Raw genomic sequence first — 138,630 nt, forward strand, 5'->3', positions numbered from 1 at the left:
GGGCTATAAAGGGGAGTTCCCGCCGACCGGCATGTTACTGCTGCTGATCTGAGCTTAGGGAGAGGTTGCTGCCGCTTCGTCAGAAGCAGGGATAGCGTTAGGCAGGGTCCATTAACCACAAAACCGCTTGTGCTGTAGCGATTTCCACTGCCCAACACCACCTTCGGTGTGCAGGGACAGTGGAAGCTCCTTTTTTTTTTTTTTTCCCTCAGCGCTGTAGCTCATTGGGCTGCCCTAGAAGGCTCCCTGATAGCTGCATTGCTGTGTGTACGCCGCTGTGCAAACCAACTGCTTTTTTCAAAGCACAAATCCTCTTGTTCCTTCCTTTCTGCACAGCTATCTTTTTGGTTTGTACACACTTTTTATTTAATTTGTGCATCAGTCCACTCCTTATTGCTGCCTGCCATACCTGGCTGAGATTACTGCAGGGAGATAGTAATTGAAGGACAGTTCCTTTTTTTTTTTTTGTGGGAGATTAAGATTGACATTTCTGCTAGAGTGCCATCTCTGTCTGTGTCATCTCTCACTCAGTGGGCCATAGAAAGCCTATTTATTTTTTTGCTTGATTTGGGTTCCAAAATCTACCAGAAAAAATCACAACATCAATCAGTGGGAGAAAAATATTGGCCTCAGGGCTTGTGTGCCACTCCTTACTCCTGTGTGTGCCATCTCTCACTCAGTGGGCCATAGAAATCCTATTAATTTTTTTGCTTGATTTGGGTTCTAAATTCTACCTGAAAAAATCAATCAATCAATCAGTGGGAGATTAATATTGGCCTTTGGGCTTGTGTGCCAGTCCTAAGCGTGCCATCTCTCTCTCTCAGATAGTGGGCCATAGAAAGCCTATTTATTATTATTTTTTTATTGGGTTTATAAATTTTCCCTGGAAAAAAAAAAAAAAGGGAGATTAATATTGGCCTCTGGGCTTGTGTGCCAGTCCTGAGCGTGCCATCTCTCTCACAAATAGTGGGCCATAGAAAGCCTATTAATTTTTTTGCTTGATTTGGGTTCCAAAATCTACCAAAAAAAATCACTAAATCAATCAGTGGGAGATTAATATTGGCCTCTGGGCTTGTGTGCCACTCCTGACTCCTGTGAGCGTCATCTGTCACTCAGTGGGCCCTAGAAAGCCTATTTTTTGTTTTATTTGTTTTCTAAATTCTCCCTGAAAAAATCATTTTATTTTCTTTGGTTTCTAAATTATTCCTGAAAAAAATCATTTTTTTTGTATTTTTTTTTCTCTAAAGTCTCCCTGAAAAAAAAAAAAAAAATCTGTGGGAGATTCATATTGCCCCTTCTGCTTGTGTGCCAGTCTTGACTCCTGGGTGTGCCATCTCTCTCTCTCTCCCCAATTGTGGGCCATAGAAAGCCTATTAATTTTTTTGCTTGATTTGGGTTCCAAAATCTACCAAAAAAAATAACTAAATCAATCAGTGGGAGATTAATATTGGCCTCTGGGCTTGTGTGCCACTCCTGACTCCTGTGTGCGTCCTCTCTCACTCAGTGGGCCCTACAAAGCCTTTTTTTTTTTTTTTTTTTCCTAAATTCTCCCTGAAACAATCATTTCATTTTATTTGTTTTATAAATTCTTCTGTAAAAAATAATTTTTTTTTAATTTTTTTTTTTTCTGAAGTCTCCCTTTTAAAAAAAAACAAACACAAATCAGTGGGAGATAAATATTTACATTTGCGCTTCAGTGACAGTCCTGCGTGTGTGCCATCTCATTTGTTGCCAACAACAACAGAGTGTGTAACATTGTGGCTGATTTTCGTTGTGGTCTCACCCACCTGTAAAGGGGTAGCTAAATCATACTGAAGTTATAGCTCACCGTGTAAGTTGTGTGACAGCAACAAATACCGTTCGTTTGGTAACGTTTTTAAAACAATGAGGAAGTCTGGTGGAAGAGGTCGTGGCCGGGGGCGTTCATTGTCAGCTGGTAATGAGGGTAGTGGTAGTGGTGGAGCATCAGGTGGTTGTGGGAAAAAAAATATTGCACCTAAGTCTGGAGCTGTGGAGCCAGGTTCGTCGTCTGGCTACACAAGGCCTCGAACCCTCCCTTTTCTGGGAGTAGGAAAACCGCTTTTAAAGCCGGAGCATCAAGAGCAAGTTTTGGCTTATCTTGCTGACTCAGCTTCTAGCTCTTTTGCCTCCTCTCGTGAAACTGGTAAAAGTAAAAGCAGCGCGTCGTTAGTGGATGTTCACGGTCAGGGACAAGTCGCTTCCTTGTCCTCTTCAGCAAAAACAACAACAGAGAAGAATGCAGCAGGCGACACAACGGGTTACTCCATGGAGCTCTTTACACATACCGTCCCTGGCTTAGAAAGTGAAGCAGTTAACAGTCCATGCCCATTACAAGTTGAATCTGACATGGAGTGCACTGATGCACAGCCACAGCCAGACTACTATGCTGGTCCTTTGACTCAGACCACAACATTGCCTTCGCAGGGTGCTGATCAAGAATCAGACCCTGATGAGACTATGTTGCCCCATCACGAACGCTATACCACCGACCGACACGGTGACACAGACGAAGTTGCACACGAGCTACAAGAAGAGGTAATAGATGACCCAGTTCTTGACCCCGATTGGCAGCCATTGGGGGAACAGGGTGCAGGCGGCAGCAGTTCTGAAGCGGAGGAGGAGGGGCCGCAGCAGGCATCAACATCGCAACAGGTTCCATCTGCCGGGCCCGTATCTTGGCCAAAACGCGTGGCAAAGTCAAAACCTGTTGGAGGACAGCGTGGCCATCCGGTTAAAGCTCAGTCTGCAATGCCTGAAAAGGTATCCGATGCTAGAAAGAGTGCAGTCTGGCATTTTTTTAAACAACATCCAATTGATCAGCACAAAGTAATCTGTCAAAAATGTTCAACTACCTTAAGCAGAGGGCAGAATCTGAAAAGTCTCAATACAAGTTGCATGCATAGACATTTAACCACCATGCATTTGCAAGCTTGGACTAACTACCAAACGTCCCTTAAGGTTGTAGCACCCTCAGCCAATGAAGCTACTCATCAACGCAACATCCCTTCCGGCAGTGTAGGGCCACCATTTTCTGCACCACCTGCAGTATCTGTGCAGGTTTCTTTGCCAGGCCAAAGCAGTCAGGGTCAGGGAATCTCCAGTTTCGTAGTAGGAAACACTGCATCTAGGGCACCGGCGGCAACAATACCATCTCCCACCGTCTCTCAGTCTGCCATGTCCACCGGCACCCCCGCTAGTTCCACGATCTCCAGCTCTCCAGTCCAGCTCACCCTACATGAGACTATGGTTAGAAAAAGGAAGTACTTAGCCTCGCATCCGCGTACACAGGGTTTGAACGCCCACATAGCTAGACTAATCTCGTTAGAGATGATGCCCTACCGGTTAGTTGAAAGCAAAGCTTTCAAAGACCTGATGGACTACGCTGTACCACGCTACGAGCTACCCAGTCGACACTTTTTTTCCAGAAAAGCCATCCCAGCCCTCCACCAGCATGTTAAAGAGCGCATCGTCCATGCACTCAGGCAATCTGTGAGCACAAAGGTGCACCTGACAACAGATGCATGGACCAGTAGGCATGGCCAGGGACGTTACGTGTCCATCACGGCACACTGGGTAAATGTGGTGGATTCAGGGTCCACAGGGGACAGCAAGTTTGGGACAGTTCTGCCTAGCCCACGGTCTAGGAAACAGTTGGCTGTAGCCGTTCGCACCCCCTCCTCCTCCTCCTCCTCGTCCTCCTGCAGAAGCAAGAGCTCGTCCACAGACCGCAGTCGCACAACCACTCCATCCGCAGCTGCCACTGTTGCACACCAGGTCTCCCATTATGGGGCAGCTACTGGCAAACGTCAGCAGGCTGTATTGGCTATGAAGTGTTTGGGCGACAACAGACACACCGCGGAAGTTCTGTCCGAGTTCTTGCAGCAAGAAACGCAGTCGTGGCTGGGCACTGTAGATCTTGAGGCAGGCAAGGTAGTGAGTGATAACGGAAGGAATTTCATGGCTGCCATCTCCCTTTCCCAACTGAAACACATTCCTTGCCTGGCTCACACCTTAAACCTGGTGGTGCAGTGCTTCCTGAAAAGTTATCCGGGGTTATCCGACCTGCTCCTCAAAGTGCGTGGACTTTGCGCACATATCCGCCGTTCGCCTGTACACTCCAGCCGTATGCAGACCTATCAGCGTTCTTTGAACCTTCCCCAGCATCGCCTAATCATAGACGTTGTTACAAGGTGGAACTCAACACTGCACATGCTTCAGAGACTGTGCGAACAGAGGCGGGCTGTTATGTTTTTGTGGGAGGATACACATACACGGGCAGGCAGTAGGATGGCAGACATGGAGTTGTCAGGTGTGCAGTGGTCGAAGATTCAAGACATGTGTCAAGTCCTTCAGTGTTTTGAGGAATGCACACGGCTGGTTAGTGCAGACAACGCCATAATAAGCATGAGCATCCCCCTAATGTGTCTGCTGATGCAAAGTTTGACGCACATAAAGGATCAGGCGTCTGCACCAGAGGAAGAGGAAAGCCTTGATGACAGTCAGCCATTGTCTGGTCAGGGCAGTGTACAGGACGAGGTAGCGGGCGAAGAGGAGGTGGAGGATGAGGAGGGTGATGGGGATGAGTATATTTTTAATGAGGAAGCTTTCCCGGGGTCATTGGAAATTGGTGGCGTGGCAAGGGCGGGTTCTGGTTTTTTGAGGGATACAAGTGACGTAGATTTGCCTGCAACTGCCCCTCAACCAAGCACAACCGCAGATTTGACAACTGGAACTTTGGCCCACATGGCGGATTATGCCTTGCGTATCCTCAAAAGGGACACACGCATTACAAAAATGATGAACGATGACGATTACTGGTTGGCCTGCCTCCTTGATCCTCGCTATAAAGGCAAATTGCAAAATATTATGCCACATGAGAACTTGGAACTAATATTAGCAACAAAACAATCAACTCTTGTTGACCGTTTGCTTCTGGCATTCCCTGCACACAGCGCCCGTGATCGTTCTCACACGAGCTCCAGGGACCAGCAGACCAGAGGTGTTAGAGGGGCAGAAATCAGAAGTGGCGTTGGCCAGAGGGGTTTTCTGACCAGGTTGTGGAGTGATTTTGCTATGACCGCAGACAGAACAGGTACTGCAGCATCAATTCAAAGTGACAGGAGACAACATTTGTCCAGTATGGTTACAAACTATTTTTCATCCCTTATCGACGTTCTCCCTCAACCGTCATTCCCATTTGATTACTGGGCATCCAAATTAGACACCTGGCCAGAATTGGCAGAATATGCATTGCAGGAGCTTGCTTGCCCGGCAGCTAGTGTCCTATCAGAAAGAGTATTCAGTGCTGCAGGTTCAATACTAACTGAAAAAAGGACTCGTCTGGCTACCCAAAATGTAGATGATCTAACCTTCATTAAAATGAACCACAACTGGATTTCGAAATCTTTTGCCCCACCTTGCCCGGCTGACACCTAACTTTCCTATGAAAAGGTCTTGCCTGTGGACTCTTCTGAATGACTTTTCCAATCTCGTAATTTTCTGCACCTGATTGTCCAGCATACGACATGTTTACTCCTAACAAAATGGCAAAACTCCCCACACGGGGCCGTGGTATCGCCACTTTACGCCAGCACCCGTGAGAGTGCTGTTTGTCTGAAGAGGTGGGTGTGCCCGCTTTTGGTCGACGGCACTGCCACTGGGTCCCTCATAGTACAATAAAGTGTCTCTGGTGGTGGTGGTGCGCACCCAACGTCAGACACACCATTGTAATATGAGGGGCCCTGGGCCTGTACCGCCGGCCACAAGACAGTTCCCCCCCCCAGCTCAAACAGTGCTCTACCACTAGCAAAATTATCTCTCACAGCTTCACCAATGTTTAGTCTATGCGCTGACATCCTTCAATGCCTGGCACTGACAATACCATTGTTTTGACATTTTTGTTATGTTAGGCCTTCGAAGCCTGTCTGCGGTCCGTTCTTTCTACAACTACTACACTGACCAGGCCACTGCTGGCCGTGTTCCCCTGGAACCAATTTAAACTTGCCTACAGCCAGCCCAATTTTGTTATGTTAGGCCTTCTTAGCCTGTCTGCCGTCACTCCTTCCACTAGACTTCCACTGACCAGACCACTGTTGCCCGTGTACCCCTGGAACCAATTTAAAATTGCCAACAGCCAAATGTTATTATGTTAGGCCTTTGATGCCTGTCTGCCGTCACTCCTTCCACTAGACTTCCACTGACCAGACCACTGTTGCCCGTGTACCCCTGGAACCAATTTTAAATTGCCAACAGCCCAATGTTATGATGTTAGGCCTTTGATGCCTGTCTGCCGTCACTCCTTCCACTAGGCCTCCACTGACCTGTCTACTGCTGCCCGTGTTCCCATGGAACCAATTGTAAATTGCCTACAGCCAGCCCATTTTATTACGTTAGGCCTTCGAAGCCTGTCTGCGGTCCCTCCTTCCACTAGGCCTCCACTTACCTGTCTACTGCTGCCCGTGTTCCCCTGGAACCAATTTTAAATTGCCTACAGGCAGCCCAATTTATTATGTTAGGGCTTCGAAGCCTGTCTGCGGTCCCTCCTTCCACTAGGCCTCCACTGACCTGTCTACTGCTGCCCGTGTACCCCTTGAACCAACATCATAAAATAAAAAAAAAAGTATTTTGCTTATAAAAAAGAAAATACTGGTGAGATATCAAATGCAGACATTTTAACATTAAAAACAAACACACAACTAAAATCTGGTACAGTACTAAAAATGGCCACCAGCTACAATTACTTTATCCTGCAAGTATTTAACTGAAAGGTTTTTTAAATTGAAAACACAGATATGGCATCCACCGAGTGTTGTCCTGTCGCGTCTTCTTTATATTATTGCCGAGAAGATGCAAAACAAAGAAAATAATAAAATCATTAATTACCAAAATAATAGAGAAAGTCAACACCACATTGCAAATAAACATTCATTCCAAATAAAGAAGCAGGGCGCGTCCGAGGGTGAGTATATACCTAATAAGAATATAATCACCCTCGGACGCGCAATGCTTATTTCCAACAGCCTTCCTTCCTAAGAATCAGCCCTTCCGTGGTGTAGAGAGACGTTGTGTTACACTTCAAGGTGTTCCCCAGGTTGTCTTTCCTGAGCTTCGATCTTCCGGCTCTCGTTTAGTAGTTCTTGGAAACTACACTGCATTAGGCCTTCAAATTGGGTATGGGGTGTAGAGAGAGGGTGTGTTACACTCCAAGGTGTTCCCCAGGTTGCCTTTCCTGAGCTTCGATCTTCCGGCTCTCGTTTAGTAGTTGTTGGAAACTACGCTGCATTAGGCCTTCAAATTGGGTATGGGGTGTAGAGAGAGGGTGTGTTACACTCCAAGGTGTTCCCCAGGTTGCCTTTCCTGAGCTTCGATCTTCCGGCTCTCGTTTAGTAGTTCTTGGAAACTACACTGCATTAGGCCTTCAAATTGGGTATGGGGTGTAGAGAGAGGGTGTGTTACACTCCAAGGTGTTCCCCAGGTTGCCTTTCCTGAGCTTCGATCTTCATGCTCTCGTTTAGTAGTTCTTGGAAACTACACTGCATTAGGCCTTCAAATTGGGTATGGGGTGTAGAGAGAGGGTGTGTTACACTCCAAGGTGTTCCCCAGGTTGCCTTTCCTGAGCTTCGATATTCCGGCTCTCGTTTAGTAGTTGTTGGAAACTACACTGCATTAGGCCTACAAATTTGGTATGGGGGAAACATTGGCGCATCTGCGGTCCCTCCTTCCTCTAGGCCTCCACTGACCTGTCTACTGCTGCCCGTGTTCCCCTGGAACCAATTTTAAATTGCCTACAGGCAGCCCAATTTATTATGTTAGGGCTTCGAAGCCTGTCTGCGGTCCCTCCTTCCACTAGGCCTCCACTGACCTGTCTACTGCTGCCCGTGTACCCCTTGAACCAACATCATAAAATAAAAAAAAAAGTATTTTGCTTATAAAAAAGAAAATACTGGTGAGATATCAAATGCAGACATTTTAACATTAAAAACAAACACACAACTAAAATCTGGTACAGTACTAAAAATGGCCACCAGCTACAATTACTTTCTCCTGCAAGTAGTTAACTGAAAGGTTTTTTAAATTGAAAACACAGATATGGCATCCACCGAGTGTTGTCCTGTCGCGTCTTCTTTATATTATTGCCGAGAAGATGCAAAACAATGAAAATAATAAAATCATTAATTACCAAAATAATAGAGAAAGTCAACACCACATTGCAAATAAACATTCATTCCAAATAAAGAAGCAGGGCGCGTCCGAGGGTGAGTATATACCTAATAAGAATATAATCACCCTCGGACGCGCAATGCTTATTTCCAACAGCCTTCCTTCCTAAGAATCAGCCCTTCCGTGGTGTAGAGAGACGTTGTGTTACACTTCAAGGTGTTCCCCAGGTTGTCTTTCCTGAGCTTTGATCTTCCGGCTCTCGTTTAGTAGTTCTTGGAAACTACACTGCATTAGGCCTTCAAATTGGGAATGGGGTGTAGAGAGAGGGTGTGTTACACTCCAAGGTGTTCCCCAGGTTGCCTTTCCTGAGCTTCGATCTTCCGGCTCTCGTTTAGTAGTTGTTGGAAACTACGCTGCATTAGGCCTTCAAATTGGGTATGGGGTGTAGAGAGAGGGTGTGTTACACTCCAAGGTGTTCCCCAGGTTGCCTTTCCTGAGCTTCGATCTTCCGGCTCTCGTTTAGTAGTTGTTGGAAACTACGCTGCATTAGGCCTTCAAATTGGGTATGGGGTGTAGAGAGAGGGTGTGTTACACTCCAAGGTGTTCCCCAGGTTGCCTTTCCTGAGCTTCGATCTTCCGGCTCTCGTTTAGTAGTTGTCGGAAACTACGCTGCATTAGGCCTACAAATTGGGTATGGGGTGTAGAGAGAGGGTTTGTTACACTCCAAGGTGTTCCCCAGGTTGCCTTTCCTGAGCTTCGATCTTCCGGCTCTCGTTTAGTAGTTGTTGGAAACTACGCTGCATTAGGCCTTCAAATTGGGTATGGGGTGTAGAGAGAGGGTGTGTTACACTCCAAGGTGTTCCCCAGGTTGCCTTTCCTGAGCTTCGATCTTCCGGCTCTCGTTTAGTAGTTCTTGGAAACTACACTGCATTAGGCCTTCAAATTGGGTATGGGGTGTAGAGAGAGGGTGTGTTACACTCCAAGGTGTTCCCCAGGTTGCCTTTCCTGAGCTTCGATATTCCGGCTCTCGTTTAGTAGTTGTTGGAAACTACACTGCATTAGGCCTACAAATTTGGTATGGGGGAAACATTGGCGCATCTGCGGTCCCTCCTTCCTCTAGGCCTCCACTGACCTGTCTACTGCTGCCCGTGTTCCCCTGGAACCAATTTTAAATTGCCTACAGGCAGCCCAATTTATTATGTTAGGGCTTCGAAGCCTGTCTGCGGTCCCTCCTTCCACTAGGCCTCCACTGACCTGTCTACTGCTGCCCGTGTACCCCTTGAACCAACATCATAAAATAAAAAAAAAAGTATTTTGCTTATAAAAAAGAAAATACTGGTGAGATATCAAATGCAGACATTTTAACATTAAAAACAAACACACAACTAAAATCTGGTACAGTACTAAAAATGGCCACCAGCTACAATTACTTTCTCCTGCAAGTAGTTAACTGAAAGATTTTTTAAATTGAAAACACAGATATGGCATCCACCGAGTGTTGTCCTGTCGCGTCTTCTTTATATTATTGCCGAGAAGATGCAAAACAATGAAAATAATAAAATCATTAATTACCAAAATAATAGAGAAAGTCAACACCACATTGCAAATAAACATTCATTCCAAATAAAGAAGCAGGGCGCGTCCGAGGGTGAGTATATACCTAATAAGAATATAATCACCCTCGGACGCGCAATGCTTATTTCCAACAGCCTTCCTTCCTAAGAATCAGCCCTTCCGTGGTGTAGAGAGACGTTGTGTTACACTTCAAGGTGTTCCCCAGGTTGTCTTTCCTGAGCTTCGATCTTCCGGCTCTCGTTTAGTAGTTCTTGGAAACTACACTGCATTAGGCCTTCAAATTGGGTATGGGGTGTAGAGAGAGGGTGTGTTACACTCCAAGGTGTTCCCCAGGTTGCCTTTCCTGAGCTTCGATCTTCCGGCTCTCGTTTAGTAGTTGTTGGAAACTACGCTGCATTAGGCCTTCAAATTGGGTATGGGGTGTAGAGAGAGGGTGTGTTACACTCCAAGGTGTTCCCAGGTTGCCTTTCCTGAGCTTCGATCTTCCGGCTCTCGTTTAGTAGTTCTTGGAAACTACACTGCATTAGGCCTTCAAATTGGGTATGGGGTGTAGAGAGAGGGTGTGTTACACTCCAAGGTGTTCCCCAGGTTGCCTTTCCTGAGCTTCGATCTTCCGGCTCTCGTTTAGTAGTTCTTGGAAACTACACTGCATTAGGCCTACAAATTGGGTATGGGGTGGAGAGAGATGGTGTGTTACACTCCAAGGTGTTCCCCAGGTTTCCTTGCCATTGCTTCGGTCTTCCGACTCTCGTTTAGTAGTTGTAGAAAAGTACACTGCATTAGGCCTACAAAATGGGTATGGGGTGGAGAGAGATGGTGTGTTACACTCCAAGGTGTTCCCCAGGTTGCCTTTCCTGAGCTTCTATCTTCAGGCTCTCATTAAATTGTGGTTAAATGGAACAACTGCATTTGGCGTACTAGTTGGTTTGGGGCCTACTATCGGTGTCTGCCACTCCTTGCTGTTCTCCTGGTTTCCTGTCCTGAAATTCCATTTTCAGGCTCTCGTTAAGTAGTTGTTAATGTTAGACTGCATTTGGCCTACTAGTTGGGTTGGGGCCTACTATCGGTGTCTGCCACTCCTTGCTGTTCTCCTCCACTGAACAAAGCTGTGCCGCCTGTTTACTACGGTTGCCAATTTTGAACTGCATTTCGACTACTTACTGATTTGGCCCTACTCTCTGTGTCAGCCTCTCATTCCAGTTGTCCTCCACTGCAATGCCCCCTGGTTATTCCTGTGTTACCAATTTTGAACTGCATTTAGCCCACTTTATTCTTTGGGCCTATATCTGTGTTTCCACTTCATCGTGCCCATTGCCCAGCCAGTGATAGATGAGTCTGCTGGTACATTGACCCATAACGCAACATTCCCCGTGCATGCTACACAACAACATTGTGACCCTGCTGAAAGTCAGGTTGCTCTTCCCGCATACCATACCACCTTACACGGGGACAAAGAGGAAGGTGCAGATGAAAGTGCAGGTTCCTTCATCAGGTGGGGGGAGGAATACTAGTTGGCGACGTCACTGGCACAGGGCCTCTCATAGTACGCAAAAGTGTTGCTGCCGGTGGGAGGCGCCCCCGCCGTGCAAACACACCGCTGTACTTTGAGGGGCCCTGTGCCAGTGCCAATGCCAACAAGTGGGCCCCCCCTGCTTGCTCAGGATCACAGCACTTGCAAAGTTGAAATACTTACCTCTCCCTGCTCCACTGCCGTGACGTGGTCCAGATTTCCTGGGCCCACTAATTACTTGAACCAGCCCTACCCCACACAACTTTAGCCAAATGACCCCCAATTTCAAATGCCTTCCAATTATTATAAGGTAAATTACGCTTGACAAGCTTCATTAAGAAGAATGGATGGTTTTGACATTAAAATGGGCACTCTAGGTGTTTTCCTGGCCCCCACTCACTGCCGACTATGCTGCCCCATTGACTTGCATTGGGTTTCGTGTTTCGGTCGATCCCGACTTTTCGCCATAATCGGCCGATTTCACTCGACCCGACTTTTGAGATAGTCGGGTTTCGCGAAACCCGGCTCGACTCTAAAAAGGTCAAGGTCGCTCAACTCTAATAGGCAGTGTTTCTAAAAAAAAATATACAAGATGGGAACATTAACCCCTTCGCGCCATGCGCCGTACTAGTACTGCGCTGCCGGCACTGCATTAGTGCCAGCCGCAGTACTAGTACGGCGCCGCCATTTTCCGGTCACCGCGCGGTGATCGGGTTCCGGTGTCTGCTGTCCCTGACAGCAGACCATCCCTGCACGCAGCCCTGGGTGCCTGCACACCCCCCCCCCGCATCAGCGATCGCTGTGATTGGCTGGTCAATTCTGACCAGCCAATCACAGCGACGTGACAATAAAGTTTAAAAAAAAAAAAAAAAAAAATGCATGTGACAGGCTGTGATTGATGCTGTGTGACGTCGCACCAATCACAGCCGTCACAGTAGGTGGGGTGATTCACACGTCACCTCACCTGATTAACCCCTATGGCGCTGATTGGCTGAACAATAGCTTCTAGCCAATCAGCGCCAAAGGGGTTAATGTAAAATACCGATCACCGCCCTGCACGCCATCTTTCTCTCAGATTTGGCGTGCAGAGCGGTGGTCTAAGCCCCTCTGTCACCTTAGTGAAGGAATCCATTGGTGGCCAGTGCGATCCTCCCTGCGATCTGCCTCCAGCTTGTGCTCCTGATCCAGCTTCCTGCTCTGTGCTGTGTGCTCTCTGCTGCCATCTGCCTGCTGTGTGACTCCTGTGATCACAGCAGCAGCAGCACCTCCCCCACCCCTTTCCCATCCCCCATCCCTGTTCCAGTACCCCCTCCCTCCCCCACCCTCCAATTGAAATTTTTTGCGCACTTTTTTGCGCTTTTTTCCCTGTGCGCGGCGTCCCGCACAGAGCATTCGTGCTCTTCCTGTGTCCGCAGCGCTCTGATCAGTATCGCTGCTGATCAGAGACTGCGCCACAGGACTTTTTTTTTTAGTTAGTTAGTGTAGCGGACATTGCAGTCTAAGCAATGTCCGTTTTTTTTTTTAGAAAAAAAATTGTAGTTAGTACAGTGTAGTTTTAGACGTAACAAGGTAGCGTAGCCGGCGTCAGTGTTTGGTGACGTCCCTCCATCCCTGTTCAAGTACCCCCCTCCAATTAAATTTTTTGCGCACTTTTTTGCGCTTTTTTTCCTGTGCGCGGCGTCCCGCGCAGAGCATTCGTGCTCTTCCTGTGTCCGCAGCTCTTTGATCAGTATCGCTGCTGATCAGAGACTGCGCTACAGGACTTTTATTTTTTAGCTAGTTAGTGTAACGGACTTCGCAGTCTAAGCAACGTCCGATTTTTTTTTTCTTTTACAAAAATATAATAGTAGTTAGTACAGTGTAGTCTTAGACGTAGATTAGCTGGTGTCACAGCTTTCGTGACGACCGGTCTTTTTTTTTTTAGAGAAAAAAAAAATTGTACTGAGTAGTTTAGTGGTAGCGTGTTAGTGTAGCCAGCGTCACAGCGTTAGTGACGACCGATCATCTTTTAGAAAAAAAAAAATCGTACTGAGTTTTATAGGTAGGGAGGTAGCGTCTTGTGCATAAAAAAAATCTGCTATCGCCGGATAATCTCTAGTGCATTAGGGGAGCGTACGTCACACTGTTAGTGGCGTTCGCTTTTCTTTTGTAAAAAAAATATTTAGTTGCGTAGGGTAAATTTATACTTTTTTTTTATACAAACTTATTTTTTTACATTGATTTTTCTTTTCATCTTTTTTTCTTGTTTCTTCTACATTTTTTCTCACTACTTGTTTTTTCTCTCTGATTGGTTTTAATAAAGAGTACCCTATACACAAGCCCCACACATTACACGTGTAAAAGCACCACTTACACACACATACCCAGGGTTTGGGGGAAAAAAAATGGCCCATTCGTCAACAAGGCGCTATTCACCAGAGGAGGCTTACGCCATCCTTGCGTCTGACACGGATTCAGCCAGTGAGGAAGATCCCACATTCCTCTATTCCTCCTCCTCCTCCTCATCCTCCTCCTCATCTGGTGAGGAAAGACCCCTAACAAGGCGCCGTAGGACCCAGGCAACTCCTGCAGCAATCGATCCCATATGGATTGCACCCCCGGAAAATTTTCAACCCGTCATTCCGGATTTCAGCAGCAGCTCAAGAATCCAGTTTGACACGACTGGCCTCACTGAAATTGACTTCTTCAAATTCTTTTTCAGTGATGAAATAATAAATATTATGGTGGCCCTGACGAACCTGTATGCCCAACAATTTTTCACCCAAAATCCCACGTCATCTTATGCCAGATGGACCCCCGTAAATGCAGCAGAGATGATGACATTTTGGGGAATTGTGCTGCATATGGGCCTAATCAAAAAGCCAAAGCTTCGGCAATACTGGAGTACTGACATTCTCTACAGTACACCGGTATTCCGCATGGCCATGAAAAGGACACGATTTGAAGCGATCCAAAAATTTTTGCATTTCAGTGATAATGCGCAGTGTCCTCCCCGAGACGATCCAAACTTTGATCGTCTATATAAAATTCGTCCAGTGGTTGAACACTTCAGCAGAAAATTTGCTGAGGCGTACACACCCCAGAGGGACATCGCTATTGATGAATCTCTCGTTCATTTCAAAGGGAGGCTAAAATTCCGACAGTACCTGCCCAGTAAGAGGTCCAGGTACGGAATAAAGCTGTACAAACTGTGCGAGAGTACCTCAGGGTACACCCACAGATTTAGGGTCTACGAGGGTAAGGACACCCAGATTAACCCCCCTGAATGCCCCCCCATCCTGGGGGTGAGTGGGAAAATTGTGTGGGAATTGCTGCACCCACTGCTGGATAAGGGTTATCACCTTTATATTGACAACTTTTACACCAGCATCCCACTCTTCAAGGCCCTCTCTGCCAGAGGTACAGCTGCATGTGGCACCGTGCGAAAAAATCAGCGAGGCCTCCCTAAGCCGCTAATTGGGCAAACGCTGAGAAAAGGGGAAAGCAGAGCCAAATGCAGCGACAACATGCTCGTGGTCAAGTATAAGGACAAAAGGGATGTCCTTATCCTGACCACCATACACCGTGACAACAGCACCCTTGTCACTGTTCGTGGGACCACAACACAAGTCCCAAAGCCAGATTGTATCCTGGATTACAATCGGTACATGGGGGGTGTGGATCTCTCAGATCAGGTCCTCCAACCATACAGTGCCATGCGAAAAGCTTACGTATGGTACAAAAAATTGGCCGTGCACATTGTACAGATGGCACTGTACAATGCTTTTGTGCTGTCCCGATCTGCAGGCAATACCGGGACCTTCCTTCAGTTTCAGGAGGTAGTCATCAAGGCCCTAATGTTTGGCACTCAGGGAGGTGAGGGTCCCAGTACTTCTGAATCTGATAGTGCCCGTATTGTCCAAGGTCAACATTTCCCAGGACAGGTTCCCCAAACAGCGAGGACAGGACGATCACAAAAACGGTGCAGAGTATGTTCCAAGAGGGGAATCCGAAAGGACACAATTTACCATTGTGAAACCTGCCCTGAGAAACCTGGCCTTTGCATTAAGGATTGCTTCAAAGCATACCACACGTCCACAAATTAATAAAAATTAGTTTATACCCTGTTGACACAACACACTGTGTAGTTTCCAACATGGGGTCACTTGTGGAGTGAGGCACTTGGAGGTTTACGGTGCTCACCACATATCTAAATAAATTCCTTGGGAGGTCCAGTTTTCAAAATGGTGTCACTTGTGGAGTGAGGCACTTGGAGGTTTACGGTGCTCACCACATATCTAAATAAATTCCTTGGGAGGTCCAGTTTTCAAAATGGTGTCACTTGTGGAGTGAGTCACTTGGAGGTTTACGGTGCTCACCACATATCTAAATAAATTCCTTGGGAGGTCCAGTTTTCAAAATGGGGTCACTTGTGGAGTGAGGCACTTGGAGGTTTACGGTGCTCACCACATATCTAAATAAATTTCTTGGGAGGTCCAGTTTTCAAAATGGTGTCACTTGTGGAGTGAGGCACTTGGAGGTTTACGGTGCTCACCACATATCTAAATAAATTCCTTGGGAGGTCCAGTTTTCAAAATGGTGTCACTTGTGGAGTGAGGCACTTGGAGGTTTACGGTGCTCACCACATATCTAAATAAATTCCTTGGGAGGTCCAGTTTTCAAAATGGTGTCACTTGTGGAGTGAGGCACTTGGAGGTTTACGGTGCTCACCACATATCTAAATAAATTCCTTGGAAGGTCCAGTTTTCAAAATGGGGTCACTTGTGGAGTGAGGCACTTGGAGGTTTACGGCGCTCACCACATATCTAAATAAATTCCTTGGGAGGTCCAGTTTTCAAAATGGTGTCACTTGTGGAGTGAGGCACTTGGAGGTTTACGGTGCTCACCACATATCTAAATAAATTCCTTGGGAGGTCCAGTTTTCAAAATGGTGTCACTTGTGGAGTGAGGCACTTGGAGGTTTACGGTGCTCACCACATATCTAAATAAATTCCTTGGGAAGTCCAGTTTTCAAAATGGGGTCACTGGTGGAGTGAGGCACTTGGAGGTTTACAGTGCTCACCACATATCTAAATAAATTCCTTGGGAAGTCCAGTTTTCAAAATGGGGTCACTTGTGGAGTGAGGCACTTGGAGGTTTACGGTGCTCACCACATATCTAAATTCCTTGGGAGGTCCAGTTTTCAAAATGGGGTCACTTGTGGAGGATTTCCACTGTTTAGGTACATCAGGGGCTCTGCAAATGCAACGTGACGCCTGCAGACCAATCCATCTAAGTCTGCATTCCAAATGGTGCTCCTTCCCTTCCGAGCTCTGCCATGCGCACAAACAGTGGTTTTTCCCCACATATGGGGTATCGGCGTACTCGTGAAAAATTGCACAACATTTTTTTCTTTCTATTTTGTCCTATAACCCTTGGGAAAACAAAAAAAACCTTGCTAAAGATCATTTTTGTGGAAAAAAATGTGTTCTATTTTTTTTCACGACTCATCGTTATAATTTTTGGTGAGGCACTTGGAGGTTCACGGTGCTCACGACATAGCTAGATAAGTTCCTTGAAGGGTCTAGTTTCCAAAATGGGGTCACTTGTGGCGGTTTTCCACTGTTTAGGCACATCAGGGGCTCTCCAAACGGGACATGGTGTCCGATCTCAATTCCAGCCAATTTTGGTTTGTAAAAGTCAAATGGCGCTCCTTCCCTTCCGAGCCCTGCCGTGTGCCCAAACAGTGGTTTTCCCCCACATATGGGGTATCAGTGTATTCAGGATAAATTGGTCAACAACTTTAGTGGTCCATTTTCTCCTTTTACACTTGTGAAGATAAAAAAATTTGTTGCTAAAAGATCATTTTTGGGGAAAAAATGTAATTTTTTATTTTCACGCCTCTACGTTCTAAACTTCTGTGAAGCACCTGGGGGTTCAAAGTGCTCACCACATAGCTAGATAAGTTCCTTGAAGGGTCTAGTTTCCAAAATGGGGTCACTTGTGGCGGTTTTCCACTGTTTAGGCACATCAGGGGCTCTCCAAACGGGACATGGTGTCCGATCTCAATTCCAGCCAATTTTGGTTTGTAAAAGTCAAATGGCGCTCCTTCCCTTCCGAGCCCTGCCGTGTGCCCAAACAGTGGTTTTCCCCCACATATGGGGTATCAGTGTATTCAGGATAAATTGGTCAACAACTTTAGTGGTCCATTTTCTCCTTTTACACTTGTGAAGATAAAAAAATTGTTGTTAAAAGATCATTTTTGGGGAAAAAATGTGAATTTTTATTTTCACGCCTCTACGTTCTAAACTTCTGTGAAGCACCTGGGGGTTCAATGTGCTCACCACATAGCTAGATAAGTTCCTTGAAGGGTCTAGTTTCCAAAATGGGGTCACTTGTGGCAGTTTTCCACTGTTTAGGTACATCAGGGGCTCTCCAAACGGGACATGGTGTCCGATCTCAATTCCAGCCAATTTTGGTTTGAAATAGTCAAACGGCACTCCTTCCCTTCCGAGCCCTGCCGTGCGCCCAGACAGTGGTTTTCTCCCACATATGGGGTATCAGTGTATTCAGAAGGAATTGCACAACAACTTTCGTGGTCCATTTTCTTCTTTTACCCTTGTGAAAATAAAAAAAATGTTGCTAAAAGATCATTATGTGGAAAAAAAAGTTAAATGTTATTTTTTTCCTTCCACATTCCGTTAATTCCTGTGAAGCACCTGAAGGGTTAATAAACTTCTTGAATGTGGTTTTGAGTACCTCGGGGGGTGTAGTTTTTAGAATGGTGTCACTTTTGGGTATTTTAAATCCTATAAGCCTCTCAAAGTGACTTCAAATATGATGTGGTCCCTACAAAAAATGGTTTTATAAAAGTTGTTGAAAAAATGAGAAATCGCTGTTTAACTTTTAACCCTTATAACTCCCTAACGAAAAAAAAATTGGTTCCAAAATGTTGCTGATGTAAAGTAGACATGTGGGAAATGTTATTTATTAACTAATTTGTGCGATATGAGTCTCTAATGCAAGGGTATAAAAATTCAAAGTTTGAAAATTGCAAAATTTTCAAAATTTTCGCCAAATTTCCATTTTTTTCACAAATAAACGAAGGTAATATCAAATAAATTTTACCACTATCATGAAGTACAATATGTCACGAGAAAACATTGTCAGAATCGCCAGGATCCGTTGAAGCGTTTCAGAGTTATTACCTCATAAAGTGACAGTGGTCAGAATTGTAAAAATTGGCCCTGTCACTTAGGTGAAAACAGGCTTCGGGGTGAAGGGGTTAAATTACATAAAAAGAAATAACGAAAGAAAACTACTAAATCTGGTCACGTAAACAGCTCTGAGCTTAGCAAAGGGAAGTACTCCAACCGGGAAACAAACAAAAAATTGTCTTCCAAGGACTGACAAATGATTCAGACCCATATACTACTTTTTACTAGCTCAGGGTTAAGCCCACACACCTGCACCTGATGAGCTCATGTGGGGGCGGATTGTGGGATGTGCTGGTTCTGTTAGATTTTTATGAGATCCCCAACTTACAGGATATCTTCGTCCCTGATGATTCAAGGAGGTAGATATTGACGTCATATTTCTTAAAATTATTTTACTGTTACATAGAGATCAAACATGACCTGGTTCGCATGATCTATCGGACCGATATTAAGTTTGAGAGGTTCTAGTGGCCGTTCGCTATAACGCCAAAAATCTCTATCTATAAATATCAGATTGATACAAAACCCCAATACTCATATCTGGACAATGGATACTCAAAGTCTGGTACACGCTCAGAAAAATCCTTTGAACCTAGGATGCTTCTTCCTTGGGACAGAAGCAGCCCCCTGAAGTTCTCCTCTGTGCAAAGTGATGTCAGCTGACTGTCTTTTTCCCCAGCAGATATCCTGTTTTAATCACCTGTCCACGGCAGAAGCTCTCTGCTTCAAAAGGAGATGAGGTGTTAGCTCTCTAGCTATAAGTTTTCTCTGTTTAATATAAGGGGGACATGTCCCCTCCCTACAGATGTCTTATAGATTTTACTTTTCCTTTATGACACAGGCGCGAATACCTTTGAACACTGTGGCGCCAGGCCAGGCAAAGAAAGCGCTGACGTCATCACAATGCTGTCGGGTCCGCACGTGCAGAGGCAGGGCCGGCGTCAGCACCCAGCGCACCTGGGCAAATGCCGGGGCCCTGGGAAGAGAGGGGGGCCCACTCACGCTGTCATAGATACAGCTGGGAGAGCAGAGCAGGAGAACATGCTCTCTCCGCCCACAAAGTCACTGCTGGCTGCGTTCTCTTAACCCCTATGTGCCAGCTCTGACACAAGCATCTTCTCACTCAGTCAGTGCAGCCAGGCAGGCACACATAGGGGTTAAGAGAAGGCAGCCAGTGTGACATTGTTTGTGGGCGGAGAGAGCAGGTTCTCCTGATCTGCCCCTGGCTGGCTGCTGTGTTGAGCTGAACTTATCAGGCAGATTCCGGAGGAGCTGCTACCAGTGCCTGAGTGAGTGCAAAGGTATCCGGCAGTGATTGCAGTTGGTCTTGTGGCTCAGTCTGCTGCTGCTGTCTCCGCTGCCTAAAAATGTGGGTGATGTCTGGAGGAGCAGCTGGTGGGGTGCAGCCTGCAACCTGCAGCCACCCAGAACCCCAGAATACATGCATGCCACACCGAACCTGCACCACTGGGGTAGGAAGAAGCTTAACCCCTTCCCATCTGTATGAAGGTTATTGCTAAACCTTAAAGATAACAATCCGACCCGCATAAATGGGGTTAACCAGATGCCAGGAGGAAGGGGAGCTGCTGCCATGGATAAAACTGAGCTGTGGGCTGTACGTTGGGGCCCCGTGGCCCCAGGCTGGTGACTGGAGGGACTCTGCCCAGTGCTGGCATGTGGGTGATTTCTGCGTCTCAACTTCTCTCCTCCACATCACACTGTGCAGTCACAGCAACATTGGTTGTCTCTGTCCAGGTCCCAGCAGCTGCCACTGCTCCCACCAAGGACATGGCATCACTTAACCCTTCCCCTGCAGCCACCGGCAACAAATCCACATTATTCCTTGATTAAATCAGGTTCCAACCCAATAGAGGAGCAGACATTTCCTGCTGCCATTAGGGTCCGGGAGGGGGTGACCTGTGACATTGGCTGCCCTGCTACTCTGTAGTGGGGGGTGACAAGTGTAACATGGGGTAACGATGAAGGAGAAATGCACAGGATAATAGTGAGCGCGACAGAGGGCAGTGTATGGTATGGAGCAGTCAGGGGGTGAGCTGCAGGATCCCCCCATACTGTACATGACTGCTCGGGACAGGGAGGCGTTTAATGAGCTTCTAATGACGGGGCACTAATTGGGTCATTAGGGTTTGTGGAAAGGATTCAGCATCAGGTCCCTCATTAATGCCCGAGCCGCCTGTTACTTTGTAGCACAGATCTGTTAGGGCCGCAAAACCAAACAACGTTGTTTATGTAGAAAAGTCTTTGTTTCATAGAAAAACTCAAAACAGAAAAGATTTTCTGATACAACAATGCCCTGCTCACGACACTGCACTGCACCTCTCCTGTATATATACACTGCACAGCACCTCTCCCCCTTTATATATACACTGTCCAGTACCGCTCCTCCTGTATATATACACTGCACAGCACCTCTCCCCCTGTATATATACACTGCACAGTACCGCTCCTCCTGTATATGTACACTGCACAGCACATTTCCTCCTGTATATGTACACTGCACAGTACCACTCCTCCTGTATATATACACTGCACAGTACAACTCCTCCTGTCCTGTATATATACACTGCAGAATTTACAATAGCTGTCACTCATGTAAGAAGTGAAATCTGGCATTGTACTATACATTTCTCTGCCGTATCTGTGCATCATAAATCGGGGTATGTGTTACAGGGGGGGGCCCACTGAGACTCTTTCGCCCGGGGCCCTCGAAAACCTGGAGCCGGCCCTGTGCAGAGGAGACGTCGGGCACTGCTAAGTGCTCCATGAAGGAGCTCAAGATTAATTAAATGTCCTGTCATTTTAGATGAGGAGCCAGGGAAGGAAAGGGTAGTGTTACTACGATGACACATAATGTGGCAATTGGGACATTTTGAAACATTATGGGGCAATTAGGGACATTATGGGGCAATGTGGGACATTATGAAGCAATTTGGGACATTATGAGGGACATTATGAATCAATTTGGGACATTATGGGGCAATTAGGGAGGTTGTGAAAGAGGGCAAAGTATAGCGAGGGGCAGTGGGGACTTGGAAAGGGGTAGTATGTGGGGGACATTATGGAGGGGGCTTGTGTGTGGGATATTATGTGGAGTAGATATTATATAGAGAGGTAGTGTGAGGGATATTTTGGAGAAGGGTAGTGTGGGGGGATATTATACAGAGGTGCAGTGTGGGGGATAGTATTCAAATGGCAGAGTGCGGGATAACTTGGAGAAGGCAGTGTGTGTTTGTATTTTAGGCTATGTGCACTTGTAAGAAAAGAGGTGCAGAATTTTCGGCACAAAATCCGCAGCTCCTGGCAGAATCCGCAGCCGCGGATTTGCCGCGGTTTTTATGCGGATTTTGTACGGTTTTTATGCGGAATTGCTGCGGATTTTGTGTGGATTTTGTGCGGTTTGTGCCACTGCGGATTTTTAGCATGGAGGGGTGCAGAAACGCTGCAGATCCGCACAAAAGAAGTGACATGCACTTCTTTGAAATCCGCAGCAATTCCGCACTGATTTTTCTGCACAGCTTTTTTTTTTTCATAGAATAACATTATATTGTACATCACAGTGCAGATCTGCAGCGTTTCTGCGCGGTAAAATCCGCTGCGTATCCGCAGCAAATCCGCACCGTGTGCACATACCCTTATAGACGGGCAGTGTGGGGGAGTATTTTAGAGAAGGGCAATGTGGTGGAGTATTTTGAAGAAGGGCAGTGTGTATGGGGAGGTTATTTTGTGCAGGAAGCAGAGAATGGAAATTATTTATTCGGGGAAGAGCATGGGAGATATTTTTATGTATAGAGCAGCATAATGATGCTTATATTTCTAAGGGCATCATGTCAGTAAATGCTGATGAAGACGAAGAAGAGGCAGGTCTGGAGAAAGAAGCTCTGGCATGAAATCTCATCATTGAGTCTGTTCTACATGCAGACAAAATGGATGGGAATTACTTCAATCAGAAAATATGTCACTTATTAGGTACCTGGATGTAAATGTTTATTTGTGATATTGCCTGCGTTTTATCAGTACTGTAGCTCCTGTAATCTCTGCAGTCTGATAATGGCTGGTAATGGAGCGCCCCCAGTAGGGCAGTGGGGTACTCGGAGCCGGGCCCTTCGGTTCTCAAGGGGGATGTCACGGTGGCTGACCCGGTCCGTGGCCCTAGGGGCGTCCGTTGATTAAAGGGGGAAAGGTCTTTAAATGGATAATGTTTGTGACGCCACCTGTGGTATTCGCTGCTTAGGTGTCACGGGGCTACCGCAACACAGAGGTTCCAGAGAACCGCAGCGCTCTGGGCCTCGTCTACACACAGTGAACAGAAGCTCTTCTCCTGTATTCTGACCTGGCTGCTTTGTGCCAGCAGTGCAGGAGTTAATCTTGTTGCTGAGTTGCTGTGAGCTGGGTCTCTCAGCTGAAGGTGATTTTGTAATCTCCTCCTCTATATAGACCCAGCCTTGACTTCAGCTATTGTCAGTGATCAGTTCTGCTGCCTGGCTTGGAGGTTGAAGGAGTGTGGTGTATTAGGAGCTTGGAGGTTTATTTACAGAGATTGGTTTCTGCTGTTTTGGTTGCATGTTAAACCCGTTTTCCTTCCTAGTTTTTTCCTTCTCTTTCCTTCTATACATAGTTACATAGTTATTAAGGTTGAAGGAAGACTATAAGTCCATCTAGTTCAACCCATAGCCTAACCTAACATGCCCTAACATGTTGATCCAGAGGAAGGCAAAAATGTGTGTTACCTCTGTGGTTGTGTGAGCATTTGGGTAGTTTGAGACTTTTAGTTACCTTGTCTGTATACCCTGTTTATTGTTGTATTTTTACACTGGTGCAGTCCACCTCCTTTGGGGGGTGAGGGGGTCATTGATAGGGCCTGCACAGGAGACAGGGATACGCTGGCGGCTCAGGCCTCCTAACCATCATAGGTACCCATGAGATAAGGGAAAGTCAGGTCCCCATTATAGTGGCAGGGACAGGTGCGAGTTCCAGTACACCATCCTGTCCCTTTATCACCGTTAACGGCGTGACATTAGGGGTCCGCTGGGGTGATGTTATGGCAGCTAGATGGTATACCTTCCCACCGGTGAAGTATGTCCCCAGGGCTTCCCAGTGTGTGGATGGTGGATGGTGCAAGGCGCAGTGAAGAACGAGGACACAAGGTTGCAGTCTCTTTACCTTTTTACTGTAGACTTCAGGCATTCACATTCCAGAGCACTAGATCACAGGGCAGGCAGCGTCCGGCCAGTCTGAAGGCAAATCCAGAGTCCCCTTATCCAGGTGGAAATCAGTAGCCTTCCTCTGGCGCCTGAGTGTTGTAGTACCTCCCTGCTGTGCATCTCGGTAAGATCCTCACAACTGATGTTGGCGTTCTAGATGTTATGTCTTTCTCTCTCTGTCCCCCTGATGGTAAGGATAGGACAAACCCATATGACTGATGGCCTGAGGCTTTTTACAGGGAAACTATCATGCCCCGGCCCCCACTGTTGCCACCGTGCCTCCTGGGTATAAGGTCGGGCAACTAATATGGAACTAGCTGTCCTGCCGGTCTCTGGAACCAAGCTTGGAGACGATGACTCCATCGGTGTTCTGGCTACTGGCTTCTTCGCCTCAGAAGGAGGCAGCCTTTTACAGGGCAGAACTCCTTCTCTTTTCCTCTCCTTTTGCTATGACTTCGTTTCTCACTCTCAGCAATGCAATTCCCTTCAATGTCTTTCTTTGGATGCTGCCGCATTGGTAAGCAGGCGCAGCTCCGTGTCCTTCTGTCTAGGCCTCTGACAGGATCCCACCCCTGTCAGGGACCCGCTACCTGAGAGGAGCTCAGATAGCAGCTCACTGGGTGAAGCCCAGCTCACGTCTGCCTAACTTCCTGTCCAAACCACCAGTTTTACCTAATTGTGAGGACTGCCCTAATAAATAGAAGCATGGCTCCCCCTGGCGGCCTGGAGTGTGAAGTGTGTTGTGTGGTTTGTGATACCTGGTAAAGTGATCTCCTTTATTGCCATCAGACGTAACATCACTCCCCCTGGTGGAAGAACGACATTACTGCAACGACCAGGACCCTGGGGCGCTGCACTAACAACTCACAGCATCTCCTTCCATTGTTAAGGACATACTGGGAATTGTAGGTTCACCCAATACAAATGTATATGGGCCTGACCTAACATTACAATTGATCACTGTACTAAGCTTGGCGCTGCCTTCATGCACTGATGTAAATTATTTTGCAACATTCATGTACTGATGGTATTTCTGGCACTGCATGCATGTTCTGATGGTGTTTCTGAAACTGCATTCATGTACTAACAGAGTTTATAGCGCTGCATTCATGTACTGATGGTAGTTCTGGTACTATATTCAAGTTATGATGGTTTGATGCTGCATCTATGGAATGATGGTGGCTCTGATGCTGTCTTTATATACTCATGGTGGTTCTGGTGCTGCACTCATGTGCTGATAGTGGGTCTGATTTTTTTACACATGTAGTAATCCATAACGTGTTTCACAGCTATGTTAAAACTTAAAAAATGTCAAAAGCTAGAGATTTCATTTGAGATTATGAGGAGGATTTGGCTAGTTTCTGCTGTACAAAACTTAGTTTAAGCTAGCGTGTGTTCACACAGCTTTTTTTTAGCTGAAACTCTCCAAATCCTTCTAAAATACTCAAAATTTGGTTCCAGTGATGTATTAATGTACTGATGGTGGTTCTCATAATGCTTCCAAAATGTGCAGCCCTTGGGATTGGTTCAGTATGGCAAAGTGGTCCACAAAATGTTATGCACCCCTGGTGTAAGGGAATGTTGGTGATTCTTTTTATAAAGCCTACAGGTATATGCATTCAGGTCTTATAAAATGCACAAGTGAGGAGACTTTCTCATGAAAGTATATCAGAATTCTGCCAAAAGGCTCCATACACATTAGACCAGGGGTCCTCAAACTTTTTAAACAGGAAGACAGTTCATGGTCTCTCAGACCAATGAAGGGACGGAATATAGTTTAAAAAAACTATGAACAAATTCCTATGCACACTGCACATATCTTACTTTGAAGTAAAAAAACAAAACAGGAACAAATACAATATTTAAAATGAAGAACAAGTAAAGTAACAAACTTACTGGTATTTCAGTGGGAACTATGGGCCTGCTTTTGGCTACTGAGATGGTCAATGTCCGGTTCCATATTTGTCACTGCTAGTCGTAACAAGTAAAGCAATAAGCAGGTAAATGTCCCCAATTAGCAGCATTAGTCCCCAATAGGCAGCACAGGTCCCTAATAGGCAGTATAGGTCCCCGATAGGCAGCACAGGTCCCCAATAGGCAGCATAGGTCCCCAATAGGCAGCACAGGTCCCCAATAGGCAGCATAGGTCCCCAATAGGCAGCACAGTTCCCCAAAAGGCAGCACAGTTCCCCAAAAGGCAGCACAGTCCCCAATAGGCAGCACAGGACCCCAATACGCAGCACAGGACCCCAATAGGCAGCACAGTCCCCCAATAGGCAGCACAGTCCCCCAATAGGCAGCACAGGTCCCCAATAGGCAGCTTGGTCCTCAATAGGCAGCTTGGTCCCCAATAGGCAGAACAGGTCCCCAATAGACAGCATTAGTCCCCAGTAGGCAGCATAGGTCCCCAATAGGCAGCACAGGTCCCCAAAAGGCACCACAGTCCCCAATAGGCAGCACAGGTCCCCAATAGGCAGCAAAGGTCCTCGATAGGCAGCATAGGTCCCCAATAGGCAGCGTAGGTCCCCAGTAGGCAGCATAGTCCCCAATAGGCAGCACAGGTCCCCAATAGGCAGCATAGTCCCCAATAGGCAGCGTAGGTCCGCAATAGGCATCATAGTCCCCAATAGGCAGCACAGGTCCCCAATAGGCAGCATAGTCCCCAATAGGCAGCACAGGTCCCCAACAGGCAGCACAGATCCCCAATAGGCAGCATAGTTCGGACCAAGGGTTAAAAAAAAAACACCAGTACTCACCTATGTCCCCCGCTGCTCTGAAGAGGCGCCCGCTCGACTCGGCCTTCTTCTGGCACAGGCGGCGTGACATCATCAGGCCACGCAGGCGGCATGATGACAATCACGTGCTGCATACGGAGGGCAAAGCATTGCCTTTCTTCGCCGCCTCATCGCTCCGCCCGCGATTACAGAACCCGCCGGCATTGAACTGTAGTAAAGTTCAATGTCGGCTGGGCCCAACGGCCAGATAAATGTCCTCGCCGGGCTGCATGTGGTCCGTGGACTGTAGTTTGAGGATCCCTGCATTAGACTAACATTGGCAAAACTCGCCCATATTCATGTCGGTCAACAATCGAATGTGTATAGGGCGCCTTCAGACCGATGGTCACGAGAGATGTGAATTGTGTATGTCTGTTTTTGGACTTCTGATTGTATTGTTCTCCCTTAGATAAGCCTACAATGGCTTTTTCATAAAGAACACGAGAGCTTGGCCAACTTAGCGGTCCTGTTTGAGAGTCGGCTAAGATGTCTGTTGGCCAAATGAGCAGCTGAAAATTCTGCTGCAAATCCCGATGTGTTGGCAGGAAAAACACTGCGTAAAAGACACAAGTTTATGTTGAGGTTTTTTTTAACATGCTTTTGTAGTGAATATTTTCCCATTCATTAGTATAGGTGAAATCTACGGCAAAAAAAACTGAAAGAATTCATATGCTACGTGTTTGAATCTGCAAATAAAAAATAAGCAACTTCAGGAATTTCATTCGCTATGTGTGCACATATCCTTAGAATGCTTTTATTGATTATAATGAAGAAGCATTTGTAGGTTTGTTTACACCTTGATAATTGGCCAGTGTTAGAAATGTTAATAACTTGACGAACATGTAGCTGATCAGAGGTTGTTTAACAGCCGCCATTAGCCACTATAAACAAGTCCTTAGCCTCAGGCATGAGTTGAGGAAAACAGTTGATTTCTACAGTGGGAAGAAACCAGATTGTATCTTAATTTCTCACACAACCATGTTTTTGCAAACCAAGAAGAATTGACTTTTTATCTGTATATTGGCTTGTGCATTTAAGTGTTTATGTCTGGTGGGTCAAGAAGACAGACTTGCAAACTGATATACCATTTATCATGCTGTGTAAAGGTACCGTTACACTAAATGATTTACCGACGATCACGACCAGCGATACGACCTGGCCGTGATCGTTGGTAAGTCATTGTGTGGTCGCTGGGGAGCTGTCACACAGACAGCTCTCTCCAGCGACCAACGATCAGGGGAAAACTTCGGCATCGTTGAAACTGTCTTCAACGATGCCGAAGTCCCCGGGTAACCAGGGTAAACATCGGGTTACTAAGCGCAGGGCCGCGCTTAGTAACCCGATATTTACCCTGGTTACCATTGTAAAAGTTTTAAAAAAACACTACATACTTACCATACATTCTGATGTCTGTCACGTCCCCCGCCGTCAGCTTCCCTGCACTGACTGTGTCAGCGCCGGCCGGAAAGCAGAGCACAGCGGTGACGTCACGTAAGTGAAGAGAACAAAATTTCAGACCGCGAAAATTAGACTGCACTCCTATGTCATCCAAGTCCAATCCATTGTTTTCCATGCACCCAAAGACCTGAATGATTGAGTGACATTGAACTTCGGAGTGAAATCACAGCACGCAAACAGATTCTGTGACTGAAATAATCGGTCATTAGCACTGCCCCACTGAATAACATTGGTCCGAGTGCTAGCCAATAAAACATCCGATAGCACTCACCCGATGTATACACACTGGTGTGAACAAGTCTTTTTAATGGTAATTTTGCCAGAAATGGTTCTATAACATGCACCCAATACATTAAATGGAGTGCAACTCTTAGTCTATGTGCCCTCATAGCAGAAATGCTGCGGTAATGTCCGCAGCATTTCCGCAACTCCCTGCCGCGAGTAAAACACAAATGGATTTCGCATGCGTTTTCCCGCAAAACACAAGCGTTTTGCAAGCGTTTTTAGATTGCAGAATACTTGTGTTTTCCAAGCGATTTGAAGCATCGTTTGGAAAAGTGATTGACAGGTTAGCCACACATAGTGTTTGACAAGTGTGACCAACTTTTTACTATTGATGCTGCCTATGCAGCATCAATAGTAAAAGATAGAATGTTAAAAATAATTAAAAAAAATAAAAAATATGGTTATTCTCACTTTCCGACGGCCCCCGATCTCCTCAGCGGTTCTCCTGGTACATTCCATTCTCAGGGATGCTTTGCGCGAAGAACCTTTGTGACATCACGGTCGTGTGACCGCGACGTCATCTCAGGTGATTCGTGCAATGCATCCCTGGGAACAGAAGCCGCCGCGTGCACCCCTCAGAGGCGGGAGGACTCTGGGGGCCATCAGAAGGTAAGTATATCCCTATTTTTTTATTTTAATTCTTTTTTTACAGAAGTATTGTACCCAGGGCCTGGAGGAGAGTCTCCTCTCCTCCAAACCCGGGATAATATCCGCACATGAAGCGCTCACTTTACGCATGGTGGGCATAGCCACATGCGTAAACTGAGCGTTTCAATGCAATCCTATGGAGACGGAATCGCCGCGATTCCGCAGAAATAGTGAACGTGCTATCGCTATGCGATTCCGCACCAGGAAAATCCGAAGCATGTGCACAGCAACTGCGGAATCCCATAGGATTGCATGGGAATGTGGTTTTTATGCGTTTCCGCTGCAGCAAAAAACGCAGCAGAAACGCATTAAAAACGCAACTTGAGCACACAGCCTTAATGAATTAGGGGCACCCTACTGCAGCAGGCCCTTTCATTAAGATTGCAGTGCACAACGTCAGTGTTCATGAATCGGTACATTTGAATATATCCCCTTGCTCTCCCTGGTAATTGCACCTGCCTACCCAACTAAGCCTCTGCTGTAACAAATTTTAGTTATGCTTCAATTTAATGTTTGTTTGTTTTTTTCCTGCAGAGTGGTTATTTCATTATTGTTTATCATTTCTATCAGACTGGGATGTGTGCAGGATATTCACTGGAGTCAGACGGCACGGCATATGGTGGTTACTCATCAACCCCAATTTCAGAGTGGGAGAGAAACTACTATGATAATGATGACCTCGTGTTAGGATAGTTCTCCAATATCAGAGCGATGGGGGTCTGACACTCAGCAACACCACATATCAGCTGTCTGTTGAACCCATGGCAGCTGGAGCATGAGATTCCTGCAAAACAGGTCTCTGAGCCATGTCACTGTCCCGAGAGAACGGAGGTATGTCCCGACTTCACCTGTTTGTGTCCTGAGGTTTGTGATGCAGTTACCCGTTACAGGTAGGGGGCGCTACATGGTCTCCTCAGAATATGCATGGAGGCGTATTGAGGCCATAGGAATGCATGGCAGTCACAGTCATAACTGTGGTGATGGGACAAAGTCCGGCATTATTGTGAATGGTCGGTATGTGTGTCACAGAGGAAGATACTCTGTGCTGTAAGCCTGATGTAATGTTGTTCTGGGTCCTGTAGTCCCACAAGTGTTTGTGTAGCTTTAAAGGGAGGCTTGCAGGGTTAGCTGGAGAGCTGGGCGGGTCTGGCTAACCACACACACCTCCCACCTATGGGAGTGGTTACAAGTATGTAATGTGACCAAGGTGTGGATCACATGGTTCTGAGTGTATGGACCTGAATGGTTCTTGGCTGTAAGGTCCTGTGAGAGGAAAGGCCTGGGTGTTGGGAGGTCCAGAGTGGGGGGCCGGATCCCTGAAGAGCACCTGGTGAGGCCGTGATCCTGAGTGGCCTTTGAGTTGGGAGGTCCTGTGTGTGGACCGGATCCCTGAAGAGCACGAGGTGAGGCTGTGATCCTGAGTGGCCTCTGTATTGGGAGGTCCTGTGTGTGGACAGGATCCCTGAAGAGCACGAGGTGAGGCCATGGATCTTCAGAGCCAGTGACGGCTACTGTGTTGGGGAAGCTACCGTCCTTCGGTGGGTCTGGAACCAACTGGTATGTGTATGTCAGGCAAGTTGGTGATCCCGGTAAGGCAGCTTCATTGGGGGATATAATGAACTGTTCGGCGTACGGTCACCCATGATAACTGGACGAAGTGAGAAGTCCGGCATGTTTCGTGTCTGTGAGATGAAGCCGTATATGAAGTGATGTACTGAACTAATCACGGTTGCGGTTTATGATACCTGAATAAACCGGACAGACTGTTTATGTGCAAAAAGTGTTCCTGTATGCATTTATCCCGTTGCCAAGCGAGTATTCCCCAACCCATTAGTGATCGCTGCATCACAAATTACAGATAAATACAACGGCCGAGCAGGAAACTGACAGATCTCTAAGCCACCATTCAGGCTGGGCAGAGACTGAAGGACCTACAGGTTACGCGATATTCTCAGGTCACTTAGTTTACAGCAGAGACACAAGACACACAGTTGGGCTACTTGTGTGGAGGCATCACATTGTGTGTAGGAGTTATAGGGGCATCCTACTGTGTGGTAGTTGTGGGGAATGCACCGTGGGGGCCATGACAGAGGTATGGTACTGTTTGTGATCAGTAATGGGCTTCACTAGAAGCATATGTCTGTGTGGGCACATATTAAGTACTGGGCAAGGTCAGGAACTGGTAGTGGTTCTGAGTAAACTAATACTTTCCGCAGCAGGCTACGTGTACTGCATTATTTGTCCCTCTATTAGGCCCCATTCACACGCCCACTTAAAAAAAGTCTGCACGAGACGGTCTGTTTTTACTATCCATGTGGTTTTTTGTAGGCCTTCTGTGTGAATGTGTGTACAAAGAATCAGAATAAAATACAGCATAGAAATGAAATATTTTTAGGTGTTAAAGATGTGCAAATATAGAGATAGGTATGGGGTAAATACATGATAGATAAAAAGATATCCATGAAATATATAAAATCAGTGTGCAGCTTTACTGTACATGGATTAGCCTAATAAATGAGAAAAATAATGTATGGTCCCCCCTAATTTTATAAACCAGCAAAAGTAAAGCAGACCGTCGTGGGCTGATATTATCAGGCTGGAAAGGTCCATGAATGTTGGGCCCTTCCCAGAATAAAAATACCAGCCCGCAGCTGCGCCAGAAGTAGCGCATCATGGATTAACCTAATAAATTTAAAAAATTACGTGTGGTCCCCCCTAATTTTAGAAACCAGCAAAAGCAGACAGCTGTGGGCTGATATTATCAGGCTGGAAAGGTCCAGAAGAGGCGCATGACATTAGATACGCCAATTCTGATGCTTCACCTTCACTCTTCCCAACTGCCCTGGTATGTTCACAATCGGAAAAATGGCGCTTGCGGTTGATGTCAGCTGTGATTTGTCAAAAAACACAGCTGACATCAAGGCCTGGTGTTAGTAATGGAGAGGTGTTAAAACACCAATTTATTCTGAAAAAAAGTTCCCACGCAGATCCCACGTGTTATTTCTCCCTTTTTGGATTTTCAGATTTCCATTTGTGGACTACATCGGATTTGCCGGACTACGACGGCATTTTTTTTTTTAATAAAGTGGTGACCTAGGGAAAGTGTTTGGGAGTGTTTATTTAAATAAAGTATTTTTGTGTGTGTTATTTTTTTTTCATGGATTACTATCAACAGGGCTTTATGTCAGCTGTGTTTTTGGACACTACACAGCTGGCCTCAACCCCAACTACCATTACTCTGATTGCCACCACACCAGGCAATTGGGAAGAGCCGAACAAATTGCCAGAATTGGCACATCTAATGTGAGGCGTCAATTTTGGAGCGGCTGTAGGCTGGTATTTTTAGGCTGAGAAGGGCCAATAATCATGGATCTTCCCAGCCTCATATCAGATCGCAGCTGTCTGCTTTACCTTTGCTGGTTATCAAAAATAAGGGGGAGCCCAAGGCGTTTTTTTTTTTCATTTAATTAGCTTAATACTTTGTACAGCAAACTACGCATGCACGGCACTAATTGTATATCTCATGGATATCTTTTTATCATCTATTCACCTCACATCTATCTCTATATTTGCACATATATATATACAGTATAACTAGATGGTGGCCCGATTCTAACGCATCGGGTATTCTAGAATATGTATTTATGTACGGTATGTACGTCGCGCTTAGCACAGCCACGTAGTACATTGCACAGCTATGTAGTATGTAGCACAGCCACGTAGTATATAGCACAGCCACGTAGTAAATAACACGGCCACGTAGTATATAACACAGCCACGTAGTATATAACAGCCACGTAGTATATAGCACAGCCACGAAGTATATAACACAGCCACGTAATATATTATTATTATTTATTTATATAGCACCATTAATTCCATGGTGCTGTACATGAGAAAGGGGTTACATACAGAGTTACAGATATCATTTACAGTAAACAAATTTACAGTGACAGACTTGTACAGAGGGGAGAGGACCCTGTCCTTGCAGACTTACATTCTACGGGATAGTGGGGAAGAGGCAGAAGGTAGGGGCGAGGCAGCGGCTCTGGCGAGACGGCGGCTCTGGCGATGGCGAGGTGGCAGAATGGTTATTGCAGGCTGTAGGCTTTCTTGAAGAGATGGGTTTCCAGGTTCCGTCTGAAGGAGGCGAGGGTGGTCGATAGTCAGACGTGTTGAGGCATGGAATTCCAGAGGATGGGGGATATTCAGGAGAAATCTTGCAGGCGGTTGTGTGAGGAACGAATAAGTGTGGAGGAGAGTAGGAGGCCTTGGGAGGATCGGAGATTACGTGAGGGAAGATATTGGGAGATTAGTTCAGAGATATAGGGAGGGAACAGGTTGTGGATGGCTTTGTAGATCACTGTTAGTAGTTTGAACTGGATTCGTTGGGGAATTGGGAGCCAGTGGAGGGATTTACAGAGGGGAGAAGGAGGGGAGTAGCGAGGAGAGAGGTGGATTAGCCGGGCAGCAGAGTTGAGGACAGACTGGAGTGGTGCAAGAGAGTTAGCGGGGAGGCCACAGAGGAGGGTGTTGCAGTAGTCGAGGCGGGAGATGATGAGGGCATGCACAAGAGTTTTGGTACATTGTGGGCTGAGGAAGGAACGGATTCTGGCAATATTTTTGAGTTGGAGGCGACAGGAGGTAGCAAGAGTTTGGACGTGCGGTTTGAAGGACAGGGCAGAGTCGAGAGTTACCCCGAGGCAGCGGATTTCAGGTGCAGGAGAGAGCGTGATGCTGTTTACCATAATAGATAGGTCCGGTTAGGTGGGATTCGTGAGATGGGGGAAAGATGATGAGTTCAGTTTTGTCTACATTGAGTTTTAGGAAGCGAGAGGTGAAGAAGGAGGATATGGCTGACAGACAATTCGGGATTCTGGACAGTAGAGAGGTGACATCTGGGCCAGAGAGGTAGATCTGAGTGTCGTCTGCATACAGGTGGTACTGGAAGCCGTGGGACTTTATGAGTTGTCCTAGGCCAAGAGTATAGATGGAAAAAAGTAGGGGTCCTAGGACAGAGCCTTGAGGGACTTCAACAGAGAGAGGGTGGGATATAGTATATAACACAGCCACGTAGTATATAACACAGCCGCGTAGTATATAACACAGCCACGTAGTACATAGCACAGCCACGTAGTATATAGCACAACCACATAGTATATAACACAGCCACGTCAGTATATAACACAGCCACTAGTATATAACACAGACAGCCACGTAGTATATAGCAGCCACGTAGTATATAACACAGCCCATGTAATATATAGCACAGCCCACGTAATATATATCACAGCCCACACAGTATATAACACAGGCCACATAGTATATACACTGCCCACGTAGTCTACAGCAGCCGGGCAGTATATAACACAGCCCACGTAATATATAGCACAGCCCACGTAGTATATAACACAGCCCACATAGTATATTACACAGGCCACGCAGTATATAACACAGCCCACGCAGTATATAACACCGCCCAAGCAGTATATAATACAGCTCACGTAGTATATAGCAGTGTGGGCACCATATTCCTGTTTAAAAAAAAAAAAGTAAATAAAAAAGTTATATACTCACCCTCCAGCATCCACCGAAGCTGTCTTGATGCATGGGATGCTGCCGCCAGCTTCCGTTCCCAGTTGTAGCTTGCAATATACTACGTGGGCTGTGTTATATACCACGTGGCTGTGCAATATACTACGTGGCTGCTATATACTATGTGGGCTGTGTTATATACTATGTGGGCTGTGTTATATACTATGTGGCTGTGTTATATAGTACGTGGCTATGCTATATACTACGTGGGCTGTGTTATATACTACGTAGCTGTGCTATATATGTGGGCTGTGCTATATACTACGTGGGCTGTTATATACTGCGTGGGCTCTGAAATATACTACATGGCTATGCTATATACTATGCGGGCTGTGTTATATACTATGTGGCTGTGCAATATACTACGTGGCTATGCTATATACTATGTGGGCTGTTATATACTACGTAGCCTGTGCTATATGCTACGTGGCTGTTATATACTACGTGGGCTGTTATATACTACGTGGCCTGTGCTGTATGCTACGTGGCTGTACTATATACTACGTGGGCTGTGTTATATACTGCGTGGGCTGTGTTAAATACTACGTGGCTATGCTATATATTACATGGGCTGTTAAAAACTACGTGGCTGTGCTATATACTATGTGGGCTGTTATATACTTAGTGGCTGTGCAATATACTATGTGGCTATGCTATCTACTATGTGGGCTGTGCTATATACTATGTGGGCTGTTATATACCACGTGGGCTGTGAAATATACTACGTGGCTATGCTATATACTACGTGGGCTGTTATATACTACGTGGCTATGCTACGTGGGCTTTTATATACTATGTGGCTGTGCTATATACTACGTGGCTATGCTATATACTATGTGGGCTGTGCTATATACTGCGTGGGCTGTGTTATATACTGCATGGGCTGTGCAATATACAACGTGGCTATGCTATATACTATGTGAGCTGTTATATACTACGTAGCTGTTATATACTACGTGGCTATGCTATATACTACGTGGGCTGTGTTATATACTACGTGGCTGTGCTATATACTACGTGGGCTGTGCTATATACTACGTGGGCTGTTATATACTGCGTGGGCTGTGAAATATACTACGTGGCTATGCTATATACTATGTGGGCTGTGTTATATACTACGTGGCTATGCTATATACTACGTGGGCTGTTATATACTACGTGGGCTGTTATATACTACGTAGCCTGTGCTATATGCTACGTGGCTGTGTTATGTACTACGTGGGCTGTTATATACTACATGGCCTGTGCTATATGCTACGTGGCTGTGTTATATACTACGTGGGCTGTGTTATATACTACATGGCCTGTCCTATATGCTACGTGGCTGTTATATACTACGTGGGCTGTTATATACTACGTGGGCTGTTATATACTACGTGGCTGTGCTATATACTACATGGCCGGGCAATATACTACGTGGCTGGGCAATATACTACGTGGCTGTGCTGTATACTACATGGGCTTTTATACTATGTGGCTGTGCTATATGCTACGTGGCTATGCTATATACTACGTGGGCTTTGCTATATTTTGCGTGGGCTGTGTTATATACTGCGTGGGCTGTGCAATGTACAACGTGGCTATGCTATATACTATGTGGGCTGTTATATACTACGTGGGCTGTTATATACTACGTGGCTGTGTTTTATACGTGACTATGCTATATACTACGTGGACTGTGTTATATATGACGTAGCTGTGCTATATACTACGTGGGCTGTGCTATATACTGCGTGGGCTGTGTTATATACTGCGTGGGCTGTGAAATATACTACGTGGCTATGGTATATACTACATGGGCTGTTATATACTACGTGGGCTGTTATATACTACGTGGCTGTGCTATATACTACATGGGCTGTGCTATATACTACGTGGGCTGTGCTATATACTACGTGGGCTGTGAAATATACTACGTGGCTATGCTATATACTATGTGGGCTGTGTTTATATACTACGTGGCTATGCTATATACTACGTGGGCTGTTATATACTACGTGGGCTGTTATATACTATGTAGCCTGTGCTATATGCTACGTGGCTGTGTTATGTACTATGTGGGCTGTGTTATATACTACATGGCCTGTGCTATATGCTACGTGGCTGTGTTATATACTACGTGGGCTGTGTTATATACTACATGGCCTGTGCTATATGCTACGTGGCTGTTATATACTACGTGGGCTGTGTTATATACTACATGGGCTGTTATATACTACGTGGCTGTGCTATATACTACGTGGCTGGGCAATATACTATGTGGCTGTGTAAGATTGCTCTTACTAAGGGGTAGGGGATTACTCGCTTGGCACGGGATTGACGTACTCGGGCACGATTTTTTCAAACAAAACAGTCCATACGGTTTATTTTGTACAGCATAAACCGCATCGTAAGCCAAGTTGCATATCACTGTCTTACATGTAGTCCATTCGATAACACATTATCTTTACATTAAGTCTCAGAACCTTAGTCTGTGGTAACTAAACACGCTGGTCCTCCTGACCAGTTGCCGTGGGTTACCACACAGTTCATATCACACAGGTTGCAGCAACTAATCACGCTGGTCCTCCTCTGACCAGTTGCCGTGGGTTACCACACAGTTCATAGAACACAGGTTGCAGCAACTAAACACGATGGTCCTCCTCTGACCAGTTGCCGTGGGTTACCACACAGTTCATAGAACACAGGTTGCAGCAACTAAACACGATGGTCCTCCTGACCAGTTGCCGTGGGTTACCACACAGTTCATAACACAATAAGGACCAACAGTCTATGAAGGTACCTTACGGGATCTCCTGCTCCACCAGCTGACTCCTTGTCAGTCCACTCTTCTGGAGAAGCTGTCAAACGGGGATCACCAACTTGCCTTTGCGGCATATCTCAGTCAGTCCAGACCCACCGAGGACTGTAGCTTCCCCAAGTTCCACTCTTCTGAAGAAGCTGCCAAACGGGGATCACCAACTTGCCTTTGCGGCATATCTCAGTCAGTCCAGACCCACCGAGGACTGTAGCTTCCCCAAGTTCCACTCTTCTGGAGAAGCTGCCAAACGGGGATCACCAACTTGCCTTTGCGGCATATCTCAGTCAGTCCAGACCCACCGAGGACTGTAGCTTCCCCAAGTTCCACTCTTCTGGAGAAGCTGCCAAACGGGGATCACCAACTTGCCTTTGCGGCATATCTCAGTCAGTCCAGACCCACCGAGGACTGTAGCTTCCCCAAGTTCCACTGCGCTGCTCAGGGATCCAGTCCTACTCCCAGGACCTCCCACGCTAGCATGTGCTTTCCAGGAAGCAACACAGGCTTCCACAGGTCACTCATACACAGGGCCCATCTGCAGTGTCCAGCCAGGACACATGAAAGTCTGCCCAGACTTGCAGACTCCCAAACACTCACTACCATGTGCTAACACACCTCCTTTAGGTAGCCTCTAACCACACCCACAGGTGAGGTAACATCACATGCACTGGTCACATGATCATGACATCACTGCAGGTCCTCAAACACCTGCAGGGAAAAAGATACAGTGAGCACCCCCACTCAGAGTGAGGTATGTGGGTAGCCAGACCCTCCCATCTCTCATAGCTACCCGCAACCCGGACCCAGGTGCACTAAATGACATCTTCAGTGCTCACGCGCTCTAAAGACAAGATACTCCGGGCTGCATCGCAGGGAGCATCCATCCCTGTGACACATACCTCCCATTAACCACAATTCCAGACACTGTCTCACCATCACATCCATGCACACAATTGCCACGCACGGCCTCAATACGCCTCCGTGCGCATACTGGGGAGACCATGCAGCGCCCCCTACCTGTTACAGGGGTCACTGCATCACAGGCTGCTATATACTACGTGGGCTGTTATATACTACGTGGCTATGCTATATACTACGTGGGCTGTTATATACTACGTGGCTGTGCTATATACTACGTGGTTGGGCAATATACTACGTGGCTGCTATATACTACGTGGCTGTGCTATATACTACATGGGCTTTTATACTATGTGGCTGTGCTATATACTACGTGGCTATGCTATATACTATGTGGGCTGTGCTATATACTGCGTGGGCTGTGTTATATACTGCATGGGCTGTGCAATATACGTGGCTATGCTATATACTATGTGTGCTGTTATATACTACGTGGGCTGTTATATACTACGTGGCTGTGTTATATACTACGTGGCTATGCTATATACTACGTGGACTGTGTTATATATTACGTGGCTGTGCTATATACTACGTGGGCTGTGCTATATACTGTTATGACCTAGTGGTCAGGACAACAATGGACCTAGTGGTTAAGAGCACACGGAAAGACCTGATAGTTTCTGATAATAAAGGACAAGCTCTGGGACGTGGGAACTCTGCTGACCGCAATCCCTAAGCCTATCAAACACACTAGAAATAGCCGTGGATTGCGCCTAACGCTCCCTATGCAACTCGGCACAACCTAAGGAATTAGCTAGCCCTGAAGATAGAAAAATAAAGCCTACCTTGCCTCAGAGAAATTCCCCAAAGGAAAAGGCAGCCCCCCACATATAATGACTGTGAGTAAAGATGAAAATACAAACATAGAGATGAAATAGATTTAGCAAAGTGAGGCCCGACTTACTGAACAGACCGAGGATAGGAAAGGTTACTTTGCGGTCAGCACAAAAACCTACAAAAAGACCACGCAGAGGGCGCAAAAATACCCTCCGCACCGACTCACGGTGCGGAGGCGCTCCCTCTGCGTCCCACAGCTTCCAGCAAGCAAGACAACAATAAAAATAGCAAGCTGGACAGAAAAATAGCAAACCAAAGAAATACAAGCTGGAACTTAGCTTCTGCTGGGAAGACAGGTCACAAGAACGATCCAGGAGAGAACTAGACCAATACTGGAACATTGACAGGTGGCATGGAGCAAAGATCTAAGTGGAGTTAAATAGAGCAGCCGGCTACGAATTAACCTCGTCACCTGTGGAAGGAAACTCAGAAACACCCACCAGAGGAAGTCCATGGACAGAACCAGCCGAAGTACCATTCATGACCACAGGAGGGAGCCCGACAACAGAATTAACAACAGTACCCCCCCTTGAGGAGGGGTCACCGAACCCTCACCAGAGCCCCCAGGCCGACCAGGATGAGCCAAATGAAAGGCACGAACCAGATCGGCAGCATGAACATCAGAGGCAAAAACCCAGGAATTATCTTCCTGACCATAACCCTTCCACTTGACCAGGTACTGGAGTTTCCGTCTCGAAACACGAGAATCCAAAATCTTCTCCACCACATACTCCAACTCCCCCTCAACCAACACCGGGGCAGGAGGATCAACGGATGGAACCACAGGCGCCACGTATCTCCGCAATAACGACCTATGGAACACATTATGGATGGCAAAAGAAGCAGGAAGGGCCAAACGAAATGACACAGGATTGATAACCTCAGAAATCTTATACGGACCAATTAAACGAGGCTTAAACTTAGGAGAGGAAACCTTCATAGGAACATAACGAGACGACAACCAAACCAAATCCCCAACACGAAGTCGGGGACCCACACAGCGCTGGCGGTTAGCGAAACGTTGAGCCTTCTCCTGGGACAATGTCAAATTGTCCACCACATGAGTCCAAATCTGCTGCAACCTATCCACCACAGTATCTACACCAGGACAGTCCGAAGACTCAACCTGCCCTGCAGAGAAACGAGGATGGAAACCAGAATTGCAGAAAAACAGCGAAACCAAAGTAGCTGAGCTGGCCCGATTATTAAGGGCGAACTCAGCCAACGGCAAAAAGGACACCCAATCATCCTGATCAGCAGAAACAAAGCATCTCAGATATGTTTCCAAAGTTTGATTAGTTTGTTCGGTTTGGCCATTTGTCTGAGGATGGAAAGCCGAGGAAAAAGACAAATCAATGCCCATCCTAGCACAAAAGGATCACCAAAACCTCGAAACAAACTGGGAACCTCTGTCAGAAACGATGTTCTCCGGGATACCATGTAAACGAACCACATGCTGGAAAAATAATGGCACCAAATCAGAAGAGGAAGGCAATTTAGACAAAGGTACCAAATGGACCATCTTAGAAAAGCGATCACAAACCACCCAAATGACCGACATCTTTTGAGAGACGGGGAGATCCGAAATAAAATCCATAGAAATATGCGTCCAGGGCCTCTTCGGGACCGGCAAGGGCAAAAGCAACCCACTGGCACGAGAACAGCAGGGCTTAGCCAGAGCACAAGTCCCACAGGACTGCACAAAAGAACGCACATCCCGTGACAAAGACGGCCACCAGAAGGATCTAGCCACCAAATCTCTGGTACCAAAGATTCCAGGATGCCCAGCCAACACTGAACAATGAATCTCAGAGATAACTCTACTAATCCATCTATCAGGGACAAACAGTTTCTCCGCTGGGCAACGGTCAGGTCTATCAGCCTGAAATTTTTGCAGCACCCGCCGCAAATCAGGGGAGATGGCAGACAAAATTACCCCCTCTTTGAGAATACCCGCCGGCTCAGGAACACCCGGAGAGTCAGGCACAAAACTCCTTGACAGGGCATCAGCCTTCACATTCTTAGAGCCCGGAAGGTACGAAACCACAAAATCAAAACGGGAGAAAAATAACGACCATCGAGCCTGTCTCGGATTCAACCGTTTGGCAGACTCAAGATAAGTCAAATTCTTGTGATCTGTCAAGACCACCACGCGATGCTTGGCTCCTTCCAGCCAATGACGCCACTCCTCGAATGCCCACTTCATGGCCAACAACTCACGATTACCAACATTACAGTTATGCTCAGCAGGCGAAAACTTTCTAGAAAAGAAAGCACATGGCTTCATCACCAAGCCATCAGAACTTCTTTGCGACAAAACAGCCCCTGCTCCAATCTCAGAAGCATCACCCTCAACCTGAAACGGAAGCGAAACATCTGGCTGGCACAACACAGGGGCAGAAGAAAAACGACGCTTCAACTCCTGAAAAGCCTCTACAGCTGCAGAAGACCAATTGACCACATCAGCACCCTTCTTGGTCAAATCAGTCAACGGTTTAGCAACAGTAGAAAAATTAGCGATGAAGCGCCGATAAAAATTAGCAAAGCCCAGGAACTTTTGCAGGCTCTTCACAGATGTCGGCTGAGTCCAATCGTAAATGGCCTGGACTTTAACAGGGTCCATCTCGATAGTAGAAGGGGAAAAAATGAACCCCAAAAATGAAACCTTCTGAACTCCAAAGAGACTCTTTGACCCCTTCACAAACAAGGAATTCGCACGAAGGACCTGGAACACCATTCTGACCTGCTTCACATGAGACTCCCAATCATCCAAAAAGACCAAAATATCATCCAAATACACAATCAGGAATTTATCCAGGTACTCTCGGAAGATGTCATGCATAAAGGACTGAAATACTGATGGAGCATTGGAAAGCCCGAATGGCATAACCAGGTACTCAAAATGGCCCTCGGGTGTATTAAATGCTGTTTTCCATTCATCGCCTTGTTTAATACGCACAAGATTATACGCCCCTCGAAGATCTATCTTGGTGAACCAACTAGCCCCTTTAATACGAGCAAACAAATCAGACAGCAACGGCAAAGGATACTGAAATTTGACTGTAATTTTATTAAGAAGGCGGTAATCAATACAAGGTCTCAAAGAACCATCCTTCTTGGCCACAAAAAAGAACCCTGCTCCTAACGGTGATGATGACGGGCGAATATGGCCTTTCTCCAAGGATTCCTTTATATAACTCCGCATAGCGGCGTGTTCTGGCACAGATAAATTGAACAATCGGCCCTTAGGAAACTTACTACCAGGAATCAAATTAATTGCACAATCGCAATCCCTATGAGGAGGTAGGGCACTGGCTTTGGGCTCATCAAATACATCCCGATAATCCGACAAAAACTCTGGAACTTCAGAAGGAGTGGAAGACGAAATAGACAAAAATGGAACATCACCATGTACCCCCTGGCAACCCCAGCTGGACACAGATATAGTTTTCCAGTCCAATACTGGATTATGAACCTGTAGCCATGGCAACCCCAAAACGACCACATCATGCAGATTATGCAACACCAGAAAGCGGATATCCTCCTGATGTGCAGGAGCCATGCACATGGTCAATTGGGTCCAGTACTGAGGCTTATTCTTGGCCAAAGGCGTAGCATCAATTCCTCTCAATGGAATAGGATACTGCAAGGGCTCCAAAAAAAAAACCACAGCGCCTAGCATACTCCAAGTCCATCAAATTCAGGGCAGCGCCTGAATCCACAAATCCAATAACAGAATAGGATGACAAAGAGCAAATCAGAGTAACAGACAATAGAAATTTAGACTGTACCGTACCAATGGTGGCAGACTTAGCGAACCACCTAGTGCGCTTAGGACAATCGGAGATAGCATGAGTGGAATCACCACAGTAAAAACATAGCCCATTCCGACGTCTGTGTTCTTGCCGTTCAGCTCTGGTCAAAGTCCAATCACATTGCATAGGCTCAGGCCCATGCTCAGATAGTACCGCCAAATGGTGCACAGCTTTACACTCACGCAAGCGTCGATCGATCTGAATGGCCAAGGACATAGACTCATTCAAACCAGCAGGCATGGGAAACCCCACCATGACATCCTTAAGGGCTTCAGAGAGACCCTTTCTGAAGATTGCTGCCAGGGCACATTCATTCCACTGAGTGAGCACAGACCACTTTCTAAACTTCTGACAATATATCTCCGCTTCATCCTGACCCTGACACAGAGCCAGCAAGATTTTCTCTGCCTGATCCACCGAATTAGGTTCGTCATAAAGCAATCCAAGCGCCAGGAAAAACGCATCAACATCACGCAATGCCGGATCTCCTGGCGCAAGGGAAAATGCCCAGTCTTGAGGGTCACCACGTAACAAAGAAATAATAATCTTTACTTGTTGAACAGGGTCACCTGAGGAGCGAGGTTTCAAGGCAGGAAACAATTTACAATTATTTTTGAAATTCAAGAACTTAGATCTATCACCAAAAAACAAATCAGGAATTGGAATCCTAGGCTCTGACATCGGATTCTGAACCACAAAATCTTGAATGTTTTGTACCCTTGTAGTGAGATTATCCATCCAAGAGGACAGACCTTGAATGTCCATGTTTACAACAGTGTCCTGAACCACCCAGAGGTAAAGGGGAAAAGAGAGACAAAAAACACTGCAAAGAAAAAAAAATGGTCTCAGAACTTCTCTTATCCCTCTATTGAGATGCATTAGTACTTTGGGCCACCTGTACTGTTATGACCTAGTGGTCAGGACAACAATGGACCTAGTGGTTAAGAGCACACGGAAAGACCTGATAGTTTCTGATAATAAAGGACGAGCTCTGGGACGTGGGAACTCTGCTGACCGCAATCCCTAATCCTATCAACCACACTAGAAATAGCCGTGGATTGCGCCTAACGCTCCCTATGCAACTCGGCACAGCCTAAGGAACTAGCTAGCCCTGAAGATAGAAAAATAAAGCCTACCTTGCCTCAGAGAAATTCCCCAAAGGAAAAGGCAGCCCCCCACATATAATGACTGTGAGTAAAGATGAAAATACAAACATAGAGATGAAATAGATTTAGCAAAGTGAGGCCCGACTTACTGAACAGACCGAGGATAGGAAAGGTTACTTTGCGGTCAGCACAAAAACCTACAAAAAGACGACGCACAGGGCGCAAAAAGACCCTCCGCACCGACTCACGGTTCGGAGGTGCTCCCTCTGCATCCCAGAGCTTCCAGCAAGCAAGACAACAATAAAAATAGCAAGCTGGACAGAAAAATAGCAAACCAAAGAAATACAAGCTGGAACTTAGCTTCTGCTGGGAAGACAGGTCACAAGAACGATACAGGAGAGAACTAGACCAATACTGGAACATTGACAGGTGGCATGGAGCAAAGATCTAAGTGGAGTTAAATAGAGCAGCCGGCTAAAGAATTAACCTCAAAATAAGCTAAATAAGATTAAAATAGATAAATCTCCGGGTCCGGATGGCATACACCCACGAGTACTAAGAGAACTAAGTAATGTAATAGATAAACCATTATTTCTTATTTTTAGGGACTCTATAGCGACGGGGTCTGTTCCGCAGGACTGGCGCATAGCAAATGTGGTGCCAATATTCAAAAAGGGCTCTAAAAGTGAACCTGGAAATTATAGGCCAGTAAGTCTAACCTCTATTGTTGGTAAAATATTTGAAGGGTTTCTGAGGGATGTTATTCTGGATTATCTCAATGAGAATAACTGTTTAACTCCATATCAGCATGGGTTTATGAGAAATCGCTCCTGTCAAACCAATCTAATCAGTTTTTATGAAGAGGTAAGCTATAGGCTGGACCATGGTGAGTCATTGGACGTGGTATATCTCGATTTTTCCAAAGCGTTTGATACCGTGCCGCACAAGAGGTTGGTACACAAAATGAGAATGCTTGGTCTGGGGGAAAATGTGTGTAAATGGGTTAGTAACTGGCTTAGTGATAGAAAGCAGAGGGTGGTTATAAATGGTATAGTCTCTAACTGGGTCGCTGTGACCAGTGGGGTACCGCAGGGGTCAGTATTGGGACCTGTTCTCTTCAACATATTCATTAATGATCTGGTAGAAGGTTTACACAGTAAAATATCGATATTTGCAGATGATACAAAACTATGTAAAGCAGTTAATACAAGAGAAGATAGTATACTGCTACAGATGGATCTGGATAAGTTGGAAACTTGGGCTGAAAGGTGGCAGATGAGGTTTAACAATGATAAATGGAAGGTTATACACATGGGAAGAAGGAATCAATATCACCATTACACACTGAATGGGAAACCACTGGGTAAATCTGACAGGGAGAAGGACTTGGGGATCCTAGTTAATGATAAACTTACCTGGAGCAGCCAGTGCCAGGCAGCAGCTGCCAAGGCAAACAGGATCATGGGGTGCATTAAAAGAGGTCTGGATACACATGATGAGAGCATTATACTGCCTCTGTACAAATCCCTAGTTAGACCGCACATGGAGTACTGTGTCCAGTTTTGGGCACCGGTGCTCAGGAAGGATATAATGGAACTAGAGAGAGTACAAAGGAGGGCAACAAAATTAATAAAGGGGATGGGAGAACTACAATACCCAGATAGATTAGCGAAATTAGGATTATTTAGTCTAGAAAAAAGACGACTGAGGGGCGATCTAATAACCATGTATAAGTATATAAGGGGACAATACAAATATCTCGCTGAGGATCTGTTTATACCAAGGAAGGTGACGGGCACAAGGGGGCATTCTTTGCGTCTGGAGGAGAGAAGGTTTTTCCACCAACATAGAAGAGGATTCTTTACTGTTAGGACAGTGAGAATCTGGAATTGCTTGCCTGAGGAGGTGGTGATGGCGAACTCAGTCGAGGGGTTCAAGAGAGGCATGGATGTCTTCCTGGAGCAGAACAATATTGTATCATACAATTAGGTTCTGTAGAAGGACGTAGATCTGGGGATTTATTATGATGGAATATAGGCTGAACTGGATGGACAAATGTCTTTTTTCGGCCTTACTAACTATGTTACTATGTTACTATGTAACCTCGTCACCTGTGGAAGGAAACTCAGAAACACCCACCAGAGGAAGTCCATGGACAGAACCAGCCGAAGTACCATTCATGACCACAGGAGGGAGCCCGACAACAGAATTCACAACAATATACTGCGTGAGCTGTGTTATATACTGCGTGGGCTGTGAAATATACTACGTGGCTATGCTATATACTACGTGGGCTGTTATATACTACGTGGGCTGTTATATACTACGTAGCCTGTGCTATATGCTACGTGGCTGTGTTATGTACTACGGGGACTGTACTATATACTACATGGCCTGTGCTATATGCTACGTGGCTGTTGTATACTATGTGGGCTCTTATATACTACATGGCCTGTGCTATATGCTACGTGGTTGTGTTATATACGTGGGCTGTTATATACTACGTGGCTATGCTATATACTATGTGGGCTGTGTTATATACTACGTGGGCTGTTATATACTACGTGGCTGTGCTATATACTACGTGGCTGGCTAATATACTACGTGGCTGTGCTATATACTACGTGGGATTTTATACTATGTGGCTGTGCTATATACTACGTGGCTATGCTATATACTACGTGGCTATGCTATATACTGCGTGGGCTGTGTTATATACTGCGTGGGCTGTGCAATATACAACATGGCTATGCTATATACTATGTGGGCTGTTATATATTACGTGGGCTGTTATATACTATGTAGCCTGTGCTATATGCTACGTGGCTGTGTTATGTACTACGTGGGCTGTGTTATATACTACATGTCCTGTGCTATATGCTACATGGCTGTTATATACTACGTGGGCTCTTATATACTACATGGCCTGTGCTATATGCTATGTGGCTGTGTTATATACTACGTAGGCTGTTATATACTACGTGGCTATGCTATATACTATGTGGGCTGTGTTATACACTACGTGGGCTGTTATATACTACGTGGCTGTGCTATATACTACGTGGCTGGGCAATATGCTACGTGGCTGCTATATACTACGTGGCTGTGCTATATACTACGTGGGCTTTTATACTATGTGGCTGTGCTATATACTACGTGGCTATGCTATATACTACGTGGCTATGCTGTATACTGCATGGGCTGTGTTATATACTGCGTGTGCTGTGCAATATACAACGTGGCTATGCTATATACTATGTGGGCTGTTTTATACTACGTGGGCTGTTATATACTACGTAGCCTGTGCTATATGCTACGTGGTTGTGTTATGTACTACGTGGGCTGTGTTATATACTACATGGCCTGTGCTATTTGCTACGTGGCTGTTATATACTACGTGGGCTCTTATATACTACATGGCCTCTGCTATATGCTATCTGGCTGTGTTATATACTACGTGGGCTGTTATATACTACGTGGCTATGCTATATACTATGTGGGCTGTGTGATATACTACGTGGGCTGTTATATACTACGTGGCTGTGCTATATACTACGTGGCTGGGCAATATACTACGCGACTGCTATATACTACGTGGCTGTGATATATAATACGTGGGCTTTTATACTATGTGGCTGTGCTATATACTACGTGGCTATGCTATATACTACATGGCTGTGCTGTATACTGCATGGGCTGTGTTATATACTGCGTGGGCTGTGCAATATACAACGTGGCTATGCTATATACTATGTGGGCTGTTATATACTACGTGGGCTGTTATATACTACGTAGCCTGTGCTATATGCTACGTGGCTATGTTATGTACTACGTGGGCTGTTATAAACTACATGGCCTGTGCTATATGCTACGTGGCTGTTATATACTATGTGGGCTCTTATATACTACATGGCCTGTGCTATATGCTATGTGGCTGTGTTATACACTACGTGGGCTGTTATATACTACATGGCTATGCTATGTACTATGTGGGCTGTGTTATACACTACTTGGGCTGTTATATACTACGTGGCTGTGCTATATACTACGTGGCTGGGCAATATACTATGTGGCTGCTATATACTACATGGCTGTGCTCTATACTACGTGGACTTTTATACTATGTGGCTGTGCTATATACTACGTGGCTATGCTATATACTACGTGGCTATGCTATATACTGCGTGGGCTGTGTTATATACTGCATGGGCTGTACAATATACAACGTTGCTATGCTATATACTATGTGGGCTGTTATATACTACGTGGCTGTGTTATATACTATGTGGCTATGCTATATACTACGTGGCTGTGCTATATACTGCGTGGGCTGTGAAATATACTACGTGGCTATGCTATATACTATGTGGGCTGTGTTATATACTGCGTGGGCTGTGCAATATACAACATGGCTATGCTACATACTATGTGGGCTGTTATATACTACGTGGGCTGTTATATACTACGTAGCCTGTGCTATATGCTACGTGGCTGTGTTATGTACTACGTGGGCTGTTATATACTACATGGCCTGTGCTATATGCTATGTGGCTGTGTTATATACTACGTGGGCTGTTATATACTACGTGGCTATGCTATATACTATGTGGGCTGTGTTATATACTATGTGGGCTGTGTTATATACTACGTGGCTGTGCTATATACTACGTGGCTGGGCAATATACTACGTGGCTGCTATATACTACGTGGCTGTGCTATATACTACGTGGGCTTTTATACTATGTGGTTGTGCTATATACTACGTGGCTATGCTATGTACTACGTGGCTATGCTATATACTGCGTGGGCTGTTATGTACTACGTGGGCTGTTATATACTACATGGCCTGTGCTATATGCTACGTGGCTGTGTTATATACTACGTGGGCTGTGTTATATACTACATGGCCTGTCCTATATGTTACGTGGCTGTTATATACTACGTGGGCTGTTATATACTACGTGGGCTGTTATATACTACTTGGCTGGGCTATATACTACATGGCTGGGCAATATACTACGTGGCTGGGCAATATACTACGTGGCTGTGCTGTATACTACATGGGCTTTTATACTATGTGGCTGTGCTATATACTACGTGGCTATGCTATATACTACGTGGGCTGTGCTATATACTGTGTGGGCTGTGTTATATACTGCGTGGGCTGTGCAATGTACAACGTGGCTATGCTATATACTATGTGGGCTGTTATATACTACGTGGGCTGTTATATACTACGTGGCTGTGTTATATACGTGACTATGCTATATACTACGTGGACTGTGTTATATATGACGTGGCTGTGCTATATACTACGTGGGCTGTGCTATATACTGCGTGGGCTGTGTTATATACTGTGTGGGCTGTGAAATATACTACGTGGCTATGCTATATACTACGTGGGCTGTTATATACTACGTGGCTATGCTATATACTATGTGGGCTGTGTTATATACTATGTGGGCTGTGTTATATACTACGTGGCTGTGCTATATACTACGTGGCTGGGCAATATACTACGTGGCTGCGCTATATACTACGTGGGCTTTTATACTATGTGGTTGTGCTATATACTACGTGGCTATGCTATATACTACGTGGCTATGCTATATACTGCGTGGGCTGTTATATACTGCGTGGGCTGTGCAATATACAACGTGGCTATGCTATATACTACGTGGGCTGTTATATACTACGTAGCCTGTGCTATATGCTACGTGGCTGTGTTATGTACTACATGGGCTGTGTTACATACTACATGGCCTGTGCTATATGCTACGTGGCTGTCATATACTACGTGGGCTCTTATATACTACATGGCCTGTGCTATATGCAATGTGGCTGTGTTATATACTACGTGGGCTGTTATATACTACTTGGCTATGCTATATACTATGTGGGCTGTGTTATATACTACATGGGCTGTTATATACTACATGGGCTGTTATATACTACGTGGCTGTGCTATATACTACGTGGTTGGGCAATATACTACGTGGCTGCTATATACTACGTGGCTGTGCTATATACTACATGGGCTTTTATACTATGTGGCTGTGCTATATACTACGTGGCTATGCTATATACTATTTGGGCTGTGCTATATACTGCGTGGGCTGTGTTATATACTGCATGGGCTGTGCAATATACGTGGCTATGCTATATACTATGTGGGCTGTTATATACTACGTGGCTATGCTATATACTACGTGGGTGTTTATATACTACGTGGGCTGTTATATACTACATGGCCTGTGCTATATGCTACGTGGCTGTGTTATATACTACGTGGGCTGTGTTATATACTACATGGCCTGTCCTATATGCTACGTGGCTGTTATATACTACGTGGGCTGTTATATACTACGTGGGCTGTTATATACTACGTGGCTGTGCTATATACTACATGGCTGGGCAATATACTACGTGGCTGGGCAATATACTACGTGGCTGTGCTGTATACTACATGGGCTTTTATACTATGTGGCTGTGCTATATACTATGTGGCTATGTTATATACTACGTGCGCTGTGCTATATACTGTGTGGGCTGTGTTATATGCTGCGTGGGCTGTGCAATGTACAACGTGGCTATGCTATATACTATATGGGCTGTTATATACTACATGGGCTGTTATATACTACGTGGCTGTGTTATGTACGTGACTATGCTATATACTACGTGGACTGTGTTATATATGACGTGGCTGTGCTATATACTACGTGGGCTGTGCTATATACTGCGTGGGCTGTTATATACTGCGTGGGCTGTGAAATATACTACGTGGCTATGCTATATACTACGTGGGCTGTTATATACTACGTGGGCTGTTATATACTACGTGGCTGTGCTATATACTACGTGGGCTGTGCTGTAAACTACGTGGGCTGTGCTATATACTACGTGGGCTGTTATATACTGCGTGGGCTGTGAAATATACTATGTGGGCTGTGAAATATACTACGTGGCTATGTTATATACTATGTGGGCTGTGTTATATACTACGTGGCTATGCTATATACTACGTGGGCTGTTATATACTACGTGGGCTGTTATATACTACGTAGCCTGTGATATATGCTACGTGGCTGTGTTATGTACTATGTGGGCTGTGTTATATACTACATGGCCTGTGCTATATGCTACGTGGCTGTGTTATATACTATGTGGGCTGTTATATACTACATGGCCTGTGCTATATGCTACGTGGCTGTTATATACTACGTGGGCTGTGTTATATACTACGTGGGCTGTTATATACTACGTGGCTGTGCTATATACTACGTGGCTGGGCAATATACTACGTGGCTATGCTATATACTATGTGGGCTGTGTGATATACTACGTGGGCTGTTATATACTACGTGGCTGTGCTATATACTACGTGGCTGGGCAATATACTACACGACTGCTATATACTACGTGGCTGTGATATATAATACGTGGGCTTTTATACTATGTGGCTGTGCTATATACTACGTGGCTATGCTATATACTACATGGCTGTGCTGTATACTGCATGGGCTGTGTTATATACTGCGTGGGCTGTGCAATATAGAACGTGGCTATGCTATATACAATGTGGGCTGTTATATACTACGTGGGCTGTTATATACTACGTAGCCTGTGCTATATGCTACGTGGCTATGTTATGTACTACGTGGGCTGTTATATACTACATGGCCTGTGCTATATGCTACGTGGCTGTTATATACTATGTGGGCTCTTATATACTACATGGCCTGTGCTATATGCTATGTGGCTGTGTTATACACTACGTGGGCTGTTATATACTACATGGCTATGCTATGTACTATGTGGGCTGTGTTATACACTACGTGGGCTGTTATATACTACGTGGCTGTGCTATATACTACGTGGCTGGGCAATATACTATGTGGCTGCTATATACTACATGGCTGTGCTATATACTACGTGGACTTTTATACTATGTGGCTGTGCTATATACTACGTGGCTATGCTATATACTACGTGGCTATGCTATATACTGCGTGGGCTGTGTTATATACTGCATGGGCTGTACAATATACAACGTTGCTATGCTATATACTATGTGGGCTGTTATATACTACGTGGCTGTGTTATATACTATGTGGCTATGCTATATACTACGTGGCTGTGCTATATACTGCGTGGGCTGTGAAATATACTACGTGGCTATGCTATATACTATGTGGGCTGTGTTATATACTGCGTGGGCTGTGCAATATACAACATGGCTATGCTACATACTATGTGGGCTGTTATATACTACGTGGGCTGTTATATACTACGTAGCCTGTGCTATATGCTACGTGGCTGTTATGTACTACGTGGGCTGTTATATACTACATGGCCTGTGCTATATGCTACGTGGCTGTTATATACTACGTGGGCTCTTATATACTACATGGCCTGTGCTATATGCTATGTGGCTGTGTTATATACTACGTGGGCTGTTATATACTACGTGGCTATGCTTTATACTATGTGGGCTGTGTTATATACTACGTGGCTGTGCTATATACTACGTGGCTGGGCAATATACTACGTGGCTGCTATATACTACGTGGCTGTGCTATATACTACGTGGCTGTGCTATATACTACGTGGGCTTTTATACTATGTGGTTGTGCTATATACTACGTGGCTATGCTATATACTACGTGGCTATGCTATATACTGCGTGGGCTGTTATGTACTACGTGGGCTGTTATATACTACATGGCCTGTGCTATATGCTACGTGGCTGTGTTATATACTACGTGGGCTGTGTTATATACTACATGGCCTGTCCTATATGTTACGTGGCTGTTATATACTACGTGGGCTGTTATATACTACGTGGGCTGTTATATACTACGTGGCTGTGCTATATACTACATGGCTGGGCAATATACTACGTGGCTGGGCAATATACTACGTGGCTGTGCTGTATACTACATGGGCTTTTATACTATGTGGCTGTGCTATATACTACGTGGCTATGCTATATACTACGTGGGCTGTGCTATATACTGTGTGGGCTGTGTTATATACTGCGTGGGCTGTGCAATGTAAAACGTGGCTATGCTATATACTATGTGGGCTGTTATATACTACGTGGGCTGTTATATACTACGTGGCTGTGTTATATACGTGACTATGCTATATACTACGTGGACTGTGTTATATATGACGTGGCTGTGCTATATACTATGTGGGCTGTGCTATATACTGCGTGGGCTGTGTTATATACTGCGTGGGCTGTGAAATATACTACGTGGCTATGCTATATACTACGTGGCTATGCTATATACTATGTGGGCTGTGTTATATACTATGTGGGCTGTGTTATATACTACGTGGCTGTGCTATATACTACGTGGCTGGGCAATATACTACGTGGCTGCTATATACTACGTGGCTGTGCTATATACTACGTGGGCTTTTATACTATGTGGTTGTGCTTTATACTACGTGGCTATGCTATATACTACGTGGCTATGCTATATACTGCGTGGGCTGTTATATACTGCGTGGGCTGTGCAATATACAACGTGGCTATGCTATATACTACGTGGGCTGTTATATACTACGTAGCCTGTGCTATATGCTACGTGGCTGTGTTATGTACTACATGGGCTGTGTTATATACTACATGGCCTGTGCTATATGCTACGTGGCTGTCATATACTACGTGGGCTCTTATATACTACATGGCCTGTGCTATATGCAATGTGGCTGTGTTATATACTACGTGGGCTGTTATATACTACGTGGCTATGCTATATACTATGTGGGCTGTGTTATATACTACGTGGGCTGTTATATACTACATAGGCTGTTATATACTACGTGGCTGTGCTATATACTACGTGGTTGGGCAATATACTACGTGGCTGCTATATACTACGTGGCTGTGCTATATACTACATGGGCTTTTATACTATGTGGCTGTGCTATATACTACGTGGCTATACTATATACTATGTGGGCTGTGCTATATACTGCGTGGGCTGTGTTATATACTGCATGGGCTGTGCAATATACGTGGCTATGCTATATACTATGTGGGCTGTTATATACTACGTGGCTATGCTATATACTACGTGGGCGTTTATATACTACGTGGGCTGTTATATACTACGTAGCCTGTGCTATATGCTACGTGGCTGTGTTATGTACTACGTGGGCTGTTATATACTACATGGCCTGTGCTATATGCTACGTGGCTGTGTTATATACTACGTGGGCTGTGTTATATACTACATGGCCTGTCCTATATGCTACGTGGCTGTTATATACTATGTGGGCTGCTATATACTACGTGGGCTGTTATATACTACGTGGCTGTGCTATATACTACATGGCTGGGCAATATACTACGTGGCTGGGCAATATACTACGTGGCTGTGCTGTATACTACATGGGCTTTTATACTATGTGGCTGTGCTATATACTACGTGGCTGTGCTATATACTACGTGCGCTGTGCTATATACTGTGTGGGCTGTGTTATATACTGCGTGGGCTGTGCAATGTACAACGTGGCTATGCTATATACTATGTGGGCTGTTATATACTACGTGGGCTGTTATATACTACGTGGCTGTGTTATGTACGTGACTATGCTATATACTACGTGGACTGTGTTATATATGACGTGGCTGTGCTATATACTACGTGGGCTGTGCTATATACTGCGTGGGCTGTTATATACTGCGTGGGCTGTGAAATATACTACGTGGCTATGCTATATACTACGTGGGCTGTTATATACTACGTGGGCTGTTATATACTACGTGGCTGTGCTATATACTACGTGGGCTGTGCTATAAACTACGTGGGCTGTGCTATATACTACGTGGGCTGTTATATACTGCTTGGGCTGTGAAATATACTATGTGGGCTGTGAAATATACTACGTGGCTATGTTATATACTATGTGGGCTGTGTTATATACTACGTGGCTATGCTATATACTACATGGGCTGTTATATACTACGTGGGCTGTTATATACTACGTAGCCTGTGATATATGCTACGTGGCTGTGTTATGTACTACGTGGGCTGTGTTATATACTACATGGCCTGTGCTATATGCTACGTGGCTGTTATATACTATGTGGGCTGTGTTATATACTACATGGCCTGTGCTATATGCTACGTGGCTGTTATATACTACGTGGGCTGTGTTATATACTACGTGGGCTGTTATATACTACGTGGCTGTGCTATATACTACGTGGCTGGGCAATATACTATGTGGCTGCTATATACTACGTGGGCTGTTATATACTACGTGGCTATGCTATATACTACGTGGGCTGTTATATACTACGTGGGCTGTTATATACTACGTGGCTGTGCTATATACTGCGTGGTTGGGCAATATACTACGTGGCTGCAATATACTACGTGGCTGTGCTATATACTATATCGGCTTTTATACTATGTGACTGTGCTATATACTACGTGGCTATGCTATATACTATGTGGGCTGTGCTATATACAGCGTGGGCTGTGTTATATATTGCATGGGCTGTGCAATATACGTGGCTATGCTATATACTATGTGGGCTGTTATATACTACGTGGGCTGTTATATACTACGTGTCTGTGTTATATACTACATGGCTATGCTATATACTACGTGGACTGTGTTATATATTACGTGGCTGTGCTATATACTACGTGGGCTGTGCTATATACTGCGTGGGCTGTGTTATATACTGCGTGGGCTGTGAAATATACTATGTGGCTATGCTATATACTACGTGGGCTGTTATATACTACGTGGGCTGTTATATACTACGTAGCCTGTGCTATATGCTACGTGGCTGTGTTATGTACTATGGGGACTGTACTATATACTACATGGCCTGTGCTATATGCTACGTGGCTGTTGTATACTATGTGGGCTCTTATATACTACATGGCCTGTGCTATATGCTACGTGGTTGTGTTATACACGTGGGCTGTTATATACTACGTGGCTATGCTATATACTATGTGGGCTGTGTTATATACTACGTGGGCTGTTATATACTACGTGGCTGTGCTATATACTACGTGGCTGGCCAATATACTACGTGGCTGTGCTATATACTACGTGGGCTTTTATACTATGTGGCTGTGCTATATACTACGTGGCTATGCTATATACTACGTGGCTATGCTTTATACTGCGTGGGCTGTGTTATATACTGCGTGAGCTGTGCAATATACAACATGGCTATGCTATATACTATGTCGGCTGTTATATACTACGTGGGCTGTTATATACTATGTAGCCTGTGCTATATGCTACGTGGCTGTGTTATGTACTACGTGGGCTGTGTTATATGCTACGTGGCTGTTATATACTACGTGGGCTCTTATATACTACATGGCCTGTGCTATATGCTATGTGGCTGTGTTATATACTACGTAGGCTGTTATATACTACGTGGCTATGCTATATACTATGTGGGCTGTGTTATGTACTACGTGGGCTGTTACGTGGCTGTGCTATATACTACGTGACTGGGCAATATACTACGTGGCTGCTATATACTACGTGGCTGTGCTATATACTACGTGGGCTTTTATACTATGTGGCTGTGCTATATACTACGTGGCTATGCTATATACTACGTGGCTATGCTGTATACTGCGTGGGCTGTGTTATATACTGTGTGTGCTGTGCAATATACAACGTGGCTATGCTATATACTATGTGGGCTGTTATATACTACGTGGGCTGTTATATACTACGTAGCCTGTGCTATATGCTACGTGGTTGTGTTATGTACTACATGGGCGGTGTTATATACTACATGGCCTGTGCTATATGCTACGTAAGTGTTATATACTACGTGGGCTCTTATATACTACATGGCCTCTGCTATATGCTATGTGGCTGTGTTATATACTACGTGGGCTGTTATATACTACGTGGCTATGCTATATACTATGTGGGCTGTGTGATATACTACGTGGGCTGTTATATACTACGTGGCTGTGCTATATACTACGTGGCTGGGTAATATACTACGCGGCTGCTATATACTACGTGGCTGTGATATATAATACGTGAGCTTTTATACTATGTGGCTGTGCTATATACTACGTGGCTATGCTATATACTACATGGCTATGCTGTATACTGCATGGGCTGTGTTATATACTGCGTGGGCTGTGCAATATACAACGTGGCTATGCTATATACTATGTGGGCTGTTATATACTACGTAGCCTGTGCTATATGCTACGTGGCTGTTATGTACTACGTGGGCTGTTATAAACTACATGGCCTGTGCTATATGCTACGTGGCTGTTATATACTACATGGCCTGTGCTATATGCTATGTGGCTGTGTTATACACTACGTGGGCTGTTATATACTACATGGCTATGCTATGTACTATGTGGGCTGTGCTATATACTACGTGGGCTGTTATATACTACGTGGCTGTGCTATATACTACGTGGCTGGGCAATATACTATGTGGCTGCTATATACTACATGGCTGTGCTATATATTACGTGGGCTTTTATACTATGTGGCTGTGCTATATACTACGTGGCTATGCTATATACTGCGTGGGCTGTGTTATATACTGCATGGGCTGTGCAATATACAACGTTGCTATGCTATATACTATGTGGGCTGTTATATACTACGTGGCTGTGTTATATACTATGTGGCTATGCCATATACTACGTGGCTGTGCTATATACTGCGTGGGCTGTGAAATATACTACGTGGCTATGCTATATACTATGTGGGCTGTGTTATATACTGCGTGGGCTGTGCAATGTACAACATGGCTATGCTACATACTATGTGGGCTGTTATATACTACGTGGGCTGTTATATACTACGTAGCCTGTGCTATATGCTATGTGGCTGTGTTATGTACTACGTGGGCTGTTATATACTACATGGCCTGTGCTATATGCTACGTGGCTGTTATATACTACGTGGGCTCTTATATACTACATGGCCTGTGCTATATGCTATGTGGCTGTGTTATATACTACGTGGGCTGTTATATACTACGTGGCTGTGCTATATACTATGTGGGCTGTGTTATATACTATGTGGGCTGTGTTATATACTACGTGGCTGGGCAATATACTATGTGGCTGCTATATACTACGTGGCTGTGCTATATACTATGTGGGCTTTTATACTATGTGGTTGTGCTATATACTACGTGGCTATGCTATATACTACGTGGCTAGGCTATATACTGCGTGGGCAGTGTTATATACTGCGTGGGCTGTGCAATATACAAGTGGCTATGCTATATACTATGTGGGTTGTGTTATATACGTGGGCTGTTATATACTACGTGGCTATGCTATATACTATGTGGGCTGTGTTATATACTACGTGGGCTGTTATATACTACGTGGCTGTGCTATATACTACGTGGCTGGCCAATATACTACGTGGCTGTGCTATATACTACGTGGGCTTTTATACTATGTGGCTGTGCTATATACTACGTGGCTATGCTATATACTACGTGGCTATGCTATATACTGCGTGGGCTGTTATATACTGCGTGGGCTGTGCAATATACAACATGGCTATGCTATATACTATGTGGGCTGTTATATACTACGTGGGCTGTTATATACTATGTAGCCTGTGCTATATGCTACGTGGCTGTGTTATGTACTACATGGGCTGTGTCATATACTACATGTCCTGTGCTATATGCTACGTGGCTGTTATATACTACGTGGGCTCTTATATACTACATGGCCTGTGCTATTTGCTATGTGGCTGTGTTATATACTACGTAGGCTGTTATATACTACGTGGCTATGCTATATACTATGTGGGCTGTGTTATGTACTACGTGGCTGTGCTATATACTACGTGGCTGGGCAATATACTACGTGGCTGCTATATACTACGTGGCTGTGCTATATACTATGTGGGCTTTTATACTATGTGGCTGTGCTATATACTACGTGGCTATGATATATACTACGTGGCTATGCTGTATACTGCATGGGCTGTGTTATATACTGCGTGTGATGTGCAATATACAACGTGGCTATGCTATATACTATGTGGGCTGTTATATACTATGTGGGCTGTTATATACTACGTAGCCTGTGCTATATGCTACGTGGGCTGGTATATACTACATGGCCTGTGCTATATGCTACGTGGCTGTTATATACTACGTGGGCTCTTATATACTACATGGCCTCTGCTATATGCTATGTGGCTGTGTTATATACTACGTGGGCTGTTATATACTACGTGGCTATGCTATATACTACGTGGGCTGTGTGATATACTACGTGGGCTGTTATACACTACGTGGCTGTGCTATATACTACGTGGCTGGGCAATATACTACGCCGCTGCTATATACTACGTGGCTGTGATATATAATACGTGGGCTTTTATACTATGTGGCTGTGCTATATACTACGTGGCTATGCTATATACTACATGGCTATGCTGTATACTGCATGGGCTGCGTTATATACTGCGTGGGCTGTGCAATATACAACGTGGCTATGCTATATACTATGTGGGCTGTTATATACTACGTGGGCTGTTATATACTACGTAGCCTGTGCTATATGCTACGTGGCTGTGTTATGTACTACGTGGGCTGTTATAAACTACATGGCCTGTGCTATATGCTACGTGGCTGTTATATACTACGTGGGCTCTTATATACTACATGGCCTGTGCTATATGCTATGTGGCTGTTATACACTACGTGGGCTGTTATATACTACATGGCTATGCTATGTACTATGTGGGCTGTGTTATATACTACGTGGGCTGTTATATACTACGTGGCTGTGCTATATACTACGTGGCTGGGCAATATACTATGTGGCTGCTATATACTACATGGCTGTGCTATATACTACGTGGGCTTTTATACTATGTGGCTGTGCTATATACTACGTGGCTATGCTATATACTACGTGGGCTGTTATATACTACGTGGCTGTTATATACTATGTGGCTATGCTATATACTACGTGGCTGTGCTATATATTGCTTGGGCTGTGAAATATACTACGTGGCTATGCTATATACTATGTGGGCTGTGTTATATACTGCGTGGGCTGTGCAATATACAACATGGCTATGCTACATACTATGTGGGCTGTTATATACTACGTGGGCTGTTATATACTACGTAGCCTGTGCTATATGCTACGTGGCTGTGCTATATGCTACGTGGGCTGTTATATACTACATGGCCTGTGCTATATGCTACGTAAGTGTTATATACTACGTGGGCTCTTATATACTACATGGCCTCTGCTATATGCTATGTGGCTGTTATATACTACGTGGGCTGTTATATACTACGTGGCTATGCTATATACTATGTGGGCTGTGTGATATACTACGTGGGCTGTTATACACTACGTGGCTGTGCTATATACTACGTGGCTGGGCAATATACTACGCGGCTGCTATATACTACGTGGCTGTAATATATAATACGTGGGCTTTTATACTATGTGGCTGTGCTATATACTACGTGGCTATGCTATATACTACATGGCTATGCTGTATACTGCATGGGCTGTGTTATATACTGCGTGGGCTGTGCAATATACAACGTGGCTATGCTATATACTATGTGGGCTGTTATATACTACGTGGGCTGTTATATACTACGTAGCCTGTGCTATATGCTACGTGGCTGTGTTATGTACTACGTGGGCTGTTATAAACTACATGGCCTGTGCTATATGCTATGTGGCTGTTATATACTACGTGGGCTCTTATATACTACATGGCCTGTGCTATATGCTATGTGGCTGTTATACACTACGTGGGCTGTTATATACTACGTGGCTGTGCTATATACTACGTGGCTGGGCAATATACTATGTGGCTGCTATATACTACATGGCTGTGCTATATACTACGTGGGCTTTTATACTATGTGGCTGTGCTATATACTACGTGGCTATGCTATATACTACGTGGGCTGTTATATACTACGTGGCTGTTTTATATACTATGTGGCTATGCTATATACTACGTGGCTGTGCTATATACTGCGTGGGCTGTGAAATATACTATGTGGGCTGTGTTGTATACTGCGTGGGCTGTGCAATATACAACATGGCTATGCTACATACTATGTGGGCTGTTATATACTACGTGGGCTGTTATATACTACGTAGCCTGTGCTATATGCTACGTGGCTGTTATGTACTACGTGGGCTGTTATGTACTACATGGCCTGTGCTATATGCTACGTGGCTGTTATATACTACGTGGGCTCTTATATACTACATGGCCTGTGCTATATGCTATGTGGCTGTGTTATATACTACGTGGGCTGTTATATACTACGTGGCTATGCTATATACTATGTGGGCTGTGTTATATACTACGTGGCTGGGCAATATACTACGTCGCTGCTATATACTACGTGGCTGTGCTATATACTGCGTGGGCTGTGAAATATACTACGTGGCTATGCTATATACTATGTGGGCTGTGTTATATACTGCGTGGGCTGTGCAATATACAACATGGCTATGCTATATACTATGTGGGCTGTTATATACTACGTGGGCTGTTATATACTACGTGGCTGTGCATTCTAGAATACTATTCTGCATTCCATTCTGGTACTTGTCACACTTGCCATATGTGCTGCCTGTACATGTGCACAGCCCCACAGATTATGATGGGTGTACGGACATGTGGCGGGCGTTACAGGTGGCAGCTCGGTAATGCTGCAGTTCTGAGGGAAGGGCTGAACCCGACATTGATGAAGCCAGTCATCTCAGTATGGGCCGCACTGACTTGTCCCGGGGTCAGCGCTCTGGGTCCATTGGTTTTGACTAGACCAGCGCCACATCGCATTGTGAGCTACGACAGAGCACAATGGCAGATGTGAGCACAGGGCAACATCAGCGTTAGGAAGTTCAAGCAGGGTGACGAGCCGCATATAACAGCTTCCCTCCGCGCCACTGCTGAATTCTGGGGTCTCCATAGTGACGGTTCCCGTCGCTCCGTTATCTGCGTCATACAACACTAGAGGCCCCGCGACAGGATGTGCTTAGGTCTCCAACAGCAGCCATTATGGCGGAGGCAGCGCTGCTCTGGGCTCTATACGATCGGCGCCAACAACATGGCTGCTCCTGACTTACCTCCAATGTAACAGCTCGCTTGTGCTGTGAGTGACGTGTCCTGACAGCTTTCCTGTGTAACGATACACTGCTCGTATACGTGCGGTGCTGCGACCAACACGGAGTCTGCTCCTCCACCAGGTGAGGGCTGTGGAGTTCCCCATTATAACAATTATCTGCCCCCTCTGGTGGCAAAACTCGGCGGCCACATACAGGAACACATCACATGGCAGGCACTACACATACAAGAACACATCACATGGCAGGCACTACACATACAGGAACACTTCACATGGCAGGCACTACACATACAGGAACACATCACATGGCAGGCACTACACATACAGGAACACAGTACATGGCAGGCACTACTACACATACAGGAACACATCACATGGCAGGCACTACACATACAAGAACACATCACATGGCAGGCACTACACATACAGGAACACATCACATGGCAGGCACTACACATACAGGAACACATCACATGGCAGGCACTACACATACAGGAACACATCACATGGCAGGCACTACACATACAGGAACACATCACATGGCAGGCACTACACATACAGGAACACAGTACATGGCAGGCACTACTACACATACAGGAACACATCACATGGCAGGCACTACACATACAGGAACACATCACATGGCAGGCACTACACATACAGGAACACATCACATGGCAGGCACTACACATACAGGAACACAGTACATGGCAGGCACTACTACACATACAGGAACACATCACATGGCAGGCACTACACATACAGGAACACATCACATGGCAGGCACTACACATACAGGAACACAGTACATGGCAGGCACTACACATACAGGAACACTTCACATGGCAGGCACTACACATACAGGAACACATCACATGGCAGGCACTACACATACAGGAACACTTCACATGGCAGGCACTACACATACAGGAACACATCACATGGCAGGCACTACACATACAGGAACACATCACATGGCAGGCACTACACATACAGGAACACTTCACATGGCAGGCACTACACATACAGGAACACATCACATGGCAGGCACTACACATACAGGAACACATCACATGGCAGGCACTACACATACAGGAACACTTCACATGGCAGGAACTACACATACAGGAACACAGTACATGGCAGGCACTACACATACAGGAACACTTCACATGGCAGGCACTACACATACAGGAACACAGTACATGGCAGGCACTACACATACAGGAACACTTCACATGGCAGGCACTACACATACAGGAACACAGTACATGGCAGGCACTACACATACAGGAACACTTCACATGGCAGGCACTACACATACAGGAACACTTCACATGGCAGGCACTACACATACAGGAACACTTCACATGGCAGGCACTACACATACAGGAACACTTCACATGGCAGGCACTACACATACAGGAACACAGTACATGGCAGGCACTACACATACAGGAACACATCACATGGCAGGCACTACACATACAGGAACACAGTACATGGCAGGCACTACTACACATACAGGAACACATCACATGGCAGGCACTACTACACATACAGGAACAGTACATGGCAGGCACTACTACACATACAGGAACACTTCACATGGCAGGCACTACACATACAGGAACACAGTACATGGCAGGCACTACTACACATACAGGAACACATCACATGGCAGGCAGAACTACACAGAGCAGTACATGGCAGGCACTACTACACATACAGGAACAGTACATGGCAGGCAGAACTACACATACAGGAACACAGTAGATGGCAGGCAGAACTACACATACAGGAACACAGTACATGGCAGGCACTACCCATACAGGAACAGTACATGACAGGCACTACTACACATACAGGAACAGTACATGGCAGGCACTACTACACATACAGGAACACAGTACATGGCAGGCAGAACTACACATGCAGGAACAGTACATGGCAGGCAGAACTACCCATACAGGAACAGTACATGGCAGGCACTACTACCCATACAGGAACAGTACATGACAGGCACTACTACCCATACAGGAACAGTACATGACAGGCACTACTATACATACAGGAACAGTACATGGCAGGCACTACTACACATACAGGAACACAGTACATGGCAGGCAGAACTACACATGCAGGAACAGTACATGGCAGGCACTACTACACATACAGCCCGGGAACACAGTACATGGCAGGCAGAACTACACATACAGGAACACATCACATGGCAGGCACTTCTACACATACAGGAACACATCACATGGAAGGCAGAATTACACATACAGGAGCAGTACATGGCAGGCAGAACTACACATACAGGAACAGTACATGGCAGGCATTACCACACATACAGGAACAGTACATGGCAGGCATTACCACACATACAGGAACAGTACATGGCAAGCACTACTACACATACAGGAACAAAGTACATGGCAGGCACTACTACACACAGGAACACAGTACATGGCAGGCACTACTACACATACAGGAACACAGTACATGGCAGGCACTACTGCACATACAGGAACACATCTCATAGCAGGCAGAACTACACATACAGGAACACAGATGGCAGGAACTACTACACATACAGGAACACAATAGATGGCAGGAAGAACTACACATACAGGAACACAATAGATGGCAGGCAGAACTACACATGCAGGGACGCTGTACACGGCAGGCGCTGCTACACATGCAGGAACGCTGTACATGGCAGGCACTACTACACATACAGGAACACAGTACATGGCAGGCACTACTACACATACAGGAACACATCTCATAGCAGGCAGAACTACACATACAGGAACACAGATGGCAGGAACTACTACACATACAGGAACACAATAGATGGCAGGAAGAACTACACATACAGGAACACAATAGATGGCAGGCAGAACTACACATGCAGGGACGCTGTACACGGCAGGCGCTGCTACACATGCAGGAACGCTGTACATGGCAGGCGCTGCATACAGGGACGCTGTACACGGCAGGCGCTGTTACACATACAGGGACGCGGTACATGGCAGGCGCTGCTACACATACAGGGACGCATGGCAGGCGCTGCTACACATACAGGGACACGGTACACGGCAGGCGCTGCTACACATACAGGGATGCTGTACACGGCAGGCGCTGCTACACATACAGGGACGCTGTACACGGCAGGCGCTGCTACACATACAGGGGCGCTGTACGCGGCGGGCGCTGTACGCGGCAGGCGCTGCTACACATACAGAGACGCTGTACGCGGCTGGCGCTGCTACACATACAGAGACGCTGTACGCGGCAGGCGCTGCTACACATGCAGAGACGCTGTACGCGGCAGGTGCTGCTACACATACAGGGACGCTGTACACGGCAGGCGCTGCTACACATACAGGGACGCTGTACACGGCAGGCGCTGCTACACATACAGGAGCGCTGTACGCGGCAGGTGCTGCTACACATACAGGGGCGCTGTACGCGGCAGGTGCTGCTACACATACAGGGACGCTGTACGCGGCAGGCGCTGCTACACATACAGGAGCGCTGTACGCGGCAGGTGCTGCTACACATACAGGGTCATGTCTACCATTGTGTAGAACCTGCTCTTCTTTGTACAACAGTCTATAAAAGTCTGGGAAGTGAGGACGATCATTCCACTCCCAAAACTCCAGAAGTTGCCCCATTTTGGGATGTTGTAGGATTTTAGCTGCTCAACAGTCCTCGGTGTTTGCTGTATTTTTCATTTCATAATGCTCCAAATATTTTCTATTCGTGAAAGCTCTGGGCTGCACAGGACCAGTTCATCACCCAAACTTTTCTATTGTTGTGCTGGATGCAGTATGTGGTTTATCATTGTATGGCTGAAATATCCAAGGCCTTCCCTGAAATAGACATTGCCTGGATGGGAGCATATGTTGTTCTAAAACCTCTGTATAATGCTCAGCATTGATTGTGTTTTCCAAGACGTGTTAGCTGTCCAAAACATAGACACAAATGCAATTCCATGCCATCAGAGATGCAGGCTATTAAATTGTATGCTGTGTGAGACAGTAACCGGTGTTATATGCGAGGGTCGCTCTGTCTCCCTCTGGATGTGCAGAGAAGCAAATGGAGGCTGTGAGAGTGTATTGCAGTCACAGGCATAGCTGTGGTTGCAATGTAGAATAGAAGTAAGTGTTTATTTATGGCAAGTTATTTGTCCAAGGCAGATTTAAGAAAACTTGCTCTGGGCTTTTATTTTTGAAACGGACTACAGGATGGTAGTGGGGCAGTCTGTTTCTTCTCCTGCCCCGGGTTTTCCATGCGGCCAACGGCCACAGGTTCTTTTGTTAAAAAAAAAAAAGCCCCTGCAGCAGAGGGTTGGGTGTGTCAGTTTTGGTCTTGCAAGCAGGCAGAGCAGAAGGCTCTGTAGATCTCATACCGTGTGAGGCAACAGAGGGCCAAACGGAGCCAAAAGGCCTGGCACCCTCAGTGTACACGGCAGTGCAGTCGCCCACGGCAACCAGTCACGGACTGTCTTGTTTCCTGGCTGCGATCCGGATGATACTGCGTGCTGTGACACACTGTGTGAGTTTGGACATTAAACACGTTTTGCTGTGAACTTTCCTGTGGTCACTGCCTGTCACACTGCACCAACCCCGCTGCATTACAGCTGATAAGCTGGTCCCAGTCCTTTTGAGTGCACAGGACACGGCATCCGTGGTTTCCATACACAATTTTGATTCATCTGACCCCAGAAGTTTGCCATTTTGCCTCAGTCCCTTTTGGATAAGATTTGGCCCAGAGAAGATGACCGCGTGTCTGGATTGTGTTGATAGATGGCTTCTTTTCTGTGTGATAGAGCTTTTCAGCTGCATTTGTGGATAGCACAGCGAGCTGTATTCTTATAGGAAACCTGTCAGGTCCTCCGAGCTCCCAGAAACACCAGCAATCGTGTCTGCATGTATAAACACCCTGCCGAATAGTCCCTGCATTACATTACACACATAAACAGATCTTTAGAAAAGTATTTTTTAAATGCTCCAGATTTTGTGCTGGTTTTGTTTTAATGTTTCTTCTAATGAGATTATGTTTTGGTCATTGAGCAGGATAAGTTGCTGGTTTGTACACATACATATACTGGCTCTCTCCGTGATGGTAATGGGCAATGCCTACTGACCCTTTACCCTCATGTGGGGGTGATGAAGATTTGGTATGTTAGATGTCTGAATGCCTGATCCGCCTTTGGCCGGTTGGAGTATAAACCGCTGTCATGTGGGGCACCTACTTTTCTTCTTTTTCTTGACTGAGTGTGCTGATTTTTGTGGATTTCAGAGGACATGGCTTTCAGACTCCTGGCCTGACTTCAGACTTTTCACTAGGTGAAACTGTGGCCATTGCAGAGGACACATATTATGACAGGGCGGTCCTGTCATATATCATGTCTTGTATGAAAAGGCTACGTCCTCCAGAGTGAGTGGCACCTTCGATCTCATCTCATGTCTTAATAGTGCATAATTTAAGATTCAAGACTTTTTGTAAGGCAAAACAAATAGAGCTTATGTTATAGTCACCTAGGTGGCGGTTTGGTATGATGGGGCTCGCTGGTCTTGGTCTGGCACCTCCTCTCCTTACATTGCCATCCTGCCTCTCTGCTTTGTGTGGGTGACGTGTCCTATGTCATCCACACAGTGTTCGTCATTGCACACTTCTCTCTGTCCCGCTGAAGGCAGAGCAAAGTACTATAGCACGCATGCGCCGGCGCTCTTTGGCCTTTCTCCATGCGTGATGGGGAATACTGTGTGGATGACAAAGGATGCGTCATCCACACAAAGCAGAGGAGGACGGCATCGCGAGAGGAGGCGCCAGACCAAGAAGAACGATGCCCATCGGACCAGACCGCCCTGTATGAATATAATCAAAGCTCTTTTCTTTGTTTTGCATGGCGGCTTAGAGACTTATATACAGCATTCCAGAACACTGGGCTGAAAGGTGGTGGTTGTTGATTCTATGGGAAAAACCTGGTGACAGGTTCCCTTTAAAAATGTAAGGTACTTCATTAGCATCTTTTGATCAAGGAGCACTTTTAATATGGAACGTCCCTAACTACTATATGTCCTACCTCTCTGTGTGCCAAACAAGCCCTCACCTGGATGGGGAATGAAAAGGAAACCAGGGGTAGCTAGCAATTAAAACCCTGTGCGGGAAGGATGTGTGGATTAGGGTGCTGAGCAGTGATGAGCGAACGTGCTGGGATAAGGTATTATCTGTAAACGAGTATCTTCGACATGCTCGACTAATATGTTCAGGTTCCCGCGGCTGTTCGACAGCCGAAACACATGCAGGGATTGCCTAACAAACAGGTGATCCCTGCATGTGTTGCGGCTGTTGACCAGCTGAGAGACACTCCGCCACTCGGGGACTTGGATCATATTATTTGAGCACGTAGAAGACACTCGGTTACCACCCGAGCATGCTGTGATAACACCTTATACGAGCACGTTCACTTATCACTTGTGCTGAGGCCCGGACTGGGCCACACTCCCCAATATGTACTGCAAAAAAAGAAATAACATCCTAGAGCCCACACACCTTTAATATTAATATAATGTACAAGTACACAAATGCGCTATGTGGCCAGTATACGAACATATACAAACATCAGCACACTGCGCCTAATGAATACATGAACCCCACATAAAATACTAAAGGTGTCCGATCCCTATTTTTCTTCTTTTTTTCCCCTTTTGTTGTACTGTGGCGCACCCACTGAGTGTAAACAGTGTACTGCACAGAGCAGCATAGCTGCCGGGTACTGCAGATCCGTTCTCATTCTCTTTAGTAGGATCCCATCTGCAGCAGCCGGTAAACACTGTGCAGACCCGAGCGCTTTACACTATATACATCCATTCCAGCTCAACAGTTGGGGTGCCAGGTCCCACCGATCCAAGTATAGGTCATCAATATGAAAACCTTTTAGGGTAAGTGCAGATTATCAGTAAATGCTGCTGGTTGGATGCTGTGTACTTGTGCCGTGTCCAACCAACAGCGGCCAGATTTCAAGTAATCCCATGCCCACTGTGTGTCCAGAGATGCCCGTGGCTCACCCGCAGAGACGGACATGCGGCGCGTCCCTCCAGACCTCAGCATGTTTAGTTATCTTGTGGAGACACTAGTCTCAGCAAGATACATTTCACCCATACAGTCTATTGGACGCAGTGAATCCGCACGGTTTAGTGAACACATGTGGAATCACCTGCTGACATGTGCTGCGTCCAAAGTGCTGCCAATTCCTGATCGTGTGCACATGCCCTTAAAGAGTTGATAAATAAGCCCTGTTGTGGCAACCTTTAGCACTACAGCTCTTGTGAACCACCCCTTCAAGCATTCCCTCACAGCTACAGGCAGTCAGACCATGTTGGGAGTTTTAGTTTCACAACACTTGGCATGCCACGGGTTACTTAACCCTATAATTACATTGTAAGCAAATTTTATTATTTTACGATTACAGTTTGTTACACCATCTTATTGTGTAATTGTGGGTTGCATTTTCACAATGATTGTTCTCTATCTGAAGATATGTTTGCAAACGTTACTTATTTCTTCCTTTTTTTAGGATGCTTCTCTACATCTGGCAGTATTTCTATAGCAATTACTTTAGATTTTGGTTGAAATGGTTCCTAAGGCGAATAGATGGAAAGTGTGAGCTGCAGAGGATTTGTAACGGCTCCAAGGATGGTGCACGAAGGACACATAGGATAGGTATAGTCTCTTATGCTGTTTTTTTGCTACTTTTTAAGTCCTGTGCAAAACATACATTAGTATCCTTCGCTTTAAAGTCTAAAACTTATATGCACAGCAAAATCTATTTATGTATGTATATAGCAGCCACATAGTATATAGCACAGGCCACGTAGTATATAGGAGCCATGTAGTATATAGCAGACAAATACTACGTGGCCTGTGCTACATACTATGTGGCTGCTATATACATACATATTGTAGAATACCCGATGCGTTAATACAGGCTACGCAATATATAACAGTGGCCACGCAGTACAGGTCCTTCTCAAAAAATTAGCATATAGTGTTAAATTTCATTATTTACCATAATGTAATGATTACAATTAAACTTTCATATATTATAGATTCATTATCCACCAACTGAAATTTGTCAGGTCTTTTATTGTTTTAATACTGATGATTTTGGCATACAACTCCTGATAACCCAAAAAACCTGTCTCAATAAATTAGCATATCAAGAAAAGGTTCTCTAAACGACCTATTACCCTAATCTTTTGAATCAACTAATTAACTCTAAACACATGCAAAAGATACCTGAGGCTTTTATAAACTCCCTGCCTGGTTCATTACTCAAAACCCCCATCATGGGTAAGACTAGCGACCTGACAGATGTCAAGAAGGCCATCATTGACACCCTCAAGCAAGAGGGTAAGACCCAGAAAGAAATTTCTCAACAAATAGGCTGTTCCCAGAGTGCTGTATCAAGGCACCTCAATGGTAAGTCTGTTGGAAGGAAACAATGTGGCAGAAAACGCTGTACAACGAGAAGAGGAGACCGGACCCTGAGGAAGATTGTGGAGAAGGACCGATTCCAGACCTTGGGGAACCTGAGGAAGCAGTGGACTGAGTCTGGTGTGGAAACATCCAGAGCCACCGTGCACAGGCGTGTGCAGGAAATGGGCTACAGGTGCCGCATTCCCCAGGTAAAGCCACTTTTGAACCATAAACAGCGGCAGAGGCGCCTGACCTGGGCTACAGAGAAGCAGCACTGGACTGTTGCTAAGTGGTCCCAAGTACTTTTTTCTGATGAAAGCAAATTTTGCATGTCATTCGGAAATCAAGGTGCCAGAGTCTGGAGGAAGACTGGGGAGAAGGAAATGCCAAAATGCCTGAAGTCCAGTGTCAAGTACCCACAGTCAGCTGCTGGTGTTGGTCCACTGTGTTTCATCAAGGGCAGGGTCAATGCAGCTAGCTATCAGGAGATTTTGGAGCACTTCATGCTTCCATCGGCTGAAATGCTTTATGGAGATGAAGATTTCATTTTTCAGCACGACCTGGCACCTGCTCACAGTGCCAAAACCACTGGTAAATGGTTTACTGACCATGGTATTACTGTGCTCAATTGGCCTGCCAACTCTCCTGACCTGAACCCCATAGAGAATCTGTGGGATATTGTGAAGAGAAAGTTGAGAGACGCAAGACCCAACACTCTGGATGAGCTTAAGGCCGCTATTGAAGCATCCTGGGCCTCCATAACATCTCAGCAGTGTCACAGGCTGATTGCCTCCATGCCACGCCGCATTGAAGCAGTCATTTCTGCCAAAGGATTCCCGACCAAGTATTGAGTGCATAACTGAACATTATTATTTGTTGGTTTTTTTGTTTGTTATTAAAAAACACTTTTATTTGATTGGATGGGTGAAATATGCTAATTTATTGAGACAGGTTTTTTTGGTTATCAGGAGTTGTATGCCAAAATCATCAGTATTAAAACAATAAAAGACCTGACAAATTTCAGTTGGTGGATAATGAATCTATAATATATGAAAGTTTAATTGTAATCATTACATTATGGTAAATAATGAAATTTAACACTATATGCTAATTTTTTGAGAAGGACCTGTATATAACACAGCCACGTACTATATAACACAGCCCACGCAGTATATAGCAGCCACGCAGTATATAACACAGGCGACGTAGTATATAACACAGGCCACGTAATATATAGCACAGCCTACGCAGTATATAGCAGCCACGCAGTGTATAACACAGGCGATGTAGTATATAACACAGGTCACGCAGTATATAACACTGGCCACATAATATATAACACAGGCCACGCAGTATATAACACTGGCCACGTAATATATAGCACAGCCCACGTAGTATATAGCAGCCACGTAGTATATAACATTGTCCATGCAGTATATAACAGTGGCCACATATTATATAGCACAGCCCACGCAGTATATAACACTACCCATGTAGTATATAGCAGCCACGCGGTATCTAACACAGCCCACGTAGTATACAGCAGTGTGGGCACCATATCCCTGTTAAAAAAAAATAATTAAAATAAAAAATAGTTATATACTCACCCGGCGGGATCCACCGAAACTCCGGCGATACGCGCGCGAGACTGCTAAGTCTTCTGGGTAATTTCGCAATGCATCGCCGGGAACGGAAGATGGCGGCCGGCGCGAGCGGATCATCAGACAACGGAGGGTGAGTATAGCAGGTTTTTTGTTTTTTTATTATTTTTAACATTAGATCTTTTTACTATTGACGCTGCATAGGCAGCATCAATAGAAAAAACTTGGTCACACAGGGTTAATAGCGGCGGTTACGGAGTCCGTTACCCGCGGCATAATGCGGTCCGTTACTGCCGGCATTAACCCTGTGTGAGCGGTGACTGGAGGGGAGGGGAGTATGCGGGCACTGGGCACTGACTGCAGGGAGTAAGGAGCGGCCATTTTCTTCCGGACTGTGCCCGTCGCTGATTGGTCGTGGCTGTTTTGCCGCGACCAATCAGCGACTTGGATTTCCATGACAGACAGAGGCCGCGACGAATATCCGTGACAGAAAGAAGGACAGACAGACAGAAAGACGGAAGTGACCCTTAGACAATTATATAGTGGATTGTTGACAATGATTGAAAACAATTGATCAATATACAAAATCAGACCTAAAATAAAACAGCAACTAGGTAAGCAATGACCCCACAGTCTTCAATGTTTGAGTACAACAATAAAAAGTATGAATAATTAATATCTAAGCATTGATGACGGATACTCACAAATGAACAAATCAATAAACCCAAGGTAATCAATGCTTTAAGACAATATTAGTAAAACAGGAGGAGGGTGTCACCTATACTAAAGTACATACATGGTGGTACCAATAAGGCTTCACCTATAAGAAACACCCTTGACGGTCATTTCACATCAAGCTCCTGGCCCCCATACAGCATAATGACCCCCATTCTGGCCTAAATACTGTATAATGTCCATCATTCTGGCTCCTATAGTATATTGTCCTCCATTCTTGCCTCCATGTTATGTATTATACCCCCTACTGTATACTGCTTAAGGGCCAAAGAAGGGGACATTATACAGTATGGAGGCCAGAGAGTCATTTGCAAAGTATGTTCCATTCTCTGGTATAATGTTGTTCTCTTTACATGCTAATTTAACCCCTTAGTGACAGAGCCAATTTTCTGCTTAATGTCCAACCCAATTTTTACAATTCTGACCAGTGTGACTTTGTGGTTATAGCTCTGGAACGCTTCAACGGATCCCACTGATTCTGAGACAATTTTTTCGTGTCATATTGTACTTCATGTTGGTGGTAAAATTTCTTCGCTATGACTTGCATTTATTTAGCCCAACTCTAACCCTAATGGAAAAATTGAAATAAATATATTTATTTTATTATTTTTCCCTAACTAAGTGGGTGATAAAAGGGGGTTTTATTTACTATTTTTTTATTTTTATCACTGTGATAGACCCTATCACAGTGATCAAATTGAACCAATAGGAAAAGTCTCCTATTGTTCCCGGGTGCCGGCTGGCAGATCTCAGCGGGCGCGTGCCATTTTCTCCCAGTAGAAGACGCCGGTGGCCCGGGGCACATCACGGGGGGATGCTGAAGGATCCAGGGACAACGGAGGGATCTTGGGACCCTATTTCTCTCTCCTCTGATGTGAGATCACATCAGAGGAGAGAGAAATTAAATGTAAAACCGGCCTTTTTTTTGCGGTCGCCATTACACCGTTAACAACTGCGATCGCAACCCCGGGGTCTGTAAAACTACCCTCGGTAGTCGAGACCCTGGAGAAATTCCAACGCTGGGGGGCGCTATACCCTTAAACTTAAGCGCTGTTAATTAACGGCGCTGTGGTTTAAGTATCCTTAACTGCCTCCATTAAAAGGCGTATCGGCCTTCATTTAGGGGTTAAAAAAAAACACAAACCCGATTCTGCTGACCTGTTCCTCTCCCATTTGCTTCTTGCATTTAAGATCGCACATCGCAAGCAGCACAATGCAGTCATTACGCTGGTTACGATGTCACTCGCTGTCTTCTGATGGCGTGTAGAGGTAATGTGGGGTGGGAACAAATGGCTCTGTGCTCTGCAATATTTTCAGCTGTTTGTGCATCCGAGGATATATATTCAGCTGAAACTAGCAGTTTTACCGGCGGGCCCCCTCTGCTTTGGTCATGGTAACACCATCTGTGACCATGATTGGTATGGCCCAGCTCAGGGTCTTAGCAAGGACCCGGGGCCCATTGCAGAATTCTCCGGCGGGCCAGTTTGAGCATGGTAATTGCATAGACTGTTTAACAAGAAGTATTAGCAATTATAGCAAGCGAGTGAAACTTGCATACATTAACAGGCTGCCTTGTATGTGTAAAAGACCAATGCAACTCCACAGCACCGATATGTTAGTAACCCTTCCATACAAAATGGATTATATTAGTAACTGGAACGTCTTGAGAAGTTCGATTTAATGTTCTTTTTCATATGTTAACTCCATCATTTCTGCCACGTATAATATGATTATGCAGCTAAACCGCTTTCTGTTTCTATTTTAGAATATTCATTGGAACACTCAAAAAGTAAGGTAAGAGCAATATTCATCTGTAAGCATTGTCCGAAATAAATATCACATAATATATTCATTATTCAGTGCAGAAAACCTCTGTGAGTTGTGAGATAAGAGGGGGTCCTGTGTTCAGGATCCTCATACTTTGGGCGCCTTCGAAGATCATCTCTTGCTGTAGAGGAATTGTCCTGTCCTGCGTTACACAGAAAACCCATCAAATTAAATGAATACTATGTAATACTTAAAGGGGTTGTCCAGCCTTGGGATACTGATGACCTACCCTTAGGCTAGATCATCTATATCAGATTGATGGGATGTCTGGTGTCAGTCCTTGCCAATCTGATGATATAAGTTAATGTAATGGAATTGCTGGAAATATCATGTGTAGATCATTAGCTGGAGTTATGGAATAGATGGGTGCTAGTGACTACTTATCCTCTCTTCTAGTATACCATGAATGAGTAGTTCCTAGAGAGCTGGTGGCCAAGATTGAGGATGAAGCAAAATTGCCACCAAATGTTCTCCTAAGAAATAGGGGCGCTATCCTATCATGTTCTTCATTACACTGTGTTCCAAATTATTATGCAAATTGGATTTAAGTGTCATAAAGATTTAATTGTTTTTTCAAATAAACTCATGGATGGTATTGTGTCTCAGGGCTCGATGGATCACTGAAATCAATCTTAAACACATGTGATAATTAGTTTTCCTGGTGATTCAAAATAAAGGAAAACTACTTAAAAATGATGTTCCACATTATTAAGCAGGCCACAGTTTTCAAGTAACATGGGAAAGAAAAAGGATCTCTGCTCCCTAAAAGCATCAAATAGTGCAATGCCATGGTCATGTGATGAAAACATTAGATATTTCCCTAAAACGTAAGCGTTATCATTGTACTGTTAAGACATTTGTGGCTGAATCTGAGCACAGACGTGTTCGTGCTGATAAAGGCATAATGAGGAAGGTTTCTGCCAGACAAATTCATAGGATTAAGAGAGCAGCTGCCAAAATATCATTACAAAGCAGCAAACAGTTATTTGAAGCTGCTGGTGCCTCTGGAGTCCCTCGAACCTCAAGGTGTAGGATCCTTCAAAGGTTTGCTGTGGTGCGTAAACTTAATATTCCACCACCCTTAAACAGTGTTCACAAGCAGAAATGGTTGCAGTGGGCCAAGACATACCTGAAGACTAATTTTCAAACAGTCTTGTTTACTGGTGAGTGTCCAGCAACACTGGATGGTCCAGATGGATGGAGTAGTGGATGGTTGGTGGATTGCCACCATGTCCCAACAAGGCTGCGACGTCAGCAAGGAGGTGGAGGAGTCACATTTTGGGCCGGAATCACGGGGAAACAGCTGGTAGGACGCTTTAATGTTCCTGAAGGTGTTAAAATGACATCTGCAAAGTATTTAGAGTTTCTGACTGACAACTTTCTTCCATGGTCTAAAAAGCAGAAACGTGCCTTCAGGAGCAAAATCATCTTCTTCTCATGCTGCAAAGAAAACCTCTGAGTCATTGGCTGCTATGGGCATAAAAGGAGATAAATTCATGGTGTGGCCACCACCTTCCCCTGACCTCAATGCTATAGAGAACCTTTGGAGTATCATCAAGCAAAAGATCTATGAGGGTCGGAGGCAGTTCACATCAAAACAGCAGCTCTGGGAGGCTATTCTGACTTCATGCAAAGAAATACAAGCAGAAACTCTCCCAAAACTCACAAGTTCAATGGATGTAAGAATCGTGAAGGTGATATTAAAGAAGGGTTCCTATGTTAACATGTAACTTGGCCTGTTAGGAGGTTTTGGAGTTAAATTGCTTTTTTTCTTCCGTGAATGTGACCTAATGCTGCAAATTCCACAAATGAGCATTTTCAGTTCTTTAAAACAAATCAAATGTTTAGAAATTCTACTGTGCCTAATAATTTGGAACAGTGCATTTTGAGTTTTTATTCATTTTGGAGATTATACTGTTATCATTGGGAGGTTTCTTCAATAAAATTGGATGTATACTCTAACGGGTGATGACTTTTATTAGACTGACTGTCATTTGCACCGACCATTTAGGAAAATCCGAGAAAAATATAATTTGCATAATAATTTGGAACACAGTGTATATACAAGTGAGCCGACACATGATACTTGATCTGTGCCAGTCTTCAGACGTAAAGATTGCCCCTTTTTCAATCCTCACATTTGAAAACAGGGCAGTATGAGAGTAACTTCTTGTTGCCTCGCTCATGAAATACATACAAGGCTCCATCTGCCATATTAACAGTGCCAGGTGTCGGGGAGTGTGTGGGGTGGGTTAGCTGGGCTAGGATATTGGTATGAACCCTTTTAACTTACCACATGGCAAATACCATAAAAAGGACATCCTAAGCATAATGAATGCGTTACATGTTCTGACCTTTCATTTTAACAGATGCTGAGATGCGCTATTAATATTGTTGAAAATGAAGTTGACAGACATGTGGCGGATATTGTAGAAGAAAAGAAAATGAATGTGGAAAAAGATAAAAGGTTTGTAGCCTGTACAGACCGCACAGACTTGTATGACATTGACTCTACTATATTAGGCTACTTTCACACTTGCGTCGGTACGGGGCCGTCACAATGCGTCGGCGCGACGCATGTTGTGAAAATTCGGCACGACGTGGGCAGCGGATGCAGTTCTTCAACGTACGAAAAAACATTACAATGAACGTTTTTTCGTGCCAACGGTCTGCCAAATACCGACGCATACAGTGCACGACGGACGCGACGTATGGCCATACGTCGCGATCCGTCGCTAATACAAGTCTATGGGGAAAAAAAACGCATCCTGTGGGCACATTTGCAGGATGCGGTTTTTTTTCCCCAAAACGACGCATTGCGACGGATCTAAAACGACGCAAGTGTGAAAGTAGCCTTAGATACCGTGAAAAAAAATCCTCGGCTTTAGTTAATAATGTTTGCCTTTTCTTTCAGGATTCAGATAAACCTAAGGATATGCTTGTTACAGATCTCGGGTTATAAGAAGCTGTATTTGGATGTGGAGAGTGTAAGGAAACAGCCATATGACGCTGACAATCCTCAGCATGAGCAGCAGCTGCTGGAAGTGAGTAGCTTCTCATAGTCCTTTTCCTAGGAAAAACCAGCACATTAGTGATTCAGTGCTCGCCATATACACAGATAGGCTTTTCAGAATAGCTTGTGATCACTCCTATTACCAAATGTCTCATGTGCAACTGGACACACAAAAGAATGGCAGCTGCAGAGCAGAAGAAAACCTTGCTTTTGTTTTTTCTTTTTTTATTTCACCTTTCTGTTGCAGAAATTTTACCAATCAATGTATTTGGACCCTAATGAGTTAATTTTCATTAAGTACAAGTGGGTGTTATCTGATGGCTTTCACTGAGGACATGTTCTTCTTTTCTTTTTTTTTTTCAGTGTTTTTTCAATGTTGCCTGCATTTGATTGCTCAGCATTATACAGGGGAAAGAAGTACACCCCCCCCCCACAGTGAAAATTAACTCACTAGGAGACAAAAAGTTTGCTGATATCTCTGCAATGGAGAGGCGAACCATGTCTAGTTTATTGTATAAAATTAAGTGTAAGATCCTCTTTAACCCCTCAACGACTTTTTAATGGTGGCCGTTAAGGGGCTTTATTCCTCAGCGCCGCTTCTTAACGATGCTGAGGAACAAGTGTATAGCGCTGCCCTGCGGAGGAGATTCCCACGGGTGTCAGCTGTACATTTCGCCCCGCCCCCCTCAAATAAAATCCAGTGAATTCTGCATTCTCAAATCCAAATGCCCCCCTCCTGAGCCCCACTGTGCCTTAATCACAGTAAGGCTATGTGCACACGTTGCAGATTAGGCTTAGGAATTTCTGGAGCAGATTCTGCCTCTCCTGGCAGAAAACGCACCTGCGGATTTGTGGTGTTTTTCGTGCGGTTCCGCAGCGTTTTTTGTGTGTTTTTGCTGCGGTTTTCTTGCGGATTTGCTGCGTTTTTTACCCCTGCGGTTTTCTATAATGGAATGGGTACAAAAACACTGCAGATTCACAAAAAAGAAGTGACATGCTACTTCTTTTAAACCGCAGCGTTTCCGTAGCGGATTTTCCACAAAGTGTGCACAGCATTTTTTTTTTCTCATTGATTTAAATTGTACTGTAAATTAATTGCTGATCTGCAGTGTTTCTGCACTGCAAAAAACGCTGCGAATCCGCAGAGAATCCGCAACGTGTGCACATACCCTTAGCGGCCACATGGTTGGCATTACTGGTTTGAGGGTGCAGCTTTTAGAATGGTGTGACTTTTGGGTATTTTCTGTCATTTAGGCCCCTCCAAAGTCACTTGTGATGTGGTCTCGAAAAAAAAAAAAATTGGTTGTGTTAATTCAAGTTTTAACCCTTCTAACTTCCTAACAAAAAAATTGTATTTATAAACTGATGCAGACGTAAAGTAGAGATGTGGGAGATGTTATTTTTTACCATATTTTTCGGACTATAAGATGCACTTTTTTCCCAAAAAATTTTGGCGGAAATTGGAAGTATGTCTTATAGTCGGAATATACTTACAAATGCTGTGGCGGCAGCAGGTATCGGGTGATTCTGCGGTGGTCCCGGTCCGACGCTGCAGGGCGATGATCACACTCCCTTCCCTGGCTGGTGCAGAAGATTCAGCAGTGGTGCTCTCTGGTGCGGGGGGGTTCTGCCATCATTTTGCGAAAGCCCTGAGGCACCCGCACATCCATTGCTGTGATGCGGTGGCCTCTGAGAAATTGGCCACCGGGGGCGGCGCATGCCCAGGTTGAGATCTCGGCAACGAGATCTCGTCCCAAGAAACCTCATTGCAGAGACGTCAATCTGCTGCGATGTGGTGGCCTCCAGGAAAATGGCTGCCACGGGTGGCGCATGCTCAGATTGAGATCTCTGCAATGAGATCTCGTCCCGAGATCAGCACAAGCTCAGATTGAGATCTCTGCATCGAGATCTCTTCTCCTGAGATCTCAATCTGAGCATGCGCCGCCCCCTGCGGCCGTTTTCCCGGAGGCCACTGCATCGCAGCAGTAGACGTGCGGGGGCTTCCGGGCTTTCACAAAATGCCAGCAGAGCCCCCCACACCACAGAGAACCACCGCTGAACCTGCTGCACCAGCCAGGGATGGGAGTCATCGCCGGACCACCGAACACCCCCTGTGACCACACTCCGCCAGTGCTGCTGATCCCCCCCCTCCCCGCGGTAAGCTGAAATCGGACTGTAAGACGGACCCTCATTTGACACATTCATTTTTTTCCATATTTTCCTTCTGAAAATTTGGGGTGTGTCATATGGTCCGGTGCGTCTTATAGTCCAAAAAATACAGTTACTATTTTATGTGACATTAACTCTCTGATTTAAGGGCATAAGAATTAAAAGTTTGAAAATTGTGAAATTTTCACCAAATTTCCAATATTTTCACAAATAAACGCAAGACACATCAAACAAATTTTACCACTATCATGAAGTACAATATATGTCTCTTGAAAAAACATTCTGAGAATCAGTGGGATCAGGAAGCGTTCCAGAGTTATAACCTCATAAAGTGACAGTGGTCTATTTAAAGCAATTTGGCCTGGTTATGAAGGTTAACATTGGCTCGGTCACTAAGGGGTTAAGAAGATTAATGTGTGAATTAATTTGATACCAGTCAGATTATTGAATATCAGCTCATTGGTTATTATTACAGTGATTCAATGAAGTCCCAGCAGCCGATCATTACATTACTGAAATATTAACATTTTGATGGAATCTACATTGTTAGATTGTTGTCTTCAGTAGTCACTAGTGGTCATCATCGTATAGCATTGGAAACATTTTCAATTAATTGAAACCATAAGATCATCTCGTTTTCAGTTAGGCTGAAGTAGAGTTGCATGTTTTATAGAATTAGACAAACCCTTTAATTACCACGGTAACTTTGTTTTATGTTTCAGCTCTGGGACTTGCTAATGCCGCACGAGAAGCTGAAGTCGAGAATCACTAAGCAGTGGGGTGATATTGGCTTTCAAGGTGATGATCCCAAGACAGATTTCCGTGGCATGGGCTTTCTGGGACTGGCCAATTTATTGTAGGTTCATCATTTTTCTGATTTTGTTGTTTACTATTTAGGGTGATGATGGGCAATTTAAACCTCTAATTATATAGGAAATCCATTACAGAAGTGAGTATAGCATAAAAAAGAATGCAATTATGCAGAAAACTAGTCTGTCATACTATATATGACGTACACTGAAGATTAAGCTTGTAAAGTACCTGCAATAACAAAATCCAGTAGGTTTGGATTTTTCACAACTGTCAAGTCAGTTCATCTGGGGTTGTAATGCAACATTGTGATCTTCATGTGATGTGTCCAAAGTCACGGTGTAACGGTAGCCTAAAACAAAGCAATCTTGTAGAAGTACTTTGCAGTCTACATACAGGAGAAGTTAGTAAAGAACTAGTCAGGGCGGACACTATATTTTTAATTGACTTTCTCTATCGCCTCATTGGGGGACACAGGAAACCATGGGGTGTATGCTGCTGCCACTAGGAGGCTGACACTATGCAAATAAAAAAAGTTAGCTCCTCTGCAGTATACACCCTACCGACAGGAAGTAGGATATTCAGTTTAGCTTAGTGTCAGTAGGAGGTGGACACGGGTCTTTCATTAGACCCTTATCTACCTCAATGTGCGTCGTTTATTTTCAGGTTTTCCGGAAGGGATACAGGGTGAACAGTCACACCTGTAGTCCCACAAAGCGGACTATGAGTACGGCGTGTACTGCCACCCCGTATCCTCATAGATCCCTCTCCAGGACCAAGATCCTAGCACACCAGCGTGCTCAGAAGTCCGGTCCTGGCTCCGTCCCCCACCCACTCGCCTTCCAGAGCCTGTCGGTCGGAGGAGACGAGGACGTCCACCAGCTCCAAGGACGTCTAATATCTTCCATGTTTTTTTTTAAGGTTAGTACGACTGCGTGGGATGTTAGGTGAGTATTGGTGCTCCGAGTCTTGGATTCCCTACCTCCCCTGCTACTTTGTGCGGTGCCTTACTGGCAGCCGCACTACTATTTCTGCGGCCGCACTACTATCCCTGCGGCCGCACCTTTTCTGCACTGGGGCTATTAGGGACAAGAAATCGGGGCCTATCTTTTTGCGCCGCGGCTCTGATGTCCCCACGGCCGCGATCACTCTGCCTTCTGCGGCGCGGCCCCCCTACTGGCAGCCGCGCTGAAATTCCACAGCGGTCGTACCTTTTAGGTGACCCGCGGTCCTTCCCAGCGGCCGCGGTAGTCTCCTGCGGCCGCCGGCTTTTAATATAGGTCCCGGCTCTTCCCGGGGCCTACTTCCGGCACCGGCGCCTCTTTGCACCTTTCAGCGGTCACCGGCTTCTAATTTAGGCCCCGGCTTCTCCCGGGGCCTACTTCCGGTGCCGCGCTCCGCCCCTTTCCTTTTTCATCGGGCGGGCTTTTCTCCCGCCCGACCATCTTCGGCAAGCTCCGCCCACCGGCGCCATCTTGGTGCTCCCCTACAGGCGGTTTAGTACCCATTCCTGTTCAGAGCGGCTAGCTCCGCCCACTACTCCCAGCCGCACCATTAGGCCTGGGATCGCCGCTATCTTGTTGGGAACCGTTCTCCTCCGGAACTGATGGCTATTCGCGCCCCCCCTCTTCCGATCTGTGTGCTTGCCACCAGCGTGCATCTGCAATGGCCGGGTTCCCCGCCTCCATCTTCATACTGGTGCCCTGGACCTGTGTCCTGATGCCTGTCACAGTTACAACCTTGGAGCAGACTACAGGACACAACTGCTGTGAGTAGCGCTGCTTAGCAGTTTGGCCCTCCTCTCTGCATCTCTCCTGTTCCCCTAACCTTCTGGCATTCCTTAGTAGGTATGCTTATCATGCCTAATCCTATAAGAAAGTGTTCTCGTCGTCCTTTCATGCAAGCCGGTCAACCGTGCAGCCACTAGCGTAATGCAGTCACTGGTGTGTTACGTATTAGTACTCTAAAGCCATGCAGTCGATGGTGTATCACTACTCTAAACCCGTGCAGTCACTGGCGCAATACGTAGTAGTACTCTAGACCCGTGCAGTCACCGGCATAATGCGTAATAGTACTCTGGAGCCGCGCAATCACTGGCAAAGTAGCACTCTACAGCCGTACAGTCACTGGCGTAGTAGCAAGAGCCGTGCAGTCACCGGTGTAATAAGTGCCCTAGAGCCATGCAGTTTCCAGCGGGGTATGGCAGTATGCCCCACGCTGCCGTCATCTGGGCCACTGTCCGCCCCTCACCTTCCACGGGGAGATGGACCATTATAAGACCTGCCATATGACGTTCACTTCGTAGAAGGTTTCAGTTGCATATTTCTCAGAGTTCTACGTTTTCACACTGCTGTTGTGATTTCTGCTATTGCAGACCTGTGCCCTGATTTTCAGCGGTGCTCGGCTATTTCTCTACACACAGCGATGCTAGAGCCCTGGCATATCAAATGTTTCCATATCTCCTGCTCTCAGGCACTTGCCCTCCATCTCCCTGCAGCCTCTTCCGGATGCAACCATTAAACTGCTCTAAGCAGAGAAGGGAGCTGCTCCTACTCACTTCACGACTGCAGTGTTCAGACCTGACTTCCAGCCGCTTAAGAGTCTGTATTTCCCAGCAACGTCTGCTGTGGCTCAGTGGATAAAGAATCTGACCACAGATCGCAGGCGCAAAGGTTTGAACTCAGGTGCACAACAGAGAGTAGAGTTTAGGCTCCCTGTTGACAAGCCTACTGTCCTACCTTCAGGAGAATGAGCACGGCAGGACATACTTCAAGACAGACTCCGTGGTGCGGCTTACTACACGGAAGCTGTTATTCTGCCTAATGCCGTCAGGTATCACGACCTAGACCGCAACACAGAATCAACTCTCTCCTATACCCTTCTCCAGGGCTCTCTCCAGGCTGATTAGTCACAGGACACCGAGAGCCGATCGCAGCAGTACTCTATCTGCCATAGTTGCAGGATATCGGGTGCCGAATGCAGCAGTACTCTATCTGCCATAGTCGAAGGATACCGAGCCAATCGCAGCAGTACTCTATCCGCCTTAGTCGCAGGATACCGAGAGCTGATCGCAGCAGTACTCTATCTGCCATAGTTGCAGGATACCAAGAGCCGATTGCAGCAGTACTCTATCCGACACCCAGGTTTCACACGCACCACCTTCCAGGTACAGTACGTTATTTGAAACTGTCGTATCTTCAGCGGATCAGTCATGTCTTGGATTGACCACCGCAGGGGTACCGGCGTTCTGTACTATATTCAGGTAAGTCAGGTGCACTCCCCTATTCCTCCTGTCGATTGCAGCAGCACTGTCTGCTATCCAGGCTTTAGATATCATCTTCCAGACACATTAAGTCAATACCTGCCATCGTTCCAGTGGTTTAGACGTGCCCGAGATCGATTGCTGCACTGGTCCTGCTCTTTTGCTCCAGAGTCAGGTATGTCAGAAATGCCCTCTATCACTCTCCTAAGGTTCTTTTGCAGCATCTGCCTAGGCTACCCTTTAATCACCACTCAGAGAGAGGTGCCCGGTATTTATCACTTCTCGTTGACTGCCGCAGCAGTTACAACCGCATTCAGGTGAGTCAGAGCCGCAACTTTTACCGTGTATTTCACGGTCAATAACGTCTGTGGTCTATTAACAGCTAAACAGAACATCTAGCACGTACCACAAGGCGGATCTCAGTGCCACAGGGTGGACCTCAGTGGCAGCATAAGTGGCCAGTCCACTTTCAGGTAGGTCGAACTCGCCGGTGTCAGGTACCAACTGGTTGCAGTTTTCCTTCAGCCACCCACTGGGCCTTAATTGCGGGTTGCTCCCCAGGAGCCTCTCCACTCTGTTTGGTTATTCGGTCCTACCACTAACTATCCAGTAGGTAAGTTTACAGTGCTGTCCTAGATTTATCTGCACGATCCAGTGCGTTACTCCATCTTATATGTTTTACAGTATTATACGTCTGGCTGTCTCTTACGAAGTCAGAGCCCATATAATACCTTGACTCATGATTGTTCACGGCACTATTCTAGGGGCCTTTGAACTACCTCTATACAGAGCTTCCTATTTATGCATCAGTTCTTACCTCTTCTTTCTTACAGACACTGGATTCAACCTCGAGCAGCGCCGGGATTTTATTTCCGACTGTGGCAGGAACAGGTTCTCCCACCTCGGATAGGAATTGGATCTTACACTGTGCAAGCATCGTCCAGTGTACAGGGCTGCTCCACGCCTGGATCCAATGATGGGTTTTTGGGATAATACGTTCCTTCCTTCAGCAGGATTCGTATCCCTTTCATTGTTATCCTCGTTTGTGTGGTGTCTGATACTTAGGTAAGTAGATCCACACACTACAATCCTCTCCCATTCCAGAGGGTCCGGGACGGATAGGGTCACTCAGGTCGTCATAGGTACGGATCTTCCTTTTGGCAGTCAAGTTTTTTTCCGGGGCCTATGTACTCCTTCATAGGGCCAACTTCCCATGGAATTGACATACTCCAGTTTTTCATGGACTCTTCTCCCTTGACTGCTCATGTCCGATTGTGCTTATCAATGCCCATCTTGTCATGCTTTCTAGCAGGCTCCCAGTACCCTACTCTCAAGCTTTTCCTTGTCATTTCAATTTAATGGTCTTTTTTGGGTTTTTCTCTTAAAATCCTTAGTCCAGCCGTTCCAAAGAGGGAAGCTTCTCGATTTTCCTATATTCCCTCTCCCCTGAACTTACTACGCGCTGGACCCCTTCTCCGTCTCTGGACCCTCCGGTTTTCCAGCTTTTCCAGTCCTCCTCTCCCACAGAGAGCATCCCTCAAGGATACCAACGACGAACTAATAGTCCACGGCAAAGTCGGCCATTGAAGTGTCCGCCGCTACATTGTGCCCTGCCTTTGTCTCCACCTAGACAGCAAGGTTTATAGACGCATGGGCTAAGCCGCTCCATCATGGCCCCCTTCATGGAGTCCGATCGGAGAAAATCTCTGTCCTTGCGGACTAATTTAATCCTGCAGGAAGTGCATGGTATCCGTCCCCGCGGATGCCACCGCAGGTGCTACTTGGACATTCAGCAATATGGTGCCCTTCCGAAGGACCACTTGCTTATGGCGTGACAGGACTTATCCTCTAGGAAGTCCCTGACAGCTTGCCTTCCGAGGGTTTCCGTCAGTTTGTCTCCAACGTGAACCAATTATTAAGGAGGTCCTCGGAGGGACAGAGTTCTCCTGGGACCGCGTGTGCTTGCCTTTATTTCATGAAAGCCTTCATCCAGGTCCTCCCTTTCTTCAGACATCGGACACTCCTGCATTTTTGCGAGGGGTGGGTCCATTTTAATTTTATACCTTCCTTTCAGGCTCTCAACCACTTCCAGAGTCTGTGGCAGCAGTTTTGTACATTCTGTGGATCACAGGTTCAGTGCTCTGCTCTTACCTTGCCGAGGTTCTCCATGGTTCTGTTCATCATTCTTGATTCCCTTCCCTTTGTCCTGCTCGGACTCGTCCTTTGTAGCGTTCTCTCATCACGCTACCGGGTCTATCCAGCTAAGGCCCCCTTTTCAGTATAAGGGCTCGGCGTAGAGAGGCCCTCCGGCCTCCTAATCAACGTATGCCCGCAAAATCCGGTCAGCAATGTTTAGATTTGCCAGGTCAGAGCAGTGCTCCTCCTTCCAGGTTTAAGGCGCACTCTACCCGGGCAGTGGGCGTCTCCCGGCGGTGCACATATAAGGCCTCTGCCTTGCACCTCTACAGACCGACGTTCGGTCCTCCACATGTTCGCGAAACTTCGATGCCTAGCTTAAGCGTATGCCGGCTTAGGTAAGAAGACCTTGCAGGCGACGGTGGTGAGTTCCTCTGACCTAGATTGGAGTTGACTGCTGTTCCCGCCCCAGGGACTGCTTTGGGACGTCCCATGGTTTCCTGTGTCCCCCAATGAGGCGATAGAGAAAACAGGATTTTTGGTTGCTTACCGTAAAATCTTTTTCTCTGAGCCTTCATTGGGGGACACAGCACCCTCCCAAGTTGAACAGCTTTGTTTATTGTTATACTGTTAACGTTTGAGTTCTTTGAACACTCTTTGAGCGTTTGAAACTGTTAATCTGTGGAGCGCTGCGGAGTTTGTTGGCGCTATATAAATAAAGATTATTATTATATTGTTCTTTCTCGTTGCTTCTCCTACTGCTTTCTCACTAACTGAATATCCTACTTCCTGTCGGTAGGGTGTATACTGCAGAGGAGGAGCTAACTTTTTTTATTTGCATAGTGTCAGCCTCCTAGTGGCAGCAGCATACACCCCATGGTTTCCTGTGTCCCCCAATGAAGGCTCAGAGAAAAAGATTTTACGGTAAGCAACCAAAAATCCTGTTTTTAGGCTGTGTGCACACGTTGCTGTTTTTTCGTGTTTTTTTCGCGTTTTTCCCCGTATAAAAACGCTATAAAACCGCAAAAAAAAGCATACAATAAGCATCCCATCATTTAGAATGAATTCCGCATGTTTTGTGCACATGATGCGTTTTTTTTCGCAAAAAAAACGCATCGCGGTAAAAAACGCAGCATGTTCATTAATTATGCGGGGTTTTTTTTGCAGATTTCCCACTACAAAATGCATTGGGAAATGTCTGGAAAAAAAAACGCATCAAAAACGTGGCAAAAACGCATGCAGATTTCTTGCAGAAAATTTCAGGTTTTTCTCAGGAATTTTCTGCGAGAAATCCTGAACGTGTGCACATAGCCTTAATGTGACAATGTGGGTCATTTGACCAGATTTCCTTTACTCCCTTCACATCCAAGTTCACAGCAAATATATAAAACAAGTGATTCTGATCCTGGCTGCCAGACTAGCTGCTCTGATCACTAAGCATGCTCAGCATTTACACTGTGCGCATGCACAAAGAGGATGTCGACCCTGGCAGTGATGTACATGATGTCCTACATGACCAAGCCCATGTGCTTGACAAATACAGTGGGGAAAATATGTATTTGATACACTGCCGATTTTGCAAGTTTTCCCACCTACAAAGAATGGGGAGGTCTGTAATTGTAATTTGTATCATAGGTACCCTTCAACTGTGAGACAGAATCTACTATATAATTGTCTAAGGGTCACTTCCGTCTTTCTGTCCTTCTGTCTTTCTGTCTGTCACAGATATTCATTGGTCGCGTCCTCTGTCTGTCATGGAATCCAAGTCACTGATTGGTCTCGCCAGCTACCTGTCATGGCTGCCGCGACCAATCAGCGACGGCCACAGTCCGATTAGTCCCTCCCTACTCCCCTGCAGTCAATGCCCGGCGCCCGTTCCATACTCCCCGCAGTCACCGCTCACACAGGGTTAATGCCAGCGGTAACGGACCGCGTTATGCCGCGGGTAACTCACTCCGTTACCGCCGCTATTAACCCTGTGTGACCAAGTTTTTACTATTGATGCTGCCTATGCAGCGTTAATAGTAAAAACATCTAATATTAAAAATAATTTAAAAAAATAACAAATCATTATATACTCACCTTTCGCGATGCTCCGGTGACCTCCGACAGGTTCCGGTGCCAAGGATGGTATGGGAGAAGGACCTGCCATGACATCACGGTCATGTGACCGCGACGTCATCACAGGCCCTGCGCGAGAAGGACCTGCCATGACGGCACGGTCATGTGACCGCGAAGTCATCACAGGCCCAGCGCGCCTGCGCGAGCACCTGCCATGACGTCACGGTCATGTGACCGCGACGTCATCACAGAGCCTGCGCGAGAACGACCTGCCGTGACGTCACGGTCATGTGACCGCGACGTCATCACAGGTCCTGTGCGCCTGCGCGAGAAGGACCTGCCATGATGTCACGGTCATGTGACCAAACTACAAGGGGCCCTCGGAAGGTGAGTATATGTTTATTTTTTAACCTGTGACATACGTGGCTGGGCAATATACTACGTAGCTGGGCAATATACTACGTGGCTCTGTGCTGTATACTACGTCGCTGTGCAATATACTACGTGGCTCTGTGCTGTATACTACGTCACTGGGCAATATACTACGTAACTGGGCAATATACTACGTGGCTGGGCAATATACTACGTCACTGGCCAATATACTATGTAACTGGGCGATATACTACGTGGCTGGGCGATATACTAAGTGGCTGGGCAATATGCTACGTGGCCGGGCAATATACTACGTGACTGGGCAATATACTACGTGACTGGGCAATATACTACCTGACTGGGCAATATACTGCGTGGCTGGGCAATATACTGCGTGGCTGGGCAATATACTACGTGACTGGGCAATATACTACGTGGGCTGTGCAATATACTACGTGGCTGGGCAATATACTACGTCACTGGCCAATATACTACGTAGCTGGGCAATATACTACGTGGACATGCATATTCTAGAATACCCGATGCTTTAGAATTGGGCCACCATCTAGTCTAGAAATAAACACCAGAGAATCACATTGTATGATTTCTAAAAAATTAAATGGCATTTTATTGCATAAAATAAGTATTTGTTCATCTACCAACAAATTCTGGCTCTCATAGACCTGTTAGTTTTTCTTTAAGAAGCTTGCTTACTCTGCACTCATTACCTGGATTAATTGCACCTGTTTCATACAGGTAACGAGTTAAAACTCACCTGTCCACACAATCAATCAATCAATCAATCACAATTCAACCTCTCCACCATGGCTAAGACCAAAGAGCTGTCTAAGGACACCAGGGACAAAATTGTAGACCTGCACAAGGCTGAGATGGGCCACAGGATAATAAGCAAGCAGCTTGGTGAGAAGGCAACAACCGTTGGCACAATTATTAGAAAATTAAAGAAACATGAGGCTGTCAGTTTTCTTCGATCTGGGCCTCCATGCAAGATATCACCTCGTGGGGTTAGGATGATTCTGAGAAAGGTCAGAACTCAGCCCAGAACTACATGCGAGGACCTGGTCAATGACCTGAAGACATCTGGGACCAAAGCTTCAAACATTACCGTTAGTAACACACTGCACCATCGTGGATTATAATCCTGCAGGGCACGCAAGACCCTTTGCTCACACACTGTCCAGGCCAGTTTGAAGCTCCACAATGACCATCTGGATGATTGAGAGGAGGCATTGGAGAAGGTCATGTGGTCAGATGAGATCAAAACAGAAGTTTTTGGTATCAACTCCTCTTGGCGTGTTTGGAGCAAGAAGGATGAGTACAACCCCAAGAACACTGTCCCAACCGTGAAGCATGGTGGGAGAAACGTCGTACTTTGGGGGTGCTTTTCTGCAAAGAGTACAGGATGACTGTACCACTTTGAAGAGAAGATGGGGTCATTTATTGCGAGATTTTGGCCATCAACCTCTATCCCTCAGTAATAGCAATGAAGATGGGTCGTGGGTCTTCCAGCATGACAATGACCCAAAACACACAGCCAGGGCAACTAGGAGTGGCTCTGTAAGAAACATTTCAAGGTCCTGGAGTGGACTAGCCTGTCTCCAGGTCTGAGTCCAATAGAAAATCTTTGGAAGGAGCTAAAAGTCAATGTTGCCCAGCAACAGCACCGAAACCTGAAAGATCTGTATGGAGGAGTGGGCCAAAATTGCATGAAATATGTTAAAATCATACAACGTGATTTCTGATCTATATTTTTAGATTCTGTCTCACAGTTGATGTGTACCTACGATAAAAATTACAGACCTCTCCATTCTTTGTATTTTGGAAAACTTGAAAAAATAGTGTATCAAATACTTATTTTCCCCACTGTATGTGACTCTTCAAGAATTTAACTGGTCAGGGGCTAAATATTAGCAGAGAGCAAGTGCAAGTCACTATAGGACATGTAGTTTTGGACTCTCTGCTGGTGCTCTGACAAGTTTGAAAATAAATCAAGTATTGTGCGCACCATTCCCATTTTAAATAGTATATATTATTGTATTCTTTGTCTCCATCCATTCATGTGTATTGATGCTGGTCCAGTGACAGACTCGGATACAATGACCTTTGAAAGTGATGAGAAATCTTTTTCTCTTCGCCACGACAGCACCCACTTGAGAGAGGGGATCCACCCCTAGGAACAGGAAACCCTATGGAGAGAATAAAAGGGGCGGTCCCCCTCGCTCCCACAGTTGGTTTCCTGTTCCTACGGGAGACCTGGAGAGAAGAGGATTCCCAGCCTGGATGCCGCTTGCGCGGTTTACCTGAATAGGGACGGTAAGGGCTCCAGGGCTGGAAGCAGCGTCGGGGGTCCTGTCTCAGCTTCCCCCCTCTGCTGGCAGGTACCGTGAGGCCAGGATCGGGGAGGCACCTGGCTCACGGAGAAGTATCCAGCAGACCTGCGGGCTGGACCGCTGGGGTAAGATCCTGTGACGCCAGCCTCGGGTGGCGCACAGGCAGCGTGGGGCCAGTGATTTCTCCCCCGGAAGTATTAGTACAACTTCCGGGGTGATGGAGGAGGAGGACGGCGCCTGCGCGATCGCTGGATAGAAGCGCAGGCGCGCACAGCAGAGCCGCAACCCGGATGTAGTGGTCACTTCCGGGTGCGGCAGGAAGAAGATGGCGGCCCCCATAACAAAAGGACGCCGGCGTTGATTCCCGGCGTCCATCATGGCATCTCCTCAAGAGACAACGTTGCCTTCTTCTGAAGCTAACGCTGTTATACCAGGAAGCCGGACTAGCAGCCGCAGATCATCCTCCAAGAGCGCCAGGGAAAAAAGATCGGACCGGTCGGTTCCTCCATCTGTGCCTCCGTCTCCTCCTCTCCAGCCGGTATTATGACAACTTCAGGGGTGAGTGTATGTCTACCCTATTTTAAGCTGATTGTACTCCCTCTTTATTTTAAGCTGATTGTACTCCCTCTTTCATCTAATTCCCTAGGTTAAAAGAACAGGGAAATCCAAACATAAGCAATGTGCCTTATGCTCTCAGCCGCTCCCGGATACCTATTTAAAAAAGTTATGCCAGTCTTGCATCGAATCCACCTTAGGTGAGGAGTCTTCTGTAAGGTCGGATGATATACGTAGCATGATAAGAGAGGAGTTGCGAGCTTTTCGAAACTCGGATAAAATTCCTGGAAGTAGGAAGAAATACAGCTCTCCTCTATCTGAACAGTCATCTGAGGTTGAGGATAAGGAGTCGGACAGTTCCCAAGAGGTTATATCCTCAGAGGGTGAACAGGATACATGTTTCCCTACAGAAAGCATTGACAATTTAGTCAGATCTGTACGCAACACCATGGGTATGGAAGATACTAAGACCCTTAAAACACCTCAGGACGTGATGTTTGCTGGCCTGTCAGAGAAAAAGAGACCTTCCTTTCCTATTATTCCAGCAATAAAGGAGTTAGTCAAAAAAGAGTGGGAAAGCCAAGGGCAAAGAGGGTTGCCGTCTTCCTCAAAACGTCGCTATCCCTTTAATGACGAGGATTTCTCCAAATGGGTAAAAGCCCCAAAAGTAGATGCGGCAGTGGCATCCACTTCTAAGAAATCTTTATTGCCTGTTGAAGATTCAGGATCCTTGCAAGACCCGCTCGATCGGAAAGCAGACTCCCTTTTAAAAAGAGCTTGGGAATCCTGTACAGGAGCTTTTAAACCAGCTATCTCGGCCACATGTACTGCTAGATCCATGATTGTTTGGTTGAATGATCTGGAAGAAGGCTTAAAAGGTGGCCTTTCCCGTAATAAACTCATGTCATCTATCCCGTTAATTAGAGGAGCTACTGCCTTTTTGGCAGATTCTTCGGCGGATTCCATCCGATTAGCAGCCAAATCAGCAGGTCTAACCAACGCGGCTCGCCGCGCCTTGTGGCTAAAGGGGTGGAAAGGAGATCCACAAACAAAATCCAAGTTATGTGGTCTGCCCTGTCAGGGTGAGTACCTATTTGGTACTCAATTGGATGACATTCTTACCAAAGCGGGTGAGAGGAAGAAAGGGTTCCCCAATAACACTTATCTTCCATCTTATAGGAGAGCATTCCGAAAGCCCATGTTCAACAGAAGACGGGACTATAAAAACCAGGACCGTTGGGCTAATAAGGACTTTAAGCAGAAAGGAGCCTTGTTCGGAAAACGCCCTTTCAAACCTGAGGATAAACCCCGCTAGGACAGATCTACCCGTTGGTGGTAGGTTGTCCTTCTTCTCCACACAATGGCTGGCAATAACCTCTAATTCATGGGCAACTAGCCTGATAACTACAGGCCTAAAACTAAGATTTTCTCAAGTTCCCCCGGACTCGTTTTGTTTGACTTCCTTAGGTTCACCATCACAACAAGAGGCCTTGGAACAGGAAATAATAACTCTCCTGTCCAAAGTATTAGTGGAAGTCCCTTTTCATCAAAAAGGAAGGGGTTTTTATTCCCCTTTATTTTTTATTTCAAAACCCGACGGATCATATAGAACAATAATTAACCTTAAGAGACTAAATGTCTTCTTAGAGAACCAAACTTTTAAAATGAAATCCATCCGGTCAACTATTAAGCTTCTGTTTCCCCATTGCTTCGTGGCAGTTCTTGACCTTAAAGATGCATACTATCATCTTCCAATCTTCAGAGAGCATCAACAACATCTACGGGTGGCAGTTATGGTCAAAGGTCAGATACGGCATTATCAATACACATCAATGCCCTTTGGACTATCAATAGCCCCTAGAGTTTTCACAAAACTAATGTCAGAGGTAATGTCATATTTGAGGTTAAAAGATACCCTCATAATACCCTATTTAGATGACCTATTGATAGTCGGGAACTCTTTCTCAATGTCATCAACGCTTATCTGATTCAATTTCATCCTTACAGGGGTTGGGGTGGTTAGTGAATTGGGAAAAATCTAAATTGTCCCCCACAACTGAGCAAAAATTTTTAGGAATTATTCTAGACTCTACAAATCAAATGTGCTTTCTTCCCGAGTCAAAACAAATAGCAATCATAAACAAGGTACAATCAATGATTAACCACCCCCTAATTTCCCTAAGAGAAGATATGTCCCTTCTTGGTTCCTTCACTTCTTGTATTCCAGCTGTTCCGTGGGCCCAATTCCATAGCAGGAAATTGCAGCATACAATACTTCGTGAGGAAGAAAGGTTACATGGCCGATTAGATACTCGTATTTCCTTAACGACAGACGTGATACAATCTCTCACTTGGTGGTTAAATCAGAATCATCTTTCCAGTGGGGTCCCCTGGGTGGTTAATCCATCAAAAACTGTTTTCACTGACGCCAGTCCTAGTGGTTGGGGAGCACATGTAGAAAACCAAATAGTACAAGGTCTGTGGTCTCCTAGAGAATCAGATGATTCTTCTAATAAAAAAGAGCTGAAGGCTGTTTATCATGCCTTATCTGAATTTCTTCCGCAGTTACACGGAACACATACAAGAGTCTTCTCAGACAACATGACAGCGGTAGCATATATAAACCACCAAGGAGGAACAAGATCGGAAGGACTCATGTCTATAGCCAACGATATTCTAGCCATGGCAGAGGAACACCTCCTGTCCCTATCGGCGCTACATGTGAGAGGAATCGACAATTCGAGAGCAGATTTCCTCAGTCGCCACACTCTCCACCAAGGAGAGTGGGTTCTAAATCGTCGTATCTTTTGTATGATAATAAAAAAGTGGGGCACTCCCGAGATAGATCTCTTTGCGACAAGACAAAACAGGCAAGTCAAAAAATTTGCATCATTGTTCCGATCTGACAATCCAGATATCTTCGATGCCCTACAAGTACCATGGGTATTCAAGAAGGCATATGCCTTTCCCCCGCTGATATTACTTCCGACAGTGATCAGGAAGATAAGGGAGGACAGAGCAAACGTGATCCTAATTGCTCCATTCTGGCCCAAGAGGCCATGGTTTTCCTGGCTGAGAGCCATGTCAATCTCAGACCCATGGATCCTCCCGGAGGATCGGGATCTTCTCTTCCAGGGCCCCTTCAACCACCCTCAGGTGAAGGGTCTACGGTTAACAGCCTGGAACTTGAGAGGCAGCTGCTAAAGATGAGAGGGTTCTCAAACAAAGTGATTGACACTCTTCTACTAAGTAGAAAAAAGTCCACTACCTCCATCTATGCAAGAGTGTGGAAAAAATTTCTAAACCTCTACCCAACAGCCCTGTCAAACGAAATTCATATTCCTATAATTTTAGAATTTCTTCAAAAAGGGCGCGATCTAGGTCTGGCAGTCAGTACCTTAAAAGTACACATTTCTGCGCTGGGGGCTTTATATGGTCTTGATATCGCAGGTAATAAGTGGGTAGCCAGATTTGTTGCAGCATGCCAGAGGTCAGAGACAGTCCGAATTCCCCATGTACCACCTTGGGATGTTAATTTAGTTCTCGAAGCTCTTACAGATCACCCTTTTGAGCCTCTACATTCAGCTCACATAAAACATGTCTCCCTCAAGACAGCTCTTCTTGTCGCCTTAGTATCAGCGAGAAGAGTAAGTGACATACAGGCACTATCGATAGATCCTCCTTTCATGTCTATATTCCCAGATAGAGTTGTCCTTAAGACAGACCCTTCATACTTACCCAAAGTATGCACTAAATTTCACAGATCGCAAGAAATTTTCCTTCCCTCCTTCTATGATAACCCTACAAGTCAGGAAGAACAAAAATACCACACATTAGATGTGAGGAGAGCCATATTAGCCTATTTGGATAGGACTAGCGCCTGGAGGAAGAGCAGGGCTCTCTTTGTTTCTTTCCAGGGTCATAGAAAAGGAGCTGGAATCACGAAGGGTACTTTATCTCGGTGGATTCGAGATGCAATATGTCTGGCCTATTCATCCAAAGGGGAGAATCCGCCTGAGACCGTAAGAACATTCCACCCGGGCGATTGCATCATCCTGGGCTGAACGAGCGGAGGTTCCGATAGAACAGATATGTAAGGCCGCAACCTGGTCTTCGCCTACTACCTTCTATAATCACTATAGATTAGATCTATCTGCCTCATCTGACTTATCCTTCGGTAGATCAGTCCTTAACACGGTGATCCCTCCCAAATGACTATCTCTGAAAGTCTCTCAAGTGGGTGCTGTCGTGGCGAAGAGAAAACACCGGATTACGTACCGGTAATGCTCTTTTATAGAGCCACGACAGCACCCCTTCACTTCCCACCCTTATAGGTTTTTTATTAGGAGCACGGTTAAGGGTGTTTGGTTCTTGTAGTTAGCCATGCTTAAGTTAACTAGTTATAAACGATGATATTAAATGACCTACTAAAGTCTGGTGGGCGGTTCCTCGCAATCTCTGTAAACCCAACTGTGGGAGCGAGGGGGACCGCCCCTTTTATTCTCTCCATAGGGTTTCCTGTTCCTAGGGGCGGATCCCCTCTCTCAAGTGGGTGCTGGTGATCCGCCTCAGCTGATCACTGGCCACACTGGTGATCCTCCTCAGCTGTTCACTGGCCACACTGGTGATCCTCCTCAGCTGATCACTGGCCACACTGGTGATCCCCCTCAGCTGTTCACTGGCCACACTGGTGATCCTCCTCAGCTGTTCACTGGCCACACTGGTGATCCTCCTCAGCTGTTCACTGGCCACACTGGTGATCCTCCTCAGCTGATCACTGGCCACCCTGGTGATCCTCCTCAGCTGATCACTGGCCACACTGGTGATCCTCCTCAGCTGATCACTGGCCACACTGGTGATCCTCCTCAGCTGTTCACTGGCCACACTGGTGATCCTCCTCAGCTGTTCACTGGCCACCCTGGTGATCCTCCTCAGCTGTTCCCTGGCCACCCTGGTGATCCTCCTCAGCTGATCACTGGCCACACTGGTGATCCTCCTCAGCTGATCACTGGCCACACTGGTGATCCTCCTCAGCTGTTCACTGGCCACACTGGTGATCCTCCTCAGCTGTTCACTGGCCACACTGGTGATCCTCCTCAGCTGATCACTGGCCACACTGGTGATCCTCCTCATCTGTTCACTGGCCACACTGGTGATCCTCCTCAGCTGTTCACTGGCCACACTGGTGATCCTCCTCAGCTGATCACTGGCCACACTGGTGATCCTCCTCAGCTGATCACTGGCCACACTGGTGATCCTCCTCAGCTGATCATAGACAGAGCAGGCATTTCAATTTCTGACTTAACAGACCCAGTACACCTCTGAAATGTCTGTCAGATGGCTTTGTTTTTCCCTGTCTCTTGGGGTAAAATGGAAGCCCCAGTTACAGTTGAAATCAACAATTAAAAGAATAATGTGCAGATAAAATACCTTCAAAAGTCTTTAAGACTCAATGTGTAGAGTATTAAACACACTGCAATCCTCACCCACGAGGACTTAAAACAAGATATCTCATATACATTATTTGGGACGTATCGTTTTCTGTCTTCAAGTACTATAAATGGCAGAGCCTTATTCAGATAAAAGTTTTTGTGTATTTTTGAACATTGAACCCTAAACACAAATAGACCCTTGTACTTTTTGCATGTAATAACTTCCTGATTTTGTTTCTACTTTTATATTCTTGTAGGTATTTCAGTAGAAATTACACAGAGGAATCTCGTTTATTACTGTCTCATTCCAATCATCCAAAAATTGGGTAAGAATATTAAAAAGTGACCTCTTTTCATATATTTGTAAATATTATTTATTTATATAGCACCATTGGTTCCATTGTGATGTACATGGGAAGGGGTTGCATAAAAAATACAGATATAATTTACAGAAAACAAGCTTACAATCATAGGCTGGTACAGAGGGCAGTAATAAATTACTACAGACTATGGTTAATATATGTCAATGGAGTAGCCAGGGACATTCTGATCATTTGGTCAGATGACAAGTATGTCATATCACTGCTCCGCTTCAAATGGTTTCATTAGGACCTCAACATTGATGGTTTAGGATAGCCCCTCAATATTTGATCAGTGAGTGTTAAACTTCTGAGATCTCTGTTAATTAGTGATGAGCGAGTATACTCGTTGCTCGGGTTTTCCAAGAGCATGCTCGGGTGGTCTCCGAGTATTTGTTAGTGTTCGGAGATTAAGTTTTCATCGCCTCAGCTGAATGATTTACATCTATTAGCCAGGCTGAGTACATGTGGGGGTTGCCTGGTTGCTAGGGAATTCCCACATGTAATCAAGCTGTCTAGTAGCCGCAAATCATGCAGCTGCGTCAATGAAAACTAAATCTCCAAGCACATCCAAATGCTCGGAGACCATCCGAGCGTGCTCGGGAAAACCTGAGCAGCGAGTATACTCGCTCATCACTACTGTTAAGCTTCATATTGAAGAAGCATTGGGTCGTTTATACTGGCAGTGCTGCTTCTCCATACAGGGGGTGCCTGGTATACAAGCAAAATGGGTCTTGCCTGTGTAAAGAAAGAGTGGGCACAATGTTGTCCTTAAGGATGGATTCTGGTCATTAAACATTGATGACCTCCTCAAGGATAGATCATCAATTTAGTCTGAGAGGACCCCTTAAATTGGTTATATAGGATTACAAAATATCAATTTATGCTTTTGATATATTATGATTAAAAATGATGTTGATTAAATTATATAATTTTTTTTTCCGCAGTTGACATTTTCCTTGATTGTGACTAGATGCATCTTCTGAACTAACTCCTTGGTGCTATCGATAGTCTGCTGCCATCTAATAGTTCTCTTTCCAGCAATTAATAAAGTGATAATTAATGATGCTGTGTTTTACAGGTATTCCTATGCTATTGTTGGCATCAATCTGACAGAAATGGCGTACAGTTTACTAAAGAGTGGTGCTCTGAAGTCTCACTTTTATAACATGGTTCCTGGATTCCCGGAGATGAAATGCTTTCATCAGTTTTTTTGTAAGTTCTTTTTTTTGTATAATATTATTTATCTCATATGCATTGTATACAATCTATTAGTATATTATGTGTGAAGAAACATAAAAAATGTGCTGGCGGTGTATAGGAAGAGCTCATTGAGATGAGTGATTGGCTGCAGCTGGCATATGTGTAGGTGGCATATGATTGCTACAGCCATGTAAACAAGCACCAGGTAGGGGCACAGACATAGCGATGCTGAAGTAGTGAGGGATCTAACCAGTGTAACAAGGATATTTTCATTTTGTTACTTTAGAACATTGCCTTACTTTGGCCCAAATTGTATAATCTCGGAAAACATTGCTTTCCTCAAATAGTTTCAGTAAATAAAAAGCAAACAAGAAGTTGTCTGTACTCCAAAATTATACCAATAACAGCTACAGTGCTTTGCAAAAGTATTCGGCCCCCTGGAACTTTTCAACCTTTTCCCACATATCATGCTTCAAACATAAAGATACCAAATGTAAATTTTTGCTGACGAATCAACAAGAAGTGGAACACAATTGTGAAGTTGAATGAAATTTATTGGTTATTTTAAATTTTTGTGGAAATTCAAAAACTGAAAAGTGGGGAGTGCAATATTATTCGGCCCCTTTATCTTACTTTGTTGCGCCACCTTTTGCTGCGCTTACAGCTGCAAGTCGCTTGAGGTATGTCTCTATCGGTTTTGGACATCGAGAGACTGAAATTCTTGCCCAATCTTCCTTGGCAAACAACTCGAGCTCAGTGAGGTTTGATGGAGATCGTTTGTGAACAGCAGTTTTCAGCTCTTTCCACAGATTCTTGATTAGATTGAGGTCTGGACTTTGACTTGGCCATTCTAACACCTGGATACGTTTATTTGTGAACCATTCCATTGTAGATTTTCCTTTGTTTGGGATCATTGTCTTGTTGGAAGACAAATCTCCGTCCCAGTCTCAGGTCTTTGGCAGACTCCAACAGGTTTTCTGCAAGAATGGTCCTGTATTTGGCTCCATCCTGGCCTACCGCCTCAATGCATTAACCTAACGATCCCTGTGTGTCCTATTTATATAAAAAAAAAAAAAAAACAATCAGGTTCCTCGCATCATGTTCTCATTCACTTTATGCAGTTAATAGCCCTCTGTGTCTGTACTGCTACATACTTAGGCAGTTAACTGGTTCATGCAGCTTTACATGAACACCCGAGCCTTACACTATGGCCGGTCCGAATAACTAAAGCAATTGTTACCATCCACCTCTCGTGTCTCCCCTTTTCCTCATAGTTTGTAAGCTTGCGAGCAGGGCCCTCATTCCTCTTGGTATCTATTTTGAACTGTATTTCTGTTATGCTGTAATGTCTATTGTCTGTACAAGTCCCCTCTATAATTTGTAAAGCGCTGCGGAATATGTTGGCGCTATATAAATTAAAAATTATTATTACTATTATTATTATTATCCATCTTCCCAGCAATTTTAACCATCTTCGCTGTCCCTGCTCAAGAAAAGCAGGCCCAAACCATGATGCTGCCACCACCATGTTTGACAGTGGGGATGGTGTGTTCAGGGTGATGAGCTGTGTTGCCTTTACGCCAAACATATCGTTTGGCATTGTTGCCAAAAAGTTCGATTTTGGTTTCATCTGACCAGAGCACCTTCTTCCACATGTTTGGTGTGTCTCCGATGTGGCTTGTTGCAAACTTTAAACAGCACTTTTTATGGATATCTTTGAGAAATGGCTTTCTTCTTGCCACTCTTCCATAAATGCCAGATTTGTGCAGTGTATGACTGATTGTCCTATGGACAGACTGTCCCACCTCAGCTGTAGATCTCTGCAGTTCATCCAGAGTGATCATGGGCCTCTTGGCTGCATCTCTCATCAGTCATTTCCTTGTTTGAGATGAAAGTTTAGAGGGACGGCCGGGTCTTGGTAGATTTGCAGTGATATGATACTCCTTCCATTTCAAAATGAATGCTTGCACAGTGCTCATTGGGATGTTTAACGTTTTGGAAATCATTTTGTATCCAAACCTGGCTTTAAACTTCTCCACAACAGTATCACGGACCTGCCTGTTGTGTTCCTTGGTCTTCATGATACTCTCTGTGCTTCATACAGAACCCTGAGACCATCACAGAGCAGGTGCATTTATATGGAGACTTGATTACACACAGGTGGATTATATTTACTATCATTAGGCATTTAGGACAACATTGGATCATTCAGAGATCCACAATGAACTTCTGGGGAGAGTTTGCTGCACTGAAAGCAAAGGGGCCGAATAATATTGCACGCCCCAATTTTCTTTTTTTTTAAATCAGATAATTTTTTATTAACAGTAGTCAAGTTGACAAACAGACACAATTGTGTCAAAAAAGGAGAATAAACATGTTTACAAAAAGTTTTTGAAACAATCCCCCAGTTCCCCCCTTACCTCCCCCCTCCCTTAACCCCTTCATGACCCAGCCTATTTTGACCTTAAAGACTTGCCGTTTTTTGCAATTCTGACCAGTGTCCCTTTATGAGGTAATAACTCAGGAACGCTTCAACGGATCCTAGCGGTTCTGAGATTGTTTTTTCGTGACATATTGGGCTTCATGTTAGTGGTAAATTTAGGTCAATAAATTCTGCGTTTATTTGTGATAAAAACGGAAATTTGGCGAAAATTTTGAAAATTTCGCAATTTTCACATTTTGAATTTTTATTCTGTTAAACCAGAGAGATATGTGACACAAAATAGTTAATAAATAACATTTCCCACATGTTTACTTTACATCAGCACAATTTTGGAAACAACATTTTTTTTTGTTAGGAAGTTATAAGGGTTAAAATTTGACCAGCGATTTGTCATTTTTACAACGAAATTTACAAAACCATTTTTTTTAGGGACCACCTCACATTTGAAGTCAGTTTGAGGGGTCTATATGGCTGAAAATACCCAAAAGTGACACCATTCTAAAAACTGCACCCCTCAAGGTACTCAAAACCACATTCAAGGAGTTTATTAACCCTTCAGGTGCTTCACAGCAGCAGAAGCAACATGGAAGGAAAAAATGAACATTTAACTTTTTAGTCACAAAAATTATCTTTTAGCAACAATTTTTTTATTTTCCCAATGGTAAAAGGAGAAACTGAACCACGAAAGTTGTTGTCCAATTTGTCCTGAGTACGCTGATACCTCATATGTGGGGGTAAACCACTGTTTGGGCGCACGGCAGGGCTTGGAAGGGAAGGAGCGCCATTTGACTTTTTGAATGAAAAATTGGCTCCACTCTTTAGCGGACACCATGTCACGTTTGGAGAGCCCCCGTGTGCCTAAAAATTGGAGCTCCCCCACAAGTGACCCCATTTTGGAAACTAGACCACCCAAGGAACTTATCTAGATGCATAGTGAGCACTTTGAACCCCCAGGTGCTTCACAAATTGATCCGTAAAAATGAAAAAGTACTTTTTTTTCACAAAAAAATTCTTTTAGCCTCAATTTTTTCATTTTCACATGGGCAACAGGATAAAATGGATCCTAAATGTGTTGGACAATTTCTCCTGAGTACACCAATACCTCACATGTGGGGGTAAACCACTGTTTGGGCACATGGTAAGGCTCGGAAGGGAAGGAGCGCCATTTGACTTTTTGAATGAAAAATTATTTCCATCGTTAGCGGACACCATGTCGCGTTTGGGGAGCTCCTGTGTGCCTAAACATTGGCGCTCCCCCACAAGTGACCCCATTTTGGAAACTAGACCACCCAAGGAACTTATTTAGATGCATATTGAGCACTTTAAACCCCCAGGTGCTTCACAGAAGTTTATAACGCAGAGCCATTAAAATAAAAAATAATTTTTCTTTCCTCAAAAATGATTTTTTAGCCTGGAATTTCCTATTTTGCCAAGGATAATAGGAGAAATTGGACCCCAAATATTGTTGTCCAGTTTGTCCTGAGTACGCTGATACCCCATGTGTGGGGGTAAACCACTGTTTGGGCGCACGGCAGGGCTCGGAAGGGATGGCACGCCATTTGGCTTTTTAAATGGAAAATTAGCTCCAATCATTAGCGGACACCATGTCACGTTTGGAGAGCCCCTGTGTGCCTAAACATTGGAGATCCCCCAGAAATGACCCCATTTTGGAAACTAGACCCCCAAAGGAACTAATCTAGATGTGTGGTGAGGACTTTGAACCCCCAAGTGCTTCACAGAAGTTTATAACGCAGAGCCATGAAAATAAAAATAAAAATTATTTTCTCAAAAATGATCTTTTAGCCTGCAATTTTTTATTTTCCAAAGGGTAACAGGAGAAATTTGACCCCAAAAGTTGTTGTCCAGTTTCTCCTGAGTACGCTGATACCCCATATGTGGGGGTAAACCACTGTTTGGGCACATGCCGGGGCTCGGAAGTGAAGTAGTGACGTTTTGAAATGCAGACTTTGATGGAATGCTCTGTGGGCGTCACGTTGCGTTTGCAGAGCCCCTGATGTGGCTTAACAGTAGAAACCCCCCACAAGTGACCCCATTTTGGAAACTAGACCCCGAAAGGAACTTATCTAGATGTGTGGTGAGCACTTTGAACCCCCAAGTGCTTCATAGAAGTTTATAATGCAGAGCCGTGAAAATAATAAATACGTTTTCTTTCCTCAAAAATAATTATTTAGCCCAGAATTTTTTATTTTCCCAAGGGTTACAGGAGAAATTGGATCCCAAAAGTTGTTGTCCAGTTTCTCCTGAGTATGCTGATACCCCATGTGTGGGGGTAAACCACTGTTTGGGCACACGTCGGGGCTCAGAAGGGAAGTAGTGACTTTTGAAATGCAGACTTTGATGGAATGGTCTGCGGGCGTCACATTGCGTTTGCAGAGCCCCTGGTGTGCCTAAACAGTAGAAACCCCCCACAAGTGACCCCATTTTAGAAACTAGATCCCCCAAGGAACTTATCTAGATATGTGGTGAGCACTTTGAACCCCCAAGTGCTTCACAGACGTTTACAACGCAGAGCCGTGAAAATAAAAAATCATTTTTCTTTCCTCAAAAATGATGTTTTAGCAAGCATTTCTTTATTTTCACAAGGGTAGCAGGAGAAACTGGACCCCAGTAATTGTTGCGCAGTTTATCCTGAGTATGCTGGTACCCCATATGTGGGGGTAAACCACTGTTTGGGCACACGTCAGGGCTCGGAATTGAGGGAGCACCATTTGACTTTTTGAATACGAGATTGGCTGGAATCAATGGTGGCGCCTTGTTGCGTTTGGAGACCCCTGATGTGCCTAAACAGTGGTAACCCCTCAATTCTAACTCCAACACTAACCCCAACACACCCCTATCCCTAATACCAACTGTAGCCATAACCCTAATCACAACCCTAACCACAACCCTAATTCCAACCCTAACCCTAAGGCCATGTGCCCACGTTGCAGATTCGTGTGAGATTTTTCAGCATCATTTTTGAAAAATCCGCGGGTAAAAGGCACTGCGTTTTACCTGCGGATTTTCCGCGGATTTCCAGTGTTTTTTGTGCGGATTTCACCTGCGGATTCCTATTGAGGAACAGGTGTAAAACGCTGCGGAAACCGCACAAAGAATTGACATGCTGCGGAAAATACAACGCAGCGTTTCCGCGCGGTATTTTCCGCACCATGGGCACAGCGGATTTGGTTTTTCATATGTTTACATGGTACTGTAAACCTGATGGAACACTGCTGCGATTCCGCAGCCAAATCCGCACCGTGTGCACATAGCCTAATTCTAAAGGTATGTGCACACGCTGCGGAAAACGCTGCGGATCCGCAGCAGTTTCCCATGAGTTTACAGTTCAATGTAAACCTATGGGAACCAAAAATCGCTGTACACATGCTGCGGAAAAACTGCACGGAAACGCAGCGGTTTACATTCCGCAGCATGTCACTTCTTTGTGCGGATTCCGCAGCGGTTTTACAACTGCTCCAATAGAAAATCACAATTGTAAAACCGCAGTGAAATGCGCAGAAAAAAACGCAGTAAATCCGCCATAAATCCGCAGCGGTTTAGCACTGCGGATTTATCAAATCCGCAGCGGAAAAATCTGCAGAGGACCAGAATACGTGTGCACATACCGAAACCCTAACCCTAGCCCTACCCCTAACCCTAACCCTACCCCTAACCCTAACACTATTCTAACATTAGTGGGAAAAAAAAAATTTCTTTATTTTTTTATTGTCCCTACCTCTTGGGGTGACAAAGGGGGGGGGGGTAATTTATTATTTTTTTTATTTTGATCACTGAGATAGATTATATCTCAGTGATCAAAATGCACTTTGGAACGAATCTGCCGGTCGGCAGATTCGGCGGGCGCACTGCGCATGCGCCCGCCATTTTGGAAGATCGCGGCGCCCAGGGAGAAGACGGACGGAGCCCGGCAGGATCGGTAAGTATGATGGGGTGGGGGGGGGGAGCACGGGGGGGGGGATCGGAGCATGGGGGGTGGGAATCGGATCGCGGCAGGCGTGGAACGGAGCACGGGGGCGTGGAACAAAGCACGGGGGGGTGGATCGGAGTGCAGGGGGGGTGATTGGAGCACGGGGGGAGCGGACAAGAGCACGGGGGGGAGCGGAGCACTGGACGGAGGGGAGTCGGAGCAGTGTACCGGCCAGATCGGGGGGCTGGGGGGGCGATCGGTGGGGTGGGGGCACATTAGTATTTCCAGCCATGGCCGATGATATTTCAGCATCGGCCATGGCTGGATTGTAATATTTCACCCGTTATAATAGGTGAAATATTACAAGTCGCTCTGATTGACAGTTTCACTTTCAACAGCCAATCAGAGCGATCGTAGCCACGAGGGGGTGAAGCCACCCCCCCGGGCTAAACTACCACTCCCCCTGTCCCTGCAGATCGGGTGAAATGGGAGTTAACCCTTTCACCGGAGCTGCAGGGACGCGATCTTTCCATGACGCCACATAGGCGTCATGGGTCGGATTGGCACCGACTTTCATGACGCCTACGTGGCGTCATGGGTCGGGAAGGGGTTAAAGCCTCTATAAACAAGAATAGGACAATATCATACATTGCTTACATAATAAAGCCGCATTCCTTGGAATCAGTTCCTCTCCATCCACGGTTTCCAAAGTGTTTCAAAGGTTTTCACACTTTTCCTTTTTTCATAAATACCCTTTTCCATGTTAATAATCATACCAGACTGTCTATAACATTCCTGCAGAGTCGGCGGTACCTTACTCAACCAGTGCCTGGCAATTAACTTACACGCAACATACAATAATCTAGCTATGGCCACTTTATGATGATTTGGAACTCGGATCTCTTCCACATATCCCAAAACATATATCACAGGATCTCTTTCAATTGCACAGCCATATGATTTTCCAATTGCTTCTCCCACATCCAACCAGTATGAATTCAATCTCGTACATTGCCATAACATGTGTATAATCCCTGCCCCCTCGGACTGGCACCTAGGACACTCAGAAGTCTGTCTCAGCCCTGCCACATATAGTCTATCTGGAGTTCTATATACTCTGAAGTACATATAATTGCGAAAGTCTACCCGGCTCACTTAATGATAATTGAGGAATATACTCCATGATATCCTCCCATTTATCCTCCTCTATCCTTCCCAGCTCTTCCTCCTATTTCTCTTTTGCTTTAATAGGGAATCTATTAAGAAAGGTATATAACAAATCCCTATAAATATCCGAGACTACCCTTTTCGTTCCTCCCGTCGCACAGACATAGTCCACCAGAATATCTCTATAAATTCCCATATCAACTGTTTTGCTCTGCGCAATATAGGCATGTCTCAACTGTCCATATTGAAACCTACAGGTCTCCTGCAACACGTAACTCTCCTGCAGTGTCTCAAAGGATAACTGTCCTTGTGCGTCCTGAATCTGAGCCATATATTGAATATCCAATGCTTTACAATTTTTGAATTCCCCCATCTCAATAAATTCAGGTAATATTTCATTGTGCCATATTGGGGAGAGATTTGTTATAAGTCCCACTCCCCTTGTCTTTTTAATTGTCTCCCATACCTTTTGAATCAATGTCAAGGTAGGATAAGCTGCTCCAAACTTCCAAAATCCCCCTGCCTCCAATCCCTGAACCAATGGGTCCCTTCCCACTAACCAGACCAAAATCCGTTGAACCGAGCCCAGTCCATTCACCTCTCTCCAACTTCTCATCTGCTGACCCTGCGCCGCCAAAAAATAGATCAGGGATTGGAAGGACCAGTCTCCCCCCCCCCATCTTTAAGCCTCTGAAGCAATTCCAGCCTAATTCTTGGCTGTTTCCTCCCCCAAACAAGGTCTCGAAATATAGAAATAATGGTGTGAAACCACTTTCGGGGCAACCAAACGGGGGAATTATGCAATACATACAATAATTGGGGCATAACAATTATTTTAATTAAGTTTATCCTTCCCACCACTGAAAGGTATAGTTTGCACCACGCCTCTATTTTCTTCCTAAACCTGTCCAGCAATGGGGACAGATTCAGATCGGCGTAGCTCGAGAGAGGAAAAGACACTTGAACACCCAGATATCTGAACTTGAGAAACCATTGTCAGCTTACTACCTTCCCCTGATATTGGGATGTCATTGCCCCCTTTATCCTCTATCAAGATATTTGACTTATCCCAACTAATTTCAAGACCCGATATATCACCAAATGTCCTAAGAATATGCATCACACCCTCCAAGGCCTCTCCAGAATTTTCTAAAAATAGTAGCATGTCATCTGCATATAGGGCTATTTTCTGCTCTATCATGCCATACCGGAACCCCCTAACCGAAACCAAATTCCTAAATGTCAGTGCTAGGGGTTCCACTGCCAACACAAAAAGCAGCGGAGACAGCGGACACCCCTGCCTACTCCCCCTATATAAACCAAAACTTCCAGACAGCTCACCATTTACTCTCACCCTAGCAGTCGGAGAAGAATATAATAACCTCACCCATGAGATAAAAGTCGGCCCGAAACCAAAAGATCTCAGAACCTCCCAAAGATAGCACCATTCAACACTATGAAACGCTTTACGCGCATCCAGTGAGAATACAACTCTATTACCCTCGTTGTCCGACGGCAGCTGCAAGTTCAGGAACAATCTTCATAAATTAATCGCTGTTGACTTATTTGACATAAAACTAGATTGATCAGGATGGTCCAGATTGTGGACCACACTTGCCAACCGGTTAGCCACTACCTTAGCCAAAATCCTAACATCCGCCGTCAGCAACGAAATTGGCCTATATGACTCCGCCAATCCCGGGTCTTTACCTTCCTTTAAAATGACCACTACTATCGCCTCTCTCATGGACGCCGGCAGCTCTCCCTCCTGTAGAGCCTCATCAAAGACTATCTTTAATTTAGCCACTGAAATATCCAATAAATTCTCATATATCTCAACCGGGAGTCCATCAGCTCCAGGGGCCTTGTTATTAGTCATTGACATGATGGCAAGTTTAATCTCCTCCTTCGTTATAGGTTCATCCAACCTCCTCCTATGATAGTCCCCTATCCTGGGAAGTTTCGCCTCACCCAGGAAGTTTACAATGTCCCCCAATGTAGCCCTCAACACAGATGAATACAGTTGCTCATAAAAACTTCTAAACTCACCCAGGATATCTATTACATCTGTCAGCACAGTACCTCCATCTGTTCTTAATTTGTACACGTATGATGATTCTTTCAGTGTCGCCATTACCACCGAGAGCAAGTGACCCACTCTTTCTCCTTCTTCAAAAAACTGTAATTTCTGAAAAGCTCTTCTTCTCTCTGCTTTTTTCATATACAACTTATTAATCGCTTCCTGGGCTTCCCTTAGTCTACATTGAGTTACCTCAGAAGGGTCCGACAACATGTCCCTTTCTGCTCTTTCTAATTTCTCAATGATCTCCCCTATCATCCATCCTAGTCTAGGATTTACATCTACAAATCTCCCTAAATAGAAGGCCCCTCAGAAAAGCTTTTATTGCGTCCCAAACTACCCGCTTATCAGCGCTATCTTCATTAAAGGGGTTGTCCACTACTTTCAATTAACCCCCCAATGTATCCCCCTAGGGCCCCTAATGAATTTTGTAAATACTTTATGTTGGCGTTTTAGCCTGTGAGGGGCACTATGCCGGCGGCTGAGTCCGGGTCACGTAACCCCCAGGCTGCAGCCGCTGCTAATTTCCGCCAATGTCACATCAATTTCCAGACTCTGGAAATTGACCTGACGTCATCAGTAGGAGTGACCCAGGCTCCACCGACAGCGGTCACTCATCAAGAGTGACTGGGCTGTGGGCTGTGCTGGGATCTGCGGGCGGGGCGGAGCGGTCTGCTGGCTGTGCGGCTGGTGCTGGGGTCTGCGCGGTGGGTCTGCGGGCGGCGCTGGGATCTGCTGACGGCGCTGGGATGTGCGGGCGGGGCGGGGAGGTCATTGGTGTGTATGTCTCTGTGTGCAGGCATCGTCCGATGGGACTACAAGTTCCATCCGGCTAATGTGTTGAATGTAAAAAAAACAAAAAACAAATATACAGTACATACATACAACATACATTGCACACATACAGTGCATACAACATGCACCATGCGACATACATGTGACATTCGACATACAACATGTGACATACAGCATGCACCATGCGACATACAACATGCGACATACGACATGTGACATACGATATACAACATGCGACAAACATGCAACATGTAACATACAACATGTGACATGCACCATGCAACGTACAACATGTGGCCTAAAACATGTGACATGCGACATACATGATACATGCGACATACAACATGCAAAATGTAACATGTGACATACAACATGCAACATACAACATGCACCATTCGACATGCACCATGCGACATACAACATGCACCATGCGACATACAACATGCACCATGCGACATACAACATGCACCATGCGACATACAACATGCACCATGCGACATACAACATGCACCATGCGACATACAACATGCACCATGCCACATGCACCATGCCACATGCACCATGCGACATGCACCATGCGACATGCACCATGTGACATACGACATGCACCATGCGACATACAACACGCACCATGCGACATGCACCATGCGACATACGACATGCACCATGTGACATACAACATGCACCATGCGACATACGACATGCACCATGCGACATGCACCATGCTACATACGACATGCACCATGTGACATACGACATGCACCATACGACATGCACCATGCGACATGCACCATGCGACATGCACCATGTGACATGCACCATGCGACATACAACATACAACATGCACCATGCGACATACAACATGCACCATGCGACATGCAACATGCACCATGCGACATGCAACATGCACCATGCACCATGCGACATACAGTACATACATACAGTACAATGACATCCGAGCCCCGTTTTCTCACATATTCCATAATTGCCGTCCTCCGAGCACCCTCCGGCAGTCCTCTTATATTCCAACTAACAATTTAAATTGTGTCTCCTATCATAAAGCTTCACAAATACAAATTCCTGACCCCTTGAAATAGGATGCTGCTCCCAGTAAGTTATAAGTCCCAATTTCCAGCAATAGACCCCAGACCCCCCTCCCTCCCCAATAAACATTAACACAGTAACCCATAACTAATCCGTTGTTTTTCACCTCTTACCAGAGAGTAGGTAGTCCAGCGTCTAGCTACCCTTCCCTCAGTACCTGTAAACCGCTGTAACTAGAACACCTCCCCAACCCCTCCGCATATAGAACAACATTATTACAATAAGTCCCCTGAGAACCGCAACAACTATTAAACCAAAGTCCAGAGGTAACAATAAGGCAGCATCATCTTCATCTCCAGAATCTTCCTTTCACTTCTCACCTCCTTTGTTAGCTGTGAGCTTCTGCTTATTTAAGTCCAGCCACTTAGTGGCTTCTTCTGGTGTTGGAAAAAAGTGAACCGCCCCAGGGCTACAACCCTTAATTTCACCGGTAGAGAGTAGAATAAATCAAAGTTTCTCAATCTCCTTTTAACCGCTCCATAACTCATCCTCTGCTTTTAATCTGGGTAAATGGAGATCTTTTGGCCGTTAATGTCCTCAGCTGTACGAGCACTTCTCAATATGGCATCTCTATCGCTATAGTTCAGGATCCTAGCAAGGATAGTAAGAGGGGGGGACTCCGGCGGAAGAGGTTTCATAGGAACGCGGTGAGCCCTTTCCACCGCAAATAACTTAGACAGGTTATCAGCGCCAATCTTGTCCTGGAGCCATTTTTCAATAAATTTTATAGGGTCATTTCCTTCAGTCTTCTTAGGGATACCCACTAGTCTCACATTATTCCTCCGTGAGCGATTCTCCAGATCATCATTCTTATTAATCAAAGCAGCACATTTTTGCAGACACTGAGTATGGGACCTCTGCATTTTAGAGAGTTGATCCTCCAGCACACTTACTCTCTCCTCCACCTCTCCCACTCTCTTATCCATTTTGGTCATGTCTTTCTTTATTGTATTAACTTCTGCTATAGTCCCATCCCAGAGTTGTTATTGCAGTTTTGCATGATCTGATCAGATAATAAATGTCTTGCAAAGTGGGTTCCCCTATTATAAGCTCCTCCACAGTCTCTTGCTCCACACCATCATTTTCCCGCCTTCCTTCCTCCCCCTCTGGCCTCCCCGTACCGTGTCATCCTCTGAGCCTTCTCCTTGCACTTTCATTTTCTCTCCAGCCTGTTCCTCCTCCTCTTCAGCTGTCTCCTTCCCTGCTCTGTCCACCCAGGCATACTTTTCAAGCTTAGCAGCCACCCCTAGCCTCATTGCATAAGAGGCATTTGCAGCGTCCGCTCTCTCAGCTGCCTCCACGCTATCGGCGCCATCTTGGGTCCGGGTCACTGCTCCTGCCTTGGCGTCCTGCTGCCTTTTCTGGACCATATCCACAGCTCTGCACAGCTTCACACGTCAGGGCCGACCTGTGGTGACCTCCCTCAGCCGCACAACACGTTATCAGCTCCCAGTGAGATCTTATCTTCAGGATAAATGCAGGTTCACAGCGGAGGAGCTCCAGAAGCCGAGCGCTCACATCAGGTGCTAGGCCATGCCCCGCACGCCCCACTTTTCAGTTTTTGAATTTCCACAAAAATTTAAAATAACCAATAAATTTCGTTTAACTTCACAATTGTGTTCCACTTGTTGTTGATTCTTCACCAAAAATTTACATTTGGTATCTTTATGCTTGAAGCATGATAAAGTCATTTTTATTTTTTTTACCATTAACATGAATGTGGTGTCATTCAAAATGGCAACTAGTCTCACAAGCCTTTATATGGCTTTGTTCATGGGAAACAAGTTATAGTTCTTGTAGGAGCATGTTCGCACAATTTTTTTTTCAAGTATTTTCAGTGCAGGTTCAGTCTGAAAAAAACCCCAAACACTTGAAAAACTCTTCTTAATAATTTTATTAGAAAACAACTTCTTATTCGAGCTTTTGATCATTTAATATTAGCTTCACTTTTTAAAAAACACTAAGCGTTTAAAAGAATGGACTGATTTTTCTGGCTTTTTCTGCTATGATGCTGTTTCATACTTTACAATAGAAGTGAATAAACACTCCACAAAAAGCTTGGACGTCTTTTTAAGCATTTTGTAAGCATTTTTTAGGCGTTTTCGTAGAGCTGTATAAAGTCCGCTATGCTGGTGCTGCATCTAAGATTGTGGTACAGTGAGTTAAAGGTTCAGGATCTTCCATGTAAGTGGGACATCGTAGCAGCGAATCTCTGTCCATTTTGGAGCTGAGCTGACAGGGGATTGACAATTATAGAAGGAGCCTGAATACCGGAAACTTTTGAAAATTCCATATACAAGTCATGTAATGACCATTTTGTCCAAATTGTCTAAAGAGAATTTAAAGCAGACCATACATCAGGTAAAGGTTGATTTATTTGTCCAGACGTGTTACATTTCAGGTCTTATGTGGAGCCATTATCCAGCACAAGCAGTTCAGTGTCAATGGCATTTATACCCACAATTCCACTACCAGTTGAGATATCAGTTATACGAAATATACAGTTATATGCACATTATTTCCATTTCATAAATGCATATGAATAAGGTGAGTCCCGAGTACACAATGTCCATTTCTCCTATAAAAAATGTACATGTGCACAGCAACCACTCCCCTTTGTCACTCAATGCTTAGGTGCCAGTAATAAGTAGATTACTATGGGCAGCAGAGCAAATTTTGGAATAGATCTCCCATTGCCCACCTCTCCCCTCACCGATGATAGCATCAGTCCACGGCACGGTTTGCTTCCCCCTCTACCCCTTCCCCACTCATCATTCTGTGGCACCCCTACCCCCGCTCATTAGCTCTTCATTCTGTGCTCAGTGCTCTGCATTACACATGTGGCACACTTTTACACACTGAAGTCCACTTTTACTGTACAGTAGAACTTTTTTTAACACATACACAGGAAGGCTTTTACATACCGTATGTACATATCAAAGTATGATATGTACACACAAATGATTTTCTACAAACATATAATTTTATGCATACACACACATTTTACATACACACACTATTATACACAGTTACCCACAGTTGGGCCCAGAAGCCCCCCTATCCACAATATCCTTAGTCACTAGGTGCAGTTTCCTTTCCCAAAGTCACAGCAGCCAATATAATTCCCCCATAGTGGTTACAAGCAGCCTCCTACCTATAATTGTCACAGTACCCACCAAAGTGTAGCAACCGTGCAGTTGTCAGCCTAATATACACACACTTCCTCCCTCCATCCTGTGCTGCACACAATGTACCCCACCTCAGCTTGGAGCAGAGACACTTGTGTGAGAGAGATGTCGGCAGCCAATCAGCACTGAGCTTCCTGGCTGCTAAACGCTGATAGGCTGAACAAAGAAGCATCTGCCCCCGAGCAGCAGGGACTGAAGCTGCCGGAGGTCAGTGATTGGTCAGTTTGGCCATCTGTGTTGCTGCCAGTGCAGCCCTAAACATTGGAAAGAAGGCGGCCAGTGTGGGGGGAAACATGCCCTGCGCTGTGAATTGATTATCTTAGAGACTCTCAGAAACCAAGGTATCGATGGTCTCCGAGCACAGAGGCTGCGGTGCTGGAGCGAGGCACACTGCCTGCTTCTCTGGTAACTACAGGAGTAGCTGCGCTTCTTCCTCACTCAAGGGAACCTGCTGGTTCTGCTGGGTCTCCCAGCCCCTACTAGGCCCGGTCGCCATCCCACCCCTTCCAACTGCAATCTTTATGCTCCTGGTGGTTTCCAACATTTCTGGAGATTTCTTAGTTCAGCTTACAAAAAAATAACCATCTAAAACGTAATCTTTATTGTAAGTACTATAAAAGAAAAAAATAATCTATACCAAACTAACAATGACTAGATGCTCAGATATATCTTAGACAAATATATAAAATAAAAGCTTATTACCACAGAAATTACCAAATTATGCCCAAAAATATAACCTGTATCTTTCCCTAGATGGCCGTAGCGCCCTACCTACCCGCGGAGGGTGGCGCCCTATTAATCATGCAGATGGCGTTCAGCGACGGCTGTCCCTGTCAGGTCCTATTAATCGCTAACCCCAAATGATGCTAATTTAGCAGAATAATATAGAGCAATAGGTAAGGGCTTTTCATATGGGGCTCATGTCCGATGACTTATAAGGTTTAAAAGGACATAAATAAAACAGCAAGAAATTTAAACAAGAAGTTTACTCCTCTGCATCTCTCCCTATATATCGCCTCGAATGTTTAGCTCACCCTGCTTCTCCTGGAAATACCCCCGATCCTCCTGAGAACGTTCACTTTTGGGCAGATTTTCGCTAAAATCTAAGTATACATATATATTGGACCCTTGGATGCTTTGCACCCATACGTGAATTACATGTTTACAGTGCTGCTCCCTCCTCTTTGTTCCTGTAGCCAGAAATAGTTCTGCTCCTTATGTACATATATGACGGCTTTTTCTGAAAAGGCACTTAAAATAGATGGGTGTGTTTTAGAGTATATAACCTAAGTAAACATCTTTTGGCTATTGGGGGGTGTACAGAGCAGATTCCGAGCTGTGCACACACCCCACGTGGCAGTTGCTGACTTCTTACAGCACCGATGGAAGCTAGAACCGATTGATGATGTTTTACCACCTAAATGTCTGCAGACTTTTCATATCTAATGCAATTCTGTGGGGAAAATCTGTACTTAAAACTCAGCGTACCTACAAGAGAAGTTGATATTTTACATATTTGAAACGCCACACCGCAGATCAGTTTCATCTGCTTGTGGAAAAAAAAAAAGCACAGCGGACATGACATTTCTAGAAATACCATCCACTTTTCTGGAACTATAAGATGTTGCGTTTTTGCTGCATCAAAAACTCACTAAAAACTCATCATACGCACACAGCCCAATTGTTTTGATGTAGGTGGGTGTAGGGGAACCCTTGGCTGTCATCCACCTAAAAGAATGTGGAAAAAAACTTAAGTTCAAATTGCCACTTTTTTCCTAAATATAAAAGCACATTTGGTAGCTCCATCTTTCAAAATGCAAAATTATTCAAGCCATAATTTAAATGCCATAAAGAAAAAGAATCAAAACGCCAGAATTTTGTTTTTCAACTGTCCAAGGATACAACAGAATAAGAAGTGCACAAAAAGGCAAATGGAACCCAAAATAGTAATAATATAATAGACAACTAGCCCCGCAAAAAAGCAGGCTCTCATACAGATCAAATGTTATGCCATTTTTTTTTTGGGGGGGGGTGGGGTAAAAAGTTTTGAGTTTTTCTAAAGCGGTTGGAGAGTTACCAGAGCTACAAATTGCCACGTTCATTTTACAATGAGCAATGTAGAAACAAAACTCCCAAAAAACGATGGTGTTAAATTTTCACCATATCATTTTACTTGGATTTTTTTTCCCATTTTACAGAACATCTTTAGGTAAAGTGAATGGTGTCTATAAGAACTACAACCCCATCCTATGAATAACAAGCCCTCGTATGGCTATGTATATGGAAAGAGGAAGTTGGGAAGTTTTCTTAGTAGGGGGTGCATGAAAGTACAGAAAGGAAAACAGGCTTAGTCAGGAAGGGGTTAAACAAAATTTTATTTAATTATTCTGCCTCCATCAGTCTAAGGATATTTTTAATTAGTGCTGTATTTTATCTGCCCCTTTAAAGGGAACCTGTCACCCCCAAAATCGAAGGTGAGCTAAGCCCATCGGCATCAGGGGCTTATCTACAGCAGGGGTCCCCAACTCCAGTCCTCAAGGCCCACCAACAGGTCATGTTTTCAGGATTTCCTTTGCATTGCACAGGTGATGCAATTATTACCTGGGCAAGACTAAGGAAATCCTGAAAACATGACATGTTGGTGGGCCTTGAGGACTGGAGTTGGGGACCCCTGATCTACAGCATTCTGTAATGCTGTACATAAGCCCCCGATGTATCCTGAAAGATGAGAAAAAGAGGTTAGATTATACTCACCCAGGGGCGGTCCCGCTGCTGTCCGTGGCCTCCCATCTTGTGATGACGTCCTATTCTTGTCTTCCTGCCGCGGCTCCGGTGCAGGCGTACTTTGTCTGCGCTGTTGAGGGCAGAGCAAAGTACTGCAGTGCGCAGGCGCTGGAAAGGTCAGAGAGGCCCAGCGCCTGCGCACTGCAGTACTTTGCTCTGCCCTCAACAGGGCAGACAAAGTACGCCTGCGCTGGAGCCGCAGCGTGAAGACAAGAAGAGGACGTCATCGTAAGAAGATGGGAGGCCCCGGACTCGACCGCGATGCCCATCGGACCGCCCGCCCGCCCAGGTGAGTATAATATAACCTCTTTTTCTCCTCTTTCAGGATACATCGAGGGCTTATCTACAGCATTACAGAATGCTGTAGATAAGCCCCTGATGCCGTCGATTTTGGGGGTGACAGGTTCCCTTTAAATTTGTAGGTTTTTGGCCCAGGAATATTAGGTTTAGGGTCTCTTCAGAGAAAGGTAAACCTTGTTATGGTTGGTTGGTCAAGTTTTTGGTCTTTCTTTTCCTGCACCAAAATCATGGTTTCCATTTGCGTCTTTTTAAGTCTATTTTGTATATGTTGGCCTTGTTTTTCTTTGTATATATTAAGTTCCCCACTGTGGTCATGATTTAGGGTTTGCACAAAATTTGACGCAAATGTACTACAGAACCGTCTCACCACTGGAGTGTTTTTTATAAACCATAAAAATGTTGAACAATTTCTGCAACATTTTGAAAAAAGATGCAAGTTTTTGTTCTAAAAGTCCCAAAAATGGTTATAGACAGAAAAAAAAATTTTTGTACTAAATTCATGAAATGTGTGTACCCTTTAGACACCTTAAACTTCGGTGACTACCAAAAGATAAAAAAAAAAAAGAGAAGCAACTGTAAAGAAAAAAAAAAACACATGAAAAATCGGCCCTAAGTGCCTTCATTTTATAAGTTTATTCTACACGGCAGTAATGTAGATTGCATATGTCGTGGCATGTACAGGGTGCTGCCATATTCCTTGGTTTGCATATAGATCAATCATTGCAGCATGCACCTTCCAGGAGGTGCGGGTGAATTTTTGTAATATTTTATTTTCTTATAGCACACCTCTTTTAAAGTGTATCTGACATTCTTTCTGATTTCGGTTTTAGGCTATCTTCTGTATGAATTTGACAAGTTCTGGTTTAAAGAGGAACCTGAGAGTATTATGCATTTTAACCAGTACAGAGAAAAGTTCCATGATCAGATCAAGCATCTCCTCAGCGACCCTAATGTCATACTGACTCTTTAACAGCACTAACATAATCATAATTTATGTATTCAAAGGCTCTGTCTATCTTGAATTATTTAATGAAAATGTCCTTTATGTATTGTTTTCATCAATTTGTATACTTGTTTTACTAAGGCTGACTGACAATCAGATTCTATGTATGTTTGTATGAAAATTGGGAAATGGGTTTGCCACCACTCCCGAGTTAACCTACTCTTCATCTCCCACGTAGTCTGATGCTATAAACGAATATTATTTTTGGAGTGCTAATAGGGACGTCATTCATGTGTATGGTTTTGGAGTCTACCACAGAAAACTGTACATTTTTCCCTAGTAATATTATATAGAAGTTTGTCAACCCATCACATTTTTCCCAATTACCTCTGATCCTTCATCATGTAGGGAACCTGTCATGTACGATACTGCTATTATTCTGCAGATATATGGTTAATCTGCAGGTGAATAGTGTTAGTAAAGTGCATGACCGCCGTATTGAAAGTGCGGCACCTGGGAGAAAGTTTTTATTCCTCCTGGTAGCCGCCGGCTTTCAGTCACTCCTCGGTACCCATAGATAAATAACTGTAAGCACACCCTGGCACTTACACTGCAGATCCAGCTGTCAATTAATCACTGTAGAGTCAGCAGTCAATCAAGGTGCCAGGGCGTGCTTACAACAGTCACTTTCAGTGCTGTGAATGATGACTGTAACGGTGCCAGAAAGCCTGTACAACTGAAAACTGGCGTCTCCTGGCAGGAATAAATGTCATTTACTCCTGGGAACCACACTTTCAGTAACACAATAAACCCGCAGATGAGCCTAATCTTGGCAGGTTAATAGTGTAATCTGACAGCACATGTTCCCTTTCACTCCAGTAATCTCATCAGTCCATTAACATTCTGGATTCAGGCGTTATATTAAAAGGTTTGTATGTTTACCACGGGTTATGTCTATTTTCCATGTTAGTAGTGGTCTCCAAGCTGTTTTGCAGGACCTGTTGCAGTTTCATCTGAATGAAATGAAATCTCACCAAGATGTTTATTTTGGTGTTGGTGGGCTCCATCCTAGGTCTGGATAGCGTACCTGCAATAAAAGGACTAGGGTGCGCTCTAGGACAACCAGCTCACTACATTTTAACTCGATGTCAGAAGATCTGTTTATGTGACATTCCCATTTCAAAGAGTTTTATTTTTCCTGAATTTGCTGTATGTGTTAACTAATTTCTATCCTTTATATTTCCATTCATGGGCACATACCTCAAACTACTCTTATGGTTCTGATGTAGTTAAATGCAGATAGTGAGCACTCTTAAGAAATCTTTAATAATACCATACAAGCATTTGAATATGTTTTTGACTTTGGTTTATGTCTTTAGTTTAAAAATGGCTTGTCAGCTCCTAAAAAACCTCATGAAATAGTATGGAAAGCATTGGTCATTTGATAAAATGGGAGACTGGAGTCAGGTTTGCTCCAGGCATCAAATTCTAGATTTACCATTTGCTCCATAACTGGGTGATACCGTTGTGAGGAGTGAGGCTGTGAGAGGGCAGCATGTGAACACAATAGCCATCGGTGCTGCTGCCTCACTTTATATTCAATGTAGTTACATATGCAGCAATGAAAGATGGGTTCCTGTGTATTCCGGAACAGCAGAAGGCTAGAAGCAGCAGCATGAGACATAACGCTGGCAAAACATTAAAGCAACCCTCCAGCGGTTTTTATTTCACTGCTGGAGTAGTGCTTAAATTCCATGTCCCCTGTCCCTTGTCTGATACTCACCTTCCAGCATTTTCATGTTTTCACTACCACTTCGGTCCATCTCCTGCCTACAGTTTGTGACCTGCTGGCAGCTCCAGTGTTTAATGGGGCGAGCCAGAGGTCCCTCTTAAATGCAGGGCTATGAGAGCTTCGTTCTGGCTCTCATAGACTTACAGTGTCTTGTGAAAGTATTCGGCTCCCTGGAACTTTTTAACCTTTTCCCACATATCATGCTTCAAACATAAAGACACCAAATGTAAATTTTTGGTGAAGAATCAACAACAAGTGGAACACAATTGTGAAGTTGAACAAAATTTATTGGTTATTTAACATTTTTGTGGAACATCAAAAACCGAAAACTGGGGAGTGCAATATTATTTGGCCCCTTTAACTTAATACTTTGTTTCGCCAACTTTTGCTGTGATTACAGCTGCAAGTCGCTTGGGGTATGTCTCTATCAGTTTTGGACATCGAGAGACTGAAATTCTTGCCCATTCTTCCTTGGCAAACAGCTCGAGCTCAGTGAAGTTTGATGGAGATCTTTGCGAACAGCAGTTTCTAGCTCTTTCCACAGATTCTCGATTGGATTGAGGTCTGGACTTTGACTTGGCCATTCTTCCACGTTTGGTGTGTCTCTCAGGTGGCTTGTTGCAAACTTTAAACAACACTTTTTATGGATATCTTTGAGAAATGGCTTTCTTCTTGCCACTCTTCCATAAATGCCAGATTTGTGCAGTGTATGACTGATTTTTGTCCTATGGACAGACTGTCCCACCTTAGCTGTAGATCTCTGCAGTTCATCCAGAGTGATCATGGGCCTCTTGGCTGCATCTCTGATCAGTCTTCTTCTTGTTTGCGATGAAAGTTTAGAGCGACGGCCGGGTCTTGGTATCCAAATCCGGCTTTAGGCCATGTTCACACTATGCGGTTTTTACTGCGGAACCGCGGCGATTTTGCCGCTGCGGGTCCGCAGCTGTTTTCCATGCAGGGTACAGTACAATGTTACCCTATGGAAAACAGAAACCGCAGTGCACATGATGCGGAAAAACCCGAAAAAAAACGCGCAGAATTGCTGCGGAAAAAAAGAAGGACCATGTCACTTCTTTGTGCAGAATCGCAGCGATTCTGCACCCATAGAAATGCATTGATCCGCTTACTTCCCGCATGGGGCTGTGCCCACCATGCAGGAAGTAAGTGCATAATGTGCGGGTGGTACCCGGGGTGGAGGAGAGGAGACTCTCCTCCAGGCCTCAGGAACCATATTTGTGTAAAAAAAAAAAAGAATTAAAATAAAAAAATCATGTTATACTCACCCTCGGAAGTCTCAGCGCTGCACGCGGCCGTCCGGTCTCAGGTTTGCTATGCGACCAGGACCTTCGGTGACGTCGCGGTCACATGACCGTGACTTCACCGAAGGTCCTGGTCGCACAGCATCTTTGGAACCGGACCGCCGCCTGCAGCACCCAGGAGATCGGGACGTCAGAGGGTGAGTATACCATGATTTTATTATTTTTAACACTAGTATTGATGCTGCATATTGCTGCATATGCAGCATCAATAGTAGGGGTGGAACCCGCAGGACAAACCGCGATAAATCTGCAGGGATAACCGCAGCGGGTTTGCCCTGCAGATTTATCAAATCCGCTGCGGGAAAACCCGCGGGACAAAAAGGAACGTGTGAATGTGGCCTTAAACTTCTCCACAACAGTATCACGGACCTGCCTGTTGTGTTCCTTGGTCTTCATGATGCTCTCTGTGCTTCAAACAGAACCCTGAGACTATCACAGAGCAGGTGCATTTATACGGAGACTTGACTACACACAGGTGGATTATATTTATCATCATTAGACATTTAGGAGAACATTGGATTATTCAGAAATCCACAATGAACTTCTGGAGTGAGTTTGCTGCACTGAAAGTAAAGGGGCCGAATAATATTGCACGCCCCACTTTTCAGTTTTTGAATTTCCACAAAAATTTAAAATAACCAATAAATTTCATTCAACTTCACAATTGTGTTCCACTTGTTGATTCTTCACCAAAAATTTACATTTGGTATCTTTATGTTTGAAGCACGATATGTGGGAAAAGTTTGAAAAGGTTCCAGGGAGCCGAATACTTTCGCAAGGCACTGTACATTGGGAGCTTATGATGTAGCTTAGTCAGCTAAGCTTAAAATAGTCACCCCGAGTCCTGCAAAATCTGTGCACAAAGCTCCACTTACCATCAAATGTTGTAAAGAATCGGCCCCTTCACAGCTGGCATCTCACAACTAAGGAGACAATTTCACTGGATTTTGATCTCCTGCTGAAATGAAAATAAAATCCGTGTCCCTGTATTACTAAGAAAAATCATTTGAACTGTTATGAAGAAAGTTTTAGTGTCACTTTTATTTTATTTTTTCCCAAAATCAATGGGCTTTCTTAAAGTCAGTCTGTTCTTTAATTATTGAATGTTGTCCATTGCTGGCAATGGGATCAGATGTGTAACCTTACTACACTACTAGTTCCTTGTACTGTTACTAGCGATTGTGTGCATTTCACATATTTTCTCATAATGGTGTAGGTAAACTGTAATTATTGCCTCCAAAACATGGCATAGTCTATTGTTTTCCATCTGACAGCTCTTGCCCTGCACTTTTTTCAGTGGAGAGAGGAGGAAGAACCACTAGGAAGGTCTGTCTGGCAGCACTTGTCTTCCCTGTAAACAAAAAGATCGACCATTTAAAATTCCATCATCTGTCCGGTGCTCCCCGTACACATAAGATGGTCGGCTGAAATCTGCAGATTTGGACGACTTATTCCATCTCTTCTAATTACCAGGAGGCCATTGCTCACTTGTTTTTAAAGGGAACCTGTCACCCCCAAAATGGAAGGTGAGCTAAGCCCACCGGCATCATGGGTTTATCTACAGCATTCTGTAATGCTGTAGATAAACCCCCGATGTATCCCGAAAGATGAGAAAAAGAGGTTAGATTATACTCACCCAGGGGCGGTCCCGGTCTGTTCTCGTCCGATGGGCGTCGCGGTCCGGTCCGGGCCTCTCATCTTCTTACGATGATGTCCTCTTCTTGTGTTCACGCTTTGGCTCCGGCGCAGGCGTACTTTGTCTGTTGAGGGCAGAGCAAAGTACTGCAGTGTGCAGTCGCCGGGAAAGGTCAGAGAGGCCCAGCGCCTGCGCACTGCAGTACTTTGCTCTGCCCTCAACCGGAGCGTGAAGACAAGAAGAGGATGTCATCCTATGAAGATGGGAGGCCCTGGACCGGACCGCGACGCCAATCGGACCGGGACCGCCCCTGGGTGAGTATAATCTAACCTCTTTTTCTCATCTTTTAGGATACATCGGTGGCTTATCTACAGCATTACAGAATGCTGTAAATAAGCCCATGATGCCAGTGGGCTTAGCTCACTTAACATTTTGGGGGGTGACAGGTTCCCTTTAAAAGATCACACGATATTGGGCTAGCTTAATGTTTAGACCCTGAAATCGGATCTCTGCACTGTCTGGTAATAACGATCTAGCTTAGAGACAGCCTCCTGAGGTCTTTGCAGAGTGGCATAGACCCTTCACCCCTAATGACTGAAAAGCGTAAATCTAAAATTGCTTTGATATTTCTCACAATTTACAATCCATACCTTTAGTAAAATAATCACGTCATCCTCAATATTTCTTGACGTTCAGAACTCGATTCCGTCTCCTGTTATTAAAGGCCTTGTTCTGCTGTCTTAGTTTGTGTTCCAGATCTAGAAATGTAGAATTTTCTGATCTACTTTCCTGAGACGCCTGAATTTTCAGCTATCAGGCTGCCCGTGGGTCCCCAACACTGCAGCGGAGAATGTCCCTGTGTCATCACCTCATTGATGTGTACACTCTTATGCTGAGGCACAGATGGAGAAGAGGGCTGACTTCGCTATTAAAATGAAGCAATAAGCTCGTTCCCTTCTTATATATCACTGGTTATATGCCAAACCCAAGCTGGACGTTCAGCTACCAGGACCACGGCTGATAGCTGAAGATTGTGGAGCCTTCTGATATGACCGTATATTACTAAGTTCTATATATTTAAATTAGGAACACAACTAAAGACATTTTTTCAACCAGACAGCCTCTTTACTGTCTAGTTTTTTTAGAACAATATCTGTGGTGAAGCAGTCTGACCGTTCTCTAACATTTACTACAATGACCACAAATTAATTTAGCTAATTTATTACACATTTCCATGGACGGTCAGCTACAGTATTTAGAAATCTTCGTTTCAATCCCGTAGGTTTTCCAGGTAATACGGAGACTTGTAGAGATAGTTACCAGTACTCTGATTGAGGGCTCAGCGCTACCCTGCTATTGGGCTTTCATGTGAACCATTATTTTACAAATATATTTTCATAGTTGCGGAACTTTAGTCCACCCTACCTGGATTGTATTTTTTCTAAAATATTTTGTCAATAAGTGTAAAAAAATGAATAAAATATATACATAAAGTGTGGCCAAGACTGATGGATATTTTACCTATGAGACATTACCAGTTTACACTTGAAGGCCAATGCAACAATATGTGCAAGGAGACAATATCACACATTGAGATGAAGGGTTCTTGAAGTAACGTAACATCTCAGAAACCGAATTTTCATTGAACAGAAGGACCGTATTTAAAACAATTTGTTTAATTTCCTCCTCTATGTAGAGCCGTTTTGTTTGCATTTACACTGCATTTCTTCTCGTTTCTGCTGGTCACTATGTATCTTGTGCTTGAACTATATACCCACATGGACAATTGCTTTATTCACTACCAGAATACTTTTATACTCATAATAAAAAAAAAAATTTTCTCCAAACTGCTTTGTATTTTTTTGTTTCTTTTTCTTCTTATTAGCAGAGGATGTTTCATCTCAATGTGTATTTTACCCAATGTTCAAATTGCTGAGGAGGGATTACGCCTCTTACGGTTTTAGTTGTCATGTATGAATGTGGCCACCAGAGGGCACACCATGTGCATTTCGCCTAGTATAGATGGATACCGGCTGGTTCCACGTTGCAGAACTGCAATAGATGGAATGTAACAATCAAGAAGCTAAATTCTATTAAACATTTGATATTATTGTTTTGGAAGTGTGGTGGTGGGGCCTGTCAATTTCATACACTTTTTTAGTTTTTCTGGGTTTTGTTGGTCATTACGTTGAAATCTGATTGAAGCACCACTCGGGGGGTTTTTCTATTATTGCAGTGCTGGAGTGGCACAACTAATCTAAATTCCCTGCCCCTGGCTTTGCTGGACGACCCGGAAGCCACAACTCAGCATAAGTATGACGGCCAGAACCAGACTCTCATAGACTTACACTAAGAGCTTGTGACCGTTACCTTCGACTTCCAGGTAGTCAGAAGCTGTGGTCACAAGATGGTGGTTCGGTACCTGAGCAACGCCGGGAACAGCTGAAGACAGACTTAAAAAGATTCTCCACCTTCTCCGTTTTGTCAGTACATGAAAATCGGACCGAGTGTGTTATGATTTTTTCCATGGACCCATAGACATGAATGGGCGAGTGTCATCCAGTTGTCTGACGCCAATCATGCATCATGGGTATAAGTACTATGTCAAAACCACGGATAGCACTAATCTAACAAACGGTCATCTGCAAGAGCCCTAAATGTGACTTTTGACATCATAAAGGCAGATTAAAATCCACATCAAGAAAAGATTGCATTTATTTGACCTAGACCCTGAGACGAGATCAGACAGAATGTTCAAAAATGATGAAGACTTTTAGAATTCCATTCAGCATTATACCCCATGCCTGCATTAAAACATGATAATGACACTTCTGCTGAAATAAAATTGTGGTGTGCTCCATATTGAATAAATTGATTGTCCAGTACTCCTATATTTATCTTCAGGATAGGTCATTAATAACAAATCAACAGGGATGTAACACGTGTGTATTTGGAATAAGGACCCCATTCCTAATGCAAGGTAGACTTGAAGAGTAGCTATCTTCCAGAGGTGGCACTAGAGTTTTCTCTTCTTCCAGGAGAGGGTTAATTTGCATTCACACTCCCATCCCCAAGTTACACATGAGAACAGATGTTAGTATAATCAGAGCTTTCCTGCATTAATGGAATATGGTATATGCCCCCTGATCTGACGCCAGAAAAAGTAGGAACTGAGACCCTGAGTTCAGCACTGGGTGACTTACTGGGCTGATTGCTCTAGTTTTGCTAAATCTGCTGCGGCTCTGCTAGCCCTCTTGATGAGCCCTGTATAACCCCACCTGTTACAATTAGGTAATTCAGTACCACAATGGACATAGAAGTCAGAGCACATACAATAACCCAAAAACATAGAACGAGCTCTGAGACGTGGGAACTCTGCTGACCGCAATCCCTAATCCTCTCCAACCACACTAGAGGCAGCCGTGGATTGCGCCTAACGCTCCCTATGCAACTCTGCACAGCCTGAGAAACTAGCTAGCCTGAAGATAGAAAATAAGCCTACCTTGCCTCAGAGAAATACCCCAAAGGAAAAGGCAGCCCCCACATATAATGACTGTGAGATACAGGTCCTTCTCAAAAAATTAGTATATAGTGTTAAATTTCATTATTTACCATAATGTAATGATTACAATTAAACTTTCATATATTATAGATTCATTATCCACCAACTGAAATTTGTCAGGTCTTTTATTGTTTTAATACTGATGATTTTGGCATACAACTCCTGATAACCCAAAAAACCTGTCTCAATAAATTAGCATATTTCACCCATCCAATCAAATAAAAGTGTTTTTTAATAACAAACAAAAAAACCAACAAATAATAATGTTCAGTTATGCACTCAATACTTGGTCGGGAATCCTTTGGCAGAAATGACTGCTTCCATGCGGCGTGGCATGGAGGCAATCAGCCTGTGACACTGCTGAGATGTTATGGAGGCCCAGGATGCTTCAATAGCGGCCTTAAGCTCATCCAGAGTGTTGGGTCTTGCGTCTCTCAACTTTCTCTTCACAATATCCCACAGATTCTCTATGGGGTTCAGGTCAGGAGAGTTGGCAGGTCAATTGAGCACAGTAATACCATGGTCAGTAAACCATTTACCAGTGGTTTTGGCACTGTGAGCAGGTGCCAGGTCGTGCTGAAAAATGAAATCTTCATCTCCATAAAGCATTTCAGCCGATGGAAGCATGAAGTGCTCCAAAATCTCCTGATAGCTAGCTGCATTGACCCTGCCCTTGATGAAACACAGTGGACCAACACCAGCAGCTGACATGGCACCCCACACCATCACTGACTGTGGGTACTTGACACTGGACTTCAGGCATTTTGGCATTTCCTTCTCCCCAGTCTTCCTCCAGACTCTGGCACCTTGATTTCCGAATGACATGCAAAATTTGCTTTCATCAGAAAAAAGTACTTGGGACCACTTAGCAAAAGTCCAGTGCTGCTTCTCTGTAGCTCAAAAGTGGCTTTACCTGGGGAATGCGGCACCTGTAGCCCATTTCCTGCACACGCCTGTGCACGGTGGCTCTGGATGTTTCCACACCAGACTCAGTCCACTGCTTCCTCAGGTTCCCCAAGGTCTGGAATCGGTCCTTCTCCACAATCTTCCTCAGGGTCCGGTCTCCTCTTCTCGTTGTACAGCGTTTTCTGCCACATTGTTTCCTTCCAACAGACTTACCATTGAAGTGCCTTGATACAGCACTCTGGGAACAGCCTATTTGTTGAGAAATTTCTTTCTGGGTCTTACCCTCTTGCTTGAGGGTGTCAATGATGGCCTTCTTGACATCTGTCAGGTCGCTAGTCTTACCCATGATGGGGGTTTTGAGTAATGAACCAGGCAGGGAGTTTATAAAAGCCTCAGGTATCTTTTGCATGTGTTTAGAGTTAATTAGTTGATTCAGAAGATTAGGGTAATAGGTCGTTTAGAGAACCTTTTCTTGATATGCTAATTTATTGAGACAGGTTTTTTGGGTTATCAGGAGTTGTATGCCAAAATCATCAGTATTAAAACAATAAAAGACCTGACAAATTTCAGTTGGTGGATAATGAATCTATAATATATGAAAGTTTAATTGTAATCATTACATTATGGTAAATAATGAAATTTAACACTATATGCTAATTTTTTGAGAAGGACCTGTAAGATGAAAAGACAAACGTAGAGATGAAATAGATGTAGCAAAGTGAGGCCCGACTTTCTGAACAGAGCGAGGATAGGAAAGGTAACTTTGCGGTCAACACAAAACCCTACAAATAACCACGCAAAGGGGGCAAAAAGACCCTCTGTACTGACTAACGGCACGGAGGTACACCCTCTGCGTCCCAGAGCTACCAGCAAGCAAGAAAAAATCAAACAAGCAAGCTGGACAGAAAAAAACAGCAAACAAAAATAACAAAAGCGGAACTTAGCTATGCAGAGCAGCAGGCCACAGGAACGATCCAGGAGGAAGCAAGTCCTATACTAGAACATTGACTGGAGGCCAGGATCAAAGCACTAGGTGGAGTTAAATAGAGCAGCACCTAACGACTTCACCACATCACCTGAGGAAGGAAACTCAGAAGCCGCAGTACCACTCTCCTCCACCAACGGAAGCTCATAGCGAGAATCAGCCGAAGTACCACTTGTGACCACAGGAGGGAGCTCTGCCACAGAATTCACAACAGTACCCCCCCCTTGAGGAGGGGTCACCGAACCCTCACCAGAGCCCCCAGGACGACCAGGATGAGCCATATGAAAGGCACGAACAAGATCGGGAGCATGGACATCAGAGGCAAAGACCCAGGAATTATCTTCCTGAGCATAACCCTTCCACTTAACCAGATACTGGAGTTTCCGTCTTGAAACACGAGAATCCAAAATCTTCTCAACAATATACTCCAACTCCCCCTCCACCAAAACCGGGGCAGGAGGATCAACAGATGGAACCATAGGTGCCACGTATCTCCGCAACAATGACCTATGGAATACATTATGGATGGAGAAAGAATCAGGAAGGGTCAAACGAAAAGACACAGGATTAAGAACCTCAGAAATCCTATACGGACCAATGAAACGAGGTTTAAACTTAGGAGAGGAAACCTTCATAGGAATATGACGAGAAGACAACCAAACCAAATCCCCAACACGAAGTCGGGGACCCACACAGCGTCTGCGATTAGCGAAACGTTGAGCCTTCTCCTGGGACAAGGTCAAATTGTCCACTACATGAGTCCAAATCTGCTGCAACCTGTCCACCACAGTATCCACACCAGGACAGTCCGAAGACTCAACCTGCCCTGAAGAGAAACGAGGATGGAACCCAGAGTTGCAGAAAAACGGCGAAACCAAGGTAGCCGAGCTGGCCCGATTATTAAGAGCGAACTCAGCCAAAGGCAAAAAGGACACCCAGTCATCCTGATCAGCAGAAACAAAGCATCTCAGATATGTTTCCAAGGTCTGATTGGTTCGTTCGGTCTGGCCATTAGTCTGAGGATGGAAAGCCGAGGAAAAAGACAAGTCAATGCCCATCCTTGCACAAAAGGCTCGTCAAAACCTCGAAACAAACTGGGAACCTCTGTCAGAAACGATATTCTCTGGAATGCCATGTAATCGAACCACATGCTGGAAGAACAATGGCACCAAATCAGAGGAGGAAGGTAATTTAGACAAGGGTACCAAATGGACCATCTTAGAGAAGCGATCACAAACCACCCAAATGACTGACATTTTTTGAGAGACGGGAAGATCTGAAATAAAATCCATAGAGATATGTGTCCAAGGCCTCTTCGGGACCGGCAAGGGCAAAAACAACCCACTGGCACGAGAACAGCAGGGCTTAGCCCGAGCACAAATCCCACAGGACTGCACAAAAGAACGCACATCCCGCGACAGAGATGGCCACCAAAAGGATCTAGCCACTAACTCTCTGGTACCAAAGATTCCAGGATGACCAGCCAATACCAAACAATGAACCTCAGAGATAACTTTATTCGTCCACCTATCAGGGACAAACAGTTTCTCCGCTGGGCAACGATCAGGTTTATTAGCCTGAAATTTTTGCAGCACCCGCCGCAAATCAGGGGAGATGGCAGACACAATTACTCCCTCTTTGAGAATACCCGCCGGCTCAGATAAACCCGGAGAGTCGGGCACAAAACTCCTAGACAGAGCATCCGCCTTCACATTTTTAGAGCCCGGAAGGTACGAAACCACAAAGTCAAAACGGGCAAAAAACAGCGACCAACGAGCCTGTCTAGGATTCAACCGCTTGGCAGACTCGAGATAAGTCAAGTTCTTATGATCAGTCAAGACCACCACGCGATGCTTAGCTCCTTCAAGCCAATGACGCCACTCCTCGAATGCCCACTTCATGGCCAGCAACTCTCGATTGCCAACATCATAATTTCGCTCAGCAGGCGAAAACTTCCTGGAAAAGAAGGCGCATGGTTTCATCACCGAGCAACCAGAACTTCTCTGCGACAAAACAGCCCCTGCTCCAATCTCAGAAGCATCAACCTCGACCTGGAATGGAAGCGAAACATCTGGTTGACACAACACAGGGGCAGAAGTAAAATGACGCTTCAACTCTTGAAAAGCTTCCACAGCAGCAGAAGACCAATTGACCACATCAGCACCCTTCTTGGTCAAATCGGTCAATGGTTTAGCAATACTAGAAAAATTGCAGATGAAGCGACGATAAAAATTAGCAAAGCCCAGGAACTTTTGCAGACTTTTCAGAGATGTCGGCTGAGTCCAATCATGGATGGCTTGGACCTTAACAGGGTCCATCTCGATAGTAGAAGGGGAAAAAATGAACCCCAAAAATGAAACCTTCTGAACACCAAAGAGACACTTTGATCCCTTCACAAACAAAGAATTAGCACGCAGGACCTGAAACACCGTTCTGACCTGCTTCACATGCGACTCCCAATCATCCGAGAAGACCAAAATATCATCCAAGTATACAATCAGGAATTTATCCAGGTACTCTCGGAAGATGTCATGCATAAAGGACTGAAACACTGATGGAGCATTGGCAAGTCCGAATGGCATTACTAGGTACGCAAAATGGCCCTCGGGCGTATTAAATGCAGTTTTCCATTCATCGCCTCGCTTAATACGCACTAGATTATACGCACCACGAAGATCTATCTTGGTGAACCAACTAGCCCCCTTAATCCGAGCAAACAAATCAGATAACAGCGGCAAGGGGTACTGAAATTTAACCGTAATTTTATTTAGAAGGCGGTAATCTATACAAGGTCTCAGCGAACCATCCTTCTTGGCCACAAAAAAGAACCCCGCTCCTAATGGCGACGATGACGGGCGAATATGCCCCTTCTCCAAGGACTCCTTCACGTAACTCCACATAGCGGCGTGCTCAGGCACAGATAAATTAAACAGTCGACCTTTTGGGAATTTACTACCAGGAATCAAATCGATAGCACAATCACAATCCCTATGCGGAGGTAGGGTATCGGACTTGGGCTCATCAAATACATCCCGGTAATCAGACAAGAACTCTGGGACCTCAGAAAGGGTGGATGACGAAATAGACAGAAATGGGACATCACCATGTACCCCCTGACAACCCCAGCTGGACACAGACATGGATTTCCAATCTAATACTGGATTATGGACTTGTAGCCATGGCAACCCCTACACGACCACATCATGCAGATTATGCAACACCAGAAAGCGAATAACCTCTTGATGTGCAGGAGTCATGCACATGGTCAGCTGGGTCCAGTACTGAGGCTTATTCTTGGCCAAAGGCGTAGCATCAATTCCTCTCAATGGAATAGGACACTGCAAGGGCTCCAAGAAAAACCCACAACGCCTAGCATACTCCAAGTCCATCAAATTCAGGGCAGCGCCTGAATCCACAAATGCCATGACAGAATAAGATGACAAAGAGCAGATCAAGGTTACGGACAAAAGAAATTTTGACTGTACCGTACCAATGGTGGCAGACCTAGCGAACCGCTTAGTGCGCTTAGGACAATCAGAGATAGCATGAGTGGAATCACCACAGTAGAAACACAGCCCATTCAGACGTCTGTGTTCTTGCCGTTCAACTCTGGTCAAAGTCCTATCGCACTGCATAGGCTCAGGTTTATGCTCAGATAATACCGCCAAATCGTACACAGATTTACGCTCATGCAAGCGTCGACCGATCTGAATGGCCAAAGACATAGACTCATTCAGGCAAGGAGGCATAGGAAATACCACCATGACATCCTTAAGGGCTTCAGAGAGACCCTTTCTGAAAATAGCTGCGAGCGCACCTTCATTCCATTGAGTGAGTACGGACCACTTTCTAAATTTCTGACAATATACCTCTATCTCATCCTGACCCTGACACAGAGCCAGCAAATTTTTCTCTGCCTGATCCACTGAATTAGGTTCATCGTACAGCAATCCGAGCGCCAGGAAAAACGCATCAATATTACTTAATGCAGGATCTCCTGGCGCAAGAGAAAATGCCCAGTCCTGAGGGTCGCCACGTAAAAAAGAAATAACGATCCTAACTTGTTGAACTGGGTCACCAGAGGAGCGAGGTTTCAAAGCCAGAAATAGTTTACAATTATTTTTGAAACTCAGAAATTTAGTTCTATCTCCAAAAAACAAATCAGGAATAGGAATTCTCGGTTCTAACATAGAATTCTGAACCACAAAGTCTTGAATATTTTGTACTCTTGCCGTGAGCTGATCCACACATGAAGACAGACCTTTAATGTCCATCGCTACACCTGTGTCCTGAACCACCCAAATGTCTAGGGGAAAAAAAAGGCAAAACACAGTGCAGAGAAAAAAAAATGGTCTCAGAACTTCTTTTTTCCCTCTATTGAGAATCATAAGTACTTTGGGCCTCCAGTACTGTTACAATTAGGTAATTCAGTACCACAATGGACATAGAAGTCAGAGCACATACAGTGACCTGACAATAACCCAAAAACATAGAACGAGCTCTGAGACGTGGGAACTCTGCTGACCGCAATCCCTAATCCTCTCCAACCACACTAGAGGCAGCCGTGGATTGCGCCTAACGCTCCCTATGCAACTCTGCACAGCCTGAGAAACTAGCTAGCCTGAAGATAGAAAATAAGCCTACCTTGCCTCAGAGAAATACCCCAAAGGAAAAGGCAGCCCCCACATATAATGACTGTGAGATAAGATGAAAAGACAAACGTAGAGATGAAATAGATTTAGCAAAGTGAGGCCCGACTTTCTGAACAGAGCGAGGATAGGAAAGGTAACTTTGCGGTCAACACAAAACCCTACAAATAACCACGCAAAGGGGGCAAAAAGACCCTCCGTACCGACTATCGGCACGGAGGTACACCCTCTGCGTCCCAGAGCTACCAGCAAGCAAGAAAAAATCAAACAAGCAAGCTGGACAGAAAAAAACAGCAAACAAAAATAACAAAAGCGGAACTTAGCTATGCAGAGCAGCAGGCCACAGGAACGATCCAGGAGGAAGCAAGTCCTATACTAGAACATTGACTGGAGGCCAGGATCAAAGCACTAGGTGGAGTTAAATAGAGCAGCACCTAACGACTTCACCACATCACCTGAGGAAGGAAACTCAGAAGCCGCAGTACCACTCTCCTCCACCAACGGAAGCTCATAGAGAGAATCAGCCGAAGTACCACTTGTGACCACAGGAGAGAGCTCTGCCACAGAATTCACAACACCCACCATTGATTGACAGCTTTCTGAATACATTATGCATAGGCAGAAAACTACAAGTCAATGGTGGGGTGTGAGATTATTCAGTGCTCATTAATAAGGAGGACTACATGGCAAGATCGTATCACTGAGAAAACTAGCAGATCTGCAGCCGATAAATCAGTGTTTTAGCAAAACTACAGCAAGAAGTCCAGTAAATGACACCGCACTGGAATCATGGTCTCTGCTCTGCTAACACAGCAAGAACCTGGTGACAGATTGCCTTTCTGTATTACATCTTCATATATTTGTAATAAATAGTAAACACATGGTTTTATTAAAAATATAGTCATTTATTCTGCTTATTTTCCAATTTGAAATAAATATAAAGGTACAGAAAAAATATATGAAATCTGGATTCCTGACGATTGCATACAAATTAAAGTGCATCTAACAGTTTATGAAATTGTGCTGTTTCTGGGGCTCCCCTGGGTGGGAATAGGGCCAAACAGCAGCTGGACTAGATACATGCAGTATCGGGGTATGTTCCTCCTTATCTGCACATATTATATCCAGAGCCGACACTGATCTCACTCTTTGAATTGCATTTAAATTCTACTCTGCTTGACAATTTCCATAGATAAACGACGACTGGTTGAGATTTGTTGGGATCTCATCTACTTAGCTGGTATTGTGTACAATGCAAAATTTACACTCACAAATCTGCATGGAAAATCCACGACATGTGAACATGCCGTTAAATATTACAGGGCTCAACAAATATATAATGTAATTAGAAGAACCAGCTTCTGCCATGAATGATATGGCTTCCTTCTAGGACAATATCTTCACCTTCCCTCCTTTATAGAAGTGTATTCTGGTGTTACAAGACCGATGTGCGCACTGTATACTGTATGGCACCACTATACCGGACACAGGAACACTAGATTTAGGCGTCTGCACACATAAGGGCACATTTTCCTTAGCCGCCTGTGTTTGCCAGATTACAGTCATCTTTTCCCACTCCTTCAGTATATACACGTGTAATGTATTAGGGTGGACCTGCTCAGTTATATTAGTATAAATCTTCGTAGTCTGTCCGGTCCATAGGTTTTTCATACTGCGTATTCGACCCCTTGTCTGGACATCATCATTGCTCTCTTCAGTTGCTCGTAAGACACAAACATGACGACATTCCAAGATCCCAACCTCAAGAAAGATGGGACAAACCTGGAAAGAGATGAAAGCGAAATGTCAGAAGATTATGAAAAATCTTGTGTTTGCGCCTTCTGTGATCTCTGTTATGTAGAAGCTTCTTATACATAATTATTTTATTTTTATAGTGCCATTTATTTCATGGCGCTTTACATGTGAGGAGGGGTATACATGGATAATTACCCTTTATAAAAGGCGGTAGGTCCCTCCTTGGTAAGCATGGTCCATGCACAGTTTATCGCTGACTTGTACTGTCCAGGTGGAGAATTCATGTATCTGGTCTTTACCACATCCACTGGGGAAGCAATAACGGTAGTACAAAACCCGGCTCCAAAGGCAGATACAAAATGGCAGGGGAGGTTATCTACGAAACACCAAGGCGATCACATCAACATCTATAGTATTCTCTAGCCCTTACAATATGTCCCCAAAAACATTGTATATGAGGTCAATGCAAAACTATATGAACTAGCCGTACCATCCAGCAGCAACTAATATGCAATACTGATATTACATGTATCTCCACTATAGAATAATATGCTGCCTGTTGCATTATAGGAGACGTGCAGAACAATACGGAGTGCACTTTATACTATTGCATATTTAGAACTGGGATCAATGTAATGCTAAAGGGATCCAGACAGCTGATTCAGGCTGCCCGAACCATGGGCTGTACGAATCGGAAAACGGCTCTGTTATTCCAGCCATGTATGGTTTATGCAATGGTTCAGAGGAAAGAGCTGGCCAGGAAAGATGCGACTATTAATGAATAGTCCAAGAAGTCTCCTGTGGACTCTCCCTGCCTCGCTTTTCTAGACTGACCGGTCTCATATGTGTGTACAGACAGAGACCTGTCAGTCTAGGCGAACGGGGTGGAGAAAAACAATCAAACACGTGCCTCTAAGGCAACGTTCACACGTTCAGTATTTTACCTCAGTATTTCTAAGCCAAAACCAGAAGTTGGTCAAAAATACAGAAGTGGTGACTTGTTTCTATTATACTTTTCGTCTGATTGTTCCACTCCTGGTTTTGGCTCCCAAATACTGAGGTAAAATACTGAATGTGTGGATGTGGCCTTAGACTAGACATCCTAGTTGAACTGTCCCTGGCTGTAGCTCTTCAGAGTGAAACATACATGGTTGCAATAACAGACCAGGTCATTGATTCCTGCTGTCCGTGTATGGGGTAGAATTAATCAGTTGCCAGGTTCTCTTTAAGGTGTTAGGTGCTATGTGCACACGTTGCGGATTTTGCTGCGGATCCGCAGTGGATTGTCCGCTGCTGATTCGCAGCAGTTTTCCATGAGTTTACAGTACCATGTAAACCTATGGAAAACAAAATCCGCAGTGCACAGGCTGCGGAAAAAACGCGCGGAAACGCTGCATTGTTTATTCCGCAGCATGTCAATTCTTTGTGCGGATTCTGCAGCGGTTTACAACTGCTCCATAATAGGAATCCACAGGTGTAAAACCGAAGGTGAAATCTGCACAAAAGCCGTGGAAAAACCGTGGTAATTCCGCAGTGCGTATTTCATGCGGAATTACCAAAATCAGTGCAGAAAAATCCGCAAAAGATTCGTGTGCACATACCCTAAATGTGATAATTTCTGTACCGCGCAGCAGAATACATTGGCATCATTTAGGCAAAGAGAAATTAAGATAATAGTGTGAAATATGAGCATCTCCTAATTCAGAACTTTTTCCTGCCCCTGCTGCGGACCCTATGCCTTACTTATAACCAGTGATACTAATAGTGAGGCCTCCGGATGCCGGCGGTTACCTGTCAATAGTTTGTACTGCAGCAGTGATTCCTTTATTAAGTCGTAGGTCACCAGTTCAGTGCAGTTGACTATTGCATTTCTTGTCACATTTGGAAATGTTCCTGTTTAAAAAGAAAGGGATAAAAAAATGTAATATTTTGTTAACATTATTAAAGACTTATTATATTATACACTTTCTAATGTCTATTGGAAAACTTTTATTCCATTCTTCTTAGGAATGTAATTCACATCACTGTATATCATGTACCTTTCCAAAGGCCTTTCATTCCTTCTTGTCTTGCAATGGTTCTGTACGCATCCATAGTACCATTGTATCTCCGCTTTACCCCGCGCAGATTGGCCTGGGCTTGGAAGCGGACTTTTACCACATCCGTTGGCTGGGCGACTGTTACAGCCAGGGCTCCTGTCGTGCATCCAGCAAGGATTCTGCTCACAATCCCAGCTTCTAAAACAAAAATGCACCAACACGTCTACAGAACATAATGGCGGAAACGTAACCGCCCGCTTCCTATTTCAAGTGTGTCCACTTATAGACGTGATGCACACAGACTTACTCTCTTTTCCATTGGTGTAGAATGCTTTGACCGTATCATAAAGCCCAATTCTAATGGAAGCAAAACTCATTTGTCTTTGCAGTCCGGCCACTAGTCCATTGTAGAGGCTCTTGGGTCCCTCGGTCTTCACAATTGTACTGATGGTACCAAAAACGCCTTTATAACGGATTCCATTAATCGCCCCCGATGCTGTGTATTCCCCTTGTATCTGATTAAAAAATACAGAATTTTTTTTTAGTTTTTATTTTCTGTGTGATGGATGCACAGAACTCTGGTGGCACCTACATTACTTGATCTTTAGGGTAAGTGATTATTTTAGAAGTAGTACAAATAATAGTATTTTAGCATCTAGCCTAAAGGATAAAAACTAGGAAGATAAACGGAAGATATGGAAAAAATAACCATAAGTTATAGAATGGCATTTTGGGATATCTAGGTTGTCAATCTATTTTCCAAGAATAGAATATGAGTAAAATATTAAAATTGAGTGTTTTGGTTCACAGATAAAACAATGCCATATGTTAGAGTATGTAGAGTTTTTGAGATGGGTGCACCACATAGTTTCCTATGGTTAACTCACCGACTTCATACCTGGGTGCTGATCATAAATCTATACGGTCCGTGACTTAGATTGGGTATTATGATATCAGTTTATCTCTGATTTGACCCAAAACTAAATCGTCCTCTTACCTGTAGTCTGACTTTTGCTGTATCCAGGGGGAATGTGACGAGGTCAGCTATGCATGCCGCAGTGCCAGCACCGATGAACTTTACAGCTGGTGTAGGGGGGATGTCAGAGGGTCTCAGTCCAACCATTTTGATTAGATGAATTTGAAGCTGTGATTATAAAAAGTCAAAACTATTAAAAATTGACATCATAGAGATGTAGTAGTGATGACATTATTTCCCAAAAAATTTGCAAACTGAAAAATGTTAAATTACAGCAAAAATATCACTTGCATTGAGAAAAAAAAAATCAATTCCAGCAACACTAAGTTATTCACTAGACGTCTACATGTCTACTAGCCAGGCTTACAAGAGGTAATGATTTACAAGGTTATGACATTTTCCCTTCCAGTGTCTTAGGGTAATGGAATGCTCATACTTACTGGTCGCACTGGAGAGAGATGGGCTTCTCTTGTTCTTTCGTGATCTCACTGGGAGATTTCCCTCTGCGCCAACCCATTCATCAGCGCTCCTTATATATAGTCAGCCAGATGTGACGTCACACAGGTGAGATGCTGAGGAGGAGGCTTTACCTGTGACAGGTCCGGATGGCGCACACCCCTAACCGGGACTCCTCCCCGCCATGATCGGAAGGAGGATAATGATCGTATAAGGAAGGCAGAGAATATTATTAATCCGAGGTGCATCATCTTCATGATTAGTTTGGGGCAGAATGTTGGTGTCTGTGGTTTCATGTCCACCACTACCATGTGCTGTACACTAGATCTGCTATGGGTGATAATAAATTATTGTGCTATCATAGCCGTGTAATAGAAATGTTGTCTTTTTTGGTAAGTCACTTCTATTTCTGCGTTTGTTCTAGGCGATTTTGAACTTGTGTTTATACTGTTTGTATCTCATCTGTGCAACTGAGATAAAGCTGGTAAGAAAGCGTTCAGGACTGGAGGCGACTTTTTAAAGATTACAGCTGAATATAGTTATAAGAATATTAGTCTCTGAGACACTGCCCCTCTCTGCTAGATGGACTTATAAACAAATACTGTTTGCACCATGGCAAATGAAATGGAATATTTGGGGTATCTTTTACCTACTCGCTGATACAGCGCCCTTAATTCCACAGCCCTTTACAGACATCATCATCGCTGTCCCCATCGGGGTTCACAATCTATATTCCCTGAGTTTGTCTTTGGAGAGTGATTGTAAAGTGGATGAATCTCACATAAACTCGGGGAAAACATACAGGTACATCTCACAAAATTAGAATATCATCAAAAAGTTTATTTATTTCACTTCTTCAATACAAAAAGTGAAACTCATATATTATATAGAGTCATTACAAACATAGTGATCTATTTCAAGTGTTTATTTCTGTTAATGTTGATGATTATGGCTTACAGCGAATGAAAACCCAAAAGTCATTATCTCAGTAAATTAGAATACTTTATAACACCAGCTTGAAAAATGATTTTAAAATCCAAAACGTTGGCCTACAGACATCTATGTTCAGTAAATGTACTCAATACTTGGTCAGGACTCCTTTTGCATCAATTACAGCATCAATGTGAAGTGGCATGGAGGTGATCAGTCTGTGACACTGCTGAGGTGTTATGGAAGCCCAGGTTGCTCTGATAGCAGCCTTCAGCTCGCCTGTATTGTTGGGTCTGGTGTCTCATCTTCCTCTTGACAATACCCCATAGATTCTCTATGGGGTTAAGGTCAGGCAAGTTTGCTGCCAATCAAGCACAGTGATACTATTGGTTTTAAACCAGGTATTGGCACTTTTGGCAGTGTGGACAGGTGCCAAGTCCTGCTGGAGAAAGAAA

General features: G+C 44.9%; 2 protein-coding genes across 3 annotated transcripts; one reads left to right on the forward strand and one right to left on the reverse strand.

Moving 5' to 3' along the window:
* The first annotated feature begins 61,943 nt into the window (after nt 1–61,943).
* Nucleotides 61,944–120,201, forward strand: ELMOD2 (ELMO domain containing 2). Its single transcript, XM_069743980.1, has 9 exons — nt 61,944–62,174; nt 69,651–69,796; nt 74,654–74,682; nt 77,085–77,182; nt 77,630–77,759; nt 80,620–80,753; nt 97,134–97,202; nt 98,317–98,450; nt 117,058–120,201. Exons 2-9 carry the CDS (start codon nt 69,652–69,654, stop codon nt 117,195–117,197), a joined length of 879 nt encoding a protein of 292 aa, XP_069600081.1. The 5' UTR covers nt 61,944–62,174; nt 69,651; the 3' UTR covers nt 117,198–120,201.
* Nucleotides 120,202–132,903: 12,702 nt separating this feature from the next.
* On the reverse strand, nt 132,904–137,317 carry UCP1 (uncoupling protein 1). Of its 2 annotated transcripts, none has more exons than XM_069743981.1 (7): nt 137,230–137,317; nt 136,811–136,957; nt 136,121–136,328; nt 135,814–136,011; nt 135,566–135,667; nt 133,970–134,150; nt 132,904–133,801 (listed from the first exon to the last, which is right to left on the reverse strand). In XM_069743981.1, the coding sequence occupies exons 2-7, from the start codon at nt 136,934–136,936 to the stop codon at nt 133,687–133,689; spliced, it is 930 nt and encodes a 309-aa protein (XP_069600082.1). In that variant the 5' UTR covers nt 136,937–136,957; nt 137,230–137,317; the 3' UTR covers nt 132,904–133,686. The 2 variants fall into 2 exon arrangements, with proteins under 2 accessions (XP_069600082.1, XP_069600083.1); XM_069743982.1 differs by having other exon boundaries at nt 136,811–136,979; nt 137,230–137,276.
* Between the last annotated feature and the right edge of the window lie 1,313 nt (nt 137,318–138,630).

The sequence above is a fragment of the Ranitomeya imitator genome, chromosome 1 (assembly GCF_032444005.1).
Source record: "Ranitomeya imitator isolate aRanImi1 chromosome 1, aRanImi1.pri, whole genome shotgun sequence".
Taxonomy (NCBI): domain Eukaryota; kingdom Metazoa; phylum Chordata; class Amphibia; order Anura; family Dendrobatidae; genus Ranitomeya; species Ranitomeya imitator.

Excerpts from the sequence above, each read along its gene's own strand:
- UCP1 (XM_069743981.1), bottom strand. The coding sequence starts at position 136,936 with ATGGTTGGACTGAGACCCTCTGACATCCCCCCTACACCAGCTGTAAAG. Across the intron at positions 136,012-136,120 it reads CTACACCAATGGAAAAGAGA|AAGCTGGGATTGTGAGCAGA; the intron begins GTAAGTCTGTGT and ends TTTTTGTTTTAG. Across the intron at positions 133,802-133,969 it reads CCTACCGCCTTTTATAAAGG|GTTTGTCCCATCTTTCTTGA; the intron begins GTAATTATCCAT and ends ATCTCTTTCCAG.
- ELMOD2 (XM_069743980.1), top strand. The coding sequence starts at position 69,652 with ATGCTTCTCTACATCTGGCAGTATTTCTATAGCAATTACTTTAGATTT. Across the intron at positions 69,797-74,653 it reads ACGAAGGACACATAGGATAG|AATATTCATTGGAACACTCA; the intron begins GTATAGTCTCTT and ends TTTCTATTTTAG. Across the intron at positions 74,683-77,084 it reads TGGAACACTCAAAAAGTAAG|ATGCTGAGATGCGCTATTAA; the intron begins GTAAGAGCAATA and ends TCATTTTAACAG.